This window comes from Canis lupus, chromosome 22 (genome assembly GCF_011100685.1).
Source record: "Canis lupus familiaris isolate Mischka breed German Shepherd chromosome 22, alternate assembly UU_Cfam_GSD_1.0, whole genome shotgun sequence".
NCBI lineage: Eukaryota > Metazoa > Chordata > Mammalia > Carnivora > Canidae > Canis > Canis lupus.
In genome coordinates, this window is record NC_049243.1 from 22488159 (window position 1) to 22632337 (window position 144179).

General features: G+C 34.0%; 1 long non-coding RNA gene and 1 pseudogene across 1 annotated transcript; both read left to right on the forward strand.

Moving 5' to 3' along the window:
* Nucleotides 1-7595: 7595 nt before the first annotated feature.
* On the forward strand, nucleotides 7596-51902 carry LOC119865200. Its single transcript, XR_005376360.1, has 3 exons — nucleotides 7596-7774; nucleotides 46926-47017; nucleotides 51852-51902. It is a non-coding gene; the product is annotated as an uncharacterized LOC119865200 (long non-coding RNA).
* A 15582-nt stretch (nucleotides 51903-67484) lies between these two features.
* Nucleotides 67485-68853, forward strand: LOC485484 (annotated as a pseudogene).
* The last annotated feature ends 75326 nt before the right edge of the window (nucleotides 68854-144179 follow it).

Genomic DNA, 144179 nt, shown 5'->3' on the forward strand with positions numbered 1-144179 from the left:
CCATGCACCGGGAGCCCGATGTGGGATTCGATCCCGGGTCTCCAGGATCGCGCCCTGGGCCAAAGGCAGGCGCCAAACCACTGCGCCACCCAGGGATCCCGATTAACAACATTTTAATTATCCTTAGCCTTTGTGTTCTGGAACTAATTCCTAATAAAGCATAACATTGTCATGTGTAAATGGGGGAAAGATTTGATGTTCTTTTGTGGTGGTTATAACGTTATTCTTTTTTATGAAATTTCATTCATTAAATTCATTAAATGAATTTATGTTTCTCTTATCTAATATAATAGTGTTGTTAAAAGTGAGAAGATATAGAATGTTTCTGTAAGACTGACTGAAAATGTGTAGTTTTAAGAAAGAGCTAAAGCCGAAATACTCTTACTTCTGACCTCATCTTATTGTATGATTTTAATAAGGGAAGAATAAGTGCACTGATTGGCTTATTTTTTGAGTCTGGTGTTTTATAATTTGCTAATAACATAGTTTCTACCAAGCTGATATAAAAATATTGAACAAGTGTGAACACACTACTAATACTTCTTATAGACTTCTGTGTTCAGATGAAGGGAACAATTTTGTTGGAAATAAGATGGATCGTTTTGAAGGTTTCTGCAATAAAATAAAAATGATACACTTGTTTCACTTGTCAATTATTAAGAAATAGTCTGCCAGCACTAGAAGAATAGAAAAAAATATGTAAGAGTAGACAGTATGTGAAAATGTGACATATAACACTTTATATACTATATAGACTGAAATGTTTGCTATTAATATGGCGTTTGTAAGAGTGTCAAATCAGAAATAGTTCACCTTTCAATAATTGCTATTTATTGTAACCTAGAAGTCAATATAGAGTATGCTTTCTTTGAGACTGCATGTTGTTCAAAGAAAAATGTTTTCATTTCAGCAAGTATCAAAATCTTTGATATTATATAAATCTTATCTTCTCCCTTGGGTTTTTCACTACTTTGGAGATAGTATTGTGCATCATTAAGTTTTGGACTTTGGCTATCTCTGAAGTAGTGCTCATTAAATATGTTATTTAGAAATATTTAAATTTGATAGATTGAAATATTTTGGCAATATGAGTATCTGTTCATCTGTTAACAGACCCAAATTTCTCAAAAGATCCAACATAATCCATGTTAGAAAATTTATATTTCCTTCAAATCTGAGTAAATTATGGTTCCTCCATCAGAAAGGCCTTATGCCATGATTGACTAATTAAGGTCGTATAAATTATAACAAAGACTGTTTACTCACTTGTGAGAACAGAAGATCTGAGTTGAGTTTTATGCTTTGTCTGATCTCTTTCTGAAGACAAATGAGAATAGCAGCCCATTTAAAATGTCTAAAATGTGACTTTACAGGCTTTACAATATTTTTTTTCAAATTGATTACTGCATCTTTAATTAGAGGTATTGAAATTATTTTCTTGATCCTCTCATAAGAATTTTTTATTTATCAATCTTTCACTTGAAATGATCTTGATATAATTTGAAATGTGATTTCTGCTTTTATTAGCATTATATCATATTTGAACCAGATTGAATGACATTCCAGAAGCAGAATATATCAGATTCTATTGTTTTGTTTTGTTTTTTTCTTTCCCAGATATTGAGTAGAAAGGTCACTCTACTGTTTCCAATAGTGAATCTTTCATTTAGAGGTATGGGCAAAGTAAAATTTATGAGGCTCTTGGCATCTAGGTTAGTATTGCTATAATTGTATTTTAGCATTTGGCTTCAGTTGATTTTTCCAGGAGGATGCCACAGATTGCAAAGATACTATTCACTTAAAAATGATATCAGATTCTCAAGATGTTTGTTCACAAAATTATTCCCCCAGACCAGTTTTGATATAAATTTCAGAGTACACTCTTACCAGATAGCCAAATATGATTAGCAGTTTTTTCCTTTGTTTATAAGCAAAGAACAAAACTTTATCATTATACAGTGATATGAGACTGAGTTTTGGGCATAAATAATACAATGAGATATTTTATAGTTGATGAATTACACTATGTTACCTGCAATACTGCTGACACATTTTTGGGGAAAAATTGTATTTAATTTTAAGGGAAATGTAGAAAAATGACAGCTCTAATTTAATTTGTCTTGATACATAATCATGTAAAGGTAACTAACATATTGAACTAGCATTTTGTCACTTCTGGTGAAGTATAACCATGAAACTGTGCCATGATAATTACTTTTAATAAATTACTGACATTATTAAAGTGCATGAATGCACAACTTTCAGCTTGCCCCAGTTTGTCTACCTTTATGTTACAGACGCCATAATTTTCTCTTTTACTTTGGGATGGCTTTCTGTACAGAGGAACTCTAAATCTTTCCCATCCCATAAATACGTGAACATAAACTCATGATTTATTGCAATTTAGCTTCTGTTTCTGTGGAGGAGGTTTACTGTGCTGAGAAAACTCATTAATCTCATTCATGGTTCGTAGTATAAACATAACCTTTACAATATATAACAGAACAAATTATGTGTTTGTGTGATTTACCGTTTCTGTTTTGGAAAGAGAACAAATTGTAGTGTTTTTTCCACTTTTAGTTTCAATATCCATTGATAAATTTGCACTATTAACCCAAACCAGGTATAAAATACAGTATTATTCATTTTGACATGTGTTTTTGCATTTACTCACTATAAAAAGAAATACCAAGATGTGATTTGACAAGAAACAAACTTCAGAGTAAAATTGTCTGTAGCTGTGTTTGTGTGTGATGAAATTGGCTCATAATACTGAGTGATTGTGGACACGATTTTGTATCTGTGTTGATACTTGTAAACTCAGTATTAACTTACTACAGAATTTCTTTAAAAGGAATAGACTTAAAACATACCTTTTTAATTTGTGCAGAATAAAATTTTTATTTTGTGCTCTAAACCGTTTTTGCTAAGTTATTATAGATTCCCCAGAGAACTGCCAGTTGAATTTTAAAGGTGTAACTGTGGTAATAAGAAAAAAGTTCTGCTACTACCTTATGAGCTTTGTTCTAAATCCTTTCTCATCTGTTCCTTTGTCTTTGCAGTTTCCTGGAAGTTGTATTTTGTATAATTTCTTCTCTTTCCAAACACTTGGACTTAAAAAACATAATTCTTAATTTCTTACATCAAATTGGACTTTCTCAGTAAAGACATTCTAGTATCATTTATTTGTTTGTAAGGTGATAATTCCAACAATTAGTGGAAAGAAATATTGCTTTTGGGGGCTCATAATCTACAGTATAAACATTTTATTTTTATGTAGCTAAGATTTTAAAGCAACAGTTTGTTAACCTATCGATTGTTAACTCATCTTCAATTAAAAGGCTATTTTAACTTGTTAAAAAGCACTTTTGTTAATAAATGGATAATCATCCAATGAAAGTATAATATTTTTTTTGAAAATTTACTTGGATAGAATATTCTGAGAGGTATTCATGAGGGATCTTTGCTCTGGGACTGATGGAGAAATACTGCTCACAAGTACCAGGATGGCTTTAAAATGTATTCTAGTAATCAAGAACATGTAAAAAGAAAATCTATTCATTATTCTTGCTTCTTCTTATTGGTCTGTCATACCTGAAAGCAATCTTTAACTGTCAACCAACCTGTTGTCCCCAAGCCTGCCAGAAAGGCAGTAGAGGGCACTGTGAGAATGTGACAATACAGCAAAGATATTGACTACTTCCAGCAGGATACTGTGAAATGTAGCAGACAAAGAAGGGGAGTCGTTTTTCAACTTTAAATTATCCTTGATTTACTGATTCTTGACTGGAGAGTCATCTGTCAAAATATGCTGTTTACCACATGAATGTTTTGTGTTCACTTGGCTCAAATCTCAGCCTCTTGAAGCCTTTTCTCTGAACCAGACTTGGACACTAGGTCAATGTGTATCAGCATATGGCTTAATCTCTATTTGAGAACTTTATCTGTAGTACTCTGATAAACTGTGATTCTTTCCATCTGTCCATTTTCTTGTTCCTTTGATCTTGGTGTACATAAGCAAGGTTCTCATTCTGACTGCCAACAACAAATTACTTTTGAAAAAGAAAATTCTCAAATTCAATGTACCTCTATCATTTCCCTACTACCAAACATCCTGGCAGGTTGTATATGACATTGGCAATTTTGGAATGGGATTTGAGCTAACAAGAGCACTATGGTTGCCTCAAAGAATGGTCGGATGCCTAATTTCTTAGTTGATTTTTACTTAATGCTCTTAACCAGAGAACAAATGAAGGGGAGGGACAAAATCTCCTCTGACTAACCTACCCTGATTTTGTTATTTAATCCAGTTCTACAGCCTTATGTTTTGTGAAAATTTGTCCCAAAACATGACAACCAGTCAACTGTCAGCTCTAGTTCTACACTCAAACTATCTCTTATTTTTGGCTTTCCAAGAGTTTTTAGTAGAAAATTCAAAATATTGCACCAATAACTGCTAGCCAGACTCTATTATCAAAGTATATAGAAGCACTTGCTCACAGTCTTCTCTTACAAGATTAATATAAACACAAAAATCACAATTTATACTTTTTAGTTCTATTATTATCTTGATTTCTCTCTGATTCATTGTAACTAGAAAAATAATTCCAAAGAACTGAGAATACACTTCTCTCTGAACATTATGCAACATATAGTTAAATGTTCATAATAGATAAGAGAATGATAAAAAGTGGCAACATTGCACGTAAATGCACTTACATCTACTAGCTTACGTATTTTCCAAATTAGTGCTAACAAAGCATGTTGAAAGATAGTTTAAGAATTCCATACTACCTTATCCTTAATGTCTTTATATTTATAAATAAAGCCTGAAGAGTAGTGAAACCAACTTGCAAAATCTGTTGTCAGGTATTCTAGATTATAGTAGATACACAGATACAGTTAAACTGTAATTCTTGGGACAGAAGAAATTGAGTCATTCAGAGCTAAATATATGTGACTCAAGATCATTGAGAATGTACACAGAAGATATTTTTTGATAGAACGTGGTTGTTTTCTTGTACCTTTATTTCATATAATTAATATGTAATTTCATAAGTGTATGAAATTCTTGATTTCTAAAATTAATGACCCAATGGTAAAATATCACAAGGAAAGAAAAAAAGGCAAAAGCTGAATTCATAATATACTCTTTGTTCTCAGGCTGAAAGATCAGCACATAATTTGATCTGAAACTAAGAGTGTGCTTTACAGTAAAGTAGGTAATGTACTGTGATTATATTTTATATGTGTGTTCTTTTCTTATCACTTCCCTGTTGCATCAGTTCTACTTCCTTCCCCCCACCCCAACAACCTGATAATGGCCAAATTTTCCCTTAGTGATAAGAACACCTGGTGACTGTTCCTGTCCCAAGAGTGACTTTTCAGAAATTGGTGGGATGATCAGTGTGTATGTATATACTATGATAAGCTACCATAAAAAATACCTCCCTAGTCCATGGTATCTTACTGTAAAAACAAAATATGCTGCCACTTGACAATTTCATCAGATCAGCAATTTTACTAGCATTATTTTTGCAAGCATTAAGTTTTTGGAGACAACATTAAATAAGCTTTGTTTTCTGTTTAAGTAAAGAAAAATAGTCATGATGAGTTAACTGCTTATCATGCATCAGACACTCTAATGATTGTGTGTACATGTCATCTCTAATCCTCACGACACTATGGTCAACTAGTCTTATCAGCATTTTATAACCAGGTGAGTGAAACTCAGAGAGCTTAAAACATCGCTGAATGTAGAGCCAGTGTGCAAAGCCAGGCCCTCTGAGAGCACATTCTTGCTGTCTCTAATGTGTCCAGCTGCCATTCACTACTATATTCTTCCTTCCTGAGTTCAGGTCCAGGGTTGGACTAAGTTTTTCCCTTACAGATTAGTAGTTACATTCTTCAGCACTATGTGGAGGACTCTGTTAGGAATAAGGATTCTGTTCATACTTTTTCTGACCTTTCCTCAGTATTAGACCATTCTCTTGAATTTATAATTGTCTACGCAGAGCCCAGACTTAAGTCTGTGCTAAGATTTAGAGACCATTTATTTGAAACAGCAGTGAGGACAAGCCCAAAATTAATTCTGGAGAAGAAATAATAAGCCTGGCCATAGTACATCGACATAAGTACTATGAGTTGTGGCAGTCATTTTTCTCTAGACATAGGATTTTTATTTAAGAATTTCCTATGGAAAGATTTCACACTGAATATCAGTAGCAGGAATTCTTTTTTTTTTCTTTTTCTTTTTATTTATTATTTATGATAGTCACCGAGAGAGAGAGAGAGAGAGGCAGAGACACAGGCAGAGGGAGAAGCAGGCTCCATGCACCGGGAGCCTGATGTGGGATTCGATCCCGGGTCTCCAGGATCGCGCCCTGGGTCAAAGGCAGGCGCCAAACCGCTGCGCCACCCAGGGATCCCCGTAGCAGGAATTCTATATCGGAAAATTATTTTGATTTTTTTAGGATTTTTCAAAATATTTATATTTTGTAAACAGACATATGTTTCCATACTTTTATTGGTTCCTAGAAATTTTGTAAGCAAATTGTGCCCCCTTCTAGTTAATATACAGGATAGCACAGCTTACAACTTAATGAATTTTCCTCATTTTTGGTATTTATCTTTTGTCTTTTTGCTCAGTGTTCACTTCACCATGATTTGCCACACATTTATTTTTAATTAAGAGTATTTTAATGAAACTACACATTCGAACCTTAGACAACAAGGTAAGGCAATAAAAACTCGTAAGTACATAAATAAATACAGTCTTGTATCACTAATAGGATAATTTTTCTTGTGTCTTGTCAAATGTTAGAGACTCATGCATATAGTTTCCAAAGACCTAATGTCTAATGCTCAATCTAAGCCAGCATCACTCACCTAAATCATTGCTGTAGCTTTTGAATTGATCTCATAGTCCACTTTCCACAGAGCATCCAAAGTTATATTTCAAAAGATTAACATTAATTTGTCACCACCTTCCATGTACTTAAATATTTTCTTGACCTTGCAACATAGTTAAAATAAAATCCCCAATTCCTCAACCTGCCCTAGGAGATTCTTGGTCAACTAAACTCACCCATATCTCCAACTTTATCCTAGACTATGCACAATCTACCTTGATCTGCTGCTCAGTGTTTCTGGGTACATATTCTCAGCCTGGAAGTAACTCCCTCTCATTTACTTCACCCCAAACTATCCTTTGGGCAACTGTTTCAGCTACACTGGCTCCTTGCAAAAACTCTCATTCTAGATTATCTGTTCTTAATCGATCCCTGAGGCTATTTTCTTACACAATCATACTTTTATTGTAATCACAGCAGTTGGTCACAATTTATCATTATATATTTGTTTATTGGATGCCTTTTTCTAGATTATAAATTCCTCAAAGGAAGGATGAATGTCTGATATCCAGCAGCTATTAGAGCATTCACTTAGCTTGGATCATTAAAGCATAATTGTGGGTACTTACAAATACATTTTCCTAAAACATAGACTACAGATATCTTCTGGTTATTTATCACTGTGTTTCACCACCAATTTAAAACTCAATGATATTTACTCAATTATTTACTTAAAATTAAAATCAAGCATGTGGAGGTGATAGCATCATTTAGTGAATTCCGTCTAAAACTGTAGGTTTCACTGTGAGATCACAGTGAGATCACATTATACAGAATTGTTGAGTGATTAAAAATCTGAAATATATGTTTTGTATTTGGAGAAGCGGGTTGAGTATTTGAATGCAATGTTTCTTCAGTATTTGGTATGTAAATCTATATTGCAGCTATATTTGTGACAGGATATAGATGTTATAATAGAGACAAATATGGTATGATTGAAAAATGGGTATTATGGTAATCATCGGAATGGCTACTTAGAGTCTCTGCTGTTATGAAGCCTTCAAGAATAGAGTTTGATGGGATGAGCTGTTTATGAAGAGCTTGTTTACACTTGACATATAATTCTACATATTAATTTAATGGCAACAAGCTGTGCTAATCAGGAGACACATTTTTACTACTTCTTACTTCCATGTGTTTATATACTGTCATTAAGCCTCCTGATTTTCATTTTGCAACCTTGCTTTCTCTTGAAGAACAACTTAGATCTCCCAATCGCTCTAATTTCTACCTCTCAGTTGCACACTTGTTGCTTATGCCATAACTACTTTTTCTTCCTCACTTAATTATGCTGGCTTTTTAAGCAGAACACCTGCTGAGGGGTTAGCTACTTTTGAAAAGATCCAATTGTCTTTGGAGCAAAATGAAATATAGGCACAGAGGCCCAATTATTATTAAGTGTTAGCATAATTGTAATTATAAGTAGAGTGTTTCATTATATTACATCTGTTGAAGTTTTAAATGAATCTCTGTAATGTGCTATATTAATAAGCAGCGAGGAACTGCTGACTTGGCATCCTTTTGGATCACATTTGTGACAACAAAAGAGGTTATGAAAATGAATTCACCATAGGAGCCCTACTGAGTTAGTTACTATGATTCACAAGCTTATTATGGTAATAAAGCAACATGAGACAATAATGGTAGGAACTGGGATAGACAAGAGATGCTCAATATTGCTCCAGAAACATTATGAAGAATGAGTAAGAAGTGTAGGGAATTGTACTTAATCTAGTGTAGCAGCTGTCGCATGGCTGAAGAAAATCAGAAGTCCCTCTTCACCTTGCCCTTCTGCTTGATTCTTCCACCTGCAGTTTTCCTGACTCAGAATATATGGATTGTCTCAGTTACACAGAGGAATTATTGTCATCATGGTCTAGAGGTTGCAGATTCACCTCTTCTATAGAAGGACACAGAAAAATGGCACAGATATGATCTTCAAACACAGTGGGGGTTGTAATTGTTCTCTCTCCTTTGTGATTTCCACAGAAAGTGTCAGGGTTCAAACAAGTACATGAAACAGAAGTGACAAAGGTCAACGGATGTTGAAGGAAACAAACTTTTGAGAACTGTAAATCCAGAATATTTCTCTGGCATATACAAACAAGTCAGCATATGTTTTGTACCAAAGCATAAATAGCAAAATTCTTGCCAAATATTCAATGTTTATTTTAAAAATATTGTTTAAAAACCTTCTTCATTTTCATTAACATTGTCATGTTGACTAGAGCTAATTCATAGGATGTTTGTAACGAAGTAATTCAATAAACCGCTTCTTTCATCCTTTTGAAGACCCAACCATAACTGTTTAATTTTATTAAAATAAATTTATTTTGTTAACTTATTAAAATATATTTTATTATTACACAGTTAAAATTAGGTGTTTTAAAATTTTATTTTTGAACAGTTCAAATTAAGTCTTAGAAAGCTATGGCCAGACAAATCTAATTCATCTGAGCCCCGTGCAACTTTTCTTTGCAATTACACCAAATCTATTTGTTTCTATAAATGATGGAGTCTTTTTCTATTGCTGCATAATAAAGTACTAGTGGCTTAAGGGATGCCTGGGTGGCTCAGCAGTTCAGCATCTGCCTTTGGCCCAGGGCATGATCCCGCAATCTGGGATTGAGTCCTACCTCAGGCTTCTAGTGCGGAGTCTGCTTCTCCCTAGACCTATGTGTCTGCCTCTCTCTCTCTCTGTGTTTCTCATGAATAAATAAATAAAATCTTTTAAAAAATAGTAGCTTAAGAGAGCACCCATTTATTCACTCCCTAGTCTGTGGGTCAGAAGTGTGGAGACAATGTAGTTGGTTGGGTTTTCTTCTTAGGGTCTCAAAATTCAAGATGTTGGCTAATCTATGTTCTTGAGGATCTGGCAAAGAATTTGTTGTCCCTGCTCATTCAAGTTGTTGGCAAAGTACAGTTCCTTACAGCTGAGAGACCGAGGTCCCTGTTTCCTTGATGGCTGTCAGATGAGGATCACTCTTAACTCCTAGAGGACACCTGTATTCCTTTCCACTTGCTTCTTACCCTCTTCAAGGCCAGCAACACAGAATCTCTCCTGCATGGAATTCCTCTCACACTTCAAATATCTCTGACCACCCCATCTCCCAGTCTCTAACTTTGAGACCTAGATTTGAAGGGTCACAAAGCCCTCCAATAGAAAGCTTTCCTGTTGTAAAGTCAGCTGATCTGGAATCTTAATTACATCTGCCAAATAGCTTTATAGCAGCACCCAGATTAGCGCTTTTTATTGGATTATTGGAAGAACATATATGTACGCTAGAGGCCAGGTTCCTGGGGACTGTCACAAAAATCAGCCTCTCACTTGGTCCTTATTACAAACATAAGGATGTTACTCAAAACATCAAGTAAATGCCAGAGAACTTGACTAGAATTATATTACTGGACAGTGAAATACAGCAATGTTTGTAAAGGGAGGCACCACACATTTAATTGTAACTTTTCAGAAACTATTTGATTTATCAAAAATAACAATTTATCGTTTTTATGATATGGTAAGTTCTTTACTCATGCATGCAACAAATATTTATTGCATCCCTTAAAATGCTCAATGGCTACAGATAAAAAGAATATGCCAGACCCCTTCTCTCAGGGAACTAATATATACATTGCATCCGACGCTGATAGTAACAGGAGACGTAGTTGCAAACAAGAATGATTCCTATATCTAAGCATCTTATAATTTTGTTGTGAGAAAGACATAAAAAGAATAACTACAGGAACAATTACTTAATTACAGTTGTGATAAGTATGAAAAGGTGAGAATGTATGATTCATTATACATGCATCACAGACTTCGACTTCTCTGAGAAAGTCATATTTAAGATGCCATTTGAGGACCAGGAAATTGTGATATAATGAGTAGTCAGGGGAAGAAGGAATATAAAGTGCTGATGGAGAATTTTAGCTCTTTGGTAATGCATGAAAAATATTAGTAACATTTTTCCCTTTGTGATAATAATAGATTAAGAAATTTTTCTGGGGGATTTTCTGGGTGGCTCAGCAGTTTAGCGCCTGCCTTCGGCCCAGGGTGTGATCCTGGAGACCCGGGATCGAGTCCCGCATCAGGCTCCCTGCAAGGAGCCTGCTTCTACCTCTGCCTGTCTCTGCCGCCCCACCCCCCCGCCCCGTCTCTCATGAATTAAAAAAAAAAAAAATTCTGTAGAATAAAATTTGTGTTCTTTCTATAATTAAATGTGTAACTTCTTGGACTAACCTTAGAAATAATTCTTGGGACAACTGTTATACTTTTCCTTTAAGGCATATGAATAATATGCCTTCTTCCCAAAGTGGAATGCAATTAAAATTGTATTTAACACACACACACACACACACACACACACACACACACAGAGTTCAGTGTGCATCGGGCACTCTTCTAAATCACTTACAAATAATGACTCATTTAATCCTCATAATAACCCTATTAGGTTGCTACAGTAATTATCTCCATTTTACATATGAAGAAACCTGAAACACAAAAATCAAGAGTGATCACAGAGGGAAAGACCCAGAGTGTGAATCTAAGTGATTTGACTCCAGGGTTCATGATAACTCTGATGCTAAGACACTGGCAACACTAGGAGCTGGACCCTAAATATACTCTGCTGTACAAACAGTCACTCTTTCATTGTTTTTTATCTTGGCCCATTTGTGTCACTGTATTCTGTCTTTCTCTGCGTGATGATGATTACTGATCAACTTTGAAAAGAAATCACACCTAAAAAAAAAAATGTTGTTTTCTTCCTGCCTTTTATCGAACTGATATATTATTTTTAGAAAGTTCCCAGAAGTTAAAAGAGCACACATTCTTTTTGAATGCTTGTCTATATTTGGTAAATATTTTATTTCCAATACAGATAAAAATACATCTGTAGAGACATGTAAAGATATATCAAGTAGCTCGAAATTATTGCAGAAATATTGTATCGAATTTGTCTATTTTATTGTAGGTATGCAAAGATACATGAAAAGGTCTGAGTTGGTTTGTAGAATCAAATATGGCTATAAGTTTTTCTTTACTACTGTTCTCTCCCTTCTCAGTATCAATCCTATATTCATTTCTATGAGTCATTTCTCTTAGCACAATAAAGAAATGATAATTTTTTAAAATATTTTATTTATTCATTTGAGATAGAGAATGAGAGAGCACATGTGAAAGAGAGAACATGAGCAGGGGTAGGGGCAGAGGGAGAAGCAGGCTCTCCACTGATCAGGGAGCTCAAGGCAGGGGGCTCGATCCCAGGACTCCTGGATCATGACCGGAGCCAAAAGCAGACTTAACTGACTGAGCCACCAGGCTCCCCTGATACTTTTTCCTAAGGTTTGTTTTCCTTTTCGGATTTAGACAAGTAAAAGCAATAAAAGGTATATGGATTAGGAAAAAGTAATTTGTTGATGAACAAAATGAAGAGATGGAGAATTTAAAGAGACTTGGAATCCATATAAAAAAACTACCAGACCTTCTAAAACAGGTAGCATTTTCTTTTTTTTTCTTTTTTTTTTCTTTTCTTTTCTTTTTTTTTTTTTTTTTTTGTAAAGCACCAATGAGTAAATAGTGTGATTATGTAGTTTCTGTCATAGGTACTGAAGTCCATCACTGTGGTATCAAAGCAGGCATAGACAATATATAAACAAGTGGATGTGGCAGTATCTCAATGAAACTCATTAAAGATAAATTGTAAGAAGGAGAAATACGTGGCAGAGAAATAAAGGCACAAGTTAAGTTTTTTTAAAAAGTAATTTGTTTTCTTTTGTAGAAAAAATATTCATACACAGAAATAATCCTGGGGCATATACTAAAATGGACTAGACAAGTGAATTTAGAAAAGTTGCATAATGCAAACTGAAAATAATACAAATTAGTTGAATTTTTTATACTAGCAACAAACAACCAAAATTAAAAATATCATTTATAGTAGCATCAAAACATATAATGCTTTGGATGCCTTGGGATAAATTTTAAACGCAATACGCAATATTTTTACAGTGAAAAAATGTTTAAAATTTCTAAAAGAAATTAAATCCTAAAAAGGGGGAGGAAAAAATAATTTATCAGGCAGGGTCCTCCAGCAAACAGAACCAATAGGATGTATGTAAATAAAGAGAGAAATTTACTTTGAAGAATTGGCTCACTCATTTGTGGGGGCTAGTAAATTCAAAATTTGCAGGACAGGCCAGTATGTTGGAAATTCTGGCAGGAGTTAATGTTGCAGTATTAAGTCTGAGGGCAGTCTTGAATACTTCTTCTTTGGGGGACCTAAGTTTTTTTTTGTTTTTTTTTTTTTCCTTAAGGCTTTCAATTGATTGAATAAAGTACACTCATATCATGGAGAATAATATGCTTTACTGATTACAAGTTATTAACATCTTGAAAATACCTTCACAACATCCAGATTGAAGTTTAACTAAACAACTGGGTACTGTAGCCTAGCTAAGTTAACTCATATGTCACAATAAGACATATACCCTGTTCACAAATTGGGAAACTCAATATTGTAAACATGATCATCACTCCCAAATTGATCTAAAGAATAGTACAATCCCAAGAGAAATCCCTGCGGCTCTTTTTGTAGAAATTTACAAGCTTTTTCTAAAATCATTAAGTATTTGGAAATGAAATAGTACAGCAAACAGAATTTTAAATGCAAAGGGCAGAATTGGAAAATTTAAATATCTCAGTTTAAAATCTTACCATAAAGTCAAAATAAACAAGAAATTATGGCGTTTGCAATAAGATAGGCATAAAGATAGAGATTAGAGAAATACAGCCACACATATGATGTGTTGGTTTTCTAAAAGGTGCCAAGATGATCAAATAGGGAAATAATAGTCATTTCAAGAAATAATTTTGAAACAATGTGATATGGTTTTAGTACTATGTTTCTCAATCTCTACGTTATGCAACACACACCATTTAATTAAAAATGAATTATAAACCCAGATATCAAAACAACAATGATAAAACTTCTAGAATAAAACATAGAAGAAAATATTTGGGGTAGGCAGAAAATGGCTTAAAACGTACACTTAAAAGCACCAAATTTGAAAGAAATAATTGGTAAGTAAACTGTCAAAATTAAAAAAGTATTTTGCTCTTCAAAATTCACCGTTTCACTAACAAAATGAAAATACAAAACACAGATTGGCAGAAAATATATGCAACTTATGCATCTGAAAAAAGACTTACATCTGGAATATACAAAAAATCTTACAAACCAATAAGAAAACAAAAAAAAAATGTGCAAAGGACATTAAAGAGACAAAATGAAGGAAACTCTTTAAAAGCTGTTCGACACTATTAGGCTTCAGGGAAATGTGAACCAATACTATAGTGAGATACCACCACACAATTACTGCAGTAGTTACAATTTTTAAAAAACTGAGAATAAACGTTAGCGAGGTTGTGATATAAGTGGACTTCTGTCTCATACATGGCTGATGCATATTGTGGCACACTTTGGAAATGATTAGACAATTCCTTACAAATTGAATATAGCCATCTTGTGGCCCAACAATCCCACTTTGGATATTTACCCAAGTAAAGTAAAACATACCTTCTCACAAAAACTTGAGGATAATGCTTCAGAATTGGTTTATTCATAACATCTCAGAATTGGAAACGTCCAAAATGTCTATAAAAAAAGTGAATTCTAGGAGCACCTGGGTGGCTCAGTCAGTAAAGAGCCCAACTCTTGGTTTTGGCTCAGGTCATGATCTCAGGTCATGAGATCAGCCATGCATGGGGTTCTGCACTCCGCTCAGAATCTGTCTTCTCTCCTAATGTCCCTCCTCCCATTAATAAATAAATAAATAAATCTTTTAAAAGTTAATTTTTTAAAAAGCATTTATCTATGTACTTTAGAGAAAGAGAGACAGAGAGAGTGCGCTGGTGAGTGAGGGGAGGAGCAGAGGAAGAGAAACCATCTCAAGCAGACTCCTTGCTGAGTATGGAGCCCCACATGGGGCTCTATCCCATGACCCTAAGATCATGATCTGAACCAAAATCAAGAGTCAGGGGCTTGACTGACAGATCCACCCAGGTGCCCCCAAAAAGTAAATTATTGGGCAGCCCCGGTGGCCCAGCGATTTGGCACCACCTTTGGTGCCGCCTTCAGCCTGGGGTGTGATCCTGGAGACCCTGGATCGAGTCCCCTGTCAGGCTCCCTGCATGGAGCCTGCTTCTCCCTCTGCTTGTGTCTCTGCCTCTCTCTCTCTCTCTCTCTCTCTCTCTCTCTGTCATGAATAAATAAATAAAGTCTTAAAAAAAGGTAAATTCTTAAATTGTGCTGCTTATAAAAAGGAATACTAAGTATCTTTTTTTTTTTTTTTTTTTTAATGGGGCATCTGGGTGGATTTTTTTTTTTTTTTTTTTTTTTTAAAGAATGAGGTATCTGGGTGGGTCAGTTGGTTAAGCATCTGCCCTTTAGCTCAGGTCATGGTTCCAGGCTCCTGGGCTGGAGGCTTCCTTGGGCTCCCTGCTCAGCAGGGAGCCTGCTTCTCCCTCTCCCTCTACCCCTCCACTCCACTCATGTTTCTCTCTCACTCTCTCTTTCTCTCAAATAAATCAGTAAAATCTTAAAAAAAAAAAAAAAGAACAACTGTTATAAAAGCACTGCAGATGAATCCCAAAGACATTATGCTGAAAATAAGTAGACATAAAAATGCGTGTACTAGGGGCAGCCCCTGTGGCTCAGTAGTTTAGCACCACCTTCAGAAGCAGGCTCCATGCAGGGAGCCCGACATGGGACTCGATCTGGGGTCTCTAGGATCACACCCTGGGCTGAAGCCGGCACTAAACCGCTGAGCCACCCGGGCTGCCCAAAAAAAGACTTTTATATATTACTCTGTAAGAATTTATGGAGCACATTTCTCCCATGTTCTGTCTGAGGAAAAGACAATATTTATGTTTAGCACATGAAGATTGATTTTGATACAATGAATTCATTTTTTTTTTACTCAGAAATTTCTGCTTATTTCACTGAAATTCATCCATATGCATACTGTTCTAGTTCTATATAAATCTGACAAGAACTTTCCAAATCAAGCACTAAGGTGGATCATTTCATGTGGATTAACAATTATCAATTACTGGTAATCAATTACTGCCAAGGATAGTTTGATACAGTCATACTTCTAAGAACAGTATTTAAAGGTTTTGTTCTGATGACTCATTGCTATTGTGTTTCCAGCTGTGTTGAGCCTCTTTCACTGACCTGTTCACATTCATTTTAATTTGCTATTTTAATCAATAATATTGAAGTCACAGACAGGAAAAAGAGTTGGCTTAGTAATGACTGTCAACCCTGTTGATTTGAGCTAATTATGCCTATTTTACAGAAACACACATAACCAGGTTAAATGGAAGCTTAATCCTTTGCCTGTATACAGTAAGTATTTTGACAGTGACATCTCATGATAGAAACTCTTTTCTAACTCTAACTGATTTTGATTTTGTTTTGTTATTCTCCCTTCATGTCCTTTTTCTTCCTTTCCTGGTTTCTGTAACTCTGGGAACTAAATTTGGATGTGTTCCCAGAAGACATACATGCTTTCCTGTTTTTATGCCTTTTCTCATGCCATTTCTCTGGATGTTTTAAGAAGTGGCCAAATGGGAAAGAGAGTTTTAAGAAGAGGAAAGGTTGAGAGAACATTGAGTTTGAAGATGAAGAGGTAATGGATAACTTTTGAAAGAGCTTCCTTAGAAGTCAAAATATTTTAAATGTTTCTAAAGAAGTTGAGAGTTAGTGATTAAACAAATGCAGTCAATACATACCACTTGTTTAAAAAATTCAAAAGAGAAAATGAAATAAAGGAGCAGGAAATCAAAGTATCATATAAACATACTTCAAAGCTTTAGACATGGGAGGGTAAAAGGTTAGAGGCCAGTTGAGAGGACAGGTTAAATATTTTATATAAAGTTCAGGGATAATTGAAGAAGCAGGTCCCCAGAGGATGAAGAAGAAAATGGAATTGAAGAGACCTTACCTTAACAGACAAGTATATCAATGCTTCTGAGAACATAAAGAAGGAAAAAAGAATATTATAAAGACTGAAGTGATTTGGATGGTGCAGATGTATACGGGGGAAGTCATGTCAGTTAAACTCGAACTTTTAGCAAAGTAAAAAAAAAATGTTATGTATATATATGGAATCTTTGTACCTCTCAGTTTTGCTGTGAGCCTAAAACTGCTCTAAACATAGTCTTTTAAAAATGGCATGAATGCAAGCATGAAGTAAACAAATCTTTTAAGCAGCTATCATCATTAACATTATAAGGAATCAGTCTCAGGGTTTAATAAAAGGAAACTAAAAAAAATAAAGTTCCAGTTTTGCAGTGGGTTCCATATCTTTTTTCACTTTTATAATTCCCAAAATAAAACTCAAAAAGGAAGTGTTTTGCTTTGTTTCTTTGTTTTGTGTGTGTGTGTGTGTGTGTGTACAGATGCTATATTAACTGATGAACAAAATAATTAGAGGCAAGACAGGCTAGAGGGCTAATAATGGTGGCTAATTATTGAGCACATACCAAGCACTATGATGGCTGTTTCATAGAACTTATCAACAACCTGGAGAACCTCTAAGATAAATGTTAGATAAGATAAATGTTATTGTGCCCTTAAGACAGATTATTACTATCATTGTTGTTATTAATTATAGAATTTGTTGAGTACTGTGTGGCAACACTGGCTAAATACTTCATAAGAATTATCTCACTTAGTCCTCGGGACTTAAATTGAACACATGTACTGGGCTTTCTAAAGCGCTTGATACTCATTGTCTCCATTCACCTTTTCCACAAGTCTATGCAGTAGCTCTCTCTACTTTATCTCTCTGGGATTAGAGAATTCAAAAACAGAATTGCTACATAATTTTGAATTCAAGTATAGATCATTTAACTTTAGAGGTTACTTTCCTAAATACTGTGTGATATTTGTTGGATTCAAAGATACATTTGCCTTCCTCCAGAATTTTTAGCTCAAAAAGAAGGCCAAGAGTAAATTAGTTGACAATAGACATCAGGCTAGTAAGAGTCAATTATTACTAGACTAGAAATGAAATGGGAAAGTAGGAATTGTCAAACCATTCATTTTTTTTTAAAGATTTATTTATTTATTCATCCAGAGAGAGCGAGAGAGAGGCAGAGACACAGGCAGAGGGCAAACCATTCACGTTTAAATATTAGATAAAATCAGATTTGGAAGATGTGGTTTATTAAGAGTCAAATGAATTTATATTTAGGGAGGGTGTTGGAAGTGAAACATGACAGTGAATGTGTCCAAATTATTGGCATTTATCCTCACACCAATAGCTGAGTTAGAATAAGATGACTATTAGAGGCTGGATAAAATGGGTTTTGAATTTTTGAAGGATAAAAATGTGCAGTGGGATATATAGTAGCAGGGAAATCCAGACACTAGTGCTAGCTAATAATATAGCAATGATTAAGGCCATTCGAGAAATAATATTGATGGGGCTTTTGAGAGGACAGTACTGATGTGTCATATAGGATTTATAAGAGGGGAAGCCAAAGGGAGAAAAAAAAAAAAGAAACAAGCATTGTTATCGTAGACCTGTTGCACTATGTGTTTTCATCTCAATTTTCTTTTGTGTAAAAAATTAAAAAGATCTAATCACTGTCATTCATGGTGATGTAACAGTTAAAAGTGAATGGGTCAAAACAAAGTGAATGAATCATTTCTGAAAACCACTGGGTACATGGTTTTCAAAGTGTTATTTTATGAGTTTGATAAATTAAGAAATTTAAAAGAAGATAAGCATTTCCTTCTCATTTGTCATTAGGGAAATCTTGTTCTTCTTACATTGGGAGAAAAGATTATGTAATGCTAGGACACAAAGATTGTGGAGACAAAAGAAGTAAAAGAGATCTGTGAATACGATAAATAAAATAGGCAGATAAAATCCAGATTCGCATTGTTTTAGAAGACCTTTTCCTTATCCTTGATTTTTTTTTTTTTCCCTGTTTAAATGACTGGGAATGAATACATTAAATACTAACTGCAGATTTTTCCCTTGAGTGCAGAGTCTATAGTCACTGAAGTTGACAGTCCCAGAGGCCATCAGGATGTAGGCACAGCAACCATTTGCTACGACACCTCATCCTGGTCCTGATGAACCAAGGGTGAGGTGCTACCGCTCCATAGCTCTATGTGCGTGCTTAAGTGCTCTACTCCATGAGGCTCGTGGCCTCCCTCAAAGAAGCAATTTGGATTAAACCCTTCACTCCTATTTTTATTCTTATTAATCTATTCATTTCCAAAGTATATGTCTCCAGGTTCCTAATTCACTTCCACACCACCATCCTGATTATGGTCTACACTTCCAGTTCTTCACTTCTTATCCTCCCCAACATTCTACTAGGCCCTCTTCATTATCACCAGACTTCTCTATTGTTACAATACCTTCTCAGAGACTCTACTCAGAACACATTTCCTCACCTACAGGCCTTCAATGTGGGGGCTGTTGATTTTCTCACATATCATATACACCTCATTGTGGGAAAATGGGTTAGTGCTCTCCTTACTCACCTTTGCTATTTCAAGAGTCTCATTTCCCTAATCTCTTGTAAAAATCATCACTTCCATGAAGCTAATAAATTTGTTTATACCATCCTCTCCTCCACTCAGTAACCATCATAACTTACATGTATGTAGGGCTTATTAGGTGCTAGATGCTGTTCTAAACATTTTGTGTATGTTAAATTGCTTAATCATTATAAAAGCATCCTTGCTTCACAACTCCTCTGGTTTCTACCACACTCATATAGATGCATTCCTCAGAGGATGTGAGATAGCACCAAATAATCTACTACAGTGAATGTAGCTAAGACCAACCTGCTTCTTAATATGAATTTGTCCCATCAAGAAGCATATTCTTCAGGAGTCTTATTGGTCTTATATCATTCTAAACCTTACAAGGAAAGGAGTTGATATGGAATTGATCTCAAGGATACAGCTATACTCTCCTTTATCACCACTGTATATTCCTCTCACCAGTGATAAGCACATTTGCTGGTCCATATGACTTGTCTGGTGATATAATCCAGATGCTCAATACTAAGACATCTGAGCCTGTATTTATCATATCTTGTTGCCAAACTCTGCTTGCCACTTTTGTCTGTTTACTAGTGAAGTTGGGCACAGGAGGGTAACAGCCAGGTGGAAATCTAAGTTACAAACATATTCTTCTGGTCAGTCTGGCTCTTGGCCTGCTGCCTGAGGATGATGTTCTTGATCGTACATAGACTATCATTGTCTTGATATTTACTATACTCTTTTCAACTCGGTGGATATCCAGATGAATCATCCTTGATGTTGAGCTTCATTAAAAGAAGAAATTTTGAATTAAAAGTGAGAGAAATGCCTGTTAGGCATGGACAGGTCAAATGGTTCTAGCCTTAAAATCAAGTAGTGAATTTTAAGAAGTACTTAAAATTAAGTAAGCTTTTCAACTGCTTCCAGAGCTGCAAAACTCAGCTGGATTTGTTGGTTTTTCCAAACAACATTGTCATAATAATTAATATTACCTGTTTTCATTGTGTAGGGTTTTTTGGGGGAGTGGGAGGGATGTGCTGCTGTTATGTTAGAAGGTGACATCTCTATGTATCAGTAAGAATTAGAAATTGGTGAGGAATGAGGGATGAATCCCCATGTCCCAATCAAAAGAATGGATTTCAGAGGGCCATCACCCAACATGCTCTGGGCCTGATGACAGAGAATGAAATAGAAATAGAATAATGCAACTGTACCATAGTAAGTGCTTCTCTTAGAGATGGTATTATGTAGACCATTAAGCATTAATATAATCCTTTCCTTAGTCTAGTGATATAAAATAGGTGTCAGCAAACTTTTTATTTAAAGTGCTAAATAAGAAATAGTTTAGGCTTTGTGGACCATATGGTCTCTACTGCAACTACTAAGCTGTGCTGTTGTAAAGTGAAAGCAAGCATAGACAATATGTAAGTGAATAGACATGGCTCTGTTCCAATAAAGCTTTATTTACAAAAACAGGTTGTGCATCAGATTTCACCTGTGGACTGTAGTTTGCTGACATCTAGTTTGAAAGGAAGAAAATCCATAGTTTCTTGGCAACTGTGTTCTATGGATACCTCACTCTTCATGAGATTTATTGAAGAAGGATGTGTTGGCAGGCTTCCATCAGGAATAAAGGAGGCATAAATGGATAGTGGCCACTCTTTTTTGCATGCTTATTCATGAATGTTTTGCACTACAAACTGCTTGTCATTATTGCCAATCTTTAAATCCATGCTACTTCATTACAGTAGTGCTTAATTCATTTTTTGATAAATATTTCACAAATTAATGAAAAAATAAAAATATTAGTCTCTCATATCTTTATAAATATTTTCAAAGTTATTAAAATGATAATATTAGTTTTTTTGATGCTTAAAATGTGATATTAACATATAACTAGTTATATTTTAATTTTAAGTAAGCTAGGAGTAATTCAGTGATACATACCATTAGATTACAAATGGCTTATGGTGTGGGTACCATTAAGCATTAACTGGTGGTTATCACAAGTTATCTATCTTACCTACAACTTGTTTTAGAGGACCAGCAATAAGAATTTGTGAAGTTATATGTGTGCAATTCCTGTAGCACAAGCTAAAATATAGGTTTCTGCAATAAACAAGACAGGAGCAGCATTTAAAGTTGAAAAAGTGCACTCTATATTTTATAATTGGAATTTAAGGATAGATTTAGAGACTTTGTATTTCCAAAGCATAGTCTCTCTCACATTCAGTACAATATGAAAATTAAAATGTTATAGTAGAGCAAAAAAAAAATCCTGACTTGGTATAGGCATACATTAAATATTATTTTTATTTTTGGAATGCATAAAGATGCACTAATAATCTATTCAGGGTTTTAAAAATACCTCTAGAGATGTGTACATTACACAGTTTATCTTTGGCCAAGATGTGACATATGAAGCCAAAAATGTTACCTTTATCTCACTCCCATTAGAATGTATTACTGTGTGGTGATATAATCATTTTGATCATTAAAATTTTTTTTCTAGCTTGATTACTTAGCTGTGAAGAAAGGAGTAAAAATGATTTCTTAAAAGTAAACCTTATGTGTATTGGTAATCATCTATGAAGGTAGTTTTCAAATTCCTAATTTCTGGCCTCAATCTAGATTGGAAAAGTACAAATGAAAGACTATTAGCTGAAATTTAGTATTGAAAATGTCAATTGAATTTTTTTCTATGCCTGTGATAAAGCTGCCCATAATAATTAAAATTCCAAGTGTCTTTGCTTTTTATCAAATTCAAATGTACTCACTAACATGTAGTTATTATGATGATTGGAAGCTCAGATTTATGGCCATAACTGTCTTTTATTTTTTCATAGGAAATGTGGTTATTTGTTAATAAAACAATGTATTTTGTAGGTTATGACAGTCTGCTGAAACAACTCTTGTTTATAGGATTGGCATACGTACTGTACTGTCTTCAGATTAGTCTTGCCATCATTTTTTTAACGATTTTCTGATTTTCCTCTTTGTATAGATGTTAAAATAAAAAGCAATGGTAACACTGCCAGCGCTAATACCATAGCAAGTTGTCCCCTCTCCATATTCTCTTCAATTTATTGGACTTTGCTGTCATATCTGACTTAGATTTCATACTATGTCAGATAAAAAGTATGGTTTCAAGAGATAAAGGAGGTTAGCAATTTTCAGACACATTTTTCTCTCCTCACCTTGCTAGAGATCTAAGCATACTATTCACCCAAAGACAGTTTATATAAAGTGCTTATGTTTATACAGTTGAAAATATTTCAGTTGTCAAAGTCAATCTATTCCATAGAGGAGAATGTTTAAAAAAAGAAGAAAGAAAAATAAACTTAGGAGTCGCTGCCATGAGATTTAAAAAATCATGAAGATTATTATTCAGGTCAAGTGTCATTTAAAATTGCTAAAGCCTTTTCACTTTGCAACAATACAACTGATTCTGTATTCTCCTCCAAAACACAGTTTAGTTGGTAGGGGAGCGCATGGCTCCACTTTCTCTTTTCCTCTTGAGTCCCAGGCTATTCAAGGCCAGAGGTTCTGAGATTATCTCACGTTCCTTTTATAGGTCCTTCTGGAGTTACAAGTGCAAACGTTTCCAGAATTATTACATTTATTGTTACATTTATAGCCCACCACCAAAGAGCCATCTGTTAATTAAATCTACCTGTTTCCTGTCTCTTAAATGTGGTGTATATATTAGGCACCCATTCACCTCTCACATACACATAGTCTTTATGTTCAAAGATGCAATAAAAAGTGACTATATTAAAAAGTAATATTAAAGTATATGCCTCCCATACTGAAATAAATTAACTTCACAATGGAATATTGTGGATTTACAAATAATCAGATAGTCTTACTACAAATAAGCACTTATTACTTTATTATATCAAGTAAGGTAAGTAAACAAAAAACATTCTCGAAATTTTAAATGGGAACATCTGTGTTCTCATGCCATAACTGAAAAATTTAGCTTCCACTTTTATGTACACTGTTAAATTCCTGATAGTAAGTATGGATATTGATTCAAACAGAATTCTGGCAACCAATCTCACAAACATAGATCATTGAGCACTAACCTCAGATTAATGATATAAAATATAGCTTTATTTAATAACCAATGCAACAAATATGATAAAAATAACAAAACGATAAAACCACTTTTATCATTAGGCCTAGGGTCTCATGGATGTGTATCCTTACAAAGATAAATACTACAAGAAAATATTGAAGAATGTATTGCAATTTCATTTAAAAATGTGCAACAATTAAATTTATTTCAGGATAAATAACAGCAAGTTATAATACAAGGAAATCATGGAATTCTTTAACAAAGGCAGAAACTACTACCCAGAAAAGAATGAGAAGTACTTTGTGGAGATGCTCAAGGTATAATTTTAGTAAAAGGCTGTATGTACAGGTTTTACCCTTTTTATTTTAGCACCCAAACCAAACACAAAACTAGGCTATCACTTGCTCTAATGGATAAACAAATAATTATCCAATATCTTCTTCAGAGTTGCTCTCTAAGGATAGAAAAAACATAGAGTACATACATATGAACAACATTATTAAAGTCTAGAAACATGCAAAATATACATCAATCAGCTGATTAGGAAACTCTGAGCACATAATGAGCAAGTGAAAAAAAGGCAAGTGCTTTGGTGAAGGATCCCACTGATGGTTGTTGGGGGTGGGCTGTAATTTGGGGTTACAGTGACAGGTCTGTTGGAGAGACTGGAATAACGGGTCAGCTTTTGTTGGCTTAGACCTGAGTCCCAGGGAGAAGGAGGTACAATCAGAACTGAAGACATCTGTTCACACACAGTCCCAAAGAGTTTTTAAACTGAAACAAGGCTCTCCTTTCGAGTACATAGGGACAGTGTGTCACACAAACTAAGGAGCCTCAGGGTCCAGAGAGGATGCCTTCCCCTCTTAGAAGATCATATCACCACATGACTTGAATGATTAATGTTTGAGAAAATTTGTTACTCCAGGAAGGCATATCATCCTTTTAATAAAAGTCATAGTAACATGATTTTGCATGCACAGAGCCATCTAATGTTGGTGGGTGGTTTGAGAGAGCCTGAACAAAGTGCCGAAGGAGTTAATGCCTTATGTGTCTACACAAACCAACTCTCAGCTTTAGACAAATTCTTTATGTTAGCTCTTTGGGAACTTGAATTTCACATTTTTATTTTATAACAAACTGAATTAACTTTATCCTTTGACTTAGGATCTCTGTATTTAAAACAACAACTAATACATTGATATGTGTATTATTGAAGATAAAAGTGGGGTATCCCTGGGTGGCTCAGCGATTTAGCACCTGCCTTTGGACTAGGGCGTGATCCTGGAGTCACAGGATCGAGTCCCACATCAGGCTCCCTGCATGGAGTCTGCTTCTCCCTCTGCCTGTGTCTCTGCCTCTTTCTGTGTGTGTGTCTCTCATGAGTAAATAAATGAAATAAAAAAAAAAAAGATAAAAATTTTCAAACTCAAGGGAACTTTGGTCCAACATTTTTTGAAGTAACCACTTTAATTTGTAAAATGGTACATATAATTTAAACCTGACTAAGCAAACATCATGGGTTATTAAATCAGAAGGATTTTTTTCTATTTCATGAACATATGTATATATCACTTGTCTTTACACACTACAGAAGTACCAAGATAACAAGTTTTAGCTTAATAATATTTTTTGAATTTTTTTTTCAAAAATTTTACTATAGTACCAACTCCTACTTAGGATTCTATTTACTGCTTCTCAAATATTTTCTTCCATAAACTTAGGGCTATTAGATAGTAATTGCAATGTAACCTTTGAAGAATTCTCAATAAGTTATAGTACTTTGAGATTTTTAGTAAATAATTTTCATATTCAGATCATGGTCTATTGTAAAGAGACTGTGGCATATCAGTCAATAACCGTACTTTCAAGGATTGTGTGGAAGTAGATTTTAGATTTTATTTAGTCAAAGGACTCTGATATGAATATTAATATAAGGGTTGGTTGGAATTTAAGTACTCACTGTCTATTTTTTAAAGCTGAGTTCATATGGAACACACATATTCTTAGATTTATTCAACGGTATATTTATGGCCAGACTGTCACTATTGTGTCATTTTATAGGAGTGAGCAAAAATTCAATGAGGCAAGCACTCTCCAATTTAGAGCTACTTTACAAATGTATTAAACTGACAGGAAAAAAAGTATGGCATAATCTGTCAGTTAAATCAAACAAACAAACGAAGTCAGTCAAACAAGTTTTGGCATTTTATATACAAAATAATTGTTGATGACTTCCAGACTTTATTCTTTAGCATAAAGTCTAAGTAGTAGGTAGAGATTATCAGAGAACTATTTTTCTTGATAACCCCCTCCCATCAATTTTCTAAATTCTCTTTAATTGTTCAATTATCTTGTGTGATTTTCCCCCCTTCACCATTTAAGAAGCATGATGATTCCACAATATCAGTTGGATGAACTATAATTTGTTACTGTGTAAACTGTACTTGTGAGAGGAAGGAAATTTTATATCATGATGATAATGACTATGAGGATGATGGTGTTGAGTAATATCTTTTTTTCAATTTGTATTCCTCATGATTTTGCAGTATTTCCCTGGCAATCAAGAAATAACCTACATTGTTCCAACCATTCTCCATGGGTCATTTTGATATATTACACATTTCTATAGTAGCAATTTATATATCATTCTCCCACATTAAATGAGTGAGGAATTTGAACTTGAATAGTCTGTCCTTCCCATTTGACTGAACTTACGATCACATATTTCCAGCAAGGAACAGTAATAGAGGATATAATTAGGAATAAACAGCGTTTGTGCAGAGAGAAAATGTCACCTACTCACATTAAACACTGTGTTTATATCCGTCGCTTGTTTTCTTTTTGCTTTCTATCCTCCCCTATAAATTAAATGTTAAAAGCAAAATAAACAAAAGCCAAAATCAATGAAAAGGTTGCAAAATAATTAAAGAAGAGATTAACTATGGACTTGCATGGCCAACTGGAAGGGCAACTAGCCATGATCAAGAGGTTACCTGTGACTAAATCAATATCTACTATAAAAAAAAAATCTATCTTCTTCATGTCAATATCGAAAAGAGAAAGGAACGGAGTGTTGTGTATATTCCTTACTATTCCATATGAGTTTAATAATTGAAACCCAAAATGAAAAAAAAAAAGTGAAGGAAGTGCAGCCAAATTTTCACTATTAATGTGTTTTTCCCCTTACAGAGTTTGGTCTCTCAATCATACATCAAAAGATCAGACTACTTCAGCAGCAGTACCTAGATGGAATAAAATTTTCACTTTCTAAAACTTGTCTCCCAAATAAGATAAATTTGTTGAACAGACATTAGTTAATCTCCTGTTCTGTTGTTAGTAAGATGAAGGGAGGAAAAAAGCCAATTCATATAGGAACTTGATTTCTGGTCCTTGAAGAAGAGAAGTGGATATTAATATTGTTATGCTCCTACAGAAAAAAATCAAGAAGGGACTTAAATGTTCTGAATCCTATAAACAGATGGGAGCTACTGTAGTTGATGAAATCCATACTATCATAATGAAGTCCTGAGATGCAGGACTACTCTTCTATACTTCTCCACAGCTTAGGAAAAATGGGGAAGAATGGACACCCTTAGGATGAGCCAAGATACCAAAAGAACCATTACTATTGTGTCTTAAAGGTGAAATACATCCAAAGTAAGCATACTAAGAACAAAGAGCCTTTTATTCTGAATCTTGGGATGGAGAACAGGAGAGCTGGGCAATTATGGCTATTTCTGCCTTTGTATTAAATATTAAACTCCCATTACATTAATTACGGCCAATTTTAACAGGTTTAATTAAGGTGAACCACTGTGATGGCTGGAAAAAATTTAAACTGGTCAATAATGATTTAATTTTATCTATAACAGAAAAGAAACAGAAAAGTTAGGAATAGGTTTTGTTAGCACATGAAACTTGGTGTGCCATGCCATCCCCTCATCACTCTCCAGAAGAAAGCAGCCAACATCTCTGAATACATATTTTTATGCTTTGTGTCACATGATTCATTTCTAGTTGTCCCAACAGCAATTGAGGCCCTCCCACAAGCTATCATATATATTCTGAAAATTGACAGCTATGGTTTATTCAGTAGTCTGATATGAGCTGATAGGAGAACTCTACTTGCCAGTCAACTCTATATCGAATAGATCAAAATGATTAGCTAAACCATATCCTTTTTTTTTGTTTGTTTGTTTGTTTACTGTAACAAATACAAAGAGTTGATAAGGAATAGAAAACAGGAAGAAAATCGAGATGAATAAATTCATTAGTATGGGGAATTTGAGAAGGAAGCAAAGATGCCTACTTCTGAAGGTGTGGTAAACTGCCATAAGTTCTTAAAATCATCCTTGAGATCTAACTAATGGAGAAAATGTAGAGATGATTTTCTATTCTCCTACAATTTTTGGTTAACCTTGCAATAAACACCTATCGTATGAGACCATTTGCTAATGCTTCTTTCTACGTCCTGAAAGAACCTAATCAATCAGGAAGTAAATGTTCCCACAAATTACAAATTATTAGTTTAGGCTGTGGCCCATTTTAGTAGTCACAGATTACAATCCGATTGTTGTTTTACTTACTTCTGAATAAGAAAGAATAAATTCTAGTTTTTCTTATACAGAAAGCACAGAAATTCTGGGAACCTTGGAGAAAATGACTATGGAAGCACAATAGATGATAGGATTAATTCTTATCATGGAGTGGGGAAGGAGTCATGGAGTGAAGACTACATATTTGAACCTACTGGAATTTGAAGGATGAGTTAAAGGACCTTATCATGTGAATTAGGGGCTCAAGGGAATCCCAGAGACAGAGGAAAATGTGCTGAGTGTGAAGATACATGAGTGAACCATATGTTGAAACAGCTAAAAACAAAAACAAAAAACAAAAAACAAAAAACAAAAACAAAACAAAACTCTTCTAGAAAGATTAGAGAACTAAGGTTTGAGTATTATAAAGAAATGCTATTTGTTCAATAGGTAAAAATCACTCTCAAATAGTTTTAACATTTGGAAAGTCATTATCTACTCTTGGAAATACTTCTACCTGATAACTTGGATTTCCCAAATAGAAGGTAGGTCTTCCTTAGGAATATTATGCTATTATATCATATCATATTATATCATGTCACGTTATACATTATAATAATATCTTGCTTACATTGGAAATAGTACTAAATGATCTATATGATCTTCCCCAAATCTAATATTCTATTGCTCTATTCTGATTTATGACTGAGTAATCAATTAAATGTAGCATTTTAATGTAATATGGTCTCTAGAAATATACCAGACCAAAACCAAACATCAAACCCTTTTTCAGATCACACTCTGACATGTCCTGGTACTGCAAGAGGCATTATTGAATGATAATGGAATTCTATCTTGTATAAATTCTATTTAAGACTATTATTTTTCTTTTTTTAATTAATTAATTTATTTATTTATGATAGTCACAGAGAGAGAGAGAGAGAGAGAGAGAGGCAGAGACATAGGCAGAGGGAGAAGCAGGCTCCATGCACCAGGAGCCCGACGTGGGACTCGATCCCGGGTCTCCAGGATCGCGCCCTGGACCAAAGGCAGGCGCCAAACCAATGCGCCACCCAGGGATCCCCCAAGACTATATTTTTCTAATAAAATTCATCCTCAGACATCCTATAAGGTCCTAACGTGTGAAATACTTTAACAATTTGATAAATATTCTTACTCAGTATTCTATTCCTTGTATGTGAAAAAAAAGGGGGGGGAAGGTTCAAATTAGTTCAATCTTTGTAAAAAGAGGTAATGGTGAATTTGTCAGCTTATGTAATTGAGAAGTCCAAGGCAGTATCTACAGGTTTGGCAGTAAGAAGGAATGTATAAAGTTTCTTCAGCCTCAACAGTAAAAGAAGAATGAATTTGGAATGTTTGCTTCAGCAAAAGGATATCAAGTTATGAATTCAAGAAATAAAGGTGGTAAATAATGTGTTCCAAATATTGCCAATAAAGAGAAAGTTAGGAATTGTTTAGGAATAGGAAGACTGTATCTTATTTCACTTAGCTTTAATAAAAGAAACACACTATTTTGTTTAAAAAGTGATTGCATGTGGGGATTTTATTTTGAAATGTATGCATCTTGATGTTATGCTAACTAATTACTTTACCTCCTTTGTGTTATAATTATTTAAGCTGCAAAACAAGTACTTGGTGCTCTTTAAGTCATTTTTTAAATTTCATTTTATTTTAGTTTTTTAATAGGCTGATATGGGAAGCAGCTTCACTATATAGCTATGAATTTGAATCCATGCTTTTTTTGCAAACATACTGAATCCATTAAATGATAACTGTTACACTGAAAAAACAAATACCCTAGGAAAAGTAAACGTTCCACTTCTATAAAGTAATATTAATTCATTGCTTACTCTTTGAAAAAATAGGTGGTCATAAGGTAAAAATGAATGAATTTAGAAATTATGTTTTTCAGAATGTTACCTGTAAAAATATGTAAATATTTTTTCAAGAGGACTTGAGGAACATTATTATATGAATGAAGAAAATATACAGTTAATGCTAAGATTGAATAATTGTATTTTTAAAAATGAGCAGAGTAGGTTGTAGTGTGATGTGGGATCCCAGAGACTGAATTTAGGAGCAGTCCAACAAATTACATTAGAGTTCCTGGGCTAGTCAGGCTGATATAAGGGAAGCTGGGCTGATTACATACAACTCAGAAGTTCAAGGAGGGACAAGTCCAAGAATAAAAGGTGATCACATTCACTGATCAGACACTAGGCTATTACTTCTCTGAGAAGAAGGAGAAGGCTGAAGTTTGAAGACAGAGGTCAATGGCAGGAAGACCCAAGATGTGTCAGATAAAGATTTGATATTTACAGCTGTGCTGGGGTGCAAAGAATGCTGGAGCATTTATCTCATAGTGTCTTTTATTTTCTTTTAAGTTTTTCCTTACTAGATTCCAGGAGTTGTATCAAAATCTTAGTAAAAATTATGATCCTTAGAAAAAAAATGTATATGACGACAATAGGATAAATTATTTTTCTCTATAATGAATTATAAAAAGCAATTAAAATTGTAATTTGACAGAGAAAACAAGAAATAGAAGGCTTTAGTTGATTAGCAGTTAATCTTAAAATTATTTCCTGAAGAAGAAAGTGTATGCAAGTTTAACTAGCATGATGGAATCCGTGTACTCATAAATCTAAGGACCACTTCCCCTACTATTGCTCTGTGTTCAGCGACCGCTAGCATCCCTGAGGCTTCCTGTACAATTTCATGTGACCTTTAGTTAGATCTCATATCTGCTAGGGAACCACTTTTTAAAATTTTTCTCTGGGGTTGCATCTGAATAAAGACTTAGCTATAATTAAACAGGAGTTACAGGGGAAAGAGGATATAGGCATGCTAATGAGATTTTTAAAGAAATGCTTTGGGATTTATCAATTTAGTAGTTAAATTATTGATGAGAAAGATTTCACTAATCAAAATCAGATTTAAGTGTGTTTTCAAAGTTCAATTATGTTCAGTCAATTTGCTTTTTAATTAAAAATAAATAAATGATCTTAGACTTCTTTGGTCTATTTATACGGAAACCAATTATTAATAAAATGTAATCACTATGGCTTTCTAAAGGTGGAGATCTTTGGTATGTTGCCTTTCTTTGTATAAAAAAATAATAAACATGGCACTAAAAGAGGGCAGGCCATTTTCACTGTAAAGTGAGTCTCACTAACGCATGTATAGAGATGTTATTAGCAGATATTTCAGAAAAATCTTTCAAAAAATCCTTATCATTACACAAAAATGATCAAAATAGATTATTTAATATTTAACATGTCTTTTATAATTTATCTTTTCATTTTATTATTTATATTTAATCCCATTTAGTAAGCATTTATTTTTGTATTTTAACACTTCCAATTACACTGAGTGCTCACTGGGTGATGCATTTTGTATAGTTCTATTTATTTAAAATGGTTGAAGTTTAAACTTTCTATAGTTAGTTGACTATTTTTCTGAGTGAAAATGTCCATGTATAGGGCATCCATTTACTAATAAAGAGGTTTTTTTTTTTTTTTTTTTCTGGTGGCTTTATATAATTTACCTGTGCTCTCCAGACACTTCTATTTCTTTAAACATAAAATAGAGATAATGTTATTAGGCTACATGGCTACTGAATCATTAGAATTAAATGAAATAATGTTTAGGTAACACTGTTGTCCTATTTTTGTGAAACTTTCTTCTATTCAGTTTCTAATTTCAACCTGTGTTTCATTTATTTTAAATTACCAAACTTTAGGACTCTGCTTTTGTTTCCACTCCACTAAAATCGGTCTTTCTGTTAACTTACCATCCTACTTGCTCTTTATCTTAAAAATCTTGTTTAATAATCTCAGTATTATAAAGATTAGCCTGTCTTTCAATGATTGGAAACTTTTTTTTTTAAGATTTTAATTTTTTTATCTGACAGAAAGAGAAAGAACACAAGCAGGGGGAGTGGCAGAGGGAGAGGGAGAGAGAAAAGCAGGCCCTCTATTGAACAGAGAGGCCACTGTGGGACTCAATCCCAGAACCCAGCGATCATGACCTGAGCCAAAGGCAGACACTTAACCAACTCAGCCACCCAGGTGCCCCAATGATTGAGAATTTTTAAAATAGAGCATGCCTCCTTAATACACGTGTGTGGTTGTTTGTTTATTTATTAAACAAAAAGGTGAATCACTCTAAATAATAGGCTTCATTATTTTATTTTATTTTCAAGATTTATTTATTTATTGTGGAAAGAGAAAGACTACAAGCAGGGAGTGGGGACAGAGGTAGTGGGAGAGAGAATCTCAAGGAGACTCCCCACTGATCATGGAACCAGTCATCAGGCTTGATCCCTCAATCAAGAGTTGGACACTTTACTGATTGACCCACCTAGGCATCCCTAAGCTTCATTATTTTTCTTTAAAACTTTACTTTGTTAAATTAAAATCGGATTCTCATTCCAGTTTCTTTAAATACTTATTTGAATATTTCTCAGTGCTAAAAAGATAAAATATAAATATTAAATGGAAAAATCATGTCAGTGATTGTTCATATTTTATCTTGAGTCACTCTCAAATTACATTCACTAAGATTTATTTTGGTTGAAATTTCACAAGAATTCATTTTTTTCTTTTAGTTTTGTTGAAAACTTCATATATATTTCTTGTTATAAATCAGCTGTTCTTTCAAACTAATCACAACGTCTTGCATTTTTATATTTTTTACAGATGGTTTTAGTAAACTACTGATAGTTTTTCAAAGATTTTTTAAACTAGTTAGGAACTTCTACTTCAAAGCTTTTATCTGATTTTTAAGTGTGCATATATAATTTTTTAAATGGGGTGATGCACACATGTCATTACCAACAATCAAGTAGCACAACAAAGGAAACATTTCCAAATACCTGTTTTTTAAACGCCACGTGGCACAAATTTCTTTCCAAGAGCATTTACCTTCTTTCTGTTTGTTAAAATGTTCCATTCTTCTTGGATATACAGATTAAATTGTACTTTTTTCAAGAACTGGTGGACAGTATATACTGTTGATAATGACTACCTTGTTAGTATCTATCACAATAATAATGATACGCCAATACATTTGGATATCCTTTGTTTTTTTTTTAATAAAGAAGAAACATAATCTATCTTTAAGTTCTATAACCCATCTACTTTCTCTACTGGATAATTGTAGTTGTCTATGTGGGGAAAAAGTAGTTTCTTAGTTAATCCTTATCTTTCAACAAATTACTATAAAGATTTAACTATATTTTAAAGGTGTTGACTTTATATAATTAGCACACCAATGACATTTTGCAACTCTTGCAGTGAATTCTTTGTGAAATAACTGATCTATGAATAATACAATAAATGAATTTCAAATATAGTATCCTTACTAGATATAGTGGACATAAATCGTATTTCAAATAGTGTTCTAGATAATAGTTTTCTAAATTTTTTGAACAACTTCATTTTATATCTGATTAAGTTGTAATCATTTTCACCTGAACATTCAAATGACTGTCAATGCTGTCATTTTCCTGTTAGGAATGCTTGTATAATTGGTCTTATCAGTCTGTATTCTAGGAGGAGGAATAGGAAGCTTTTAAGATGGTTTTCAATTTTGTGACTGTTAATTTGGTTAAAGTTAAATAGAATAATTTGCAAACTTCTTAAGTGGGAACACATAAACTGCTATAAATTGCCATGCATGCAATGAAAGTGAATGGTGAGGTTTTAAGTGCTTGTCTGCTGTAAGACTAAAATTTTTTTCAGCATATATAACTTATTTTATAATGTGTAGCCATTTGATACATGGAATAAAAAAAGAGACGACAGTTATGGTCCATATATCTAATATTAGCACGGCTTAATTTCTTTCCTTTGGTAAAGATGATTATAAATAGCAGTTCCAATTATTTTCCCTGCTTCCCACTGAATCATATGTAACTATTCCCTTATGCATTCCCTTCTCTTTGAAGGCCACAAAGATAGAAGAGAGATTTGGGCGAATTTTGAGATTAAGGGTCATTTTCTCAAAATACAATAAAATAGCCTTTGCTAGGGACCACTGAAGTACTTAAAAAAAAAAAAAAGACAAACCATAGTTTGAAAAGTATTATTGATTGCACTTTGGTTTTTTTACTTGCCTATATAAATACACACAGAGCACTTGTTGTCAACACAAAGAAAATCCCATGAGGTAGTGGTTGTGTATTTATGTAGCACACAGCATAATGTGGGTGCTTGATGAATGTTGGATAATGGTCACAATAACTATTAATTTAATTATACATTCTCTGAAATAATACCATCTTAACCCACCTTCTTTTCAAATACTGTTGTCAATCTCTTGGGAGAGGAAAGAAAATAATCTGCAGAAGTTTTTCTTTTATTTAAGTTTGAAGGGAAATGACAACTGGATGTTCAAGGTTTTTGATAATGATCTATATTTATTATAGTTGTAATACCATTTTAATAATGTTGAGGAAAGGGACACCTGGATGGTACAGTTGGTTAAGCTTCTGGTTTCTGCTCAGGTCCTGATCTCATGGTCGTGAGATCCAGCCCTCTGTCAGGCTCCTCACTTGGCAGGGAGTCTACCCAAGATTCTCTCTCCCTCTCTCTCTGCCCTTCCTGCCTGTGTTCTCTCTAAAATAAATAAATAATTTAAAAAAATAATGTTGAGGAAAGAATAAAACTAAAGGTTGTCTTTTATAGTGGGCATACACTTCTAGGAATCTTTGAAGACCCCAAGATTTGTATTATGAGAAAAGGGAATCAAATTTTCTAAAAGAACACTCTAATATAAATAATACTGCATATTTATGGTTTTTAAGTTTACATGTAAAAATTGCTCTTGGTGTAAGGGCAGCTTACTGATTTCATCATTTCTTTATAACTCACTGCAGTGTCCAGCTCATGGGCGCCTGGACACAATAAGAGTTATACTACATTCCCATGAACACACATTGTTTTTACTTGATATTACGATCTTTTATTACTTTTTGTTTGGGTATCCTGGTATGGAACTGATAAAGGGAGCTAACATTTTGTTATATTCATTGTGTATTTATGCCTTCATTATCTTAGCTTGAGTATATTATTTCCTTTGTGTATACAGTATAATCCCATTAGGAGTTCTTGTTCATCTCCATACAACTAGAGTACACGCCTACTCTCTGTAGGCATAGTTACTGTCTACAGAATCTGGTTATAATTTTTATCTACTGATGGGGCCATCTTTAAAAGAAATTTTGAGTAGCCTTTATCATATTATTTCCAATGAAGAAACAAAGGCATTTTTAAAACTTTTCTGGACAATAGAATATGGTTGACATAATCTTTTAATGGCAAAGATTCGATTATCATCAATTATAAATGTAGGGTATATATTTATTCAGCCAGTTTATATATATATATATATAATTAATATATTATAATTATTAGTTATATATATAATATATAATATAATATATAATTATAATATAATTAGTTATATATAATATATAATTATAATATAATAATATTATATATATAATGATGATAATAATAAAGTTCAGCGTACTTTATAAGACAATACAAAAAAAGGAAAGTAGAACAGTTTCTGGGACATGATAATACACAAAAATTGTTATTATTTTAATGGCCTATTTATATTCACATCTTTTAAAATTCTAAACAATTATATACAGCACGTTGGAGAGATAATTGTATCAGTTTTAACTAATGAAATTTAGTTTTATTAATTTTTTTTATTGGGGGGCCACAGAGGGAGAGAGAGAATCTTAAGAACAGGGCTCCATCTCACAACCCTGAGATCATGACCCGAATTGAAATCAAGAGTCAGATGCTTAACCAACTGAGCCACCTAGGTACCCCTAAAATTGAGTCTTAGACACTAAATTACTTAAATTAGTTCTGAACATATTGCATGAGTGTCAGAGTATTTTCATTTTAAAGTAATATTCCAAAATGTGAAACTATACTTCTTTTAATTTGCTTTTTTGCAAACACAATTTCTTTCTAAATTTAAAAGAAGGATGGATATTATGACAAATTGTGGTTTAAGAAAGTGTGCTAACTACTGAATATTAATATGCTAATTTTTTTACTATTCTTTGAGCTAGTTGTATCATTTCTTTGTTACTTTCATTTAGTGCAAATTTGTGTTGAATTTATATAATTCCATGATTATACTTTATGATACTTCTTTCAGTATTTTTGGCATAGAATTGAAAGATAATATTTTGGTTCATACATTAGACTTTTTTATTTTTATCCTCATTATCTTTACTATTATTTTTATGATGGGGAATATGGGCTTTGAACAAATGAATGTAAGAGAGAATGAATTCAATTGAATAACACTCTGAAGAATTTGGTTTGGACATTTAGAAAAGCAGTACCAGTTAATTAAAGAAGATACATAGGTATTTAAGAAAATTTAAGGGGAAATATATCATTGTAAGATAACTGCAAACATAATGATATAGAGGAGAGAAAATTGTCATGAGTCTTAGTTGGAGTTCAGATGAAGGATAAGTTGGTATGATTACACACCAAGAAGTGACATCTGAGGATAGTTTACAAGGCGAGATGGAAGGAAGGTTGATTACATGAGAAACAGTGAGATAAACTTTTTTAAAATAAAGATTTTATTTACTTATTCATGAGGGATATACAGAGAGAGGCAGAGACATAGGCAGAGGGAGAAACAGGCTCCCTGGAGGGAGGTCCATGTGGTATTCGATCCCAGGACCCAGGGATCACTACCTAAGTCAAAGGCAGATGCTCAACCACTGAGCCACCCAAGCACCCTGAGATGATAGACCTTTAGAACTGTACATGCCAAAATAATAAAAGGTCAAAGTTGTATAGTGCTTCACATTCCCACGTACTTTAAAAATTGAATCCAATATTTGGAGTTAGTTAGGGAAACATTAGGAATTATTCTCCCCATTTTATAACTGAGAAAAGTGAGGTTCATAGAGGGTGAGATTTTTCAAGATCACACTGCTTATATTGTCATAGCTGAAATGAAAATCTAGACTTTCAGGACTAAAGCAGTGTTCTTTTCAGCATGCCCCACTGCCTCCTTAAAAAACAAAATCTCTTGTCTTTGTGTCCAAATTGGGGTGTCAGTGGGAGTCTGGACTCCTGGTCATTTTATAATCTCTGGGGTGTGGAATAAGGCAGGGGCTGATATGAAGAAAATCAAGGAAATTAATGGCCAATTTTCTCAGGATGGCATACTGCAAACAACTTCTTAAAGTAGATTAATGTATATAATTTATACTTATACTGAAAACTTTGAGAAAGAAGGAAAATAACAAGCTTTTATAGCCTTAGCAATTTTTATTCCTTTCTACTTCTCTTCCTCATATGTCATCTTACCTCAGAAATCAATAAAAAGGATTCTCTTTTAAATCCATTTATGTTCAGATTCAACTCTGAATTCAACAAGTGCTTCAAAAAGACAAACTAACCTAGTTTTCTAGACCCCATGAATTTTCTCTGCTGGATATAGATGCCATTTTAGATTCTTGTATGTCCCAAAGCTTATTTCAGAACATAGTTTCTCTTTTTAATACAATCTCCATCTTTCTTCTCTTATCCTTGCTGACATTTCATTTCAATCAGGGTTGAGACCTCATCTTCAATCTTTTTGAACCAACTTTTGATGGATATAGGTGGTTTGTTAACAGCAGCAGCACCTATTAGGAACAGTGGTGTCTGTCAGTCTTTGATTTTCCCCCTACAGGTCATTGTTTATCTTATTTCTGTCTACTTTAGAGACTTCAGTGCATTTTAGAAATATATTTAAAAGCCAATTTACCATTTTGAAAAGTGATAGTTTTCTTTCTTTGTTGTTGTTTTTGTAATATTCAAGGACATAGTGTTGTATTTTGATGGAAGTTGTTCTGCTTTATTATCTGCTAAAATCATCAGAGAAATGAAAAAGAATGTTCCCAGTGTGTAAGCTATACCCTGGAAGTGTGTTAATATTTTTGGAAGTTGCATTATTCTTTAAATCCAATAATGAGACTTCTGATAAGTAAATGCTTTAAAAAAGTATTTTTAAGGAAAGAATTATATTAAAATGACACCATTCAATATGTCCTACTGTTTCTGACATTATGACTAAATAAATTAATGAATTGTAACCTTTTCTTAATTATGAAATTTATTAGCTGAAGCCCTCATTTAATGACAGATGTTAATTTCTTATTTCTAGAGGATATAAGGAAATCACAAATCTCAAGAATTTAAGAACAAATTTCAGAGTCATTTGCTATGGAAATTAGAGTGCACAGACAAGATATAATCTCATAATAAAGGTTGGACTAGTTAAAGCGTGAAGAATAAATCCTAGATTGAAAGACCATAAACTATGGACACGGTCTGGGGCTTATATGTCTTTGCTTGAAAATTACAATTTAAACAGGATAAGAAGACCAAAAAGGCAAAAGCTTAGAGATTTTTTTTGTTGATGGCAGTGGAGGTGTATATTTTTGTGGGTGGTAAAATGATGAGATTGACTGGATTAGAGCAGATGGTATCTCCTGAGTCATAGTTTAAAAGATTGCTCAGAGGTTGGTGGAATCTCATTAATGTGAAAGATAAGCATTATAGTTTGCTCATCAGCCAATGTGAAACCTGAGTTTTTATTATTATTTTTCATATACTCACTAAATGTCGAAATCCAGTTGAATACTGTAGCATCCAGAATAGGGAACTAAAGGAGTATGAAATGAAAGAAAGTAAAATAACTAGAAATAAAAGTTTTTTTGTTTCAGAAATTTTCTTTTCTTTATTTTTTTTAAGATTTTATTTATTTATTCATGAAAAACAAACAGAGAGAGAGACAGAGACATACGCAGAGGGAGAAGCAGGCTCCCTGCAAGGAGCCCAATGCAGGACTCTATCCCAGACCCTGGGATTATGCTCTGAGTCAAGGGCAGACCCTCAACTACTGAGCTACCCAGCCATCCCTAGAATTTTTATTTTAGAATTGTTTCCTACCTATCCTCTGAATCATATAATATTTGCTAAGAAATATTTATAGTTCTGAAATAATATACCACGACAATTTCAAAATATTAACTTAAAAATAAGGAAATAATGAAATTACAGGTTAAATGAAGAAAACTATATATTTTCATAAAAAGATGATTTCAAAAACCTTAAGTAAAGCCCGCCTTGAGAAAAGTGATATATGTTAAGAAAAGATCTATTAGCACTGAATTATGCTGAACCAAATAAATGAAATAAAAAATATGTAAGAAATACTACTTAAAATACCAAAGAGGAACTTGGAACACATGAAGGCAAAAATATATGTAAACTTATCAAAAGATTGTGTTGTACGTGTATAAAAATAGATCAGTAAAATGAAAGAAGTGCAGACTCCAGACTGTGAATCTATATATCAGTTTTATAAATATAATGATAAGAATGCTATTACAGGTTAGTGGCTAAAGGTGAATTACTGAACAGTAATTCCAAATAAAATGTATCTACATGAAATATAATCAAATAATATCATTATTTCACAATAGCAAGTAGAATTAAATTTAGATGAATTAAAGAGAAACACGTAACATAGGGATTCATACAAAAACTAGAAAACCTATGTTAATCAGATAAACACTAAGGAGAAAAAAACACAAAAGAGGACACGAGGAAGTTTGACTTTATAAATCATGTAGTTCATGTACCGGCAAATACCACAATTGAAATTATATAAATATTTTAAATGCACAGTATTTATGAGGGGTTATTATCACAACATATAACAATATATAAATACAAAAAGAAAATGATCACGGTAATATGAATTTTTAGAAATTAGAAATAGTTGCATTAAAGAAGTCAGGAATACTAGTAATATGCAAAATTTTAACACTAACATAGGAAGACTTTTGTATATTAGTAGGCATAGGAAATATAAATTAAATTAGTGGCAAATGTCAATTTTCTGTCTGTCAAGATGACAAAGAATAAAATCAGTTCTATCTTTTGTTGATGTTAGCTCCTTAAAACTCACTCTTTCAGTGGTAGCAGGTGATGGTATAGATTGGTCCACACTCCTAGTGATGAATTTGACAGCATGTAACAAAACTTCTAAAATACTCATATGTTTTGAGCCCTGGTTCCATTTATAATTTTTATTTTTTTTTAATTTTTTAAAATTTTATTATTATTTTTTAAGATTTTATTTATTAATTCATGAGAGACACATACAGAGAGAGAGGCAGAGACACAGGCAGAGGGGGGAAGCAGACTCCATGCAGGGACTCCAGGATCACGCCCTGGGCCGAAGGCAGGCACCAAACCACTGAACCATCCAGGGATCCCCTCATTTATAATTTTTAAGGAAATAATGTTAGGTTTGTAAATATTCTTTATGAATAGGATGTTCACCACAACATTATTTATTATAATGAAAAATTGGAAATAAGCCATCTGCTCAATAATAGAAGACTACTTAAACTATTATGAACTCCTAATTTTAGATATGCTTCCATTATGTAAAATGATGTAGATAATTATTTACATACTTGGAGAATGTTTACAGGACATTTGTCTTAGTCTGTTTGGACTTTTATAATGAAATACCATAAATGGGGTGGTTGATCAATAATAGAAATGTATTTCTCACAGTTCTGGAGGCTAAAAGTCCAAGTTCAGGGTACCAGCATTGTCTGGTGAGGATCCTCCTCCAAGTCATAGGCTGTTCGCGTCCTAACATGGTAGAAGGAAGCTTTTTATAAGAGCACTAAACCCATTCATGGGGGCTCCACTCTCAGACCTAGAGGTAAGCAGAAAGAGTTAGATGTAACCAGAAAAAGAGAGAGAAGTCATTTAGACCCCCAGCTACTTTCTGTGATCCAATACCTTACCAGCTCTACTTGCCCTAGCACACTTCTTATGGAACTTCCTAGGAGGTATCAGAGTATATAAATGCAAAAGAATTTTAAGGGATAAAGGGAATGCAAACACTAACTGTCAATACCAGGCCAGGAACTAGCCTAACCCTAATACAGGTGATGAATCAATAGTAAAACTCCCAGTGCAGTTTCAAAAACAAGCAAGGCCCTGCATTCCTTTTTTAAGATAAGCAGCCCAAGATCTCATCCAGTTGATACTGGCTCTAGGAGCCTGCTACTAGTCTCTTCATGTCCCACAGCTACCTCTAGTTCATTGTAAGGTTAAAAGTCTCCACCCTAGAAGGAGCATAAGCTTCATTAACGTAACATAGGATGTCTGTACAGGCATTTTTCTAAGTTGGCCCTGGGGCAATCTTATGCCCTCCCCACCTCCTTTACTTGTATGGGATGACAAAATTCCCTGTTCTGAATATTCATCCTAATCCTAAATAAAAGAAACCCACTCCTTGCTACTTGGAAAGTCATAGTTTTGGAAATTGTTCCCTGTGAGTTTATTTGCTGCAAATAGTTTCTTTTGTGTGGCAACTCCACCTGATGCAGACTCTATCTGTAACTTGCCAAGAGCGAACTCAGAGTAGTTCTGTTACATAGGCACCTTCCAAAAGCTCTACCTCCTGATAACATCGTATTGTGCTTTAAGATTCAAACACATGAATTTGGGAGGCACACAAACATTCACACCATTGCAACATTGTTAAGCTAAAGATAGTTTATAAATTATAATGTACATGATTATATCCAAGTTTAAGTTTTAAGGAAAAAAACTAGAAGGGATATCCCAAAATATTAACAGTTGTTACTTCTGAGAAATAATTAGAATACTCCATGTGATGCCCTACTTAAAACTAGGAGATGTTAATAAGCATCATTTTAAAATTTTGGTTGAACTGTTTGATCAAATACAGCTAAATATATTTTTATATAGTTTTTCATAAATTCTAATTTTATCATTTTGAAGATAAATTTTGAATCACTCGTTCTGTAATTTAGTAATTTATCCTTTCATTCAATCTGCCATATTTACTATTTCTTAAATGGCAGGCAATATCGTAGATACTGGAGATGCATAGCGAAGAGGAAAACAGGAAATGTTTTGTTCAGTGATTTTACAAATAATTAGGATACCACGGTGAGTAAGACAATGTAACTACTCTCAAGAAGATGGCATCAAATATTTTTTTCAGGTAGCTACTCAGGTATTAGTAGAGCTTTAACTTTTGCTTGAGTTTTGGAAAACATTTCCAAAGTAGATTTGGCACAATTCTAGTTTAAAATATTTTAATACGTATCATGAAAAGAAAGAAAGGAAAAGAAAGAAAGAAAGCACTGAAAAGAAAAGGAAAGAAGAAATATTGGTGCTTACATAGGTTCCATAAGCGAGGAAACAATTGTTTTCTTGCAAGAAATTAGCACTTTAATATGCTAATTTATGTCATCAGACTTAAGAGGGATATATTTTGTAGAATTTCCCAACCTTCCAGAACCTTGGAACTCCATTTTGATAAAAAATCTTCCATATCTAGTGTTCTGTGTCCTACACTGTAGAAAATACTTATTTAGAAATTATTTGTTTGAATGGAAAGTCTGCCATTTACTATGAAAGAGTTTCAATACCTCTAATTAAACAAATACAGGAATATCAATCAAAAAGACATTATTGCTCAAATCCTTTTCTAATATTGCCGTTGGAGAAAAAAGAAACCTCTCTAAGGCAGAAACTGATGAATACCAAAAATATTTCCATTTACAAAACTGAAAATACATTATTATTTTTAAATACTTTGTTGCTTATAATTCAATTCTAAAGACAGTGAAAAAAAGGTTTTTAAGGGAATTTGAATGCTGAATATGAAATGTTATTTGGCTTCTTGTATTTTTGCAATAAACTAATAAAAAATTAAAATTTTAAGACAACTAATAACCTATTCATAATAGGAATCTATAGGAAGAACAATGAAGGGGAATTGACTTCCATTTATCAATATACACATTCAGAAACGATGGTATGTGAAGTGGAAGTAGCGGAATTAATTACTGGAGGAGAGAGAGTCCAGATACTGTTGTGTGAATTAATAGAAAATTTTATGTACCAAATTGTGGTATTTTAAATCAGAGGAAAAGAATTGAGTATTTTACTATTATATTGGTATGATTGACTACCTATTGGCATTTTATACTAAAAATATCAACCTTTCTCATAGTATAAGAATACACAAATTCCAGATAATTTAAAATTTGAAAATTTAAGCTTAATACAACTAAAAATACCAAATAAAATACTTATACATTATTGGAGTGCAGAAGACATTTTTTACCAAACTAGTTCTGGGAGAAATATACTAATATTATTTAGATTTTTTGTATGTTTTTGTAGGTTTGAAACTTTTAACATGAACAACGTTAAAAATAGTAGGCATTAGATTTACAATAAATACAGTCCTTAATGTGTATAAACAAAACAATAAATATAGTACTTATAACATGTGTACAAAGGTGAGTATATAGAATGCATAAACTACTTCCACAAGCTAATAAAATAATAATTACAGTAAACATGGATAAAAGATATGAGCAGGCAATTCAAAGAGGAAATAAAAATAGTCCAAATAATTATGATAATACATCTAACCTTAAAACTATCTGTGAAAAGGTAAATTAATCACAACAGTAAAATATTAAAACATTTCAATACATATGGAAATGGTTAGCAAAGGACATATTCAAAGAGTGCAGGTAGATGTATAAATTATTATAGATTTCCAAAGGGCAAGTTATTAATATGTGTTAATATTTAAATTACATATTTTGATTTCTACTTCCATTTTTAATATTATATTATACAAAACCATCAGCATATGATCAAAGATATATGCACATATATTAATTGTATGCATAGTTCGAAATATTATTTATACTATTGGATATTTGGCAAGGAACCAAATATTCACCACTATGGAAATAAATAAATAATGAACATGTTAATGTGAAGAATTATATATGTGCACTTTTTAATTGGGAAACCACCGTAATATTTTATTAAATATCAAAGCAAGTCACAAAACAAGTTTGCCATATGATTCCTTATTTATACGTAGGTTTTTAATTAATGACACAAATATAAAGTATGGAAACATACATGCATAGCTATACTATCTGCCTTTGCATCTGATGACAGGAGTTCATATATATATGTGTATATATACACACATATACAGTCATATATATATAAATTAAATATATATATACACTCACATATGTATATTAGAATAGCACTTGAAAACCAGTGTGTGTATATATACATACATATAGGCATATGTATATATGCTTAAGCATATATATATATATGTATATATATATATATACATGTTGCAACAAGATTTCAAATGCTCTTCTGTATACTTAAGTACTACATGAAGTTTACATAGTGAGTTTTCATTATTTGGGTACTTTTAAATTAAAATTACAAAGGTAGGGGCTCCTGGGTGGCTCGCTGGTTAAGCATCTGACTTCGACTCAGGTTGTGATCTCTGGGTCCTCGGATAGAGCCCTGTGTTCAGCTCCCTGTTCAGTAGGATGTCTGCTTCTCTGCCTCTCTCTCTCTCCCTGACACTCCCCTTACTTGTACTCTTTGGCTCTCAGATAAATAGATAAATAAAATCTAAAAAAAATTAAATTGTAAAGGCATTTTTTGTAATTTAAAATGACCAAACATTTGTTCATATATTCCAGACTGTTGACATTAGCATATTTTTGATAACTTCAATCATATAGAACACAGACATTTTTCAACCAAATTCCCAATCTCAGCATTATATCTTTCATAAGAACTTATTTTTGTTTTACTTCCCCAAATCTCTAAATTTAATTTCAAATTGTTAATAGATGTTTCCAGGACGAACTGTAATATAGAATTAAATATTGTTTAAACACTGCCAAAGAGGAACAAAGAAACAAAATATCATTTTACTACATCACTCCAATCTATCAGGTAATTTCAGGAAGTGGGTATCAAGTTCATCAAACTGAACACTCTTATTCCGGTCAGTCACAGACTGTCCAAACACATTCTTCATATAGATAGATATAGATATAGATAGATATAGATATAGATATAGATATAGATATAGATATAGATATAGATATAGATAGATATATAGATATGGAGAATATCCATATATATATAGTTTTTTATTGTTAGGACTGTGGCAAATCAAAAAAAGAGCATAGTGCTTCATCAGGGAAGGACTTTATGCTTTCTTTCTCCCACTCTCAACACAAAATGATGGTTTATTAAAAGGCTTACTGAGGAGAGAGGAAAGGTAGAAAGCTTCCAGAAAAAAAAAAAAAAAAGTCATTTGTGTCCCAATCACATTTTGTCCTGGAGCAAAATTATGTCTTTACTTGTTTTTGGCAGATAATCAACATTACCCACTAACTTGTGTTGCTATCAGTACAGCAGGTGAGCAGATGGATAGCAGGAACAATTTGATAGATGCAGAGTTCAGGAAGAACAGGCAGCTGCTCTGAGCCATACTCACACCAGGTGAGGACTTGAGGGGAGATAACAATGACTGCACAGGGCTTGCTTTCTTGGCAAAAACTGTTATTTGGCATGGAAGAAGCAATTTCAATATGTTGGTTGATGACTCTACAATGGAGACTCACACTTATTACAGGGATGAGCTTTATCCAATAGATTTTCCAGGAGCCTTGATATATAGATTTCTCAGTAGACACATTTGCTCAGGAAATTTTCACTTCTTATGTTTGCACTAGAACTCCTCTGTTATTTTCCTTAGAGTCACTGTGACAATGTGAGGATGTAGATGATTTAAAAGGATTTTTTTTTAGTTGATAAGATTTTGGTCACCCTTAATTCTCTATCTGTGGTGCTGAGTTTCAACACCTGAGAATCAAGTTAAGTTTTATCATTGCTTTCCTGTAATCAAGTCTCAATTAGGACTGCTTTTCAGTATTATTTTCTTATATACTCTAAACAACTGTAGGAAAGCTCTAAATAAAAAATAAAATAAATAAATAAATAAATAAACTGTCCCTATTTTGTGGAGCATTTAAAAACGTAAAGGTTCATGAAAAAATATATACAAAAAGCTTTTTTCATATATAAGGCTTTCCAAAGTCAGTGTCTTGATCACAGGGACTCAGAATCTCAAAGGACTGCCCAACAATAAAAGTAAGAAATTGTTGAATAATCATAAAATTTAGAGTGTTTAAGAAAAATAAAAATAAATATATGAAATGATATGGCAGTATTCAAATTATTGTAATTTTAAAAAAGATATTTATTTATATAGAGAGAAAGAGACAGAGAGAGGGTGCATGTGAGCAGGGGGTAGGGGCAGAGGGACAGAGACAATCTCAAGCAGACTCCCTGCTGAGTATGTAACCCCCCTCAAACAGGACTCTATCTCATGACCCTGAGATCATGACCTGAACCAAAATCAAGAATCCGATGCTTAACCGCTGAGCCACCTAGGCCTTCCATCAAATTATTGTAATTTAAAAAATATTATTATATAATATATATATAGTTATTATAGTATAAAAAATTAAGCTGACTCAATATATTTATTATATTATATAAAAAATTAAACTGACTCAATCTTCTATCTACATCACTCCAATAAAATCATTCTTGTCAAGATCGCCAAACCTTCAGCTTCCCAATTCTATTGATCTATTACTCAGTCCTCTTCTTAACTTCTTACTCAAGCAATTGAGAGACTGAATCCCTCCTCTCTGAAAAGTTAACAAAAGCAGGTGGACTGCACAGGTGGAGAGAATGTTAAAACCTGTAGAAACATATGCAAGGTGATCCTTTTTCATTGTTTTTTACTCCCTCTGTTCCTTTTACAGCCTTGGCCTAAGGGTCTGATCTTGGGACTGCATGGGAGAACAATGGTGTGAGTAGCTGAAATTCTAAAAGAATCTGAACTTCTTTGCCGGAGGTACGCGTAAATATTGGCCTGCGGACAAGAGAGTATGGGGAAAATCTCAAAGAAAAGTGATCTGAAGAAGGAGATTTTCTGGTTTTAGTACATGTTCCCCCCAAAACCTTAAGACTCACCCATCTGAGCTGTGTATGTGAAGGATAGACCCTAGAGTCATAGAAAAAGGCTTCAGAACTGAACTAAGATTTAAACCATGATCCAAGTCCTTGACAAATTCCTGAGTGGAGAATGTGTTGAACAGAACCAAAGTAGCATAATAAAGCCTTGACAGCAGCCACTTCTCACAAAAGGCAAGACGGAATTTGCAATCTGAAGGTAATTGTCTGCTAAAACTGGTGAAGAAACAGAAACAAAACAAAATCAACATTTTTTACAAGATTGCAACAGGACCCAGATTCCAAGCAACTTAATATTCGAAATGTCAGGATACAGTTCAAAACTTCTTGACATACAAAGAACCAGGAAAATGTGACCAATTCTGAAATGAAAAAACAATCAACAGATGTCAATCTTCAGATGACTCAAAACCTGGAATTGCCACAAAAAGATTTAAAATAGCTATTGTAACTATGCTACATGAATTAAAGGTAAATACAAATGAAATGAATGAAAAGATATATGTTCTCAGCAAAGATATAAAAATCATAAGGAAGACAGTACAGAGGTTCCTTAAGAAATTAAAAATGGAATTACCATATCATTCAGCAACCTTCTGGGTATATAGCCAAAAGCATTGACATCAGAGACCTCAAATAAATGTTGCTCTCTGTATATTATAGCATCATTCATAATAATCAAGATGGGAAACAAACCAAATGTCCATCAACAAATGAGTGGATAAAGATAATACGGCATATACATACAAAGGAATGTTATTTAATCTTTTAAAAAAGTATATTTTGCAGTGTGAAACAACATGGATATATCTGGAGGAAATTATGCTACGTGAAATAAGCCAGTCACAGAAGAACAAATATAACATGATTCTACTCACATGAGATATCTAAATTAGTCAACCCATAGAAAGAGAAAATAAAATGATAGTTGCCAGGGGCTGAGAAAATAGAAAACGGGACCTTGCTGTTCAAGAGATAAGAAGTTTCAGTTACACAAGATGAATAAATTCTAGAAATCTGCTGTATAGTGTCGGGCCAATAGTTAACAATACTGTATATGTATTTTATTTGTTAAAAGGTAGATTTCATGTTAAATATTCTTGCCATAATTTTTTTAAAAAGAACCAACTGGAAGTAGTAGATGAAAATTACAATAGCCAAAATACAATTTACTAGATGATGAATGGAGATAATAAGGAAAGAAGCAGTGATCTTCAGTAAGTTAACAGAAATTATCCAATCAAATGAAAAAACAAAAAAAGATAAAAAAAAAAAAACTGTACAGAGCCGCAAGAACATACAGGATAATTTTTAAATGTTTAAAATTTATTCATTGGCATTCTAGGAAAAGAGATAGTGGGGCAGAAAGATATGTTTGTAGAAATAATGATGGAAAACTTCACAAATGTGGTGAAAGACATCAGCTTAAAGACTAAAGAAGTCTAATTCAAGAAGCAAATTTCAAAAAAAGGATAAATTCAAAGAAAATGATTCTTAGGCACACATTATAATCAAGCCTTGAAAACCAAAAATAAAGAAAAATATTCAAAAGCAGCTAGAGAAAAATAGACTGCATAGAGGGGAATAATGATTTGAATAACTATGGATTTCTCATCAGAAATCAAGAGACCAGGAAACAGTTGAATAGATATATTTAAGTTGATGAAAGAAAATATCTGTGAAGCTAGAATTCTGTATCCCTGTGTATATATGTGTATCTATCTATATCTGTATGTATAACATCTATGTTTTTATCTCTCTCTCTCTCTATATATATATATCATATACTTCTCTTTCAGTCCCTCAGGAATTAAGTGAAATAAATCCACTAATAAAAAATGAAGTAATTTGTTAGAAAACTTGCTCTAAAAGAAATGCTAAAGGAAGTTCTTCATGCAAGTTCTTCAAATAAGTCTGAAAAGCACAAGGCCAACATAAAGCAATAAATTGTATTTTTGGTTACTTGGGTATGTGGAGGTTGTCTATTTGGATTTTGTGGTGTGTAATTATAATAGCAATAAAATACATTAAAAACTTAGGCATAAATCTAATAAAATATATGTAAGACTTATATGCTATAAAAACAAATCACTAATGAAAAATTAAAGAAGACTTAAGTAATTGAAATATATATCATGTTTGTGGATCGGAAGATTATATATTGTTAGAATATCAATTTCACCACTTGGGTCTTTACATTCAATGTAAAACCAATCAAAATCCTATTAAGACTTTTTGTGGAGTTTTATAAGCTATTTTTAAGGTTTATATGAATACTCAATGGAAGTAGAATAGCCAAAACAATTAAAAAATAAGGCAGGAAACTTATACTACCAAATTTCAGGATGTATTTTAAAGTTATGTCTATCACAACGGTGTGTATTAATGAAGGAATATGAGATAAAAGCTACAGAATACAATTCTAGGACTAGACCTGAAGATATATAGCTAGTTGATTTTCAACAAAGGTGTTTATACAATTCAATGAATATAGGATAATCTTTTCAACAAATGATGTTGTAATAATTGGATATCCATAAACAACAACAGAAATAACAAAATCTTTCACAAAAATTAACTCAAAATGATTATAGACCTAAATCTATAAAACTACTAGAAGAAAACATATGAGGAAATTCTTATGACATTTGATGAAGTAAATATTTCTGAGATCTATTAGTAAAGTGCAATCTATTATAAAAATCTATAAATTCATTATTTATGGGAAACAATAAAGATAAAAGATTCTTAGAGAAAATAACAGAAATTGTACTTAATAAAAATTAAGATTTTTATGAGAGAATAAAAAGGTGAAAATGTTCGGGGAAACTATTTGCAAAACACATATCGGATAAAGTACTTGTATCAAGAATATGTAAAGACTTCTTCAAATCTCAGTAGTAAGAAAATCAGCAACCCTTTAAAATTAATTGGCCAAAGATGAACAGTTACCACTACAGAAAAGATATATAGATGATAAATAAACCCCACTACTGAATTAGTAGTGGATAAGATAAGCAGAATAAAACAAAACTGGATTAACTATCTCTGTGGAATACCAAAGGGTTCATTAGTTTGGGACATGTCAAGATATTTCCTGTGCATAATGCTTTTGGTTTACTATTAGACTTTGGTAGAGATTTAATGTTTAACATCAAGTTGGGATGCTACATTAGCATACGAACTGGGCTGCCCATAATGAATGTAGTGTTATCGTACCCTTCAAGCCATGGCGCTGGAAATGCACCTAAACTCTCCATCATCAAGTATAAGAGCTGTATCTAAGATTGTTATTGAAAGCACATGGGAATTTCAGGAACAACTGACTTTGACTCCCATGCCTCCTAGTTCTGCTACTTTGTTCATTCTCTATGGCTAAAATTTCTCAAAGAGATCTCTATAAAACCACTGATGGAGTGAGGAAAAATGAAACAAAAATGAGTCCCAGAAAACAGATCATTCTGCACAATATACTAGCACTATCTGAAAGTGGCACAACAGCACTACAGCATCACTCATGGAAGGACCCGAAGAATAGTGGCTAAGGATTTAAGAGAAATGAGATTGAAATTGCTAAGAAGATCTGAGGAAAAAATATGTGAATAGGCCTCAGAATTGGAACAAGGTGTCAAAATATTTCTTTTCAATGTGAATATTCACCAAACAGCAACTACTATAGAGAGAGATTCTCAGTAATTTGTTAGACAAGATGACCTATTTTTTGGACGTCTGCCAGACTGCTTTCCCACACATTCCTTAAGTGTGAGCTCCTTAGCATGGGGTTTTGCCTACTAATTTTGATCTGGCTAGCCAGTGAAGAAATGATACTTCTGGAGAATATGCCAGCCACCACAAGAGAGGATGTTTACTATAGCCTGAAACTTTCATGGCAGGAGCAATGATTTCTCCTTCTAAGGACATTCAGTTTGGATATGGATTTCGCATCACAATCTGGAATGCTTATCCCAATGCACCATAGGTGCACTTATAGGTAACATCCAGTATCACAGAACATACATAGCATATCCTCTGATCAGGGAATTCACCAAAAGTGAGTGAACTTTGGCAATGTGCTTTTATCCATCAAATTTATTATTGTTATAATATCTATTATCTGACTACTGACCTAATATAACAATGAGATGGCTATCAGAGACTCAGTTAAGATGCTGGCTGTGTGACAGCATCTATCAAGTGGAGTATTTTCTTTCAAGTTGTAAAATGTTCTGAATTCATGATCAGCATATCATATTTCTCTCATAGCAGCATACTTAAGTCCAGGAGTCAAGGCGTGGAAATGGAAGGGACTTTGTCACTGTAAATGTAATAATTCACCGCAAAATGTTTGCTTCCCATCCCTGCAAATTCAGGCTTTTCTGGTTCCCAAAGGAGGATTGTTCTAACTAGGGAACTCAACACAAATTCCACTGAATTGGAAGATTACTTATGTCTTGGTCACTTTAGAACCAACAGGCACATATGGGATTTGATATACTGGCTGGTCTGATAGATCTTGATTATCCAAGGGAGATGGGAATGCTAATATAAAATGAGGTCAAGAATGACTATACTTGGAACCAGCGATGTTTCCTAGTACTTCCAAATCCATTGATAAAGATAGATAAGAAACTATAGCAATTGCATACAGGCAAGACTATTAATGCCAAAAAGTCTTCAGAAATGATAATATGGGTCATCTCCTCTCTCTCTGCCAGATAAATAACCATGACCATTTGAGGTGCTGAGGGCAAAGAGAATATTGAAAGGTAAGGAAAAGGAAGTTATAAATATCAACTGTGGTCACTGTGGTCACAGGACCAAAAGAAATGAAGACGGTTGCAATTATGCACTTTTTCTTTGCTTTGATTTATATATTTAATATATATTATTTAATATTTATATATTTAATATTTATATATTAAATAATCATATCCCTTTATTCCGTTTCCCTACAATTTAGCAAAAGGTGTGTTAATGGTTAACCATATTTCAGCATTTAAATTAGAAGCTATCAAAAGAAGGCTGTGATTTTGCTATGACAGGTATGAAAAGTCTCAAGGGGATTGATAACAATGACACAAAGGTTTTGTATCTTCCCATTTGAATTACCTGTTGGCAACTTGCTATCACCACTACCTCCTTCTAAGGTTGCAGGGACAAGATGGTAAGTACATTTCCCAAAATCCATTTTTCTGTAAAGTTCCAGGATAGATTTTGCCAAAAAAAGGTACTTGAGTTACATAGTGAAGGTAGAAAAGAAGTTATTTTCTTCTGAAGTCATCTAGACAGATGTGAGATTCCTTATGGCTTCCCCAAAAGCTCCTGAGAACCATCTACCTCACCATTTAGAATAAACCAGATGATGAGAAATCAAGAGATTTCTCCTTCCTCTGCCCCTCCACAAGCCTCTGAGGTGAACCTACCTTAATGCTATATGCTACATTCTTTTACTGTATTCTTTGACCTCTATGGCAGTTTCTCTGATCTTCAGTAATGATTTAATGGCTTCCTGACTTGACTTTAGCATACCCAACTCTTCCTCTTAGCTGCTAATTTCTATACTAAACTACATTCCCATATTACATAAACTGGTCTATGGGTTGTCATTTTCTTTGTTCTTTTTTTTTTTTTTTCTCCTGACCAAATGCTGCTTCAAAATTCTGTGGTAGAGTTTGTCAGAGTATGTCAGTTAACACAGAGCCAATTTGTCCTAAGGTGGTGAGCATGTGCAGATCGCTACCAGTTTAACCAATACATTTGAAAGAAGTCAAGTTGATTGCTGAAAATAATTAAAAACAAACAAAACCCTGATTTTTTTGATTCCAGTTTTTACAATATCTGTATATTTTGGGGGATTCTGCTTCCCAAAATACTACTTGGAAATATCTTGTTAAAAAACAAAATTCAGTCAGGTAAATTCGAAGATCTAACTGGATTTATTATATGACTCATGAAATGGACAGCAATTCATCCAGCAAGTAGAAGGGAACTCTGAGTTCTACAAAATGGAGGGGCTTTTTTTTTTTTTTAATTTGTATTTATTTATGATAGTCACAGAGAGAGAGAGAGAGGCAGAGACACAAGCAGGCTCCATGCACCGGGAGCCCGATGTGGGATTCGATCCCGGGTCTCCAGGATCGCGCCCTGGGCCAAAGGCAGGCGCTAAACCGCTGTGCCACCCAGTGATCCCCTGGAGGGGCTTTTGAGAAAGGAAGGTAGGGCAAGAAATTTCTTAGCAGAAGAAGAGGATCATTCCAGGTGAGGTTATTTTCCCTTAGCAGGAAAAGTAGAGGATTTTATCTTCCTTTGGGTGGGGGATGGAGAGGGCTCAAGCGGCAGATTATCTCATTGGTGCTCTTCAGAAAATTCCTGAATGACTGGTTAAGATTTACATTTTTAAGGAAGATTGAACCTGCAATTAGATTAGGTCTTAAGCCAGTTTGATGACTTGACTAAGTGATGCCATTTTGGGCCTGTGGTTTTCTTTTTAACAATATGAGCATTTGTTGTTGGGTCAAGGCAAGTCATTTGTTTAGACAAAGTGGAATGGGGTATTGGTTTATCTGGGTGTCTTGTTTGACTAGGGAAGCTGTGGTTGAAATTGATAATTATAGGGCCTACCAGCTAAGAACCTTTCCACATATCTTGTTTAGAAGAAATAATTTTAAATATAAAAATAAATGGTGACAAAGGCAAACTATAATTCCTTGCCACTTATTTGATACATTTATAAAATCAGGGTAAAAATAGCAGCTGATGTTGTGAAAATGTAAAGATGAAGTACTTAAAGATAGATTACACAGCACCTGTTGTAAATATGTAATACATTCTAATTTACTAGGAAGCAGCAAGATTATAGGGACTGAGTTCATGCTTGCTAGCATTTTATGAGAAATTCAACAGTGACATCCTTTTTTGAATTTGTTAAGCAATCCAGAAAAATCTTGTATTTGTATTGACTTCATTTATTTCACCTATCTTGGTTATCATTAGATTGTTGAAATAAGACTCCTTCTGAGCCTTCTAATGCTAGTTTTTGCCTCATAGTCCTCTCAGCCAGGGCCAAAGTTCCTGGAATGCTTCAATTGTGTATGATCATCTCATAACATAATTGGTGTCTATCTCAATTTGAATTAAGTGTTTGCATTGGCTGGCAGAAATTCAAAGAACAAGAACTAAATGGTTTGTTTTGTGGGGAAAAAGCAGATGTGAAATAATCCTTAAAATAAGCAACATGATGCTTTCTTGTTAATGTAGTATAAAGATAATTATGAAAAATATTTTTAAAAATCTACTTGTTTCTTGGAATCTTATAAGAAAAAATGACTTCTACTTTATTTAGAAGTAAAAATTTGCTAAATTAACTAAAATTACATTTCAGCATATGCTAATACCAACACTAACTCCACACAAGTAGAGGAAACTCAAAAATACATTTTGATGACCATAATACAGACTACATTAAGAATTCATTGCTGAGCTCTATTTAATGTCTAGTTTGCTTATATCAAAAAGCTCACCCAGCCTTGCACAGTTTTTAAATAAAATGTATAGGATGTATTTTTTCACTAAAGTGTAAGAATTATAATGAGGTCAAATAAGACTGTGCAAAAGAATGAAATATAATAGAAAATAGACAATATTGATATTAATTAAAAGTAGTCTAAGCAATATTTCTGATCTGGAAAATATATTGTCTCCAAATAGTAATTTTATTTTTTCTTTCTTCTTTCTCTTTTTTTCTGTGGTTCTTGTCGTTCGTTTTCTTCTTTCGTTTCTTTGGGTGTACTTAGTCTGCTGTCTTTTTTTCTTTATTTCTTATTGTTCGTTATTTAGGCGTTTCTGTCTTTCTGTATTTTCTTTCTTGTTATTTCTTTCTTCCTTTTTCTGTCTTTCTTTCTTTCTTTCTTCTTTCTTTCTTTTCTTTCCTTTTTTTCTTTCTTTCTTTCCTTCTTTCTTTCTTTCTTTCTTTCTTTCTTTCTTTCTTTCTTTCTTCTTTCTTTCTTTCATTTACTTATTTGAGAGAGAGTGCAAGCTCCAGCAGGGGTGGAACAGAGGGGAAAGGAAAGGAACAAGCAGGTTCCATGCTGAGTACCATGTCAGGCTCCAACACAAGATCCTGAGATCATGAGCTCAGTTGAAATCAAGAGTGGAACGCTTAACCAACTGAGCCACCAAGTTGCCCCTCAAATAGTAGTTTTCAAATATTAATCATTGTCTTTTTCTTATCTTTTGTTCTCACATCCAATCAGCCATCTATTCTGTTATTTCCCTGTTTGTCTCTTTAGTACCTTAATTCTGATTTTCATCATCACAGTTGAAACCCTACAGTAATATTCCAGTTGCTTTTCTTTCCTCCAATTATCAAATCCATTTGACCGGCTCTAAGATTAATTTTTCTAAAATAATAATTTTATTATCATAATTATCTGGTGATGGCCTTTAAATAGTTCCATTGTTTTTGCTCTTTATTTCTCTTTAGCTGTTTTGACTTCTCTCAGACTTCACCTGTGCCCTACTCTTTGTGGATCAAGCTGCTAGTCTTTGGTGGACTTTGGAGTAAGACAGACCTGATTTGACAGCTTGGTTTACCTTTTGGAAAAAAAAAAAAAAAAAAAGGTTTTACTTATTTGAGAGAGAGAGAGAGAAAGAGAGAGAGCATGTTTATGCACCTGCAAGCATGAGCTGAGGGAGGGGGCAGAGGGAGAAGGAGACTCCCGGATGAGCAGGAAGCCCTAAGCCCTACTTGGGGGTGACCCGGCCCTTGATTCCAGGACCCTGGGATCATGACCTGAGCCAAAAGTAGACAATTAATAGACTGAGCTACCCAAGTGCCCTTTGGTTTACCTTTAAACTGTTATTTCGTTGAGTTCTTCAGGCTAAGTATTATATGATTTTTCTGCTAACTGGGAGAAAAATAATATGGATGCCTTAAAAGACTGCTGTGAGAATTAAAATGAAATAAGCATATGCTGGCTCAGTGCCTGGCAAGTAAATAAACATTAACTATTTAAAGTATAATTTGCTCTAAATTTTTTTTAAAAGCTTAATGTAACTCAATGTTTCAGAAGATAGCCCTTGTCCTTGATTGGTCATATATAACCAACCGGAGAGTTTGCTCCAATCTTTACCTCTGGCTTTTCTGGTCAAATTACTCTCTCTTGGGCAGCCCCGGTGGCTCAGCGGTTTAGCCCCGCCTTCCGCCCAGAGCGTGATCCTGGAGACCCGAGATCTAGGCCCGCATCAGGCTCCCTGCTTCTCCTTCTGCCTGTGTCTCTGCCTCTCTCTCAATCTCTTTGTCTCTGAATAAATAAATAAAATATTTAAAAAAATAAATTACTCTCTGTTATGCTTTCTCTTCCAGGAACAACCACTAAACCTATTAGAAAATCCCAAAACTCTGTACTCTCCCATATAGGAAGCAGGTAGCTAACTCAGATCTTGCGAACCACATGGAATTTTCAGTTTGGTTTTACCACCCCTCCAAAATCTTCCTTACCCTGATTGCATCTTGTTTTCACTACTTCCCAATGTTCAGATCTTGTCATTCCAATCACGTTGACCCATGTCATCTATTACGTACTGAATATTTGTGCCTCCCTATAATTTAAAATATTGGGTGCTACAAATATAAACTGAAGGAGTAAACTTATTAAACCATTTGAGCCTGTGATTGGTTGGTGTTTTCCTGTCATTTTCAAGAGACCAAGTATGTCTGGGGGTGGGGTGGGGGGGCAGATATCAAAACACTTGTCCAATTTTAAAATGTCACAAACTTGAGCTGGTTTCAAAAAAAAAAAAAAGTATGTCGAAATCTTAATCTTAATTGATTGTTTTATAAAATGTGGATAATAAAGTACATTTCTGTGAAGAAAATTTCTTAAATTATTGATTTTTTTTCCCTGATTTTAATCTTAAATGCAGAATTACCAGGCATTTTGGAGCATGACGTTTATTATATATTACTAGATCTGTATTTAGAAAATCTCTACCAATTTGTACTCAAAAAACATTGAAATTGCCACTTAAAAAAATCTTTGCTAGTTTGGTATTTGTAACAATTATTTCACTACTTTTTAAATTTCAGTTTTCTATAATTACATGTGATAAATGCTAATAAACATTTATTTTTCAGTACATTTTCTAAACATACTTCAGACCAGTCTTTCCATCTCTTTTCACAAAAAGCTTTCATTAAATTTAGTTGTAATTACGTGAAACTTATGAATGGTTTAGAAATAACTGACAAATTTATTATAATATCTATTTAAGTTTTTATTCAGCACTTTACATTTGTATGCCTTAAAGAGTCTATACATTTATTTGTTTGCTCATAGTGTGTATATTGTATTTTTTTATTCATGCATATCATTCCACCCCAGTTTTAGAAATCATTTAAGATATCTTACATTAATATTTTCAACAAAGATGAAATAAAATATTTTAAAGGAGAAATTATAGAAGTCACAAGTTTCAGTCTAAAGAACCACATGGACAATGCATCACATGTCTTTATGATACACGACATTTCTTAATATGATGTAGTTGTTAAAAAGAAAACCACAGGCCTAAAATGGCATCACTTCGGCTAAGGTCCCAAGTCAATAAACCAAGATTTAAGACCTGCAGTTTCAACTCCCCTGAAATGTAACTTTGAACCAGTCAACATTTTTCTAGAAGAAAATTTCCTGTAGGAAGGAGATCTTGCCTAAAACAATAGATTCTTTGCTAATAATTTCCTTTGTTGCATGCCCTTTTTACCTTTGAAAATCTTCTCTGTAGCCATTTAGAGCTCCCATCTACTTGCTAGAAGGGATACTGCCTAATTCATGAATTGCGTAATAAAGCCAACTGGATCTTTAAAATTTACTCTTGTTTGTTGTTGTTGTTGTTCTTGAACACAGTATAGTAGACTCAGTGAAGATTCAAGTCCTAGATTATTCAGGAGACTTTTAAACCCACTCTTACTGTGCTCTCTTCTGTAATTTTTAGCAAAATATTTAAATTCTCTAAGATTTTTCCTCATTTATAACATGGGAATAATAAAAGCCATAAACTGTTATTAAGGCATTATAAATCTTTTATGAGGATTAAGTGAAATCAATAATGTAAAATGTTAGAGAAGGAACAATCAATAGAATTTAGCTATTAATAATTGTTATTAGTCTATTTCTCTAAATGTTTTCCTTTGCATTTATTTTTAGAATATGAGCCTCCACCTCTCCCCTTCACATGCTGCCACTTAATCCTACTTAATAATTATAAAGCTCTTACTGCTTGGAGTGAAGTGAAGCTAACTTGCAAACAGGTTTTTATTTCCTGACTCAGTCAAGGGTCTATGCTTTAGCTATAACAAATGCAGTGAATCTTGGACATTTGCTGTAGAGGGATTATAATCTATACTTTTTACCTGAAAATGCATGGAGAAAGTTAAAAGTAACACAGTTTATAATGTTCAGAAGATTAGACTATATCAATCTTCAGAGAAAACTTAAGTATTGCTATGGTGGAGGTCAGAGATTTCTTTTTTTGAGGGGTGGGTGTCATAATGTGAAGACAGCATGTATTTCAACAAGCAATATCCTCAACAACATCCATTCATTCTACAGCACAGCAACAGGTCCCTTAAAACTGCTTCCTAGAAATTCCATCTCTGTAGACTGATATGATGGCAATGGAAAAATCAATAAAAGTAATTCTAAAAGAACCACATAAGACATGTGGTTCATGTATTTTCTTAGTTCCTTGCTGATATAACTTAATTCAGAGCCGTTCTGTCTTCTTTTCCATGTAGTTTCCAACGTTTTATTTTTGTTGAAGTTATATCTAAGTATTATATGTGTATTTTTTAAGTGCCAGTAAAAGTAGAGTGCATAAAGGGATGTCCTTGCCCTTGAGAAACTCACAGTCTAGTAGGGAAGTCAGAACTGTGAAGAGATGATCCCAACACAATGCCTTAAAAGCTATTGGTTATTAACACTATACTTGGCTCACAAAGAGGGAGCAGCTTCTGCCCTCTGGTGCAAATGGATAAGATTTCACAGAGGAGGTGACAGCTGAGCTTCAGTCTTCAAAGATGAGTAAGAGTTTTGTGGGCAGAGGAAAAAGTAGGTCTCCTGGCAAATAGCGGCACTTTACTTACTCTTCTGGAAAAAATACGCTTAGGTTTTTCTTAGAACCTATAAGAATTATATGAAGTTAGCAACATGACATAGATAGGAGCTCTAGAATTTGGTGTGCACCTAGAAAATACAGAAACAAAATTAAGGTGATGTATAGCTTATTTACATGTAATAGAAACAAATCAATGGAAAGATTTCATTGGAATACAGTCTTTAGATGCTTAACAATAATTAATATTTTTAAAAACTTTTTATTGAAATATAATATCCATATAGAAGCCTTCATATATCCTCATAGTACAACTTGATAAATTTTCATTAACTGACCACACTTGTGTAATCAGCACTCAGATCAAGAAACTGAATGTTATCAGTATTTCTGAAATACATTCAGAGTCCTTCTTATTCCACCTTAAAGTCATTATGCATTTCTTCAAGGCTACCATTATCCAGCCTTCTAGCATAGGTTGTTTTCACATTTAGTTTTTTTTTCACTTGACATAAAGGAAATCAAGCAAGACATATATATTCTTGTGTGTGGCTTCTTTTGCTCGACATTTGGGTTTTGAAATGGATTTGGATTATTAAGTATAGCAATGGATGGTTTGTTCTCATCATTGTATAGTATTTTTGTTCCATAATTTATTCACCATTTCCACTCTCAATAGGAATTTCTGTAGTTTTAAATTTGGGGCTATTCGGGGTAGTGCTGTCATGAACATTTAGTACTTATTTTCTGGCTAACATATGTATGTGTTCCTGATAGAAATATAGTTAGGAGTGAACTGCTACATCATGCGGTATACATATAATCATATTCATTTGACTTTTGCTGCAGGTTCAAGCTCAATTTGTGGAAAGGGAAGTAATAAGAGTTTGGACAGAAATAGCCAGGAGATCAGTATTGACTGACACTTCACTCTCCACCTCTAATTCTCTTACTAAATGAAGTAACTATTTCCGTATATTGGATTATCTTCCAAGGGACTACTTAGCCTACAGAAAATCAGTCTGACTGGATCCTTTTACAAATGTGGTTTACAGTATCAGATGGACCCAACATGATAAGCCCAATCTCTCCCCATCCAGTCCACCACTAAGCCAAAAACCATTCTGCTTTGTGTGTGTGTGTGTGTGTGTGTGTGTATATATATACCCATATATATATACATATATAAAAATATATATATATACATATATAAAATATGAATCCAGATGTTAAATTATATTCCGATGTGAATTTGGAAATAAACTGTGCACAAAAACAAAAGTAACATGAAATATTTTGAATTTAAACTGAGAAAATGAAGCGTTATATTGCTTTCTTTTAAAATATAATGAAGCATTCTTTTAAAAATGAGGTGATTCATTTGTATGTAGATCATAGACATATTTGTACACAGGATATATTTCTGTAACTGAGCCCTGGAAAAGATTCAGTTTGTGCTTGTTTAAAAAAAGAGAGAAGTAAATGTTTAAACTAACTTTGATAGTCTACAATGTGGTATGTAGCCACATTGGTAAATAACTAGCAAGGTGGTATAAAAGAATAGAAGGGATGTGAGGGAAGGCTAGGGTGTAGTAAAGCAGAAGGCAAGAAGATGGAGTAGATGGAAAAGTGACACAGAGTCTTAGAAAAACAATGTGTCTTTCGAATAAATAATTATTGCTCACCCACCACATTCAAAATTGTGTATTGGTAGATTTTATTAACAAATAAAAACAACATCTGTTCACAAAAACTGCAAAATCAATTGGGGAAAAAGCCATTGCAGTAAATGGCTTGGACACAAAACAGCATGTGATGTGCTTTATGAGAGGGAGAGGGGCATGTGGGAGGTTCAGTTGGTTAAGCGTCTGCCTTCCACTTAGGTCATGATCCTGGAGTCCTAGGATTGAGTCCCATGGAGGGCTCCCTGCTCAGCATGGAGTCTGCTTGTCCCTTTCCCTCCCCCTCTGTGATCTGTTTCAAATAAGTGGATAATATCTTTAAAAAAGGGGGGAGGGCAAAGTACAATGAGTGCAGAAGGGTAGGAGGTAATAAGAGAATGTTGAGAGCACCTCACTAGCCAGTTTGTAAATATGTTTACAGCAGCTTTGTGGGAAAATGTAAAATTCTGATGGAAGCTATGTCATGAACAGCTGAGACTTAAAATCGAACAGGAGAGGATTTTGCCATTAATTCACAAGACAAGAAATCTTGGTTTAGACTGAGGAGAACATTGTGAAATTTAAAAATATTCCAAAGTATAAATCTGGAATTCAGTCTTAAAACTTTGCCCTACCTCCCAGGTTAAGTATGCTGAAAACCTGAATCCAGCAGAGGAGAAACTGAGGCAAGTGTCATGTTGGCCATAAAATAATCAGAAAAAATGGAATTGATTAATTATCTGTGGCTTTGTGTTGTTGTTTTTTTAAGTATATGAAGTCAATATTTCTAGGACAGTTGTTTTCAAGGTAAATTGATTAAAGGCTGAACAGGAAGATGATGATGATATGAAAGCAGCAGGAATTATATGTCATGGTAATGAAGTAAGAAAATGATTTTTTATGATCACCAATTATTACATTAATGAGGAAATTAATCAAATATGGGAAACATAATTGGAAAACTGATGAGTGAATATGATTGACTATATTACATGGGTAATAAGTTATGACACAGAATAGGAGGTTTTTATATGTTTAGTGTTAGAATCTTATCCTGAATATCTGCCTTTAGGAAGGGAAAATTGGAAAATGATAATTGCTGAGAACTGAATGTTGATTTTCTGAATAATTTCAAAGTTTATTACCGATGGCCTGAAATATACTGATAAATGCCATTTTCTTTTTGGCACATAAAACGTTGACTTTTTAAAAGATTTTATTTATTTATGAGAGAGAGAGAGAGAGAGAGAGAGAGAGAAAGGCAGAGAGAGAAGCAGGCTCCATGCAGGGAGCCCAACGTGGGACTCGATCCTGGGACTCAGGGATCACACCCTGAGCCAAAAGCAGGTGCTCAACTTTTGAGCCACCCAGGCATCCCAAAATGTTGACTTTTTTATTACATTTTAATCAACTTCATCAGAATATAAGTTCTTTTAAAAGAAGGGATGTCAAATTATTATGTCTAGGATCTGGCACAATAGGATGAAAGTGTGATCATCTTGCAAGAAAGATCGCTCCACTGAAGACAACTTAATTGAAAATTTGTCATAAGGCCTTGAGGGCATCTTAAAGAATCAAAGGGAAAGAACAAATATTTAGTAGTATTTTGTATTTAGTAATATACTAGAACCAGGGTCAGGTAAAATTTTAATGTTCTTTTTGTATGTTAACACTGTGTATCTAAATTTATACTGAATTCTTTTCTCATTCTTTGGAAAACAGCTTTCTTTATCTATTTTGTCCTCCTGGTGAAACATTCTGCTCCAAGTGTTGCAGGACCATCCAGTCTAGGAGAGTTAACGTACAGTCTTTGTAGCACCAATTTGAGTTTGCCCAGGAAGGGGCAACTATATGAATAAATTTAATACAGGTGCCCAATCCTGGGCCAATCAACTGTAGCCCAGAGGGAAGGGGGGGTGGGTAGCAACAGGTGGTTCCAACTTGGTGCCTGCCCAAAGAACAAACATTTATAAAGGAAGGAACAATACCTTATTGTGAGTATGTTAAATGAATAAAAAGAAAGTTGCATTCAGTTTTCCTCTGGTAATTCATTTATTCTACTTGGGCAGACATTTTTAGTATCCAAGCTGTTTTATGAGCAACATAATTAATAAAAGAGCCAAAGTTATTTAGGATTAAAGGAGACCACTAGATTTTTCTTTTATCCTCAAGCTATTTGACTAGAAGAACTAGATGCTTAGATGTTCAAATCACACCCCTTCCACTTGCTAGTTTTACATACTTTGGATATGCTTTTTCCCTCCATAAGACACATTTCTGCATCTGTAAAATGGGATTAATAATTGACATTAAGTATCTCTTAGTGTTATTGTATAGATGAAACAAGATATTTCCTGAAAAGTGCTTCACATGATGACTAGAATGCTTTAGTACTGTGTTATTCTTATGACTTTTATTCTTCTCATTAGACAATTGCTTTAGTTTTCTATAGTGCTATGCCAAATTACCACAAACTTAGTGGCTTAAAAACAATGTAAATTATCTTAGAGGAGGTCAGAACTCTGAAACAGGCTTCACTGAGTACAAATGGAACTGTCAGCAGGGCTGTAGTACTGGGGCAACTGGGAGAACATTTCATTGAATTTCTAAGCTTCTAGAAGCCAGCTACCTGCATCCCTCAACTCATGACCCTTTCCTTCATCATCAAACCTAACAATGTTACATCTCCAATTTCTCTCTCACACCCATACACTCCTACCCTCCTTACATAAGGACCTTTGTGATTAAATTGAGTCCACCTAGATAACCCCAGGATAATCTCCCATCTAAAATTCTTAATCACTTTTGCTGTGTAAGTTAGCATATTCACAAGGATTAAGATGTGGATTCATTTTAGGAGGCAATATTTTGCCTACCACAACAATAATGTTCCTTCGACAGTAAGTCTCTATTTTATAAAACTTCCTCTATGAGGATGTCAGTTGGTTCTAAATCAATTTTTGGTCTACAAATTTATTTCCTAACTAAAGAGAATATAGTAATGGAAGAGAAAATACTAACAAAGTCAGATCTACGGAATAAAAAGAATAAAATTATTGATGCTGGCATTAAACTATTATGAAAATATTTCTCATGCATATATTCATGAGTATCTTTTGATATTATGTTAATACATACAAAACAAGTTATAGGCAGGTACACCATGTTGCAGAAAATATTATTCCAAACAAGGTACTTCTCACTTACAAATTGTTCTTTATCATATACCGATGTATGGAATTATATTACCAATGACCTATATATTGCTTTAAGAAGATCAAATTAGTTGATAATATATAAACAACAAAAAAACTATTCTAAGCATATTGTGAACACATATTTTTAATTTTATTTAATTCTGTTAAAATAAATTTAGGTTAAAAGAAAGACTATTTAGAAACCCTTGCTTTTTAGTTCCAGAATTGTTTAGAATATGAGAACAAATCTGCAGCCTCCAGAATGTTTTTCCTTTATATCATTTTATATCACATGTAAAACAATTTTGCTCTTGAGTGAAGAAAACAGAAACTGTCTGGCTCTTTACAACTGAGGCAATGCTTTCTGATTTACTGTTAGATGCAAAGTAAAATTCAAAAGCAAGTTTTTTATTTAAACTGATTAATAAAAAGAAAGTACATAGGTCTAAGATGAGTTGTTAGTTTGGTCTTTTTTCCACTGTTTTATGAGCTGATTCTAAATGCTCATTCAGACTTGGATAAATCATTAATTATTACCCAGAGGATGCCTCCTATTGCAACACAAGTGTCCAGAATTTAGTCTTTCCTGGGCCTCTCAGGTGAGTCAAATTCTGACTGGCTTTAAAGTTTAAGCTTAAAGCTAGTTTGATTTGATTTAATCTTGGATTATGTGAAAGATCATTGATTTTTCTGACTGTGTGACTTTTGTTTTGTTTCCAATTTTGACAGTGCTTTGAGATGGCTTTTCCTCCAAAAGCACTCCATAAAATGAAGTTGTGGTAAAAAAGCCTTGCTTTAAGGTTACCTGGTGATATCCCCACATGACATTTGCTTTAAAAGAATTCTGTGAGAAATAAACAGCCTTGCCAAAAGGAAAATCGCTCTTGAAAAAAGGAAAAAAAAAATCCTGCTACTGAAGATAAGCAAAAAGGATAATGAATGTTATAATCTCCAAAAATTACTGCTCTATTTATCAAAGTTTGTATGTCAGATGAAGGGATAGTAGATTAAAAGAACTCACTTGTTTTTATGCACAAAGATGCCAAATTAAGTCCCCATTTTCTTGTGCTAAAACTTGATTAAGCTGTTCTGGACATACTCCTTTCTGAAGGTTAGAAAGGTAAATAAATAGTAGGTGAAAGGTTATGTTTGATGACCTGACAATTGAAATGAATTAATATACAAACACATCATTTTTTAAATCAACTGATATAAAACATGAGAGCCCATTTCGATTAAGAGGCTAAAGTAAAAAGAAAAAAGAGGCTAAAGGAGAGTATTTAACTGAGGGTTTAATTTCTGAGTAGGCAATTTGATCATGGAGTTAACAAAATATTATAAATCACCCTTTATTAATAATTCCATTCAATTAACAATTTTTGGCAGATACAGTTCTAGGCCCTGGGAATAAACATGTAAAGGAGATTGAGGAGGTCCTCTTCCACATGAACCATAAAATTCATTGGAGAAAATGAATAATAAACAATTAATTTCAAATATAATGATTATGAAAACAGTAGAAAGAAATGCTATGGGGCCACATGGCAAAACAGTCTAATCAATTGTTTCTACTTCATGGCCATTCAGATTTTTTAGTGTGATCTCCCACCATCTCTGAGGGTAGTAAGTAGGATGGTAAATGCTTCCTTTATTCTTTCCTTTTTTTTCCCCCTCCATTTCTTTTATCTATCCAGTCTCCCTTACATAAATATCTATGTAAAGTATGTACTCATCTTTCTCTGTTTGGAATAGGCACATCACAGGGAACACACAGACACAACTCTAAACCTTCACAGGGTTTAAAATAAACAAGGTTATGCAAATATTGAAGAAACAAATATTTGAATGATCAATTAATTAATTGCTGACAACTTATTTGAATGAGAAATACAAGTTGCTATGAGAGAGAAAATTAATTAGTCTGAAGTGATACCTGAAAAATTGTTTTGAGGAGGTGACACTTAAATTGAAATTTTTTCAAGAATAGAAAAGTAAAAGCTTTCCAGGCAGACAGAATAACAGCATATGTGAAGACCTCACCATAGGAAAGAGTTGGAAGAATTGAGAAGGCTGTTATGAAGAGTTCAAATCAGGAAGAGAGTAGGGAGGTGCTTCAAAGACACATGAACCTTTAATAGATGAGAATGCTAAGTACTGAAGAGGCAATTTAATACAGCATTTCATCATATGGTAATAAATGATAAGACTAGAGAGTATAGAAGCTGGAGATGAAGGGAATAAAATGATACTTCAGAAGGCTGATCTGGTGACAGGAAGTAAGAAAGTATTAAGGTTTTTTTGTGCCTATGTACATAGGTTTTTACAGGTTTTCTGATCTGTAAAACAATGTGGAAATGGCATATATGTTTATAGACTTCCATATTATTAGTGTTTTTAGTCTTCACATATTTTTATAGAATTCAGTTTGTCTAGGCAATACCTCAGTATAAACTTGGTGGAAATATCAAGGACCAATACCTGTTGATCCCTGATTGAAAGGTACAGATATTCAATTGTGTTAGTTTATATAGGCTGATAGCTAAATTACAATCATATCACTAAAAAAAAAAAAAATGTGTGTGTCTGTGTGTTTGATTCCCTCTAGAGCACCTCAAGAGAAGGAACTATGCCTCATTTATTTTTGTGACTTCTTAAATATAACTGATATATAGGCCAATAGAACAGAACAGAATGCCCAGAAATCAACTCAAGCACACATAGTCAACCAATGTTTGACAAGGGTGCTAAGAATTCATAATGGGAAAGAGTAGTTTCTTCAATAAATGGTGTTGGAAAACTGGATATCAACATACCAAAGAATGAAACTGGACCCTGTTCTCATGCCATCAATTCAAAACAGATTAAAGACTTAAATATAAGACCCAAAGCCACAAAAATCCTAGAAGAAAGCATAGGGAAAATTTTTATTGACACTGATCTTCGCAATGATCTATTGGATATGACACCAAAAGCACAGGCAACAAAAGCAAAAACAAGTGGGATCACATCAAACTAAAAAGCTTCTTCACAGCAAAGAAAACATTCAACAAAATGAAAAGGCAACCTATCAGAGAAAAATTGCAAGCCATATATCTGATAATGGGCTAATATCCAAAATAGTCACAGAACTCCTACAAGCTAAAAACAGCAAAACCAAAGATGAAAATGAAAACAGTTTTTTTTTTGTTTTGACATTTTTAAATGTCAGAGAACAATAATAATTTTCATCATTGATGATTAAAATTACTTTGTGCAGTTTCAACTTGCATGACAATTTTTAGGGTCCTGGACTACTATCCAAAGCAAAAAAAAAAAAAAAAAAGCTTTTTTACAGTGGGTTTGCTGCCAGAACACAGGTATTGTGAAAACTGTCGCTAAACCTAAACCAAAATGGGAAAGGAAAAGACTTACATCAACATCGTCATCATTGGCCATGTAGACTCGGCCAAGTCTACCACTACTGGCCATCTGACCTACAAATGTGGTGGAATCGACAAAAGAACTATCAAAAAATTTGAGAAGGAGGCTGCTGAGATGGGAAAAGGCTCCTTCAAGTATGCCTGGGTCTTGGATAAACTGAAAGCTGAACGTGAATGTGGTATCACCATTGATATTTCCCTGTGGAAATTCGAGACCAGCAAGTATTATGTGACAATCATTGATGCCCCAGGACACAGAGACTCTATCAAAAACATGATTACATCTCAGGCTGTGCTGTCCTGATTGTTGCTGCTGGTGTTGGTGAATTTGAACCAGGTATCTCCAAGAATGGGCAGATCCGTGAGCATGCCCTTCTGACTTACACGCTGGGTGTAAAACAACTAATTGTTGGTGTTAACAAAATGGATTCCACTGAGCAACCCTGCAGCCAGAAGAGATAGAAGGAAATAGTTAAGGAAGTCAGCACCTACATTAAGAAATTTGGCTACAACCCCAATAACAGTAGCATTTGTGCCAATTTCTAGTTGGAATGGTGACAACATGTGGAGCCAAGTGCTAACATGCCTTGGTTCAAGGGATGGAAAGTCACCCATAAAGATGGAAACGCCAGTGGAATCACACTGCTTGAAGCTCTGGATTGCATCCTGCAACCAACTCGTCCAACTGATAAGCCCTTGTGTCTGCCCCTCCAGAATGTCTACAAAATTGGTGGTATTGGTACTGTCCCAATGGGTCGAGTGGAGACTGGTGTTCTTAAACCTGGCATGGTGGTCATCTTTGCTCCGGTCATTGTTACAACTGAAGTGAAGTCTGTTGAAATGCACCATGAAGTTTTGAGTGAGGCTCTTCCTGGGGACAATGTGGGCTTCAATGTCAAGAATGTATCTGTCAAAGATGTTCATTGTGGCAATGTGACTGGTGACAGCAAAAATGACCCACCAATGGAAGCAGCTGGTTTCACGGCTCAGGCGATTATCCTGAACCATCCAGGCCAAATCAGTGCTGGATATGCACCTGTGCTGGATTGTCACACAGCTCACATTGCTTGCAAGCTTGCTGAGCTGAAGAAGAAGATAGATCATCGTTCTAGAAAAAAGCTAGAAGATGGTCCCAAGTTCTTGAAATCTGGGGATGCTGCCATTGTTGATATGGTTCCTGGCAAACCTATGTGTGTTGAGAGCTTCTCTGATTATCCTTCTCTGGGCCATTTTGCTGTTCGTGTCATCAAAGCAGTGGACAAGAAGGCAGCTGGAGCTGGCAAAGTCACCAGGTCTGCCCCGAAAGCTAAGAAAGCTAAAGCTAAATGAATATTATCCCCAATACCATCCACCCCAGTCTTAATCAGTGGCAGAAGAATGGTCTCAGAACAGTTTGTGTCAATTGGACATTTAAGTTTAATAGTAAAAGACTGGTTAATGGTAACAATGCATCATAAAACCTTCAGAAGGAAAGGAGAATGTTTTGTGGACCATTTGTGTTTTTGTCGTGTGTGGCAGTTTTAAATTAATTGTTTTTAAAATCAGTACTTTTAATGTTTTTAATGGAAACAACTTGACAAAAATCTGTCCCAGAATTTTGAGAACCATTAAAACAAAAGTTTCATGAGAAAAAAAAAAAAAAGAAAAAAAATGCCGATAGATATAATTAATCTATTATTTTGAATTTTCATTTTAGCACCCTAATCTGAGCCATCATCATCTCTCATTTGGACAAATATAGTGATTTCTCCACATTTTCTTTTCCTTTCTAGGCTCCGACCCATCCTCCACAGGGTAGCCAGATTGATATTTGACAAAAAAATAAAAAGCTCATACTACATTTATAACACTGGGACTCAAACCATCCCTCTCCCCTTAAAAATTCCCTTCATTAAAAAAAAAAAAATTCCCTTCATTTACAAGGATAATAGGATGCTCTCCAGGCTTGGCATAACACAGAATTCGTCCCACATTCCTCATCTCCACCAACAGTGGTCAAAGGGTGCATACACACTAGGACAAGACCACTCCTCCTCACATGTGCATCCAGAGAGAATCTCCCAGACTAAAACCATGAGTCCTCAGGATTCCTCCTCCATTGACATAAGTCAGGGTCAGGAGAGATTCCCAGACTTTTAGCTGCTCTAACACTTAATGGCCTTGCTATGTTTTTCTGCCTTGATTTTACCAGCACTTAGTTTTTAATCAGTCCAACAACCAAAACTGCTGGCTTCAGTGTTATCCCGCAGCTCCTACACACTCTAACCCCTTTCCATTGCTACTTCACTATCACTCTTGAAAACCTTCCATTATACTCTCTCGAGAAAAATCTCCTAGACTCTCAGTCGTTGTTTTGAAGTATCTTCTTGTTATTACAGAAGACACTATTTTACCTGCAGTCTTCTCAACTGATGAAGGGTTTTTTTTTTTTTTAAGCTTCTCACAGCCTCAATCTACTTACTCTTTCATTCCATTTCCAAAGTATTCTCCTCTCCTCTCTAAAAATTAGCTTTGAATCCATGTAATCTGAGTCTCTCAGTTGCTACTTCTTATTCTTGTCTCCTACCAAGCCCTAAGTAGACTCTCCTAGTTTTTAACCTTTTTATCTTTGACTGATGAGCTCTTCAACATGACTCTGGTAACTTTTCTCAGTGATTTCACTAGAGCTTATCTTCCTGACACTTGGACATTCAATGTCTTGAATTTCTCTCCTATTGATATCATCCTTCACCCTACCTGGGTCACTCTCAGAAGTGTATGCTAGAATTTGTCATTACCTATAACGTCAGACCCTTCATTCTCTTGATATATCCTGTTCTCTGCTCACTGCAGTCTTTCTAGCTCATTTCATTGAATATTTTAAGAATCCTTTAAACCCTATTGAAACTTTTCACTTTCCCTCATGCCTTTCATGTTCATTCTTTCCTTTTATCTTTTATTTTAAAGATTTTATTTCTTTATTCATGAGACACACAGAGAGAGGCAAAGACATAGGCAGAGAGAGAAGCAGGCTTCCCGCAGGGATCCTGAAGTGGGACCCATTCCCAGGATCCTAGGATCATGACCTGAGCCAAAGGCAGATGCTCAACCACTGAGCCACCCAGGTGCTCCCTATCTTATGTTTCAAATACATTTTCATTAGACTTATTCTTCCTAATGACCTTGATTCTCAGTGAAAACTGCAGGTAGCTTAGCAGTTTCCCCTAAATTCCCATGATCTTATCTACCCACCTACCAGGAACTGCACCCATTTCATCTGCTATGTCACTTGTTACTCTTTCCACACACAATCAGGCTCTCAACATTGGCACTCAATCTCTCTCCCCACCGCTACTCTAAAACATTGCTCCAAATATTGGTGCTTCTTTTTCTAACGTCACATTTTTCCTGTCTATTAGATCTCTTTATACTATCACACGAACTTGTTATTAGTTCCTCCATCTTTATAAAAGGAAACAAATAAAACAAATATAAACCAAAATTTTCCCTTGATCTTTTCCCATCAGCTACCTTCCCATTTATTTTTTACATCTCTTTGCAGGAAAACTCCTCGCAAATATTATACTTACTCACTGTGTTATTTCAAATGCCTCTCCTTCCATTATTTAAAACACATTCCAATCAGATTTTAAGTCCAATGACTTTACTTCATTGAGATTGTTTTTGTCATGGCCACTGAGGTACTCCATGCCATGAAACCTGACTGTGTTTCCAGTCTTCAATTTACTTGATCCTTCAATCTGCTTTTTATATCTGATTTATGATCCTACTTCCTTTTGGTTTTCTTCTTACATCACTGGTCACTCCTTTCAATTTCCTTTGTTGGTCCCCTCTCCTTTATTCTAGAGTGCCCATGATCTCCTCTTCTTCTCTGAAATCACTCCCTTAGAGATAGATATATTTCATTCCTCGTATAACTTTCAATACCATCTATATGCCATCAGCTCTCAGATTTATAACTACACAAAAGCAATCACTTGAATTTATATATCTACATGATTATTTAATATTTGCCTAAGATATTAATAGATATAATTAACATTTCCCCAGGATGTCTAATACATATCTCAAAATTAACATGTCCAAACCTGAACTCCTGTCGTGCAGGCACTGCCAAACCTCCTTTACACAGTCTAATGCAACTATGTTAATGGAAACTATTTTTTTCAGTTTTCAACCCAAGATCCTAAACTTCTTCCTTTCTCTCATACTCTACATCTAGTTGATACAAAATACTGTTAATTTTCAATTTCCATTAAAAATTGGTCTGCTTCTAACCTCCTTTGCTGGAACTGGATTTCAGGTGGATGGCTACAACTTCCTAATTGTCCTCCCTTCTCCACCTGCTCCCTTGCCAAGCAGTCAATGTAACCTTTTAAAAATGTAAAGCAAATCATTCTACTTCTCTCTTCTAACCTGGCTAATAGATCTCCATGTCAATCAAAGTAAAAGGCTAAGCCTTTCTAATTGCTTACAAAGCTCTACAAGATCTGCCTGCCCTTCCTCTTCTTTTCTTCTCTCATCACATTCTGAGCTATTACCTTGTTACAGCTCCCTCCCACTCTACTCCAGAATGCAGGCTTTTTGGCTTGATCCAGAACGCAACATATATCCTCTCAGCTGAAAGCTTTTGCACTAGCCGGAATGGCCCCACCACCGTCACTCCAATATCCAGACGGCTTTCTCCCAACCCAGTTTCAAGTCTTTATTCAGATTTTGTGTTCTCAATGAGGCTTATCTTGAACACTTTTTTTTATCCTGAACATTCTATTTAAAAATTTTACTCATTTCCCTTACCAGCTTTTTTAACTCTTCATATAACTTAGTATAGCGCCTGGCTCACGGTATATATATATATTTAATTGGAGTTTAATTGGCAATATATAACATAACACCCAGTGCTCATCCTGCCCTCCTCAGTGCCCATCACCGAGTCACCCCAAACCCCCACCCAATTCCCCTTCCACTACCCCTTGTTCATTTCCCAGAGTTAGGTGTCTCTCATGTTTTGTCACCCTCACTGATATTTTCACTCGTTTTCTATCCTTTCCCTTTATTCCCTTTCACTAATTTTATATTCCCCAAATGAATGAGACCATATAATGTTTGTCCTTCTCCAATTGACTTATTTCACTCAGCATAATACCCTCCAGGTCTCTCCACATCGAAGCAAATGGTGAGTATTTGTCGTTTCTAATAGCTGAGTAATATTCCATTGTATACATAAACCACAACTTCTTTATCCATTCATCTTTCGTTGGACACCGAGGCTCCTTCCACAGTTTGGCTATCGTGGCCATTGCTGCTAGAAACATCAAGGTGCAGGTGTCCCGGCATTTCACTGCATCTGTATCTTTGGGGTAAATCCCCAACAGTGCAATTCCTGGGTCGTAGGGCAGATCTATTTTTAACTCTTTGAGGAACCTCCACACAATTTTCCAGAGTGGCTGCACCAGTTCACATTCCCACCAACCGTGCAGGAGTGTTCCCCTTTCTCCACATCCTCTCCAACACTTGTTGTTTCCTGTCTTGTTAATGTTCCCCATTCTCACTGGTGTGAGGTGGTATCTCATTGTGGTTTTGATTTGTATTTCCCTGATGGCAAGTGATGCAGAGCATTTCCTCATGTGCTTGTTGGCCATGTCTATGTATTTCTCTGTGAAATTTCTGTTCATGTCTTTTGCCCATTTCATGATTGGATTGTTTGTTTCTTTGCTGTTGAGTTTATAAGTTCTTTATAGATCTTGGATACTAGCCTTTTATCTGATACGTCATTTGCAAATATCTTCTCCCATTCTGTAGGTTGTCTTTTAGTTTTGTTGACTGTTTCTTTTGCTGTGCAAAAGCTTCCTATCTTGATGAAGTCCCAATAGTTCATTTTTGCTTTTGTTTCTCTTTCCTTCATAGATGTATCTTGCAAGAAGTTGCTGTGGCCAAATTCCTAAAGGATGTTGCCTGTGTTCTCCTCTAGGATTTTGATGGAATCTTGTCTCACATTTAGATCTTTCATCCATTTTGAGTTTATCTTTGTGTATGGTGTAAGAGAATGGTCTAGTTTCATTCTTCTGCACGTGGCTGTCCAATTTTCCCAGCACCATTTATTGAAGAGACTGTCTTTTTGCCAGTGGATAGTCTTTCCTGCTTTGTCGAATATTAGTTGACCATCAAGTTGAGGGTCCACTTCTGGATTCTCTATTCTGTTCCATTGATCTATGTGTCTGTTTTTGTGCCAGTACCACACTGTCTTGATGACCATAGCCTTGTAGTACAACCTGAAATCTGGCATTGTGATGCCCCCAGCCATGGTTTTCTTTTTTAATATTCCCCTGGCTATTTGGGGTCTTTTCTGATTCCACACAAATCTTAAGATGATTTGTTCCAACTCTCTGAAGAAAGTCCATGGTATTTTGGTAGAGATTGCATTAAACATGTAATTTGCCCTGGGTAACATTGACATTTCACAACATTAATTCTGCCAATCCATGAGCATGGAATATTTTTCCATGTCTTTGTGTCCTCCTCAATTTCATTCAGAAGTGTTCTGTAGTTTTTAGGGTATAGATCCTTTACCTCTTTGGTTAGGTTTATTCCTAGGTATCTTATGCTTTTGGGTGCAATTGTAGATGGGATTGATTCTTTAATTTCTCTTTCTTTAGTCTCATTGTTAGTGTATAGAAATGCCACTGACTTCTGGGCATTGATTTTGTATCCTGCCACACTACCGAATTGCTGTATGAGTTCTAGAAATCTTGGGGTGGAGTCTTTTGGGCTTTCTATGTACAGTATCATGTCATTTGCAAAGAGAGAGAGTTTGACTTCTTCTTTGCCAATTTTTGGAATTTATTTTTGTTGCCTGATTGCTGAGGCTAGGACTTCCAGTACTATGTTGAATAGCAGTGGTGAGAGTGGACATCCCTGTTGTGTTCCTGATCTTAGGGGAAAAGCTCCCAGTGTTTCCCCATTGAGAATGATATTTGCTGTGGGCTTTTCGTAGATGTCTTTTAAGATGTTGAGGAATGTTCCCTCTATCCCTACACTCTGAGGAGTTTTGATCAGGAATGGATGCTGTATTTTGTCAAATGCTTTCTCTGCATCTATTGAGAGGATCATAAGGTTCTTGTTTTTTCTCTTGCTGATATGATCAATCACATTGATCGCTTTATGAGTGTTGAACCAGCCTTGCATCCTGGGAATAAATCCCACTTGGTCATGGTGAGTCATCTTCTTAATGTATTGTTGGATCCTATTGGCTAGTATCTTGCTGAGAATTTTTGCATCCATGTTCATCAGGGATATTGGTCTGTAATTCTCCTTTTGGTGGGGTCTTTGTCTGGTTTTGGAATTAAGGTGATGCTGGCCTCATAGAACGAGTTCGGAAGTACTCCATCTCTTTCTATCTTTCCAAACAGCTTTAGTAGAATAGGTATGGCTTCTTCTTTAAATGTTTGATAGAATTCTCCTGGGAAGCCATCTGGCCCTGGACTTTTGTGCTGGGGAGGTTTTTGATGACTGCTTCAGTTTCCTCCCGGTTATCGGCCTGTTCAGGTTTTCTATTTCTTCCTATTTCAGTTTTGGTAGTTTGTGGTATCCGGAAATGCATCTATTTCGTCTAGATTGCCTCATTTATTGGCGTAAAACTGCTCGTAATAAGTTTTTAAGATTCTTTGTATTTTCTTGGTATTGGTGGTGATCTCTCTCATTCATGATTTTATTAATTTGAGTCTTTTCTCTCTTCTTTTTAATAAGGCTGGCTAATGGTTTTGAGAACCAACTCCTGCTTTTGTTAATCTGTTCCACAGTTCTGGTCTCTATTTCATTGAGTTCTGCTCGAATCTTTATTAACTCTCTTCTTCTGCTGGGTGTAGTTGGATCTATTTGCTGTTTTTTCTCCAGATCCTTTAGGTGCAAGGTTAGCTTTTGTATTTGAGTTCTTTCCAGTTTTTGGATGGATGCTTGTGTTGCGACGTATTTCTCCCTCAGGAGCTCAATAAATATTTTAATAAAAGAACTAAAGACCATTCAAAAGTTTCCCAAAATTTGGGGGAAAATCAAATGCCTTATCATGATCTTAAAGCATCTGCCTAGATTTCCAAACTGAACTGACACTCTATCTGCCTAACTTGCTTGGTTTCAGTTACTCTATCTTCAGTTCCTTGAACACGCCAATTCTTTTTCACCTTAGAACCTTTGTACCAGCTATTCCTTTTTCCAGGTAATTATTTTCTTGAGATATTTCATAGTGTACTCCCTATTTTTCTGATGTCAGCTCAAGGGTCATGTTTTTAATGGTTTCCCTTAACTGTTCCCTAATTGTTTTCCTAATGACCTTGATTCTCTGTGAAAACTGCAGGTAGCTTAGCAGTTTCCCCTAAATTCCTATGATCTTATCTACCCACCTACCAGGATCCGCACCCACTTAATCTGCTATATCACTTGTTAACATCCTAATGTTAAACATCTGTGTTTTTCTATATCATAAGATCATATTCTTCATTTCTTTGTGGTTTATTTTTTATTATCCATTGTTTCTCCTCTCTAAAAGAATGTAAATTCAATTATGTTAACACATGGTCTACTTGTTTAAAGATGAAGACCCTCACTGAGCACAGTTTCTGGCAAATCATGTGGCCCCAATAGATGTTAGCTTTTAGTTTATAAAAAGCCCAACAAAACAGAACATTTTGGGAAAGCAGCCATTGTGTGACCTCCTATGGTTTCACCTCCCAGGCTTGCCCAGCTAGAGCCTTGGGCCTGGAATACTTCTACTGAGAGATAAAAGCCCTCATTGCCTATGAAGGGCTTATTTCCATATGTGGGAATAACTTATCTTGTTTCAGACTCAATGCATATTCTTTTGTTCTGCTTAAGTGTGTGCATCATAGGACACATGGCCAACTCCAAAACTATCCAGACCCTGTGGAGAGAGAATAGGATCCTCCTTCTAGAGCACTAGAAGAGTGTTGTGCAGGCTAATTGCCCTACATCAGCTGTTGGGAGGATATGACTGACCATGGAATACTGTTGCTCATTACTGAAGCTAATTTTGCTCTATCTTTTCTCTATGTGAGTAAAGCACTGCTTCATCTAGTACTTGGTTGTGTTGTGTTTTCTTGGTGACTCTGATACCAAGATGCAATGGGCAAAAGTGTTTTAACGTCTGTTCCTGATGGTTGGCATAATGATGATCTTTGCTATTCTCCATGTAAATGGAGTTCTACCCTAGCACTGGTAACCAGTATATACTATGTTTGAAGAATGGAATAAAATACAAAGTGTGACTCATAAATTAATGACACTAGTTTGAAGGTAGTAAAGGATAAGTTTAAGGGTGCAGCTACATGGTCAGAATGTTTGGATTTCAGTTCCAGTTTTGCCATGTACTTATTGTAAAGTGACCGTGCATCCGAGTTTTCTGGGACAGTCTGATTATGTTTGCTGAACTCATTTTTCTACTTTCAATATTAAAAAAAAAAAAGATTTTATTTATTTGACAGAGAGAGAAGGAGAGAGAGAGCACAGGCAGGAGGATCCAGAGAGGGAGAAGCAGACTCCCTGCTGAACAGGGAGCCCAATGTGGAGCTCGATCTCAGGATCCCAGGATCATGACCTGAGCTGAAGGTAGACACTTCATCCACTGAGCCATCTAGGCACCCCTGTACTTTCACTCTTAAAGGTGTCCTGGGTTGGAAAGAAAATAGTATGTCCCTCCAATCCAAAGTAAGCTTTTCTTCTTGGGACAAACCTTTCTTGTTCCAGTTCTTTCACTTGGAAGTAAGAACAAAAGTGATACATAGCTCCTATAGATGTTGAGAAGATTAAATAACCATGTATATATATGTATATATATGTAAAGCATATTGTTTTTTTGTGTTTACTAAACACACATACAATATGAAAGTCATAGAGCTTGGACTAATCAATATATTATTCAAATATATATCACTGACATATTTTGCTGTAAAATTCCCTTCATCAGCCCATATTTATATTAAATATAAACTTTGTAGAAATATAGTAATTTAAACAACAAAGCATCATCTAACAAGACAAGTGCCTAATCATTCCTTTTATAAAAGGACAAAACACATTGTACATTTACACTGGACATTCAATAGTATACTTCCCAATGACTACCTACTTCCTTGTGGGTAGAGACACCAGGAAATAAACTATTAAAGCATTCTCCATAACATTATCAATCAGAAAGGGTATAGGTTTTTCTCTGAATATAGGGTATATGTCAGTAGTAAAAATTAGGTCAGATATACAAAAAGGCATTTAAATTCCCATTGTAGGAAATATATTTGTTGCATAACCTTAGTTTATTCTTTTTATTACTCAAAAAAATCCCTTCCTTATTAAAACTTGTTTTGTGACCTTTTTAATTCTTATAATTTAACTTTTAATTTTTATTTTCTAACAAAATTACAAGATTTCTTTTACTTAGTATATTTATTTAAATCACATAATTGGAATTATCATTCTACATCAAGAATATAGAAAAAAAAGAAAACGTTACTGTTCATTCAACAGCGAAGGTTATGAGCTAAAAATTCTGAACATCTAAAATAGAACACAATTAATTTTAATAAGCTAAAGTGCAACAGTAAGGCAAAAAGACAAGATATGTGATAAGCAGCTGTGGGACCTAAAGGTCATCACTAAACATGATTCTCATTTACCCTTTTACTTTTAGTGTCAGGATCTTGTTCTGGCAACATAAGCCCCTGAGACTTCTCAAGCCGTCCCTCTATATTGAGCTACCTTGCTAATTTAAAAGCCTTAGTGATTATGCTCTGTTATGATATTAATGGAAAGGTCAATGAATTCATGAAAATATCTTTTTTTTTTTTTTTTTTTTTGCTTTTATGACATTCTGAACCTTTTCTGCTTTTACAATTTTCAACAAGAAACTGATCATCTGGGTCATTTTGCATAATAAATGAACATAAGCAGTCATTGTTTGTGATAATATCACTTTCCCTGTCACATCCTGAATGCACAGAATGAGGATCTCTGGATTGTTTGATACATTTTCTTGTTTTTAATAAAAACAATAACTTTCATGGGAAAAGAAGAAAGTGTTTTTAATAAGACAAGCTACAATTTAGAAGCTGAAAAGGTTAAAAACTACCTTCAAAATCTTATATTAAGTCTTGACATAGTGACTGTTAATACCTTTCAGAATGCTTTTAAACAGTGTTTTACATTGAAATTGTCTGTGTGTGGTGTCGAGTAAAATAACAGAAACAAAGACCAGAGAGGCTTAAGGTAATAGAGTAAAGGAATGGAAATATTGCATAACATAAAAAGGAAAATAATATGAATACTATTTCTGGCATAGATCCAATTCTGTAAGCCATAATCATACTTATATTTTCCCATCTACTACACTCATATATTAAAAAGAAGGATTTTAATATTTTTCTCATTGTGTGACAAGAGACATATCTTTCACATTGAGCCAGGACAAACTTTCTTTTAGAGATGGATCATATAAAACAGTGGAACCCTGCTTCCCCATTTGTGCTAATACAATAAGAAAACAACATTTTGGAGAAGGTATTGATGTGGATATCTTGTGATTTTTGGTGTGGGTGCTAATTGTTGCTTTAAATGGAGTTTGTAAACAAAAGCAATTTTGAGGACTTGGCCTGCACTTGAATAATAGATGAGCTTTTCATTTCATTTTATGTATATACAAAGCCAAACTAAACTGTATTCTAGCAAGTTTTATTTATTTTTAGTTTTTTAAAGATTTTTATTTATTTATTCATGAGAGACACAGAGAGAGAGAAGGAGAGAGAGAGAGAGAGGCAGAGACACAGGCAGAGGGAGAAGCAGGCTCCATGCAGGGAGCCTGACGTGGGACTGGATCCTGGGTCTCCACGATCATGCCCTGGGCTGAAGGCAGTGCTAAACCACTAAGCCATCAGGGCTGCCCACTGGCAAGTTTTAATAGTATCTAAGGACAAATTCTGGCTAAATATTTTTGATGGCCCATGTTTAAAGAGTCCAAGATTTTTAGACACGTTACCATTTTAATCAGCAAAGGATCACTGTATAATTTACCATGTTTCATAATATGTTAATTCCACAGCCCTGGACACAGATAATCTGATTAGAGTTTATAGCCTGAATTTATACTGTTTGAGTGCTCAGAAATCACTACAGCAGTCTGGTGGTGATCAAGTGAAAAGGGCAGATCAGAATCAATTGAAAATTAAATCTGGAAGAACCCACAATCAGGCATCAGATCAGCCCCACATATTTAGTTCCAAAACCACGAATACAAGCTCAGTATGTACACCCCGCCCCCCACACCAGAATAAAGCACCATGAGTGAGACAAAAAGAGTACCTGGAGAAAATAAGGAAACACAGATCAGAAGCCTGCTCAAGATTCTAAGAAAGAAGCCACAAATAAACTTACATGAATAAAAAAGAAAATAGAAATAAAATGCTGTACAATTTAAAAAAAATGATAGGAAACTACTTTCAACTCTTTGATAATTAAAATCTATATAAAAAGCTAAATTTCTAGAACAAAATAATTGCAACTAAAACTGATCTAGATAGATATGTAAAATCTATCACTAGATTTTATGAAAGAAATTGAAAAGATAAGCTACAGTGGCCAAACAATATTTGTAAATCACATATCTAGTAAAGAATCAATAACTACAGTATATAAAGAAATTCTATAAGTAAAACAAAATAAATGTAAAACTAAATAAAAACGTAAAAACATAAATAAAAAACTGATAAAAATGATCAAAACCATGAAGACCTCAGAAAAGAAGAAACCTGAATTATTTATGGTTATAATTTCATAATTTACATATGGCAATGCATTTACATTTACACTGATGATCAAGGAAATGCAAATTGAATCCGCAGTGAGAAATTATTTACATATACAAGTCTAGAAAACATAAAGGCTGATAATATCAAGTTTTGGAGAAAAAAGAAGCAATGGAAACACCTATGAAGGGCTTCCTGCTGTACAATTTGGTGTAATCATTTTAAAAATAATTGGGTTGGCATGTACTTGCACATGTACCTTAAGAATAGGGATAAAATAATTGAAATATTCTAATATTCACAAGGAGAATGAAGAAATAAATTGCAAAACATTAACTTATCCTACAAAATATTATTCTACAAATACAGTTTAGAAGAGTGGTAAAATGAATCACTCTCAGTTATATGGAACATCAAGTCAATAGATACCATAATTATAAGGTTGAGGAATAAAGAAATTTTTTGAGAAAACATAGGACTTCATTGCATTTACATGTTTTCAAGTTAACAAAATGGCACAATATATTATTTGAGGATACAAACACATACAGCAAGTCTATGAAAAAAAGCAAAAGGATGCTGTATGAATGGTTTAAAAGGAAGATTTCCTGTGAGAAGGAAGAGAATAGAATGGGCTTGAACGGAGTTTAAAGAGAATAGCATTTGTCTTTTAAATGGAATCTTGGGTCAATACATGGGTGTTTCTTATATCTTTTTATTATACAACTGTAATGTTTTTTTGAAATACTATGTATCTGCAATGAAAACTATGCTGAAGTTATTAGTTGTAAAGCACATGATCTTTTAATGCAAGTCCACACATAGCCTAATGTTGTTAGACACACATGGGCAATGTGTCTCAATATATGTTACCTTGTAGAATTGTAAAATTAAAAAGGAATAGTTTGTAGATTTGATTCACTTGTGATGCCATGAATCCTTTTCATACCAGAATGTAATTTATTACATAATTTATTAATTAATTTTAAGTACCTACTGACACATTCATTTTAAAGAACATGAAATGTTTTGTTCAATTTTTATAGACCTTTCAATTTTTTATTTTTAAAATTAAAACAAATTTTTAATTCCAGTGTAATTAATGTACAGTGGACATTATGACCATTGTATGACCATTAAAAATAAGTTGAAAATTATCTCATAGATTCTAAAGTAAAGATATTTAAAAGTTTTTTAGGATTAGACACACATATCCATTAAACACATGTCAAAGGAATTCATAAGAAATTCTTTCCATGATTTACAATTTCAATTATTGTATATCTAAGCAAATGACAAAATTTAAATTACATATAACTATTACAACACAAAAGTGATTTTCCACAAAGAGATATTTATTTTTTAAATTAGATCTGATTCTCTTGCATAACTTCTAACTAAAAATGATACAGAAATGGGGCAAATATAATGGGAGGCAGGGTATATGGGAAATGTTTGATTTCTTTTAGGTCAACTTGAATTTCAAAGAGAGAATATCTTTAACTTCCGATCACATCAAAGTTATGTCTTAAGAGAAAAAATTTGCAGAGCAATACCATAATTGTGGTCTAAGTCAATAAAACTCTCAAAGTTGCCAACACGATATTCAAGATCTTTCTGAATTTATGATAAATACTAAATTTTATATCTGATACCCTCCCTGTTCATTTTATTTCACCTGCCACATTTTTAAACACAAAAATCAATATGAGTTACTATCTCCTACTTATGCAAAAATTTACAACAAATAAATAGAGAATATTAGTACTGGCAGTTTACCTAATGAGATGCTGCTTCAAATGTGCAAGCTCGGCAAATGACTTGTAAAGTGTCACTGGAAATTAAAAGTAACAACATTTTGTGAAAAGTTTCAGCGACCAATCTGAAAATGTCTTCACTCAATTTAAATTCCTAAACCTCTGCCTGTCTGACAAGATGATAGAAGTACGGAGGCCAAAAATAGGCACAGATTATGCTATAACATCTGATACTTTTCAGGAGAAAATTTGGGAGAACGACAAAGTGGAATACTGTTTATAATGTGATTTTGAGGCTGTTGTGTAAATTGCTAAGATTTATTTTTATGAAAACTTCCAATTCCTTAATTTATACCTTCCTAAACCTGCTCAGATAGTGAAACAAACACAGTAGGGTTAGGTTTGGATCTACAATAAAGTATATAGGACTATTATAAAAATAAAAGATAGATTAGTTAATGTTACTTCCTTTGGTTTTAGCTTCAAATCATAATTATTTATTCATCTTTTATTCTTTTGTACTGAAAGAGGGATTTTTCCTTAACCCCATCTTGACACTTACATTTTGAAATGATTTAAGGACTCTCAGAGATGAAAGATTACCTTTATAATCATAAAGAAAGACTGATTATCACTAACCTGATTAAAGAAAAAGGCTGCAAGCCTTTTGGGTAGTGAAACGAACACCTGTACTAGTTTAATGTAAATTGTCACAGTCTTACCCTTGCCTCCATTTTTATAAGTTTGTTTGCTTTGTTTTTAGAGCAAGTAAAGAAGCCAATTTTTAGGTAGATAGTTATTACAAAGGATTACAACTTACTTAGTAATCTTATCATCAGAAATCTGTGGATATTCTGCTGAGACTAAATGGAAACCGTTCGTATTCACTTAATGCATAAACTAAATTATAAAAGGTTTCCTAAAATGAATAGCAGAGAAAATGTGAGGTCACATATCTGAGCTTAGGATATAAACACCAATAAAATCAAGTTTTTTTTTTTTAACTATAAAATCAATTTTAGAAATCATAAACCACAAATCAGCATTTAACCAATTATATAAATTACTTAGTGATTCAAAAATTTGGAGGCCTAGGTCAAGAGTGATTATTTACATTAAATTTGTGTGTCATACTATTTTCACCTATCTCAGCTCCCATTTCATTAGATACAAAGCACACAAGGTATCTCTTTTTTAAAACTATTATTGTTTTGTATGTCATGGGTATAGAGATTTTAATGTTTACACTTTTAGAAAGTGTTTTACACTTTTCAGTTTTAATACATCATTTTATATTTCTTGTTAGAATTTTATTTCCCACAGAAATTTCATGTGTTCTTTCCAACAGAACACTTCCTGCTTTTTCGATCATTCGAGCACTGTTCCAGTAGATTTTGAGACTTTGCAGACCTTTAAAGGGCTATTAAAACTGGAGCCTTGAATAAATCTATTTACTAAAGATTTTATGACTTCTTCACAAATGTAATAAAGTGGTTGAAAATCTAATTTCAGAGTATTTTTCTTGGCTTTTTTAAAGTTCTTTTTGTATGATTAGTTATTAATGTGAATATTTTCCCTATAAATTTTGCAATATTTTTTAAAGTATGTAAACACATTCTTATAAAACTTTAAACAATATAGAAGTATATTACATGAATATTGAATGTTTTTCTTTTTTTTAAATTAAAAAAGTTTTTTTAACAAAATTATTTATTCATTCATGAGAGACAGAGAGAGAGAGAGGCAGAGGCATAAGCAGAGAGAGAAGCAGGCTCCATGCAGGGAGCCCAATGTGGGACTCGATCCCGGGACTCCAGGATCACTCCCTGGACCCAAGCCAGGCTCTCACCCGCTGAGCCACCTAGGCATCCCTTTAATTTTTTTTTTAAGATTTTATTTATTTAATCATGAGAGACACACAGAGAAAGGCAGAGACATAAGGCATAAGGCAGAGAGAGAAGCAGAGTCCTTGCAGGGAGCCCAGTGAATGTTTTTCTTATTTTTCCTTATGCCAATACTCACTATCAAGCCTTTCCTCAGAGATACTAAGATATTTAAGTTTAACATGTATTTTCTGGAACTTTTCACTACGCATATATTCTTTTCCCTAAAATTTTGGTTTAAGAAATTTAAGTAAGATCAATACACAGTTTGTTTTTTTCTCCCTAACATCTCACCATTTCTTCTTCCTTTCAATAACATTGGTAGCCTCATGTATCTGACTCCACAATTTTTCCATATTTATAAAAAATGCTATTATAATGCATCTTGTACTTTTTTGCTTTTTAAAAATATGAGTTCACATTACAAACAATACTTTGAAGCTTAAAGTTTCTCATTTCAAATGAATATTGCCTAAACCTTCAGATATCTCTTGAACTTCATTTAGAAGCCTACACAGTATTCCACTGTGAGTATACCACTCGTTATCTACTTATTATTCTAAGACAAGTATTCAAATTATTTTAAGGTTTCTTTCCTAAGGTAAAATTGTGGCTATATAGCTTTGATCACAGACCTATTTTATTCCTTGGTGATAAAATACCAAATGAGGGATTAATTTTACTTATACTTTAGTATACTTACACTACTTTAGTTTGAATGGATTTTGCCAAATTTTCAGTTGTTTTCATAGCTTTAGCAGATTTTTATGTAAACATAGTTATATATTTATGCTAATTCTGAGATAGTCTATTTTTTTTTATTATTTAACTCTTGCATCCAGAAATATGGGAAGTCTCTCCATCTGTTCGGTGGTTTGTTTTTGTTCTCTCCACATGTAGAGTAAGATTTTATATTTAATTTCAATAGAATATGTACCTTTTGTTAAATTTACATTTCAGTTTTTACCATCGTTAATAGACTTCATGTTTTTCTTTTCATTTATGACTGGATGCTATTATTCTAGAGAAAACACTATTTTTCTCTATCAAGTTGCCATTCTTAACCAATATAGGACTTTGTATTTTTATCCATTTGGTTAATTTTTCCTTGCCAGTCCACTAAGTGGGAAATATTTTATCATTTACATTTCTTTTATCAGCCTTAGGGACAACCATATCTTCATTTGTTAATTACAGAACCACTATCTGAGGAATCATCGTAAACTCCATATATAAGTTAATATCTACTTCTTCACCACTACTTGTTGCTAAAGATACATTTACTTCCTCATTTTATTTTTTAAAAATAAGGTACAAAATATGCTTGGCTCAGGTTTGGAATAGAGTCAGACTCCATTTTTGATGCTTGACTGCTGATAGACTAGGCTCCACTCCCTTTTGCCCCACATCAGAGAAGGCCTGTAAGAAAGTCCCAGTATGGTTTCCTCTGGCTCAAATTCTGGCTTACCCATTCACCCTGATCTAGTCCCAATCTCTAAACACAAATGAGGCCAGAGTAACCTGACCATGCCCCAGTCTTCCTGTCTTACCCCACATGGAACCTGAACTCTTCTTACCAAATCATTTTGCAGTTTACTATAGGAATAATAAAATTCACTTCTCATCCATTGGTACATGTATGTCATTTATTCCAACTTCCATAATTCCCTGGGGGAGAGGGCAGCTCCCCAGCCTCCAGCAGGGATGATGAAAGTCCAAATTAAATCATGCTTGTTTTAGTCTGATTGGGCTGTTATAACAAAACTCCATAGACCGGGTGGATTATAAAAAACAGAAATTAATCTCCCACAGTTCTGGAGGCTGGAAGTCCAAGATCAGAGTGCCAGTTTGGTTGGGTGAAGATCCTCTTCCAGGTTGCAGACTTCTTGTATCCTCACATGGTAGAAGGGACATGTGAGGCTCTATTATGAAAGCATTAATCCCATTCATGAAAGCTCTTCCCCCATGACTTAATCCCCTTCCAAAGGCCCTCCTAATACCACATTAGGATTTGAAGTATGGATTTTGGAGGGACACAGACATTCAGATCATGGCACTGTTCTAATAGTCTTTATTACTATTCCCCAGACAAACCATTGCTTTTCTTTGGGATTCTATACACAATGTAGGATGATGGACTCAGACATAAAAACTTAGGACCTAAGAATATCCAGACATGCTAATGAATAGTAGTTTAAATTTTTTATGCTATACTTGGAAGTAGTTTTGCCATTTTTTATTCATAGTTCAGTTTTTAAAGTCCTCAAGCATTCATCAAATGACAATTTTTTAGCTGTATTCTTATTATAATAATGATAGAGTATACTTTAAGATTTTACCACTAAATTTATATATTTTAGCTCATTTAGACTCCTAAGAAACGCAACAGTAGGATTACTAGTAGTATGATTTTACAGATTAATAAATTAGGAACCAAACAGGCCAGTTATTAAGGACATACCTGGAATCTCAGGACAGATTGTCTAAAACCCATTCTTAAAGCACAACTAGATAAAAATGTATCGGAATCCCACACTTGACATTAAAATGTACTGTCTTCTCACATACTTCAGATAGTCTTATAAATATTATCCAACAGGATGATAACTGGTGTAATATACATAGGAAAATTATAAGGTGGAAGTATCAAGAGCTAGTATGTACTTCTTGGAGATAAAACCAAAGAAAGACAAATAAAACAAGTGAAAAAGCAAAAAGGGAACATTTTATGAAAATTCAATTGTTCCTATATCCTCATAAGATTTTACTATCTTTTAAAAGTGTAGTCCAGATGCTTCATTCATTTTGAGCCATTGAAATATTAAACCACATTACAATAAATGCATCATGGCCAGATTTGAGTAATTAAAATTAGAAAAGGAATGCTTTGTCTTCTCTTTCTAGGTACCCATGATTACATTTCCTGGATTTGCAGAAGAGATATTTGTAGTTGTCAAAAATTTAACTAAAATTTGAATAATCCCCTATTTTTCAGAGGTAAAAAAATTAAATAGTTCTACATTATTGGGCCCCCAGTAACTTATGTAAGACTAATTCTGCAGTTAATGCCCTTTCCTGTCTATAAATAGTGCCAATATTTGATAGTTTCATTAATCAAGGGCAAAATCTTGACCACAATTTTAGAAATGTCAAGTTGCAAGTGGCATGCAGTTTTGGTGATGAATGGAATAATTTCTCCATGAGTACAAATTGAAATGAAAGCTGATAGAATATTAAAGCATTAGGTTTTAAATATATTTGAGAGATCAGTTTATAGCTAATAAAGTTAAAATTAGAATAATTTAAGTGGTGTATGTTTAATCACACAGATGATGATTGTCATAGTAAGGATTACAACACAAGTTTCTATACCAGGTATTAAAGCATCTCTCTAATATTGATGGAGCATAGGCTAAGTATCAGGGTTTTAAGCTCAGAAACGGCAGTATGAAGTGATGAGAGAACGTATCTCCCTTTGCACTATACAATGTTTCTGGAAGATATGGATAATTGACTGTATGTAAGTCCTCAGTTAAATGGTTTATCCTATGAAGATAAAGTAACAGAATGACCAATTTGAAAAAGAAGTCAGATACTCTGTGATCCACAGACCTGGATTCTGTCTTTATTTTTTTGTAAAAAGATCTTGATCCTCTGCTGATTTTAGCTGATGATCTCATGGTACCACTTGAAAGATTATAACTAAGGAGAAGCTAAGTTAGTGCAGTTAAAAAAAGGCAAAATAAATAGATAACATTCAACATTTTTTAATCACCTCAAATTCTGGGCATTTTTTTTCTCTCTCAACTATTGCCCAACTAAACTGGACAAAGTCTCAGTAGATCAGTGTCTGAGTTATTTCCAAGGGTGGTAGGCAACCATGTCTTGCTTCTCCTACCCTGAAAAATTTTGAATTTTAGTCAACCTCATCACTGCGTATAATTGTATGTATGTAATTTTCTTTTTTAAAAGCATATGCTTTAAAATTAATTATTTATTTATTTTTAAAGTAACCTCTATGCCCAACATGGGGCTTGAACTCAGGACCCTGAGATCAAGAGTCACATTCTCTAATGATTGAGCCAGCCAGGTGCCCCTGTGTAATTTTTGCTATAAATATTCATTAATTAGAAAAATGCTTAAGAATCAGGAAAAATCAAAAGGGGTTAACAGTTTATTGTTAATTGTAGAGAGATTTGCAAAAATATGACCTCCAGAAAAATTCCCTCTATTTGCATTTGGATACATTTAATATAAACACTAAGTAGTCGACAGTGTTTAATTTATTCTGATTATAAGGCAGATTTGACTTAAATGTATCTTTATATGAGAGGGTAATGAGGTATAATGAGAAAAAATACATAAGGATTCAGGACAATGAGTATTAAACTTTGCTTGCATCTAATTAAATAAATGGGGGCCAGCCATTATCACCTCTCTATTACTATATTCTCTCTCCTGTAAAAACAGAATTATTTAGACACATAATCTTTCAAGCCCTTTCTTTCAATATTTTGTCAGAGAATAGTACTTGTCCTCTTTTTTTAGGACATTCATTTATCATGTATATATAATTCTAAATTATGCAACTACAAATCTTTCTGAATTAAAATGCAGATTGATTTTGCATGGCTACCAATGAGAGGAGCAGAAGTTCTATCCTTCTCATTGTAGCAGAACAGGCAGGTAAAATTATAAATTCACAGCCATTTGTTGTTTAACTGTAAGTTGGACTTAACTTTCTTAACATAACTGAGTTGCCAATAAACTAGCACAAGGGTGACTTACTGGGCTCCAGAGCTCAAAATGTTTCCATAGGCTGTCCATCTGTTACTTAATTTTAATGATGTCTACGTATTCAAATAGATAATAATAAACTCTCCTAGTGAAAGTGAAAGTAGGTCTTGTGCTTTTGGTTTTCCTAAAGTTAAGTTTAAAGTTAGTAGAGTATGAGCTGTATAAAAAAACCATGTTGATACCTTTTGTCCTCATTCATGGTCATATAACAACTTCCATGCAAGTAAATCAGTAGATTAAAAACAGCAGTACAAATTTATTTTAGAATCTGAAACTCAAGTAGTGATTTCAGGACAAATAATTTTTTAAAGTTATTTTAAATTTGGGGCAGAAAATTAATGTTTCCTCTCTACAACTGAGAGGTCATGCATTTATAAAGCTATTCTACACCATATATTTGAAACACTAAAATAGTATAAACTGAAATGTCAATTATTTTCAGTGTTTAAAGAAAAGAAATAACTGTGATCCAATTTTTCTCATGAAGAACTTTATGACTAGCTTGTTAGTTTACATTTTAGATAGATTTTCCCCCAGTTTTATAGAAATAAATGACATATACCATTGTATAAGTTTAAGGTATACAGCATGATGGTTTGAGTTACAAATATTATAAAATGATTAACACAATAGGTTCAGCTAACACCCATGGATACATTTATTAAACGTCAACTGACAGCAAGGCAAATCAGTGGTTAGTTGCTTGGGATGTATAAAATAGGAAGTAATTGTGGTAAGTATGGTAGCTAACTGAGCTCTCTACACAGGGCGCTTTACATAAACTGTGAAATCAAAATTGTAACTTTGCACATAGTATATAACAGATTTATGTATAACTTCCCATAAAGTATACATACAACATAATATGTGTACACTGCTACTATATATAGTATACATGCATTCAGTGAGGAGAGAGAGTAGGGAAGCACCCTTTACTGGCACAGAACTCATCAACACTAAGCAAATGTTGGAAGTTAGTCAGAGAATAGAGAATATGAAGAAGCAGCAAATCCTTAGCAATTATGCTTATGTCAGTTCATGGATTAGGATCAGCAAAATTCATTCTAACAATTTTCATATAAAAGTTAAATAGGTAACAGTGTCTTTTATATATTAAATAACTATAATGTAGTTTTAAAGTTAAATAGGTAACACTGTCTTTTATATATTAAATAACTATAATGTATTTTTAAAGTTAAAATCAGTAATGAATTGGCTCAAATAGTAATCTTAATCTTTAGGAGACTGAGAGAGACCATTAAAATTTTACCCATGTTCTCTTTTAGCCAACTTATACAACTTCTCGATATGTTTGTGATTATCTTTTCTAGAGTAGAAAGACTAAAATTTGTGTGACAAGAAAATGAAATTTGAATACCCATTACATTGCTTAAAAACCATTAGCATATGTATATAGGTCTAACACATACACACCTATGATTTTAAACTTACTGAAGAAATTGAGTTCAACTTTAATAAATGACTTGAATAAAATAGGTATTTACCTAACTGATAAGATTAGATATCTGGACAATGAGATATATAGCAGAAGGAATAAGAAATTTTGACAGAAACAGAAATTTAGAGACAAAGGCCAGATTTCTCATCATGTCATTGTCAAAATAAAGGAAACTGGATACTAAGCTTTAGATAGTGCATGCTTTGGAAAGTGATATGGAATTTTGAGAAAGACATCATAAAGTTAACAGCACTAAAGAGATAATGTATATGAAAATACAAAGCCTATATATAGTTAGACACAACTCTAAATAACAATATTAGAGAAAGCAACCTTAGGAAGCTGAATCAAACAAGGAGCAAGTAAACACTGAATGAACTAAATTACTGCCTTTATCTGTTTCAGCTCCAACATGTCAAGAGATTAGAGTGTGTCACTCCTATACTTATAGCAACAATAAAAAAGCTGGACAAACTGAAGAAAACAATGACTTATTTCAGACCCACCAGAAATCTGAGGTGTGACAGGGCAAATGTCTATTCTGAAATCTGGAGAGACAGGTGTATCCAGAGGGACACAGTCAATATATGCTTAGCTGGAGCAGAAGCCCCTAGAGATAACAACTGGTAAGAGCACATAAAAGGTAATTTTGATGAGGCTAGAGGCTGAGTTTATACTAAAACTGAGAAACTCATTGGCAGCTGCAATCTTAGTGGGGGCCCCAAACTTCCATGGGTTCCTCTTGGAATCTCATCAGATTTTAATGGAGAAAAATCAAGAAAGATCTCCTTATTGTTCTGGCAGGAGAAGAGGAAGAGTAATCATGGTGAAATAGATTCAGAGCTTTCCCTATAAAAATACGTACTCTCCAGGGAAAAGATTTTGCAAGTGCCTTATTCTAGCTGGGTGAAGTGTGTTTCTTTTAATCAGATGGCTCTATCCTAGCTCTGTCATATAAATGGTGGGGGGCACAGTAGGGGACTCAGCTGAGGTCATGGCTTCAAGGTAATAGGAAGGCTACAGCTAGGGAAAGAGTGAGAGTTTGGGGCAGGATCCAGGGGCTAAAGTGCTGCAGAAATAGTTGTAAAGATTTCATCCCAGGGGAAAAAAATAAGTGAGCTTAAAAAAAGACCAAAAGAAACTTCTCAATCTGAAATGCACAGAGAAAAATATATTGAAAACTGGGGGTGGTGGGGCAGGATACTGCAACATACAAGAACTATTGGACAAAACCAAAAAGTGTAACATGGTGACACAGATAATTGGGATTCCAGAAGGAGAAGAAAGAGAAAATAGAACAGGAGATAATTTAAGTAACAGTGTTTGAGTATTTTCCAAAATAAATGATAAATATAGAACCAGAGATACAGGAAGCTCTAGGAACATAATGCAGAGAAAATATTTACATATGACCCCCCCCCAAACAAAACAACAACAAAACAAAAAACCTAGCTATTTTATATTTAAATTGCAGAAAAGCAAAGATGAAGAAGAAATTCTTAAGGCTCAAGAGCTGAAAATACCTATAGAGGAACAAGAATGAGATCATAGTGAAAATTTTGTTAGAAACCATGTAAGCAAGAAGAGCAGAGTGGGACAACTGGATATCCATATGCAAAAAAAAAAAAAAAAATGAACCCAGACACAGACCTTACACCCTTCATAAAAATGATTTCAAAATGTATCAAAGACCCAAATATAAAATGCAAAACCAAAACTCTTAGAAGATAACACAAGCAAATATTTAGATGGCTTTGAGAATTCTGATACTTTTTTAATACAACATCAAAGGCACAATCCATGAAAGAAATAATGGATAAACTGGACCTCCCTAAAATTAAAAACTCCTGCTCTGCAAAAAGACAATGTCAAGAGAAAAAGAAGAGAAGCCATAAACTGGGAGAAAATATCCGATAAAGAAATTTTACCTAAAATATACAAAGAAATCTTAAAACTGAACAATAAGGAAACAACCGATCTCATTTAAAAATGGGCTTACACCATAACACTCACCAAGGGAAATATATAGATGGCAAACAAATGTATGAAAAGATGCTCCACATTATGTGTCATCAGGGAAATGAAAATTCAAACAATAATGAAATACCACTACATACCTGCTAGAATGGTCAAAATAATTTTAGAAATTGATTAACTCGTGTCACTTGGGGGTACAGGTTAACAGTTCCACAACTACTACACAAGTGTACTAGACTTGAAAAAAATAACTAAAGATGGTGGTAGCAGATTCATCACTATTGGAGAGGAGATAAGCAAAGGGAGCATGCCAGAACGCTCCATGAGGTATTTGGTTTAACTTGTACTGCCTAAGAACTTATGTTTAGCTTAACATAGATATCAATTTTTATTGCTTAGAGAATATTTACAAATATGTCTATATGCACTGGTTAGTATGCACATATATTTTGTGGCTGTCAGCTAAGAGGACCTAGAGGCACAACACCTCAGAAGTAGTACCAAGCACACTTAGAACCAGATAGTCTTTTTAACACCGTTCTCCAATAACAGGAACTAGGGCTCCTTGGAGAAATGGCTGATTCTAGGTCTGGGGCAGGAAACAAGGTGAGCCTGGGCCATCTTGTTGCACCAGAAAGTAGGGAAGTGCTAAATGCATGCACACACACACGCGCGCATGCGCAGGCACACACACAGAAACACACCTAATGAGTGGGTTTGTCAAAGGGACACAGAAATCAACTAAAAGAACTCAGAATGGACAAAGCTGGAACAATTTGAGCAATTTGATTATAAGTCAAAGCATGAAATAAATATCCATAGGACCATACTAATTGTAATTAAATGACTGAGTAAATAAATAAACCAATGTGGAAGAACAGCAGGTACTACACCCTAAGGAGGTAGAAAGTAATACCCACCACTGCACTGTGGCTTGTGCATAGTGACTTCCTTTCAAAGATCACAATCTGGAAAACACACAAAAAAGTAACTTTATAGTGGAGAAAACCTGACAAACACTGTCTTAACAAAGTGATTAAGGTCGACATTGACAGCGATAAGTCATGCTGATAGTATGTGCCCTTGATATGCTGTGATGAAAATGGAACTTTACAAAAATACATAACCCAATTCTAAACATGAGAAACACATAAGAACAATCCAAATTGAGGGACATTCTAGGAAATACCTGATCCATATTCCTTTAAATGCTCAAAGTTATCAAAAGCAAGGCAAATCTGAGAACTGTCAGAGCCAAGAGTAGCTTAAGGATACAGATAATGTCCTTGATCCAATCTTAGGCTTTTCTGAGCCCTGGATGTCTGTCCATGTTAGAGTCTGCATTGCCAAGTTATAACAAGGATTTTGTAGGAATGCCTGGGTGGCTCAGTTGGTTAAGCACCTGACTCTTGATCTTAGTTCAGGTCTTGCAGTGGATTCAAGTCCTGTGTTGGGCTCCATGTTGGGCATGGAGCCTACTTAGAAAAAAAAAAAAAAAAAGAATATTAAGTCAGTTAGAGGTAATCCCCCACCTTCAATATCTGATCTCCCTAAATATCTGATCTAATTCTTCATCCTCCAGGAATCATCTATTTAATCATCCTGACCTACCTACCCTTTGGAACCTGATGCCTTTTATCATCAGATTTCTCCATCCAGTCCCTGGCTGACTGCTTGGAGGACCTGAATTATCTATGTGGTTGCTGATGGGCCAAAAGATGAGGTATATTCCAAATATTACACACCAGTTCCATGTGAGCTTGCCACTGCTAAAGTGGTGGGTGGATATGTGAAGTCACAGATGAAGCAAGCAGTCCCTGAGTTTTTGAGACTTTGTCAGGGCCAGTGTCACCTATGTGGACCAAGCCCCTCCCCAGCCATGCCTCCAAGCTTATTAGAACATGTACCCACAGAATTCTGACCCCATCCTTGACAACGATGGGGACTTTGATCTGGAGGACACAATGGATGTACCACAGAGTGTGGAGGAGCTCTTAAGCTGACCTATAGACAGTCAGTGGATCCCCCACACATAGTCATGGCCCCTTTGGTACTCCCAATCTCCACCTTAATCTTCTTTATCCCCACCAGAGGAGTTACTCTTGTGGATATTTTAACTCCAAAAAAAAAAAAAAAAAAAAGCCTATTAACCAGAAATCTCCCTTACCCCTGATGTTTCCTCTTAGAAATTTTCCATTCACTGACTTCTACCCTGCTCCTTGACTACAAATCCCCAATTGCCAAGCCATATTAAACCTAGTTCTGTATGGAGGACTCTTTTCCTATGACAATGGTTCCTGAATAAAATCTATTTTATTGTTTTAACTATTGCCAGGCTCTGGTTTTTCTTTGATAATGATCAAGTGTAATGTGGTAACATGAATAGGAACCTAGAACAGAAAAAGGACATTAGGTAAAAACTGAGGAAATATGATAAAGTATGGGCTTTGATCAATAGCAATTTATCAGCACTGGTTCATTACTTGTGATAAATATACTACACCAATATAAGCTACTATGTTTACTAATGTATATAGGAACTCTATATTATCCATGAAATTTTTCTGCAAATCTAAAACTATTCTAAAATTAAGTTTATTGAGAAAAAACAATGAATCTACCAAAAAAGTAAATAAAAAATACTGAATGAATTTTAATGCTATGTAGATTTGGCTTCTAGCTCTTAATTCAAGCCTCAGTTTCTCCAGCCATAAATGTGTGTCATAATACATACATTTGTCACAAGGATTTACTATCATAACTTTTTGAGTATCTGCATATCAGATTATCAATGAATATTAATTATCATTGCCATTTTTATTGTCTTGATTAAAAATGATTACAATTAGTGAAATCTAAACTCCTCATAAAAATTGATACATGAATTGCTAATATAACTTTTCTTTTATCTTCCTAACAATTAAGTTGACTGATTTGATAGTATGTTCATTTTGGTAAGTCTACCCTGAAAAAATAGGTTTGTCCGTAAATTATTTATGAAAGATACAACATAACTATAACTCTATGTTTTACTTTTCTGAATATCCTTGAGGAGTTAGAATCATAAACTATTTTTCTTATGAAGTAAAGCTTTATGGAAAACAACCGGGAGAAAATATCCTAGAATGAGGAATAGAAAGGACTAATGCCGAGGCAGATGAGAGGCCAACAAAAAGAAAAATCACCAATTTCACATTTTTAAAATATAGTAGTAAATGGAAGTTATTAGTTAGAATGAAGCAAAGCAATGGCAGCTATAATATTTTATTCCTTTAATACTTTATTGATTGTAAGCTTTCAGAAATGTGCAAGAGATTTTAGATGCATTGAACTACAATTTGAGTTGAAAATAAAAGCTTTTATATATGAAAAACTCTGTTTCAAAATTATGTTCAATATTTGATTAATTAGCATTCTGGTGTCTCTTAACCCCATCTAAATGTCCTTCCTACTATATTCCCTATTTCACTGAAAGAGCCTCCCATCCACTAAAGTGCCCAAGTTGGAACACTTGTCCTCAACACTTGGCCATTCCATTTCTTTTTCCACCATATCTAATCTGACAGCAAGTGTTCTGTTTTCCCTTCTATATATCTTCTAAATCTTCACTATGCCAGATGGTAGCCAATATCTACTTATGGTTATTGAGCAACTAAAATGTGATCAAGGTAAACTGAAGAACTGAATTTTAAATGTTATGTGATTTTTCTCAATTTAAATTTCAATGTTTAAATGAAATTCATGGTTCTGGTCACTCAATTTCAACCTACACCATTGACAATTATCTGATACCAGCCTGGTGTCCTACAATTCAATGCAATTCTGATACTATCTCCCTGGAGATAACATCAGATCCCACAGGTTAAGTATCAGTTCCACAAGGCCACTCCCCACCTCACACACAGTTACTCTTTGGAGGCCAGTTACAAGTCCAGGTTGTCATCTATGCTTCCGATCTACTGGGAGATGGAGATTCCATGACCTCCTCCTGGGTTCAATTAATTTGCGAGAGCAGTCAACGGAACTAAGAAAATCATTTTCATACTAGATTGTAAGTTTAATATAAAGAGATATAACTCAGGAACAGCCAGACGAAGAGATGCATGGAGTAAGCTGTGGGGAAATGGCATGGAGCTTTCATGTTCTCCAAACCTGCCACATTCACAAATCTCCATGTATTCAGCAACCTGGGAACCTTCAAAATCCTGTCCTTTTGAGTTATGAAGGAAACTTCATTACACAGGCATCATTTATTAAGTCTTTGGCCATTGGCAATCAATGCAACCTGCTGCCCACTCACCTCTCTGGAAATCAGGGTGGTGGCACTGAAAATTCAACCCTCTAATCACAAGATTAGTTCTCCTGGCAACCAGCCCCATCCTTTGATTCGTCCAAAGTCATCTTATTAACATAACAAGAGGCAACTTTATGGCTCTTACCCCTTGGGAAATTTCAAGAGTTTTAGGAGTTCAGGGCCAAAAATGGGAATGAAGACCAAATACATATTTCTTTTTATAAATCACAGTATTACAATATTGGAAAACTTTTAATTGCATTTTGAAGAAGTAGGTTATGTGAACAGCCTTTTCAAGTGTCTCATGAAATCTAAGTACTGATAAATATTTCTGATAAAAATTAGTGTCTGAATTGGTATGTGAGTTTGGAATACTCAGTAACAAAAATATATGTAAAATATCTCCTTAGAAATTGTTTTATATTGATTACTTGTGAAATGATTATATTTTAGGTTAAATACATTACTATTATTAAAAGTAATTTCACCTGTTTTTCCTTTTTTAATGTAGCTACAAGAAAATGTAAAATTGCCTAAATAACTTGAATCATATTTCTAGTGAATTGTGCTATTCAAAATTACTCAATTGTATCCACTACTTCTTTTAATTCCTTGATCCAAATGAGAAGGAGAGGAATACACTACCAAAGTGCTGTTTTGGCATGTGGATTGTCCTGAGTTGAAGGCAATTAAGACCTGGCAGGAAAAGCTTTTTAACCTTCCCCTTAACAGCCTAAAAGAATTTAGATAGGGGGCCTGTACCAGATAGAGAGCTATTGTCAGAGATAAATTTCTATAAAAGAAGGATTTATCTGCATGTCATAGCAAGCATTTATTTACCAAACATTTACTCTTTTCATCTTCCTATGAATTGACTTCCCCCTCTTTGAACCCCTAGACCTTGACTCTTTCTCCTTAGCTCAGGATGGTATACATAGAAGCTTCATTTGCTTGACGCCTTGAAGTCTCATAATATTTTTTATGGGGCTCCTATACATATGAAATTAAATTTGTTTTCTCCTGTTAATATGTTTTATGTCAATTTAATTATTAGATGAGCCAAAGAACCTGAGAGGAAGAAGGGAAGTTTTCCCTCCCTAAATAGGACATCATTATCTTAACCTTGAATTTTTACTCTAGCTTCTTAGTTTTTCTTTGTCTTTAATGTTAACCCCCCAACCCCACATCAATGTCTTCTCCCTCTCCTCTCTGCACTTCCTCCTTCATAGAGTTGAGAAAATCAAATTCTTTATCTCATAGCAGACACAAGTTTCCAATGTTGATTTATTTTATATAGTGATCTTTCTAACTAGGAGATCATATTACACTATTGATTAAAAAATTCATCTCAGAACTTCATAGCTAATGTCACTCATAATCTTTCCCCTGTTCACCACAGCTGTCTCATTTCTAACACCAGCCTCTAATCCTCATTCTGTACTCCAACCAAATTGATTTTCTTGGTTTTATCAAATGTTCTATGCTTTTAAAAAAAGATTTATGTATTTATTATTTGAGAGAGAGACTGAGATCACAGTCGGGAGGGGCAGAGGGAGAGAGTATCTCAAACTGACTCCCTGCTGAGCTCAGAGCCTGACTTGAGTCTCAATCCTATGACCCTGAGATCATGACCTGAGCCAAAATCAAGAGTTAGATGCCTAGCTAACTGAGCCACTTAGGTATCCCTGTGCTTTCTTTTGCATCTGGATATTTTTATGTGCTATTATTCCTTTTATATTGTTCATATTTTTACTACAATGCCAAAGCAGTGACTGGCATAAAACACTCAAAAGAAAGTGAGTAAATGAATGAATGACTACTGTACTAGAAAGAAACTATTCTAGGAGTTCAGTTAACATATACATGTATTTTTTGGAGTAGAATATGGGTCATCTTTAAACCATTACTGTTTACAAAGATCAATAACTATATTAAATATCTTTAATATTGCAAGTTGTGATTGTAACGAGTCTCACAGAAATCAAACTGCTGATCTTTTCCCTTCTAAAATGTTTACTTTTAAACTTTCAATTGTTACTTTGTAAAATATTCACAGCATAACATGGAAAATATTCAAAATATTTTAGCAGTTTGCTTTAGAATCTAGGAGTGAAACAAAAATTAACTTCAAAGCAAATTAGCAGTTTTTCTCATCTATTCTCATCAAAGAAAGTGCGAGAGGATTTTAGGCCCTCTGAGAGTATATATTATAGTTCATTATGCAGAGAAAAAAGGTAAAAATGAATCCAGGAACAATTAATATGTAAAGTTAGTACTCCACAATACAGTATTACCACTACTATGTAGAAGTCTTTGTGAAAAGTAAAGGCATATTAAAATTAATATGTGCTATACATATATATTATTAGTAGAATTTTATTATTATATCATTGACACAATTCAAGTTTCTATGATCTGTTTCCAGGAACATAAGTAGAGATGTTCTTTCCTACTTTTCTAGGTTCCTCAGGGTCTTAAAGGTAATAAAAAAATAAGTGGTAGCATTAGAGTAAAGGGGTTAATTATGTTGCAAGTGAAAATACCAGGATTAAAAGTCATAAATAGTAGAAGCTGCTAAGATCAAGATAGTCTCAAGAGTATCTTTCCTCAAAGGGTTGGTACTCCAGTTCTTCAACAGTTTAGAATAATATGATTATAAAATAACAAAATTGAAAATAATTTTTTAGGTCATCCAGCACAATCTCTAACCTACTGCAATAGCCTCTCTACAATAATAGAAAACAATTGTGTCCGCTTTTGGATTTTTCTACTGATGTGACACTTCCTCTAGAAAAATTAAACAATTCTGTTTAGGGCCCTTCTAAAGGTCAGAAATTAGGCCCTGGTCTTGCCTTTTGAAAGTAAACAGAATAAATCTAATCTCTCTTACACATGATAGGGTTTTTTAAAATTAAATTTTGAGAATGCTTATACTACTCCACCCACAAAATCTATTTTCAGTATAAAGTTCCCTAATTCTTTCTAGGATATTTCAAAATACATGGTTTTTCACAGTCGTCATATATGTTGGCATTCATTTTCTGTACACACTTCAGTTTACCATCATTATGAAATGTGGCATCCAAGTGTCTATATGTCCTGGGTAGTAGCAGACATTTATATCTTTTGGTGTGGGTTATACGTTTGGCATAAATCTGTTAAAATAGCATTCATTTATAATTAAGTACAACTAATATTTAACAGATACCTGTTTTGCACAAAATACTGTGCTATATTTCCAAGAGTATGTAAAAAGCCAAAAAGACTAATATATCTACTTTAGGCTTTAGTTATTCATCACCTGACAGTAATGTACAACATGCTGAATTTTTGTACCAGAACTATAATTCAAACTTTATAGTTCAAAACCATACTTCTTATTTCATACAAAAATTCACGTCATTAGTTCAGAATATATCTAGTGTGGTGACATACAAGTAAAACTTGAATCTTCCTTATCATATTAGCAAGTATTTGCTAGCTTTATGTCATTAACATGTTGCCAAGGTATACAATGCATATTAATTTCAGCTATGTGCTGGTTTGTTTGAAGCTATAATGAACATTACATTTTTTATAAAGATAAAAAAATAAATAAAAAATTCAGTGGCATATTTTTTAAGAATAAGCTATGCTGATGTTGAATTAATACTCTTGAGATGTGGAGTGCATTCACTATCTTGATGGAATTTATATATATATACATATATAATATTTTTATCATTGACAAGATTTAAGTTTCAATGGTTTGATGTTGTGAACTAAGTTAGCATTTCTTCTCCCTTTTCTAAGTTATTCAGGATCTGAAAAGTAATAAAAGCTGGGGCACCTGAGTGCCTTAGTAAGTTGAGTGTCTGACTCTTGATTTCAGCTCAAGTCATGATCTCAGGGTCATGAGATAGCACCCAGGTTGGGCTCCATGCTCAATAGGGAGTCTTTTTGTGATCCCCTCTCTCCCTCTCATTCTGCCTCTTCCCCCTGTGCTGTCCCTCCCAAATAAATATTTTTTAAAAAGTAATAAAAGCCAAGAATTAGCATTAAAATAAAGGGGTTAATTATTATTAATCAATTTGTATGCATTTGTGTATATGTACAGCAGTTCTCCCCAGACTATCAGTCTAATAACAACCACAACAACCACGGTGGCTTATTGGGACTGCTATTCCAAATGAAAATCTTCTCACTCCCAGTAATAACTATTTTTAAATGTTAATGATCCTTCTATTTAAGAATACAGTTTAGAATTTTGCAAGTCTTTCAACAAACTTATATTCTATCTATGGTTCCTCAAATATGTTTAAAATCTATTGTATTTACCTAAAATTATCAAAATTTAATAAATGAATCCTCTGCTATGTGTAAGACATTATACCAGATATATGCTTTCAGTATTTTCACATGCAATATATTTCATTCTGGAAACTTTAAGTAATTTAATTAGGCTGGATGCTTGTTCATCTCTCTTTATGTACCATGGATTTCAAACTGCACTTAGGATAGTTACTTTTCATGTTTTCTGATTATTCTTTATATTTTCTAATCTCAATGTACTTTAATCTCTTTGAAGGAAGGAAGTGGCATATGGTAGGTGCTCAGCAATTATAACTTATTTAATTATTGACACTGAAATAATTTTACTTTCTCCATGTGTAGGTGCCACTGTTTTCTTTTTTTTTTTTTTTTTGTCCTCTTGCTTCTCATTATTTCTCTCTAGTACTGTCTATTTTGTTCTTTTTTCTTTGCTGTATATGAAACAAGAACCGTAGAATATGAAAAGCTAATGGTAAAGGTTTAGATTAAAGCTAAATTAAATTTATTTCTATTTTAAAATTTTAAGTATGTTTTTAATGACATAGTTATTTCTGTATGGATATTTATGAGCATAGAATTGTTTATCAATTTTACTGGCCACTTTTATGTGTACTTTTCTAAGATTTAATTTGTCAAAAAAATTTTTTTTTGCCTTCATATAATTTATTGGTGAACTGGTATGGGCTATTCATTTCACTTGATAAATAATTATTCTCTACTATATACTAAGGACGATTCAAGGTTCTAGAGATAAGTAATAAACAAAATTCCTGCTTCATGGGACTTACGTTCAAACTGGAGAATAAATCGACCTTTTACCCTTCAACATTATATGTATGTTAGAGGGAATAAGTAACTGGAAAAAAAAAAAAACAGAAAAGACAGTAAGAAAATAGTTCAAAGGGTGAGGAACACAGTGGTGCTCTTTTATAGGATGGTTAGGAAAGACCTATCTAATAAGATGATGTGTAAGCAGAGACCTCATCCTCATGGATGAGCCATATGGATTAAGAATTTTCTAGAAAACAGAGAAAGCAAAGATCCTCCACTGGAAAGCATTTGGAGAGCTTAGAAAAAACTGAAGAACTTAGTGAGGTATAGCACAGTGACTGGAAAGTAGTAGGAGGTCAGATTCGGTCAAAAATAGGTGATCTTTTAGGTCATGTTGAGAATTTTGGGTTTTCCTCTATGTGATTTTGAAGGTCATTTGAGGATTGTGAAGAGAAGAATGGCATGGTTTGCTTATGTTTTCAAACAATCCATCTGAGTATATAATAGACAAGATGGAGTGTAAGGATGAAGTGAGTCAGGGTGTGTGCTATTCATTATCTTGCAAGGAGGATGATGATGGCTTTGAAAAATGTTGAATTGTATCTAAGACTTGTGCTCCTGAAAAGAAGCAACAGTTAAGAAATCCTTTCATTTGTTTGTGTTCTGGAAAATAGAAAACTACAAAAGACCACCTTGTCCTCCTATAACTCCAATAAGACTCAACCAGGACTCCCTTGTTAATTACCTCTATAGAATGCCATTTCTTTGACATTATTCCTCACTAATGACTGTCCTAATTATTGAATTAGCCTTAAATAAATCATCTCCTTAATTGTCCAGTACCTTTAGTTCTTCACAGATTGGAGGGTATGTAGTGATTTGAATGGCAAAATGAATTTTCAAAGTATTGCTTGGAAAATTGGCAGAGATTTGCTGTGAAACATTCGAAAAAGAGAGAAGTCAAAAATGGCATCAAAGGATTTGGCTTGAGTAAGGGATGAAGACAAATAAATCTAAGGAGGATCATGAGAGGAACTGTTTGGAAGTGGTTGAATATTTCAATCTGAAGATATTAAGGGTGGAGATGGGACTGAAGATATTAAAAATTGAAGTCCCCAGCCTGTAAAAAGGTTTAGACTAATAGGTACAGATGCTGTTACCCAAAGCAGGGCTTCTCGAGTTTCAGCACATGAAAGAACCACTGGGAGAGATTATTAAACACTTTACTACAGATTCTGATTCTGTAAATTTTGGGTGGACCTGAGAAGTCTGCACTTCTCACCAGTTCTTAAGTAATGTTGATGCTGGACCATATAAGGACTGTATTTAGAAAATGAGTACAGCTTGGAAAGGAAGAGATACTAAGACTTAAAGAGGTGACATGTCAATGTCTAGAGGTCGGAAGCAAAGAGACCTGAAAAAGAGCATTTAGGGATTTGAGAGAAGAACCAAAGAGTGGTGCCATGGAAGCCAAATAGGAAAGTCAAGAAGAAAGAAGGACTGGGGTGTGTCCAAGCTACTGATTGATTGAATAAAATAAGGACAGAAATTTTATTATTTGATTTGGCAAAGCAATGCTCTAGTCATACAATTAAGCAATGTTTGATACCCTTATTAGATAATATTAGTTCTTGATCTTTTCTGATTTTATTAGGCAATGTCAATTCCTAATTTCACTTATAATTTTTTTGTTTCTTACATCACTAATTGACGTATATATGACATGTATATCTCCCTCTCAACACACACACACACACACACACACACACACACCTCTAAATGATACTCTGAATGAACAAATCCTATCTTCTAATCACAAGAGTTTAAGTAGTTTTAGTGACGTACATTATATAGTGTAGGAAAACTTTAGTCCTTCTTCTGTGTTTCACCTTCAATCTCAGACTCCTACTATTCTTACAACACTTCTGCCACAAGATGTGTGGGTTTTTTTTTTCCCCACACCAAGCAATTCTGCAACACCAGCTGGGTGTCCTACAACTTAATTATGACACTATCTGCTTATAGTTAGTCAGATCCCACAGGTTAAGGGCTCAGTTCCACAAGATTGCTACTCCCCAGGAAAAGCTTCAAATGCTAATCACAAGTTTAGGTTGTCACCCATGCTTTTGAGTGATTGGCTATAAATCAGAAGTTCCCATCACTTCCTCTTTGGGTTTAATTAATTTGCTAGTGATTTGCAAAGTTTAGGAAAAAAGAAAAAAATACTTATTGCTTATCAGTTTATTATTATTAAAGGATACGGATGGAATCCAGAGGGTAGGCATGTGTAGGGCAAAGTATGTCAGAAGAGGCAGGGAGGATCCATACCCTCTGAGAGTCTTGCCGCTATCCCATGCTCTCTGAAGAATGGGATTGGAGCCGAAAATACTAAACTTCTTTTTCTTTTCTTTCTTTCTTTCATTTTTTAATTATAAGCCTCTAATCATGGCTTAGTCTTTTTGGTAACCAGCCCCCATCCAGGAACCCATGAAGAGGTATCACATTAGAATGAAATACACTGGCATTGACCTTAGATTTCTAGTGAGTTAGGGATTCTTTGTCAGGAACTGGGGTCAATGACCAAATATTAGGAAAAGGATGGTCCCAGTATGCTTATTCTCACCTGGTAAGAATTGTGCTGTCTTGATACACAGTTTCTTTTATGCAAAATAAACCTCTATTATCTAATGACTCATTTTCCTATTTAAGAAAGCCACAAATTAAAATGCTTATTGTGTATGGAAGTCAAAATACATATGATCCTGAACCACAGGCCTTAAGCAAATGCTGATTTTTCTAAAGAAAGTATGTCCCATTATGATTTTGTGTGTTGTTTAATCTCATTCTCAGAGAAAATTGTTTTTAATCTACAGTAATAAATATATGTAAATAATGCATATACTGAATGCCTTAATGAAACAGACAAATAATTGTCTAATTTAATATATTTCTATTATTAATTTGAAGTTGCATGAAGTAACATCTTATATATGTAAGGAAAAAAGATCATAATAATAAGACAAATGAAAGATGGAAAGTCAAAATAGTATAATTAATTCAATTAAAAATAAACAATTTTCCCTTAGCCAAAATGTGAGGAAAAATGAAATAAAGAGAATCCATGGAGGCACCAGGGAATAGCATGATGTTTTTAGTTTTTCCCAATAATTTTCCTAAAACCACCCTAAATAAACATATTTGAAGTAAAAGTAAATACTTGCTCTGCATAAGCTACCTTGCTTAAATCTACCATTGACCTTTCAATGAGAATGAAGATTTTAATCCCCAAAATGTAATAGATATGGAACCTCCACTGAATGGAATAAGATTGTAGAGAGGGCAACATTGTCCTTTTCAAGGAATGCCAGTTGAATATTCTCAAGAAAGCACTCTGGTGAAGTGAACTTTTTACTGTTATACCAAGGCAGCTATGGCATAATAGCTGGGGATCTCGAATAAGAAATAAGGCTTGAACAACTCAGCAATTCACTAATTGCAAAAATAATATGACAAGGTGGTATGTCACAGACACTAGTATCATACAGATCTGGGAATGATATTTGATTCTCCTACATACTAGATTGTGAAAGGGGACATACTCTTTAAATTATTGGAGCTTCCATTTTTCATATATGTTTTAGTCGGCTAGGGCTGTCATAACAAAATATTACAGATTTACTTGCTTAATCAACAGAAATTTGTTTTCTCACAGTTATAGTGTCTGGATGTTCATGATCAAGGTTCCAGCTATTTGGTTCCTTGCTAGGGCTCCCCTTCTGGTTTGCAGATGATGGATTGTTGCTATGTCTTCAGGTAGCCCTTCCTCTGTGACACCAGAAAGAGAGTTCTGGTCCTTTACAAGGACAGCAATCTTATTACATTAGGGCCCTACTCTATGACTTCATTTAACTTAGTTACCTCCTTATAATTCTAACTCAAAATATAGTCACACTGAAAGTTAGGGCTTCAACACATAAGTTTTGGGAGAATACAATTCAGTCCTAACAATCTTCAAAGAAAAAAAAAAAAGAAAATGAATGCAGGTTCACCACTGCCCATTCTTTACCCAGTGTTTTGCCTTGACCAAATTTTAGTCAGGTTTCTTTTTTACCTACAGACCCCTGAACTCTGCTTGGCCTCAAGCCTGATCAAAAACAAAAGTGAAACATGCCTACCTTGTCAGCTTCTCCTGGGAATCAGCTGATTGCAGGAAAACCTTTTTCCTATTAGACCCTACTGGTCATTTTCAGTTTCCCCACCAAAGATTCTGCTTATATGTGCCAGTCCCTATATAAGAAACACCCCCCCAAAAAAAAAAACTATACCTTGTTCTGTTTCAGTTTGAGATGGTCACAGATTTCTGAGGTTAGAGCAGTCTCCCCATTGCAATATTTAGTTTTTTTTTAATTAATCTCTCTCTCTCTCTCAGTCCAGATTTGTCCAATTTAACAAAGATTAAAGGTCATTTCACTGACTTATTTTGAGGTTTCCAAGCCATCTGGCATAGTATCTAGTACATCGCAGGTGAATAGTTATGTGTTCCTGGGCATTTGGCTTACTTATTAAAGTCTGTGTAGTTTGACAAATAATAATTTGAAACAGATGTATAAAGTTTGCTCTATTTCTAATATTCTCTCAAATCAATAGGCAGACTTTGGAATTTTGTGTTGTAAGAGGTTACATTCCAAAGACTTGATGGAAAATTATCATACTTTAAATTTGTAGTTGCATTCCAATGTATGAAGTCAAATAACATCAAAATTTCCTAGGGCAACAAATACACATACGGAATTTAAATGTATGATTTTATTACTTTGACTTCTAAGGCCTGTCAAAAAAAATCTTTACCATATGCACAATGATGAATATGAAATGAATGAATAATACATTCCTAAAGTGTCATTACACTGATTTTCTTGGCACGCGCAAAGCTCCTGGTTTATCTTAGGAGAACTTGCTGTAAAGTAGTAGGAGGGAGGAGGTAATGAACTCATATTTATGAAGTGCTCATTTCTGATGTGCTGTCTGATGATTTAATTACAGTACATCATTTACCTTTGGGGCAGGTGCCATTATCTCCATTTATACATCTAGGAATTAAGGATCAGAGAAGTCAAGTTCTTTGCTCGGAGTCACACATTTGTTAAAAAGACTAGTCAGGATTTAATCAGAGTTCTATTTATATACCCAATAAAGAGTTATCTTTTTACTATAATATCCTGTATACCAATGAAAGAATAATTCATATCCCAACAGGCACAAATGAAAAGGCTTGTGTTTTAGGAAATGAAGAGGTGAGACAGGAAAAAGAAACTTTTAGGAAATAGAGAGCATTTGCACTGCATTATGATCATAGAAATTGAGTTTTACGTAGCTTGAAACAATTGATATTGCATTTTTATTAGTACAAATAACCATAAATGAAAGTTAAATAACTGAGAGAGCCCACTTCAAAATATTCATGATGTAGTCTCTATGATTAATCTCACACAGAGACCACTGTGTTACTTTTTAAAGTTAAAATGTGTGAAATTTAAATTCATATGTTAATATGATCAAAATTATTTTGCATAATTAGGACAAAGCTTTCATGTCTTTGTGTTGACCATGAAACCTTCAATATTTTTTTAAATTTATTTATTCATGAGAAACACACACACACACACATACACACACACACAGAGAGAGAGAGAGAGAGAGGCAAAGGAAGAAGCAGGCTCCATGCAGGGAGCCTGATGCGGGACTTGAACCCGGGTCTCCAGGATCAGGCCCTGGGCTGAAGGTGGTGCTAAACTGCTGGGCCACCGGGGCTGCCCCGAAACCTTCAATATTAAAAAAGAAAGAAAATCACATTCAAACTTGATCTAAATTAAAGGGCACAAAAAACTTTAGCAAGAAAGAAATCACACAAATTTAATAAATAAAATAAAAAGTAACTTTTTTACATGGGGGGAATAATGCTTAGAACATTTAAATATAAGCTTGATATTTCATAGAATGATTCATTTAATGTTATCAAATATAAACAGTTTTGTGCTTTTGTTAATTAACTGATTAATTCAATTTTGGATGTATAGTCCTTCATAATGACATACTGTCCTTGAGATGTAGGTTAGATTATACATGAATTTTAAAATTTTTACACAGCTTCCCTTATATACTAAGTATGATTAAATTAAAACGGAGCTTTTGTCACCTATATCTTCAGTCTATGGACCTGTCACTAACCTTCATTATTAAAAAAAAGAAGAAGTAGTAGAAGGAGGAGGAGAAGAATCAATAATTTATTTTATGCTCTTCAAAAGGAACAGATATCTATCAAAATACGATTTATTTTATTCCCCCAAATAACATTTAAAAATCTTGACTTTATTTAAAAAGTAGTTTATGAAATATTTTCTGAAAGTAAGTTAAACTGGAGAGATTTACCTTTTTGTAGTATATGCCCACTCTTGCCTGAGCAGAATAAATGGTAACTTGGATATTCTTATAGTATTGCATATCATTTAAAATTCAAACATTTTCTCATTGTCTTATAAGCAATGTATTATGATGATTATGATTATAATTGCAATGATCTTGCTTCTAACTCATACTGTTATTTTATGATTTTACACCAGATTCCTCTCTTAAGCCAAGTAAATAATAAAGATGCTGTGAATGTAGAATTCCCTCCCTTATATTTCTTGCCTTTTTCTTTAACCCTTCTTCCCACATTAATTTCCTCCTTTTGCTTCCTTGTTGTCCATCTTCTAATGGGATAATATCAATAGGCTCTTTTGAGTTTGCCAGCTACTAAATCATCCTCTATAAGTAGTATCTCAAGCATCCCTTTTCCTTTTGTGTATCACATCCATGTGGATCCCTGGAGGCTCAGTTAAGACTTATTCTTATTGAAGCACAGTAAGAATATTATCTGAAAGCCAAAGTGCATCAAACTCAACTGATAATAAAGCGAAAGGATTTCAACTTTCCTTACTTGCATAGCAACTTAGTAACCTAACGTCAGTGATTACATGTCTAAATAACATTCACATACAGCAAGCTACTTGACAGCAGAAAGAAATAATACATAAATATTTCAGTACCTGGGAGTAAACTCAACTTATAACAGTAAGTTGTGCCTGTTTAAAATCTTTCCCAAAATGTATGATTTTCAATTCTTCCCCCAAGCCTGGCTATATCTACAATGGTTTAATGAAGTAGAGTTACCCATCGAATTTCATCTATGTCAAGGGAATCTAAGCATTTCAATTATAATAGGATGTTTCTCTTCTTGATAACTGAATTTTATTCCTTGAAACAAAACATTTGCCACTACCTCTGTGTCTGCTTGCAAAGAAACACAGAGACGTATTATGAATATACATGATGCACAGTGATTTTAAAGAAAACAGGAAAGGGCTACATGCTCTTGAAAACTAGTTTTATATCGCATAAACAAACATTTTGAAACCTTCAAAAATAAGTGATAAAAACATGAAATAAACGGAGAATAAGGTACCTTATTAAGAGAAGGACATTCACAGAAGAAGTATTTTTTTTTTTTCCCACTGATAAACCTTGCCACAGGTAGCTCTAGCTATACATGGGAGGTAACACATGTAAAGTACCTAGTGTAGGGCCAGTTCCTTCAGATATGCTTAATAACTGGCAGCTATTCTCTGAACTGATGATCAGTTGGTAATGCTGATTTTTTTTTAAAGATTTTATTTATTTATTCATGAGAGACACACACACACAAACACACACACACAGAGAGAGAGAGAGAGAGAGGCAGAGACACAGGCAGAGGGAGAAGCAGGCTCCATGCAGGGAGCCCGATGACCCAGGATCCAGGCCCTGGGCTGAAGGCGGCGCTAAACCGCTGAGCCACCTGGGTTGCCTGGTAATGCTGATTTAAAGTCAGACAGATTGGTTCCACATTTTTAAAATGTGTTTACACAGAAAAATTTGTGTCTACTATGTAATATACATAATTAGATAATGATTTGTGACAATGGGTACTAATTAATATAATACAATATATAAATAAAGATAAAAGAATAAAAACTTTCGAAGAAGATTTATGCAAGGATTACTTTCTTTTTTCTGTATTATACTTTCTGATTTTTATTAAAATACACAATCACTTAATTATATTTCTTATAAATATAATTAGGAAAAACAAGTAAATCTCTTTAAAACACAGTCTAAGTTCATAAATATCTGTCTCAAAATAGACATACATGCTGTTACTTGATGTACTTTTTGTACATTTCTAAAGAGTGTTGACTAATGAAAAGCAATGAAATAAGTATTCAGAGGTCAGGAACACTTTAGTTCATAGCACTGCTGCTCAAATACTTAGATTGTCTTTAATTCAAATTAATTATTAGATTATCAATGCTTTTGAGTGCTGTACACTTTAAAGGTTTTGCTGATACCAATGTATTCAGTGAAGAAGAAAGCATATATATATAAGCATATATATATATATATATTTACATTTTCTTTTTTTTTTTAATTTTTTTTTTATTTTTTATTTATTTATGATAGTCACACAGAGAGAGAGAGAGAGAGAGTCAGAGACACAGGCAGAGGGAGAAGCAGGCTCCATGCACCGGGAGCCCGATGTGGGATTCGATCCCGGGTCTCCAGGATCGCGCCCTGGGCCAAAGGCAGGCGCTAAACCGCTGCGCCACCCAGGGATCCCTATATTTACATTTTCTTAATATCACTTTTAAAGTCACCTTCTTAAAATATAGCTACTATTTGAGTATTGGGGAAACTTGAATGCTGTTTCTTTACATTTTAATAAATAAGAACTCACATGTCTAATTTACTTTGATGCACAAAATATTAAGTCAGGGCACACAGAGATAGTTTTGTGGCCACAGCAGTAAGTCATTTCACTTGTGGTGCGTTTGTGGATTTGTTACAGTTGGTAGAATGAATTAAAAAGATCAGACTTGAAACACTGTGTTGGGAGCACATGACATGGTTTCTTACAACAGATTTTAAAGGTGGAGAAGAATCTACTAAGGAGGAATACCAAGATATTGGATGCTGACTAGTTAGATGCTGGATACTGTATTAATAAGGGCCAATCTTGAACATATTTTTTAACCTTTGAATAATACTCAGGGCTCCCATCCTCCAGGCTGATGTGAGTCCTTCACAATAGCTCCTGTCTTGGTGAAGAAAGAGCAGGGACAATTACAGATCTCACTACTCTTTGGCAGTAAACACCCCTGAATTGCTGGTAGTGTTTTAATTCATGCACTCTTGTAGCTAGGATGCTAATATTCAAATTCTGACTCTACTTTTATTGGCTATTTAACATTGGGCAACTCAGCCAACCTCTGAAAACATCATTTTTCTTGCATATAACTAGGGATGTTGAGAATGCTTCCCACATTGGATTGTGTGAGATAAAAAAGGGAAGAAAGATAAGTTTTAGCATAGTAGTGCTAAATGAACGTTAATGATTATTTTAGTCTGTAGAAAAATGCCACGTCCATGAAGATGCTATTTGCAGGGGCTCATGCAATAAGATGGTTATAATATTATGCATTGTGTTCTATAGTAATATTATCACCACATCTTATTGCATGAGTCCCCGCAAATAGCATGGGCATAGACATGGCATTTTTCTACAGACAAAAATAATCATTAACATTAATTATTTAATATAAAGTATGTAAATGTTTTCCACTAATTGGCAGATGTGAGAAGGTATATAGAATAAAAATTCTGTGGTTTTAATTTAAAAAAGAGAGTGGAGTTTGAGCCTCTTTCAGTCTCACTATGAGGGCCAGGGTTGGAAGATGTGCTCCATTTTCCATAGAGGGAGCCAGTGATCTCTCAGATCATATCTCTAGTTAAGCATCTAGGTAATAAAACCTCACTAATATGCACTGTATCATGAGGATATGGAAAATATAGCTCCACAAGTTAAATCACCGAGTACTGGGGGGAAGTCACTAAAGAGGGCAATTATAATATCTCAAGGACTTAAACTCAGTAACCCTGGAAGTTTATCAATGGCTTTCTGGTCTGAACAATAAGCTTCCTCTCAGTGATCAAAGAGATAAATGATTTTGAGAAAAATATGGTATTTTAAAATAATTTTATTTTAAATTAATTTGTTTTTTTTTATTTTAAATTAATTTGAACTGAGAAAATATGCTGCTATTAAATATATGTGGATTTGGTGGTGAGTTTGAGAAAATAATCAAGAGGTTAGAATGTTCCAATGTTCAAAAGTTTTATTGAATACGTTTTGTGATGTGTGGGTAAAAAATAGGTTATGTTTCAGATGGAACAAAGTTAAATTTCTGGGATGGTGTTATAATCATGCTCAGACTATTGACAAGGGGAAGTTACAATAATCTATAAGGCAAATGTAAAATTACCAGGATTTTTGTGATTTCCAAGAGATAGCTATTGGAAATATTAAATTTTAATAACAAGCATGACACTTGGTTAATGTACTATAATATAATTTAAGGATAATATTTGCTTGCATGCTAATAATTATTCAATTATAAGATATAAGTAATTATTTTAAGATTGACAAAAGGATATATGCCTCAATTATGACTTCTTCCTGGGAGAACTAATTTACATGGGTAAACCAAACTAATAAAATAGTAAAAATGATACAGTACATAATCTCTGGAATTCATGAAATCAAAAGCTCATTGAAAAAAATTACATTTTCCTTTACAGAAAATATTAGCATCTTAATAGTTATTTCTACTCTGAGCAGTAAATAAGTTTTTTCTACAGGTACAATGAAACTGATAGGAAAAGAGGATTAGTTATTCAGATATTTTCAAAACATTTTTAACAATTGTTCTAAGTCTTCATTATAATCTTCTCTTTAGCCCAAAGAAAAATGAATACAACAAAGTATTTTCTCTTTTCTTTTCTTTCTTTCCTTTTTTTTTTTCTTTTTTTGTAACTTGTTTTGGCCTATTACTACAACAATTTCAATATTCAGTAACAAGTTTTAAAAAAATCACAATACTGGTAAGAACATTATAAGATAAGCATTAAGTAAATGTATTTATTACTTCTGTCTTCTGGTCCCTCCCTATGCTTTATCATTTGAGAATGCACTTCAAATTTCTCTCCACACAACCATTTCCACTCACTTATCATGCAATCATATATTTAGCAATATTTACTGAGCATTAAGTAGGTGCCAATCACTGTGCCAGAATAAGCATAAAACATACCCTCTTTGAGCTTGGAATCATGTCCTTATTAAATAAAAGCTGCTGGACTTAATATGCTAAGTATAAAACCAAAAGTTGTTAAGATGAATTCTCTAGCAAAAAATACAAGAAGATGACATAAACTTATATTATAAGGCAAATAAAGGATTTATATAGATTATATATTATTTAGTCATATTTGAATTTTTTTTTATTTTAAAGATTTTATTTGTTTATTTTGACAGAGAGGGAGCACAAGCAAGAAGAGTCCAAGTAGACTCCCTGCTTGATCTCAGGACCATGGGATCATGACCTGAGTTGAAGGCAGACATTTAACCAACTGAGCAACCCACGTACCCCCATATTTGAGAATGTTATAGCTTATTATAAGAAAAATATTTGAAGAATTTCTAGGATTCTTTAAAAGGCAATTTTGTATGGCTTATGGAACCGGCAAGCAATTTAGCAAAATAAACTTTTACTTCTATAAACACTGCTCTGGGCTAATTCTGTCCTAAATCATGGCAACATACAATTACAAGGACTTTCATGGATTAAAAAACATTTGGAGTGAATAGAACAGCACCTGGCATACATAACAGATTTGTTTCAATGCATTGAAAATTTCATTTTACTTCATTACTTAATCTTCTGCTGTGCTGGTTGGCTTTGATAAAGTGAAAATTAGCCCTTCTGACAGCTAGAGTGTCAGGAGGAATTGAGACATATAAGAAAACCACAAGTTTTCAAAATGGACTACATTATAACTTATAAAACAGATGAACTGTTTCAAACCAAACGGGGACGTTCCTCACAGACAAAGCTTATTAAATTCATTAGATGCATGTGTTCCAAGAAAATGTTACAGTAACTCCTCATAGACTCCTGTGTTCTAAAGACAAGTCTACTGTTCTCAAAAACTCTAGTTTGTAATTTCTTACAATCGCTGACAAGATCAATTTATGACTAAATTCTGTCCCCCAAATCATATTTATTTTTTTCCAAACTTTATTGGTACGTTTTCGAGAGTATACATTTGGGATGCCCCAGAATTTCCCATTCCGTGGGATTTTTCTTGGAATAGCATGTTCTAAACCTAACTATTAATCTGTATGTTCCTGTTAGTCACTGCCTGGGGGGTATATATACAGCTTATTTAACTGCAAATGTTTTGGTTTTTAGTCTTTACACATGCTAACAATGAAATCTGATATCAGAAATATACAACAGGACATTTTATAGGCTTGCCCTCATGTAATCTAAAAATAAAGGTTTGAATTGGATGAAAGTTAGGTACAAAATCAACAGCAGAATTTGTAGGTCTCTGAACAATAATATGTCTCACCATCGATCTGCTTCTTTTGGTGCCTGGGACTTTTGCTTTCAAATTGTGTTCTTTATTCTTTGTATCTTTCATATTAAAGAAATATTATGGCAGCTTAAAATCTTTGGAAGACTTTCTCTACGTTTTTAAATAAATGATTTGTTTTGAAAATCTTCTTCAAAGAAAAGTTGAAAGTTGTACAGAGTCCCTTATAGCCTATAGATTTTTCCCAACGTTAATGTATTATGTAATATTGGAACATCTGTCAAAACTGGAATATTATCATTAGCACATTACTATTGACTAAACTATAACTTTACCAAGGTTGCCACTAAAATCCTTTTGCTGTTCCATAATCCAATCCAGGATATCATATTACATTTAGTCATCATGTTTCTGAGCTTTATCTGTTCTGCTACAGAACAGTCTTTCTGCTCAGTGTTTACTTGTTTCTCATGGTTTTGACAGGTATGAAAAACACTGGTCAGGTATTTAGAATGTTCCCCAGTTGGGTTTGCCTGATGTTTTTCTCACGAAACCTCATGGTATCAATACGACTCATTTCTGGAGATGATAACCTGGACCACTTGAGGAAGTAGTGTTTGCCAGATGCCTTCACCTCACTATTTCACCCTTCACATACTCTAGCATTTGGAAGTAAGTCATTAGGTTCAACCCACAATCAAGAGGAGGAGAATTAAGCTCCACCTCTTAGGAAGGAGGAAGTGACTGCGTATAGTATTTAGATTTTTTCTCTAACAAAGATTTTTCTTTTTTCTCTAGTTATTTATTCAATCAGTGTCATTTTGGACTCGTGTATACTTATTTCATAATTTGAGCTACAATCCAATGTTACATCATTTAAATTGTTACTCAAATATTTTCTGCTTGTCCATTGAGAGTGTTTTCAGGTGATCAATGTGTGTTCCCACTCCTTCCTCTTCTTCCCCTCACCTTGTACTTCCTTAACTTTCTGGCATTAACTTTCTGGCATTACATTATGTTCCAGGCTCTTGTATTTTCCCTACCCTGGCCCTAGAATCAGCTATTTCTTCAAGGATACCTGACTCCTTTTTAATTGAAAACAGTATTTAGAAAATAAAATCCAAAAATTGGCTTCCTGTATTTTGATATCTTTTGATAACTTACCATAGTACAAATTATACTTTTCACATATCGAATTTAAAAAATAAAATTACATTTCACAGCCTACCTCGCTTCTAGAATACCATCATATGGAAGCTAATTATATGAGGAACATTTAGGACAAATAAAATCAATTTTGTTGTCAAGGGTGATAGTGATATCTGGGGTCTGGTGACGGCAATGGCATCCACTGACTTTTCAGTTGAGTGATCGGTGTGTTTCTGGAAGTCACTCTTGGAAGGATCTGGTTTCTCCAGCTCTTAAATGACTTTTTAAACTGCCTGTTAGTTAACCTTTAATAATCTCTTCATCCTTAAAATAGCTGCAGAGTTCTAATGTCTGAAACCAAAAATGTTAACCCATGCACCGACTGTGGGAGATAAAGTGCCAAATACAGGTCATCAATTCAGGACATATACTATATCCTAGAGTGAGAGCCAGTTAATCTGAGAAGTCATGACTGTGAAGGAAAGAAAATCAAATTCAGACTAAGTATCCAGCCATAATTAAAAAGACCTCTCGATTTCATCATTTTTAATCATGGATTTGAGCCATCAATGTAAGTTCACCATGAAGCGTACCACTTTGTAGGGCATACATATTAGATAGTAAGCTTGCACACATGAAACATCCATACCTTCAAACTTATACAAGCCACGTCCTTTCTGTAGCTTTTGGCTCAATTTTATAGGACCTACTTGACATTAGGAAAATGTTGATTGGATTAATTAGCATTACTTTGTGATGAACATCTCAAGTAATATGGTTATAATTTCCAAATGGTTAGATATTTAGTTTCTGCTGAAATCCCAAAGCAATTCCAGAGATATTTTTAATAGCAGAGGATATTCTTGCTGAAATATACATAAAATCGGTCCAAAGTCTCTCTGGTTTCTCTTTTATAATTCTCTTACTTGAGACACGTCTGCTCTGTGATATGCCACTCTTTTCACTTTGTAGGATCTATCAGATCATATTGCTGGTAATGCTGAGATGGTCAAGGGTCCTAGGTTCTGTGCACATGTTGTGGCACAAAGTGCAAGAACTGATGTATCACTGAGGCAGTGGAATAAAACCTGTTCTTCCATTTTGCAAAAAAGGCAAATGGGTCTGGTCTGGTAGCTCTTGTTTACAGAATAAAATGGTTATCCTCATTAACAGCTCACTCCGAATATCAGAGGCCAATAACAATTTTCCATTTTCTCCCATAACAAATTACAACAAAATTAGTAACTAAAATTTAAAAAAATATATAATTCTGTACAACAGATATCAAAAATGAACCTCACTGGGCTATAATCAAGGTTTCAGCAGGACTGTTTCTTTTTGGAGGCTCCAGAGGACAATTTACTTCCTTGCCTTTTCCACATTCTAGAGGCTGCCTACGTTCCTTAGCTCATGGTTTCCTTCCACATATACAGAGCCAGCAACATAGTGTCTCGCTGACCCTGTTTCCACCTTTACAGCTCTTTTCCTACCAAAGCTGGGAAAAATCTCCGCTTTTAAAGATTCACGTGGTTAGATTGGGCCTACTTGGATAGTCCAGGATAACCTCCTCAAGGTCTTAAATTTAATTTCATCTATAAAATTCCATTTTCCATGTAGCATAATATTCTGGATATTAGGGCATGAACTGCTTAGCAGAGGAATTATTTTATCTGTTACACCATATTTAGTGATATTTGTAACAGCACTCATATTTGAGTCTTCTATTATTCTCTAGGAATATACAAGTTTTCTTTACTAACCAATCTAAAGAACTGAATCAGACTGAAAGACTGTTATACATGTCTCTCAAGCCTTTGAAGATTAAGTTGATCATTTATAGTTCCTCAAGAATGATGATGATAATAATGACAATAATGATGATTTGGCTGGGATGGGCTACTCCACTGACTTCCAGTTGTTTCTTCACACCATAATATTATTTACAGAATAAGGAACTGATGTTAGAAATACCCATTTTTATTATATTTTCAGGAACCAGAAAAATGATCAGAGATTAGGGCCAACGATCAAAAGTTCTTACTCCCACAAATTCTTACTCTAATTTGAACCTCATAATAATATTTTAGGTTTCTAGCAATTATAGTTGCTTGGAGTTCAGATCATTTTCTCAAAATCTTTATTTTTATGTCTCCTTAACTTACTTGTCTGTGGGAAATGTGAGCAACATAAAGAATCCAGTGTCCCCTATAAGCAAGGTAGGCAGTAGGTAAACCATAGGACTGATAAATGAAGTCAATCATGTGATTTTTTGAGAGGTTGTGACTTTTTTTAATGATTATGATTCAAGTCAAAACAGAATTATTTGTCAATCTTGAATTGTTTTGGTTTTACAAATCAAGAAGCTTAGTTGTCTTTCATTTTAATTCCTACAGATCCATCGATTGTCAGAGTACTGTATATGCCATGCCCTAAAGCCCTGACTACTGAGCGTGGGCTGAGGGTGACTGTGATGACCACACACATTTCACTTCTGAAGAAAGTGAACTCATAAAGCTAAGAGTTCCTCTGATTACAATTAAGAATAGAAATCCCCCGGGATCCCTGGGTGGCGCAGTGGTTTAGCGCCTGCCTTTGGCCCAGGGCGCAATCCTGGAGACCCGGGATTGAATCCCTCATCCGGCTCCTGGTGCATGGAGCCTGCTTCTCCCTCTGCCTGTGTCTCTGCCTCTCTCTCTCACTGTGTGCCTATCATAAACAAATAAAAAAAAAAAAAATTTTTTTTTAAAGAAATCCCCATTGAAACATATAATCCCTGATTACATGTTCTACTATCACCATTTCTAATACAGAGAGAACAGTGACAAAGCAAGTTTCAAAGATTCGCATGCTTCCATCATCAATTTATTTCATATATATATTATCTCTCTATATTTATATATATTACATATCTATTTCTGCATATCTATCTATCTATCTATCTATCTATCTATCTATCTATGTATCATCTGTCTGGAGAAAGAGACAGAATTTCCAGAGCCTAGAAGCCTGGAAAGGATACAGATTGGGCTGGGTAAAAAGACCACATAGGACAAAAGAAATAAAGTATCCCTGAAATAAAATATCCCTATCTCTGAAGGCCATCCCTCTATATTATATTATTTCTAATCTTTCAAGGCCACAGAGCATGTGCTAGACTTTGGATAAGATTCACGTTACCTATCAATTAGAGTAAAGGCCAAAGGGATTTTCTTTTTAAATTAATAAACTACATGGATTCTATAATATCTGTTTCGGTTCTTCACAGACCTTTTCCACCTCCCTTATTTCCTACATCGTGAACTGTGTTCAGGACTGATGTGTTCATTTCATAGCTAGTTTTTTAAGAAAATAATGTATTTTTCTCTATTTGGATAGTTCTCTTCACTCACCAGCCTAATGGCTGACATTGGAGTCACTTTTGGCTCTCTTTTCCCAGAAGGTTTTTTTTTTAATATTTTATTTATTTATTCATGAGAGGCACACAAAGAGAAAGAGAGAGGGAGAGAGGCAGAGACACAAGCAGAGGGAGAAGCAGGCTCCATGCAGGGAGCCCGACGTGGGACTCGATCTTAAGTCTTCAGGATCACGCCCTGGGCTGAAGGTGGCGCTAAGCCGCTGAGCCACCCAGGCTGCCCTCCAAGAAGGTTTTAATGACAATGGTTCTAGCCTCACTGAGGTCTCACTGAGACCTTGTGACTTTCTCATACTGAGATGAAAACATGTTGATCTGAAGATGACAACACCAACACTAAAGGACAGAACTGGGTTATAAAATATTCAGCAAAAAAAAAAAATATTCAGCATAAGAGCTTTATTAGAGTCACAGAGGATAGAGATTGGAGTATGAGGAAGAAAAGGAGAGATAGAGTGTCTAGAGCAATCAGTGTATCATTTTTAAAGCTTTATTTTTATTATTATTATTTTTTACCTTTTGACCTCCATCCATTTTCCCACCTCTACACCTCACCTATGGCAACCACCAATCATCTGTTCTCTCTATCTATGAGCTTGGTTGGTTTGTTTGTTTCTACATATGAGAGAGATCATATGGTATTTGTCCTACTTTGTCTGACTTATTTCATTTAGCATAATGCCTCTGAGACCCATTGATGTTGTCATAAATGGCAAGATTTTTTATGGCTGAGTAAGATTCCATTGTGTGTGTGTGTGTGTATGTGTACACAGGCATATGCTATATATATAAAACAATTTTAAAAATACCAATATTTTCTAATATTTCTTTTTTTTTTTTTTTAATTAAGTAGGCTCCATTCCCAGCATGGAGACAATGCAGGGCTTGAACTCACCACCCTGAGATCGAGACCTGAGCCCATATCGAGTCAGATGCTTAACTGACTAATATTGGCGTCCCAATATTTTCTAATATTTCCACTTCATCTGTCTTAAAAATTTCTCAAAATTTCAAAGGGTTATCTAGGAGTGTGCTTAGTATTTTTCAAGATCAGATTGTTTTGGCCCATAATGGTGATTCTATTATTATTTAAATACTAAGTTCATTTCTTTAAAAATTTTTTAAATATTTTAGTTCAAACTTGAATATATCATCTTAAAATTTTTGTTTTTCCTGATTTTCCTCAACTAATTTTAAAAAGTAGTTCAAAGTAAATTGTTCTCATATCCATTATATTGGCAAATTTATAAAAAGGTATTTTTTTCTTTGCTTATGCCTGTATATAATTTTTTTTTGCTAGTTTGTATTGTTTGAAACAACTTGTAGTCTTGCTGATTCTCTCTCTCTCTTTCTCTCTTTTTGGTGTATTTTCTAACACATTGCATTATTGTAACATAATTAATGCTTTTTAATGGTGGCTCAAGTTTAGTAGCATCATATGATACTAAATACAAAAGCGAAATATAAACATCTAATATTGCATGCAAACTTGAGAATGTTTGGCCTGTAATCTTTATCACTGCTTTTTTCAACCTTCCCATAAAATACTATAGTAAACAGAATGATTCACAATTATTCACAATTAGGGTGCACGCACCCTAATTCCTGGAACCTCTAAGTATGTTTTACTACAAGGCAAAAGTCATTTTCCAGTTATAACTAGGGATAAAGACTTAACCTAGGGAGAGTAGCCTGGCCTATCTGGGTGGGCCCAATCTATCACCTGAGCCCTGAAAGCAAAGAATTTTCTCCAACTAAAGGAGAAGAGATGACACAGGGGGAGAAAAAAGAAAGAGTAATTCAAAATGTGGGAAAATCTCAATGTCCCATGGCTGGTTTGAAGATGAAAGGGACCAAGTGGAAAGAAATCCAGGTGGTCTGAAGGTGCCCAGAAATGGATTCTCCCAAGAGCCTCCAAATATTAGTCCAGGCCACACAGCTTTTTTATTTTAACCTTGTGAGCAGAGAAGTCAAACCCACCAGACTTCTAGTCTTCAGAACCGTAAGATAATAAATAGGTATCACAAAAAAAAAAAAAAATCTATATTGCCCAACTCAGCCAATGGAAAAAAACTATAGCTAGCTTTCCAAACTATCATATATGCAGAATCTATTAATGTGTGAGTAAGTGTGTGTGAATGAATATATATGTATAGCTATAGCAATGAAATAGTTTTAAAAACTTCATCTTTGATTAAGGACCTTGAACATCGTACTCATAAAATTTCCCATTTTTTTAAACATATCAGTTAGGAAAGTCTTATAAGCCCTTTTTGAATGTGACCTTTTATTTCCTTCTGGTATTTCACTTCATCCTGAGTGTCATACTGAATTAAATTTTGATTAAAGTTTAGTGAGAAAAGAATTGTTTATGTTTTCCAAGACAGAAGGAGCTGCAGTAGTAATTTCAGAATACATTAGTATAGAAAAAGAGTTGAGAAAGTTGCTGAACTTATACATCCTCTGACATAGCAACATTCATTCCATTTTTCCATCCTTTCTAGAATAATGTTCTAACATTCATCAGAGAGAAGTAAAATGTTTGTGAACTGAGGGTATATTTGGTTGAAGTTTTATTTTCTGAATTTTTTTTTTTTTTTTTTTTTGCCAGTCTCAGCCCCATGACTATAAGCAGTAAGTAATTCCTTCCGGAGAAGCACATGAAAGCCTTACATTTTATTCTTTACTTGAAGTAAACTTCTGAGAGTTGAAATAGTCATTCTATTATTTTGAGTTGTTTAGAAATATCAGAAGCAACAACCCGACCCTGAAATCTGATATTTCTCAGCTTACAGATCTCTGGCAGCAGGTTCTTTTGTTTGCTAGCAACAACTTACCTTGACTCACTTGAGTGAAAAAGGAAAAAAAAAAAAGGATTTTATTGGAAGGTTATTGGAATGACTGAAAACTTAAAAGAAGTGAACAAATATGCTTTTAGATATAGCCCCAAGGCCTGAGCCACGGGAGCTCCTGGAGATTTTCTGTAGGCCTCTCTGAAAGCAAGTCAGTGCTAAACACCTTCTTTGTAACTATCAGCGTAAGAATCAATTTCCCAGGAAAAGAAATCTGATTGTTCTGTTTGGAATTTTGCCCTTGTGTCCATCAACCCAAATTAGAAGAAAAAGTGAGGAGCCTGCAGTTAATCATCAGCAGTGCAAAGAGCACAATGAATGACCCTGTCATTTTGGGAGTTTTTCAAAACAGAGACAAAATTCATTATATACATTAAATATCAAATCCAATCAGTTCCTTCTAGCTTTGTATATATTGATATTATAAGAAAACTTTTTATATCCAAATTTTTCCACCTTCCAATTCCTAAAGCAACTTAAATTTTTCCTTTCTCAATTTTTCTTGAATGGTTTTTCAAATTTGACCCAATCTGACATTTGAAAAGAATCAGCTTTTCATTTAATAATAATAATTTAAAACTTTGAAGGCTTTAAACATTTTCTGTTTTATTGATTTCACATTTTATAATGATTACATCCTTTGTTTTGCTTTCTTTAAGCTTATTTTTTGTGTTGTTCAATTATTTCATACTTTACTTCTATCTTTTAATAAACTCATTTGATTCTAGCTAGAAATTTTTCTTGGAGTGTTTTACGGTGTTTCTTTGGAGTTTTCTATTTCTCTTCATTTTTTCTTGATAGGTTACAATTTCAACTATGTTATCTCTTTTTCCATGGGTTTTGGGATATTTTCAAGGAGACTGGGTTCAGAGGGAGGGTGGAAGGATTATCTTTTCCCGTTGACTTTTAGTTGTAATGCTATGTTGTGAAAGAAAGTGGTCTAATGTAATTTTTTATATGTGGAATTTATAGAGATTTTCTTATTGGTCTAATAAATATAAAAACTATACATATTCCATGGAGATTTGTTAAGAATTTGTTTTCTTCATTACCAGAAAAAAACAGGATATTTCTAAACTTCTGGATATACTTTATACATTTTAATGGCTATGAAGTCCAGATAGTCTCTTTAATTTTTAAAAAATAAGCAATGAACAGAAATTATCACTGCTAGTGTTCTACTAGTGCTTATTTTACCAACATTGCACAGATTATAATATAGTGCTGTTTCTTTTATGTCATGGTGGACATGACAAAATTAAATTAAATTAAATTGAAGCCTTATCTTCTGTAAAGTATGGCTGAATTATAAATAATATCAACTGAGTCAAGCTTATTACTGGAATTACTCAAATCTTCCACATGCCTGGTAATATTTTAGTCTCATATTTATCTGGTAATGCATATTGAATTCAAAGGGATCTCCTCCCATATTCTTTTTGGTTCTATAGTATGTATTTTTGGTATTATATATTTCTGAGATAGGGTTCTATGTGTTAACTTGTCTGTCTCTCCAGAGGGATGTAAACAAGTTGAAAGTGACACCACTATTTTGGAGCTCTTATAGTCATAAATGACAAATAAATCACAGCCCCCTTCCTCATCACAGTTCTGAAAGCAATAAATGGTAACATGGAAATCCAGTATATTACCTTTATAACTGATAAAGTGGTCAAGAACTTGTTTTGGGAGCACCTGCGTGGCTCAGTGGTTAAGCATCTGCCTTTGGCTCAGGTTGTGCTCCTGGGGTCCTAGGATTGAGTCCTATATCGGGTTCCCTGTAGGGAGCCTGCTTCTCCCTCTACCTATGTTTCTGCCTCTCTCTGTGTCTCTCATGAATAAATAAATAAAACCTTTAGAAAAAAAATTATCTTGGGAATACAAAACAAGCAGGCTTGCAGATATTTTCCAATCCCCCAGTCAAGTTTATAGCACAGTCCCTCAGGAAAATGAGGATCTGCAGAGCAAATGCATTTATTTAGGATTATGGAGTTACACGTCTCGTGCTTAGAACAACAACAACAAAAATTTAAAGAAAAGAGAAAGACTGAAAACCCAAGATTTATAGCCTCTTAGTGGATTGTCTCCATCCAGTGTAGCAACTTAGGCCAATGAACATCATTTACCAACCAGGTAACTCATTCTTTTACCATGAGAAAAAATAAGTAATGTGTAGGTCAAGAGATCTTTTAAAGTGGATATCACTACATAATAATATAAGAAATGTGGAGAAGTCTTCTCTCTGACATTATGCAGTTTTTAAATATTGACATGTCACTCTGATGGATATAAGAGTCAGAAAAATTTTTTGTGAGGTACCACATAACAAAAATTTGGGGCTTTGCAGTCCATGTAGTCTCTGCTACAACTAAACAGCTTTGTCTGGGTAGCATGAAAGCATCCAAAGATAATACATAAAGATTGAGTGTGGCTGCATAAAAACAGGCAGTAGGCTAGATTTCTCCAGTGGCATTAGTTTACCAACCCATGTGCTTTGGTAATGTTAACTCAGTTTACAAAAGTTCTTCATATATCTACACATCTATTTTATCTTGATACATGACTTTAACAGATAATTTTGAAAGCTTCCCAAGGAAATGAAAGATTTACATAAATTTATAGAGCTATTGAACTGAGAGCTATTTTTCCTTTTTTGCCTTTCCACGTGACTAGATTCTAGATATTGAGAAATGTTATTATTAGAGGCTGCTAGTTGAATCAGAGCCATCAATCCTCAATTAGTATCTTTAGATTTTGGAAGTGGCTTATGAACAGCAGTAATTCATATATCAAATAGGATTTTGTTTCCTGACTCCTTTCATCTATTTCATCCCTGCTGAAATGGTCCTGGCTTGGTACTTTGGTGGATTACTTTTAAAATTCTTGTTCAATAGAAGACTTCTTCTCAGAGCATTCTTTCCATGTGGTATCTGAGTCATGCTGGCACTTCTTTAATCAGACTATTAATTCTGCTTTTGCTTTCATTGACTGCAAATGTGAAGCGACCAATGTGCTACAGGATCGATTTGTCCAAGGCAATTAACACTATTTATCTCAGTGACCTCCCAAGTGAACTGATTTTCTTTTCACAAACACTCTGACCCCTCAATAGCAAAGTATGACCTCTCAATAGCAAAATATGACCCATCATTATGTAATTGATGAAAATGACTGCAAATACGTAACCCAAGGTAATTGGGTCTACCAGATGGATATAGAACTGTTCAAATACTTTTAGATTTACTTCTCTGAAATACAATTTAAATGCATGATTCTATATTTCTGATGTCTATGTAAGTCACATGTGGTATTTTCAAAATACAGATGGATCTCTATTTTCATCTGAGAAGTATTAATCACATGCACATTTGAAGCATTGTGTCTAAACGAATGGTTCACAAACAGATATCAGGGTATATTAGCATCACCTGAAGACTGCATCATTTCTGCTTTGCTGAGAAGAGATCATAAAATGTGTAGTTACACTGTACTTTTGCAGATTAACTGAGACAATGTATACAAGCCCTTGCCATAATGACTGGAAAATAATGAGAGCTTAAAAATGATGACTTCATTGTTATGATAACTCCTGGTGCTGCAATTTGTTTTTTCTTAAACTGAGAGAATAAAAATTTTTTTCAATGTTCCTTTGTTTTCAATAAAATGACTTGTCATGAAAGCACTAGTAAAATTGTAGGCATATTATGACATAATTAATAGAGTAGTGACTAAATATTCAAGCAGTAATCTAATTTTATATTTCATAAGGAATTGTGTTCAGTTTTGCTAGAGACAACTTAAACATTATAAAATAATAAAAATACCAGGCATTTTATACATTCATCAGTAAGTGAAAAATGGCTGAATTAGCAGTTGGGAGGTAGCTAAGGAGAAAAAGAAATTTCCTGTTAGTGGGGACTTTCTGCTTAGTATAGAGAATGTTAGCAGCTGGTATAAAAAAGAAGACTTTGATGTAAACAATTGTTTTCTAATTTGATGGTTAGACTCTGTTGTCACTGCCTAAGGGTAACTAAACTCCTTCTGCTGCCCTTCTGGCCAACTGGACATGACATGTAGGATTAATCTTCTAAAAACACAGTGGTTTCTAAACCTGGATGATATTTGAAGTATCTAGGAAAAATTGAATTATTATATTTTAGAATATTCACCCAATTCAGATAGCCGATTTTTTCCCTCAGTGTCTACTAGAAGCAATCCTATACCAGGTACATCTTGTAAAAAATTCCATAGGCAAGAACTCTTCTGCAAGCAAAACACGTAGTGTGTCTACCAGGAGGTTTGTCCTTAGTATGTTTATAAAGAGATGAGAGCAGATCTTCTACAATTCTCTGGCTCTCTTGTAATGAGAGCTTTTGTTATTAATATTTTCATCTATGTTTATCAAGAATAGAAGTTTAAAATTTCCTTTTTCTCTGTTGTCTTTGCCTTGTTTTCATTTTTAGATTGTGCTGGTCTCATAAAGCAACCAGGGAATATTTCTTCATTCTTTATTTTTGAAAAGAGTTTGTGTAAGATTGACTTTAATTATTTTTTTAACATCTAATATAATTATCAATAAACTGATTTAAAGAGATCTGAGTAGGGAGGTTAGCTCTTAACATTATGGATAATCCAGGACAGATCTGTGTTCTGTTATCTTCCTGGGAAGAATGTCATGCAGACCAATTGGCTGAACTCAAATTCTAAACTCTGTTCTTCCTATGGTGTTCAGAAGCTAAAATTCTCTGCTCTGTTGTTTTAACCTTCCAGCCATTACTTTCTGCTGAGTACACTGGAACCTCCTCAAAGCATATATATAAATCATATAAGAATGTGGACAGAGTTCGTATGCAAATTTTGTATCTCCTCCTCAGTTGTATTTTCTTTCTAGAATTTTCCCTGTCATTTTCTAGCCACTTCTGACATCTACAAACATCAACATCTGGCTCCTCAAGTCAGTAAGATTAGTTTTCTGATTGTTTTTTAATTCTCCTAGGCAGGCCCACTACAAAGTACCCTTCAGAAAAAAGTGACATAATTGCAAATTGCACCAAATTTGTTACCCTTTTTCAAGGTTAGACTGCCAGTTTCCTTCTACTAATGATCACTCCCAAGAGTGTTCATAAGGTTGTGCTATTAAAAATAATAAAAATTGTCCAGAGATTTTAATTTTTATCTGCAAGAGGGATAAGTCTGTTATAGGCTAATCTGTCATTGTCATACATGGAATTCTCTTCTATGAAACACTGTTTTTTTAAAGATTAATTAATACGAGAGAGAGCAAGAGCAGGGGGTGGGGAGAGAGAGAGAATCTCAAGACTTCCCATGGTGCATGGAGCCTGTCATAGGGCTCGATCTCACAGCCTTGAGATCATGACCTGAGGTGAAATCAAGAGTCAGACAACCAAATGAGCCACCCAGGTGCCCCATCTCTTCCATGAAACATTTTGGAAAGCATAATCTTAGACTTTACCTCAAGCCTACTAAGGCTTAAACTCTGTATTGTTTAAGATTTCTGTAGTTTATTATAGCCATCGGCCAGGATTGAAATCTTTCCTATGAGCCTAGAAAATTCTAGAATATTTTTAATAAATCCTTGAGGGCATCAAGAAAACCTTAATAGATAGAAAAGTTTCTATCTCTTTGTGTTTAGAATTATAAGTAGCACTTTTCTATAATTTTAAGAGCTATAATTTGAGGTAGAAAAAATAGCAAAGGCTCTTCAAACGTGTCTAGGAGAGTCTTGAGGCAGTAATTGTCATTACATTAATACTTGCTATCTGTCACCAGGACTTCTGACTACAAGAAATACTCATTGGGTTATATTGTTATTATGTAAAAGGATAGTGTTAGAAAGGATATTCTCCCAACCTGTTAAAATTCAATTGCATGTATGCCTCAGATCTTGGCTCAAACAAGGCATTTAGGAGACAGGAAAGGAAAATTTCCAAAACAAAGCAGAAAATGCTCAAGAGGCAATACTTTTATGTTCAAAGAGCAATTCCAACCCCACTTTAGCTGATTATTTGTAACAGAACCATTTTAGGAAAGCTTAATCTGGTTTGAACTGCCAGAGCTCACACTTAAGGAAGCTAAAGATCAAAATATCATTTACCATCCATTAAAATGTCTGAAAATGAAGTTACCAAAGACATATATTACATGATACTGAATTTTGGGCATCTTATAATATCATTATTCTTAAGTTGAATGTAATAAAATTAGAACAATTTTGTTGGAATAATTTGGGAACTATATACAAAATAATTTTCATAAGGATAATATTTTTAAATCCTGTAAGATGTCTTTTGACATCAAAGACCTCAGTAAATTGGCCTTCCTACAACCATACAATGCACTTCCTGTGGTACAAGTATACTAAGGTTATAGTAAGACGTTTGTCAAGATAGTAATTGAAGAATCAGGCAAAGGCTACAGTTTGACAGAACAAACAACAACAACAAAACAAAAAAACATATTGTCTTTGCTTAACTGAAAGCTCACTTTACTTATTTTAAAGAGTAAAGCTTTTTCTTTTTTTAATGTAAGCTCCATGCCCAATGTAGGTCTTGAACTGATGACCCTAATCTCAAGAGTTACATGCTCTACCAACTGAGCCAGCCAGTTTTTACAGTAAGAAGTTTAAGCCTATTTTTACAGTAAGAAGAAAAAAGATTGGTACAATAAAAAAAAAGAAATTTATTTTTAATCAGAAAAAAATTGGAAAAAATTTCTAATAGTTATGAATGAGGAAAATGCAAAACTTCAATATAATAAATGTCTAATATAACAAGGCATTATGAAGGGGAGCAATGATATAAATAATTTATATTATTTCATATTTATAAAATAAAATTTCAGTTTTTGATTATTAATAATCAGTATTCTCATCTATGAACTAGAGATGATAATAATAGCACATGTGTCTTATAAACTTGGGTAAAATTACATGTGATAATGTATGTAAAGTGTTTAAATGGGTGCCTGGTATATAGGAAGATTTTAAAAAGGTCATTTCTCTTTTTTATTTCATTGTTATTGATATTGTTTTATTTTTACAATTAAGACTAGGCTGAGAATTCTGAACCAATAAAGAAACCGTTTCTGACTCATTACATTAAAAAATCTGTTGAAGTAGACTATTTATAAACTACAATTATATTTTACAATTTATTGTGTTCCAAAAATGTACCAATAATTGTATTATAGACTTACACTGAAATTTATGTCAGGAAACTGGGGTTGTATTTGAGTTGATGTCATTGTGTCATGTAGGAAAACATATTAACCTTTGGGACCTTTGTTTTGTATCTTTTAAATTATATAATTGACAGTGACATGAAATTGAAGACGATTTCCCAATAAAAGCAAGTAGACAACCTGTAATAGGTCGATTTTATTAGCTGTGCTGAATGTGTAGCAGATTCTTGATGATTCACATGAGTGTGTAAGTGTCCTCACTCCAATTTGATGACTTATGGTAATCAGACCATATTTAGGCTTAGTAGCCTAAAGTAATGACAAACTAAAAGAAAAAAAAATGTGCATGCTTTCAGGCTAAATTTGCCCACTGTTTTCTTTTGAAATTAAACTATATTATTTGAGACTTACTAGAATTCCTATAATGCAAAGAAAATTGCTATTAACATCTTGGGCTCTACATTTTGATAGATCATGATTTACAACGTGATCTAGTAAGTAACCGTTTAAACCTTGACAAGATTTAAAATCTCTGTAAGCTTCATTTGAAAAAATTGGATGCTATTACTCATAAAATTAGCCTTGTAACTTTGTTGTGTGAACTGAGATTATGTAGGTTAAAAATAATCTACCTCTAGTACAAAGTAAGGGCTCAGTGAATTCTAACCTTTATTACTGTTATCATTACCACTATTATCAATATAATCATCATCATTTACTAATGATAATATTTATTTCTAGCCAATCTCCTTAGCAAAGGAAGAAAGAGATTTCTGCAGTTAAAATATTAGATATTGCTTGGGAAAGTATAATAATTGATGACGTGTGAAAATATTTTGTGAAATTTGTCTAAACTTTTCATTTATCTCTTCAAATAAGTGTATCTGTTGCTAATGGTCACTTATTTTATGAGTAAATATAAATTTGTTTCTTTGGAATCTCAATGGTATAGTTTTTGCAACTATCTGAGATACGTATTCAGGTTTGCATTTATGTATCTACATTTACATCTATAGTATCCATATCCGCATTTATATTCTAGGTCTTTATCTATCACTATCCCAATCTTAAAAACAGTGTGATCATATCACCCTTATAGAATGAATCTCTCTGAGCATAGAAGCTCACATTTTTATAAAACCACAGTTCTTAGCGCAAAGGTTTCTTGTACAGTAATTACTCAGTGTTTTCTGAAGAAATAATTGTAAAAATTACAATAAAGCAACTAATTCCTGAATTGTATAGAATTAATGAAGAATTTAAGGTTATATAAAGAACACTGTAACAGATTTTTAGAGAAAGAGAGCCAAAATACATATATTGACCTTAAATATCAGAAGTTTAGGATCAATGGCATTATTTATAAACCAACAAATTAAACTTTCATCTGTCTTTTTTGTAAATATACTATAAAAATACAATCCTGTACTTGCCAAATGTTGATAAATTTGTCTCATATTTATAAATTTACCAAAATCATGGTAAAATATTTCAAATTTGCTGAGTATATGTATATATTATGTATGTATATGTATATGTATGTATATATGTCAATCATGCTGTGGGTAAAGACAAACTAGAAGAAAGCAACTTATAACAACTTAATGACAGTATAAAGATCACAGGACACAGTATCATACTTTACTGACACTAAGTGGAACAAAAAAAAAATTCACAAGATTTGCTAGTATTACTTTCATTGTCTGACTGCCATTTCCATCAGCTCCTTTCCGTGGTTCCTCAAGCTGATTAAATAAAGAAATGTATAGAAATCTCTAATAATAATAAAAAAAGAAATCTCTAATAAGGTAATTTCCTCTTGTGGAAAATGGAAAAAACTCTTTCAGATCTTATTTTATTTTGTTTTGTTTTTAAACATTTTATTATTTATTTATTTATTTATTTATTTATTTATTTATTTATTTATGAGAGACACAGAGACAGAGGCAGACACACAGGCAGAGGGAGAAGCAGGCTCCATGCAAGGAGCCCGATGTGGAACCTGATCCCGGGTTCAAGTATCAGGACCTGAGCCAAAGGCAGACGCCCAACCTCTGAGCCATCCAGGCATCCCAGATTTTATATTATTTTGATTTCTAGTTTTAGTTTAGTTTTATAGAAAGAGGGCAAGTGATGCAATAGATTACCATTTGAAGGTTTAGCTTACCTTTAAACTCAAATCTTAATAATGACTATATATATATTTAAGACATGGTTTATCTTTGATATAGATAGAAATGGTTGTATAAGTTTTTTTTTTTTTTTCATTCTAACTGATAAAAGCCCTCTAAAACTATTGGAGTACTTTTTTTACGTTGGTTAACTATTTAAATCTTCCCTTTCTTTTTATAAATACTGAGTTTTGGCATAAGTGTACAGGAGAACTACAAATAAATTGTCAAAGAGCTATTCTTTACATGTCAATAGATATTCTTATTTGTGGGGGTTCACTTTTTAACATTTCAATATTCAAATTCCTTTCCTTTCATTCACTTAGCTAATTTAAACAAGGCTGACTGTAACAAGGGGTTAATTGTGTAAATATAAGATTGTTTAGAACCAATGTGCGTTCGAATGTTATGGCTTAAAATCACAGGCAGTTAATTCATAGAGTCACCTGTGACTCATAATAAAATACATTTAAAATAATCCCTGTGAAGTTATTACGTTTTTACTACTACAAGTTTGACTTCGTTATAAAAAGAATTTAACTCTAGAAAAAAGTGTTTTGATATGCTGAAAACCTTTAAGAACCAATTTTTAAATTCTTCCTTTCTCAAGCTAGATAAAACATGATGCTTTAAAATACTAAGGGAGAACTTCCACAGAGATCACCCATGTCTAGGCAAACACTCAACATGCAATTTTATGTGGAATTGGTTGCACCCCACTTCTGCCTCTGTCACCATGTTTAATGCTCACTAAAGGGATAACAGCAAGTCACAGACTAGAGATTAAGTTCTAGGTCTTAGAATTCAAGTTGGGAAATGAAATTTCAAATTACATAAATGTAAGTAGTTCTGGAGAGTTTTACAAGTATATAATTGAAAGCAACCTTCTGTATTTTATAAAACCATGGGAAGCAAAGGAGGAAAAAGATAAGCTGCTAATGAGAGGAAATAATCTTCTACAGATATGGATTCTGGGCCAAATACTAAAATGCTATACATGAAAATTAAAGAAGGGGCACTTAAGAGATTTTCTCTATGGGCACACTAATTAAGATGTAAATTTGTCAAGGAAGACAAAAAGATAATATCAGATAATAAAAACAATAAATTCCTCAATAGCAAATTTAATACACAAATAACCTAAGTCAAAGAAGGGAGCCCTGATGGGTAGACAACTTAAAAGAGGGCATAGCATAGTCTGGAGAAAATTAAATCCAGAGATTTTTCTGGTTCATAACAAAATTTCTTTTTAAAGTTAAAAACTGTAGTTGCACAATGAATAGCTTTTTGAAGAAAAATTGTAGATTTCAGTGATGATATAGATTTAAACGAGCTTATTTATCTGAACATAATAATTGTGGCAAAGTTGACGATTCTTTATCACAGGAGTGTTTGTCGACTAATTAGAAAAAATGTAGTCCATGTGAAATGTGATATATATTAAAGAGGAGTAGACACACTTTAATTGTATGTGTATGTGTGTGTTTAAGATTGCCCTGGCTCCAGTGTAGTGAATTGCACTGTCAGGAGGGAAATACAGGCAAGAGATGATGGTTGATTTGACTAGGGTGGTGACAGCGGAAAAAAGGAACTGTGGTTTCAGTTGAGAAGAGAAAGAAAAACAGAAAGGTTACATCAAATTATAAATATTACATTTATCATAAAATACTTGGGTAGAATAACCAATGATTAGGGAATGCATGATGATACTAAGACATGATACTAAGACACATGGAACTGTGTGCATGTACTTGGGGGAAACTATACAGCCTGAAACTGCTTCCATCCATTCCTGACAATAGGACACTTCAAATTCTTAACAGTTCTCTTGACTTCATTTTCGTGTCTATGACACGCTAACTTGGGCACCTTTGTGGATTCATTTGATAGTTTCTCTTATCTATTAAAGTGATTAACAATTAAAGTTTAGTTTTTCCTCCAATTTTTATATATGCCAGTATGGTAGATCAATTGTGAGAATGGCCCCAATTCTTCAGCCACTCTCCAACCTACTCTAAGATCTACACTCTTGGCAATGTGATTTTTCAGTTCTTTATTTCAGCTGATGCCTTCTTTTACCCCTGGAACCTATACAGGCCTTGTAACTTGTTTTACATAATAGACTATTAGGAAATGATGCTGTGCCGTTCTGTGACTCACCATTCAGAGGTCTTGCATGTTTCCATTCTTTCTCTTGCTCTTCTGCTTTCATCTTGAGACCACGCCTGGTTGTCTTTCCCCAGGAGATGCATCAAGTAGAATCAAGTCAGTTCAGTTTTTCTAGCTGAAAGTCCAGACATGTGACTCCACCTAAGATCAGTAGAACTGAACAGTTAGCTGACCACATGGGTGGCCTCTACTGTGCCCAACTCAGTCAGGAGAGCTGCCCAGCTGCTAACATAAAGATTCATGAGTAAAAATAATTGATTTACTGCCTTGGAAGTCTTGTGATCATTTATTATACAGTACTGTGGTGGCCCATAGACAACTGAGATAGTAATTATTTCCAATAGTATTAGTGATTTATGAGCATATCATGCTTTTAACGGCAAAGATCTATATTATATGCTGCCCTTTTTATTTTCCAAAAATAGATTTGAGAATGTTGGGTATAAAGCAGATGATCAAAAATATTAGTGACTAGTTATTTGATAGGACAACAGATATATCTCAATTTTTCCCCAAATTTCAGGAATCAGAGTTATCTCCTTAATATTCTGGGCTTTGATGTTTCGTAGTGCCTAGAAAAGGCTTCTAAAATGTTTACTGAAAGAATAAATTCATGACTGAATAACTAGACTGACACATAGTGCCTGCATTATAGTACAATTGTGTATACTAATATATCCTGTGTATAGTATAACTGTGCATACCACTGCATCCTCTACTCTCCTTGTTTGTAATAGATATTTAGAAATTGCCTTGAAATAAATAAATCAAATAATAAATATTGGTATATTCTATGGACTGAATTAGGTCCCCAAATTCATATGCTGAGGTACTAATGCACAATATTTGGAGGTCAGACTTTTAGGAAGTGACTGAAATTAAATAAAGTCAAAAGGGTGGGGGTACTAATTCGATAGAATTGGTGGCTTATAAGAAGAGGAAGAGGGGCGTCTGGGTGGCTCGATCAGTTAGCATCTGCCTTTGGCTCAGGTCATGATCCCAGGGTTCTGGGATCGAGAGCCCTCTGTAGGACTCCTTGCTCAGGGGGAGTCTGCTTCTCCCTCTCCTTCTGCCCCTCTTCTCCCCACCATGTTCTCTCTCAAATAGATAAAATCTTTAAAAAAAAAAAAAAGAAGAGGAAGAGAGAGAAAGAGATCTCGTTTTCTCCACATTCAGATACTGACGAAAGGCCATGTGAGGAAACAGTAAGTTGACTGTCTAAAGCTAGAAGAGAGGCTTCACTAGAAACCGAATCTGTTGAACCTAGTGCTTAGACTCCGCAGCCTCCACAACTGTGATAAACTAAATTTCAGTTGTGTAAGCCAACCAGTCTATGGTATTTTGATATGGCTGTCCAAATAGACTAAGGCTGTGTAAAAGAACAAATGAAAAAAATGATCTTTCAAATTTGCATTCATGATAATATGGTATTGGAAGCTAAAGAACACTAATATGAATGTTCTGAATGGGAATAAAATGTGTCAAGGAAAAAATAAACTTGCTATTTTTTTAGCTGACTATGAAAAAGACTGAAATACGTAACTTTACTTACATGTTTTTGTAAGGCTTTATCCTATCTATACACTGCCTTCAGAATCATAATGGCATCACAATCACATCTTACTTCAGGCCTACTTAAGAAAGCAGAATAGAAACAGTCTGCTAAAGGGAAAAGGAACAATTTAACATATGGAAGGATAAACAGAGATTTTGGTCTCTTCATGTTGCTTCTGGATCTCCCTCTTAACTCTATTTTGAATCAAATTCATTTACTCTGGTTTTTGTCCCTATTTATACTAGCCTTTCCCTTATATGTGTCTGCTCGCTGCTCTGTGGATAAGAATTTTTATGAATATGTTTCAAGTTTGTGGACATTGAAAGCAATTAGCAGGTTTTGTGGCATAAAATAATTATTCAACAGAGTCATCTCATCCGTCTTTTCCAATATATTTAGTATATCTTTTTCAAAAACTAATATCCTGTGAAATAGTTAATACTTACTTAATAAAAAGCAATAAACAAAGGTAACAAAGTTGGAAATGTAGAAATTGTCTTAGGTGACTTAGAGACAATAGCATTGTGGTCGGAAAGCTGTTTTGTGCAGAGGGGTAAAGCAAAATACAAAGGGAATTAGAGTCCCAGGACCAAGCACGTTAAAGATTAGGAGAGATATAGCGCAAAACATTTTCCTCCATCAAGGTCATATCCACCTACTGATAATGACATTTAGATGGTAGCAATATATTCCTGCAAAAAAATTAAAAGAACTTATATTGATTGGATATAGAGAATTAGAACAAAAAGTTATGTTTTTAGTATATACTATATCTTTCTAAAATGATACCTTCGTTCAAATATATACAAATTAAAATTTTTCTTTTGTTTGATTTCATTTCCAAAAGTATGAGATTATATTCAAAACATTTTAACTTAATCGTTTCCACAAAAAAGTCACAGACATCTTTCCATACTGATATATTAGACAAACATTTAATTGGTCATTTTTTAAGAGTTTACAGTTTTCTATAAAATGAATTCAGAGCATATGCGACCATTTTTCTATATAGACAGTTCCTGTCCAACAATGGTTCGACTTATGATTTTTTGACTTTGTTATTGTGTGAAAGTGATAGGCATTTGGTAGAGACTGTACTTCAGATTTTGAGTTTTGATCTTTTCCTAGGCTAGCAATATGTAATAAAGTAGTCTTATGATGCTGAGCAGTGGCAGTAAGCCACAGCTGCCAGTCAGCCATGTGATCAGCAGGGTAAACAACTGATATACTTAGTATCATTCTGCACCCATTCAACCATCTGTTTTTCACTTTTAGTACAGCATTTGATAAATTAAATGAGATATTCATATTGTATTCGATGATTTTGCCCAACTGCAGGCCAATGTAAGTGGTCTTAGCATGTTTAATGTTGGCTAAGCCAAGTTATGATGTGAGGTAGATTGGATGTATTAAATGCATTTTCAAATTATTATACTTCAACTTATGATGAGTTTATCAGAACATAACCCAAATATTAAGTTGAGGAAGATCTGTACTTGGGTATCAACGCTGTTACTAGAATTTTATACTAATTGCAGTCATTTCTATATCTCTTAATTATTGATGATTTCATATCTGCAGAAAAATTTCACAGAAGAAAAATGCTAGATTCAAAAGTACATACACTTTAAACTTTAATAAATACTGTCATATTACACTCTAATTTCTATAATCTACAGTACCACCAACAATGGGTAAGGATATTTATTCTTCTATACCTTTCAGTGTGATTGTGACAAATGATATTTCATTACTGGTTTAATTTGCATTTTCCTGACTTCTGGTAATGCTAGACATCTTACCATATGTTTACTGTCTTTTTGTATTTTCTATTCTGTAAGTAATTTGTTCATAACCTTTACTATTTTTCAACTGAGTTATTTTACTTATTAATTCATAGGAGCTGTTTACATTAATTTAAAATTGTTCTTTGTATTTCTCTGTCATATACATGAGCAATATTTTTCCCAGTGCTCTGTCCTGTATATTTTAATACTATTTACTGTGTCTTTTACCAAATTAATATTTTCACTTTAGTCAGTTCTTTGATCTGTGTATTTATATGTCCTAATTATCTGAAAAGGTAATCTAGGGTTTAATTTTTTTATGATTATTTGCATTTCTATCAAAAACTAGAGAGAATAAGAGGTATTATCCCTCTGCTTCCTCAAGTTGGGATCTAAATGTTTACATTTTCTTACTTTCTATGTTGTAAATGAGTTTTGAGTTATAGTACCAAATGATGAAATTGCCCAGTGCCCAGAAATTAACCTCATTTGGTTTTTGTTGTGGACTATCTTGGGGGAAAATGTTATGTGATAACATTCTACTACATAAAATATAATCTTATTTAACTATGAGATATTTTCCTGCTGGCATTGAAGAAGTAAGGTCAATGTCGATGTTGTCAGAGAGCCACATGGTTGGGACCTTAGGGGCGCCTTTGGGAGGCTGAGGTGATCCTAGTTGACAGACAGCCGGATAATAGGAACCTTGATTCTATAGCTGAAACTAACTCAATTCTGAGAACAATCTGATGAACTTGTATGAGTACCCCAAGTTCCATATAATGCAGCCCAGCCATCATCATGATTTCAGCCTGGTGAGATCCTGAACAAAGGACCTGGTTTGGCTATGCCTGGACTTTTCATCCATTGAAACTAAGATAAGAAATTTGTGTTCTTTTAAACTGCTAAATTTGTGGTAACTTGTTATATAGTAATAGAAAATAATATAGAGTTTGTCATTTTTAAGATTTTGGGAAAAGTCTTCTCTCCAATCACTGACTGAATTTCCTACCACTCTGAATAGAGATTCCAAGTAGATTAATTTTGATTTAGAGAAATAAAGAAATTCAACATTTCTTGAATCCTCATTCAGAAAATTATTTACTCTTACTAAAGATATTAAAATACTCATATTTTTCTTGTTATTTTTTTAGATTTATAACAAAATAATTGTTAAGTGCAGAATATCTGTTCTAGATTAAAAATTCTAGCTCCATAGTTATCAACAAGCATTTAGATTCTCTGTACTTTAGTTCCCTTATCTGTAAAATAAAGATGGTTGGAACATTAATTGGCTAGATTGCAACAATGCTTTATAACACTGCTTGGAAAAGGTAAAAATAATTATTAGCTATAATTGTACTATTAATTATCATTGTTATTATTTTAAGATATTTATATAGATTTTATTTTGGAATATTGTGTAAAGTAGGGATATAATTTATTTTCTTGCAAATGAGTCATCTGCTGGCTCACTTAATTAACCTGTATAATCTAGCCTATTTGCCTATATTTCTGCTGATATTATACTACTTTTTTTTATTATGGTGACTTATAATGACTTTTAATGTCAACTATGGCAAACTATTCCACTTTTTCGAGATTTTCTTGTCCACATTTAATTTCCACATGAACTTTGGAAACAAATTTTTAAAATGCCATTCTAATTAATATATCATTAATTCTTTGTATTTCCATTTGGCATTTTATTTATTTGTTTTAAATTTTATTTTATTAAATATTTTATTTATTCACGAGAGACACAGAGAGAGAGAGAGGCAGAGGCAGAGACACAGGCAGAGGGAGAAGCAAGCTCCATGCAGGAAGCCAGATGCGGGACTCGATCCCAGGACCCCAGGACCACGCCCTGGGCTGAAGGCAGTGCTAAACCGCTAAGGTACCTGGGCTTCCACCCCCTCATTTCGCATTTTAATAACATTATATCTTTACTTCCTAGAGAATGGTTTGTTTACCATTTGTTGAGAACTTTTTTTTGATTATTCAAATTAAAGGATGTCTCTATGGGAATCTACATCCTTCTGCATAGACATATAGACACATATAGACACTGAGGTGTCTATAGTTTTGATAAATTTGACTTCATCCCAGGCTCTAGGAATGCAACACATAAACTAGATCTAACCTTGCCACAGTGACTGGCTAGTTAGTATTCATTTAAAGCAGATCAGTTGGGTTTCACTGAACTTCAAAACTGAGAATGTGCAGTCCTACAGTTGATGTTAACACTGTTATTCTGTGGAATCTGATTTGATGACCAAGTTCAGAAAACCAAATGAACTTTTTTTGAATACTACAAGCTTTATTTATATAATCACACGGGATATTTCTGTGAACCTGTCTCAAAGAGGGAAGACAGTGCCTTTTCTCTCATTTCTATTACCGAAAGGTAAAAAACACAATCACAAATCAAACTTAAACACTGTTGAGTAATTTTTTGCCCTTGTTTTAATTGTTATGATCATCAGAGGAAAAAAGTATTTTCTTAAGACACACAGCTGCAAAGGGTAGGCACAGCGTTGGGTATCCATCTCATTGGTATTGAACCAATATGGAAAATAAGCCTTGTAACTCCTTCCCTTCCTCTAAGGCAGCAGCAAATCCTACCCTTGACTCCTTTTGGCCGAAGAAGTCAAAGATTTAAAAGTCTTTGGTTCATAGATAGCTAGATCTTCAAGAACTTTCAGTTGCGCTCCACCTGGCAATTAAATTGGCAATGAATGCTGGGTATTTCAGGCTGTGTTCCTGGGAAGCAGATGTAATTTTATTAATCCAGAGGGTCCTAGATAATGTTTATAACTAATAATAGGTTGTTAAAATGGCTGGAGGCTCTTCAATTGCTGTTTGTTTATTGTTTTTAAGTGCTAATATAATGAAGTATCCTTTAACCTGCTGTGTTCATTTTACTTCCAAAAGCCAGTATTGGTTCTTCCTCAGACCATCCCACTGTCCACAGGGTTTTATCTCCTCCTGAAGTTATTGACTCTTTCGGGTATTAGAAGGATAGAGTATACATCTGGTTATATAAAGAAGACAGAGCAGAATCTAAGCTAGGCACAGACAAGTTTCACTTCTGAAGGATAGAAAATAAGCAAGTTGATGGATGGAGTTGGAGGGGGGTCTTCTTCAGACATTGATGGAGAGTCACCTGGCAGAGGTTCTGTGAGCAGGTGGTGGGAAATTCTCAGGTACAGTGAGATTTGGTGCATTATTAGTGAATGATATCTCCTAGGGCTCCTATGGTTAATGGTCACACAAACCATTTTCTCAGAAAGAGTCCTAGATTTACTCACCTGGCAGCTTATCCTCTCCTTTCTTGTGCAACTTCTGTATAAATAGCAAAAGCTCCCAGTCAGGAAATACTGCTATTGATGTAGTTCATTTCTTTTTCTTCTCCACTGTACTCAGATTTTCTCTCTCATTTTCATTTCACTGCCTCACTCACTAAATACCTGTTCTCTATTTTTTTCTGCTAAAACGTATTAGTGTTTTGTTTTTCATAGAATTCAATAGATCCTTAACACAATGGTCTTAAATCATTAATGAGTGAAGAAAGTATAGCTTTCCTTTTCTTGAAGACAGAAAAAAAGAATGTTTGCAGCCTGTTAAGAGGTAGAAAGAAAATGCCATCTTTTTAGTGTAAAAATAAAGGAGAATAAAAGTAGTGTCGTTTACTTTCCATGAAAAAAAGCCTTATATATTCTTGGTCAGCTGCACTAGCAATAACCAACTAGAAATGACAAAATAAACTTATCTTGATAAAACTTATGTAAGTCTCAAGATGACATTTAGTAAAAGAGGTGCAAGATCTAAATAAAGAGAAGTATATACATTTTAAATCCACTTTCCAAAGGCAAATCTTATATTCTAGAAACAACTTTTTAGAGGCTATTAGTCATTATTATTTATTATAAGCTTGGTAAAAAGGGAAAAACACAAGATATGGAACATAAACAAATGACTGCGGATGGTACAAAGCCAATTAGAATTGAGGATATATTGCTGCTTAAAATCCCCTATTATCTGTGACCTCATATATCTACTTTGTTACCATATTGACTTTTCTCTGCCTGGTGAAATCCATCCCAATGTCCTCATGTTCTGGAACTTCTTTGGAGACCTTCTGCAACTAAACATTTCTACTAGGCATGAATATCTTTGCTGTTCAGTCTATTACTTTGGTTTCACTTCACTTCTCTAAGTGAGGGAGGTCTGTTACTTTCACTCTCTGTTTTGGGTCTGGTTTCAATATGTATTTCTGAACTTAAGTCTTAACCAGAACCATAAAAACCTCTCATCTCTTTCTTTTTTTTTTTAAACCAAACACTTCTACCAAAATCAAATAAGGAGAGTCTTAGTTTCATGGTTTTTCTTTCTGTACTGTGTAGATATTATATTTGTGTATGTGTGTATGTACACATGCACTTGTGCCTGTTTGTGTTCTCTTTCTAGTGTGTATTTGAGGAAAATAAAGTTGACTCTTCATATAAAATTACCAAAGAGTGATTCTGATTATTTGAAGAATGGAATGAGATCTTTTGTATATTTGTATTCCATTTATATTTATGACACCTAACAATTAAATCTGTCTGTCATCTGAGTCTCTCTAGGGCTGGTATTTTTTACGTTTATTTCCCTATTGTAACTCATATGCCCAGAACAGTGCCTACTGAATAGTAGTTGATCTAAGAATATATGGGAATTTATGATGAATGAAAAAATGATGCCTGACTATAGGCAGACTTCCAAATTCAAGGACTTACTGGTGAACATAACTGTTACCACTTAATGAGTGTATATCATGTTGCAAATTTCAATAATTTACATATATTTTCTGTTTTTTTTAAATCCTCACAAATTCCCTGGAGGATATTTCCCAATTTTATCAATGGAAATTTTTTAAAAATCCTCTAACTTGATTGTGGCCAAATAATTAAAGAAAAAATCTGGAATCAAAATCTACTTCTGCCCAAAGAGTGTTTCCTCCACCAAAGGTCATATTGCCTATTCAAAAATAAATGCCATTTCCTAGCTAACATTTACGCACTAATTGCTTGATATAAAGTAAGTTATTTAATTTTCACAATGACACATTTAAAATATTCAATCGTCAAGTAGAAGACAAATCTTGCCTCCCTTTTGCAATCTCATAGAAGCTCAGGCAATTCGCTTTGAGTCCTTTCTGACAAGACCACTAAAAAGAAGTGTGAAAATAAAGATGTGAATACCCTACTTGTCATATTTCTTTAGAAGATAAGCTTCTACTCCCCTCTAGGGTGGGTATTAGAAGACTCTTAGCTATTTTCGTCTATATATCCCTTCATCTCTGCCATTGAAGGAGCAACTTAGTCAATTGATGAGCTGGGGAGAAGGAAGTTCTTATATTTCTTAATATATTCAGGCTGTTATCATGGAATATCAAACTGAAATTTATTTCTCATAGTTATGGCAGCTGGAAAGCCCAAGATCAAGCAGCTGGGAGGTTCCTGTGTCTGTGGGAGCTTGCTTCCTGGTTGGGAGGCCGCCATATTTTCATTATAACCTTAGGTGATGGAAGGGGTCAGGGAGCTCTCTGGAGTCTTTTATAAGGGCACTGATACCATTCACGTAACGTAATCACCTCCCAAAAGCCCTCAACTCCTAATATCATCACACTGGGCATTAGGTTTCAAAATATGAAATTTGGGGGAGCACAAATATTTGGTCTATAGCATAGAGGGTTTAAGGCTTTCTGGATCCTCACTCTCTGGAATGGCTTCTTGTCCGAATATATGTGTTTTCTCTTTCATGATAGGGTTTCTGGATTATATTGATGGGGAAATCTATAATTCAGGCTATGCTTGTGGCCCAAGGAACAATCTGGACACCAATCAGCAGTAAAGTGTTAAGATCCCTCCTTGTGGGGATCCCTGGGTGGCTCAGCGGTTTAGCACCTGCCTTCGACCCAGGGTATGATCCCAGAGTCTTGGGATCAAGTCCCACATCAGGCTCCCTGCATGGAGCCTGCTTCTCCCTCTGCCTGTGTCTCTGCCTCTCTTTCTCTGTCTCTCATGAATAAATAAAATCTTAAAAAAAAAAAATCTCTCCTTGTGTCTAGATATCAAAGACAAATTTTCCAGTTCAGCTTTTACCAAATATATAACATATTTTGATCTCCATCTGTGTGACACTTGCGATAGTCAGTTCAGAAGTTGGAGGAGAAACAGTGGGATTCTTAAACTTCCAAAAATTACCACCTTTTTTTTCTAGCCAGACAATTTTAAACTCAAAAGGTCTTTCACAATTCCTTGAATATTGTAAATCTCAGTTACATAAAGATGAATTAATATAATGTTTATAAAAGAACTTTATAAACAATAGTGGCTATATAATTTTTAGTTATTTTACATTGGGTTTGAGTGAAGGCACTTAGAAATAATGACATGTAGTCTTTCTTGGTCTATCCCCAAGAAAGAGAATTAGATTTGAAATAAAATAAAATAAAAATAAATGTTGAACTATATTAAAACCTGCCAAAGAAAGAACAGGCCCTATCATAGACCATGATACTTATAATAATATCATTTTTTCAATAAAGTTATGATATCAATAACTAGTTTTATTATAATTTTAAAGGACATAAGCTTTGAGCCAGAGCAATTATCTGGCACTCAAGGTTGCATTGCTTGGCTCAGAAGCAAGAATAAAATTGTGGCCTCCCTAAATGAGAGTATATATAGATGACATGTATCACAGGCTCCAACACACTGCCTAGACTTTAATAAGTTTTAGTATGTTCTCTTTCCCTCTTCAAAGAGTAGAAGCCCCATTTTCCATTTGCCTTTACTTTTCTTAAAAGAGTCTGAGATCTAACACTTTCCATATGGTCAATGAAAGCATATTAGACAAGTAATTCTCAGAGAGAGAAAGAGAGAGAGAGAAAACAATTTTTATTATTAAAGTTGATAATGTCTCAGATGGAAAATTCAATATACAAACATCTTATTTTTCCCAGTTGTAAAGCTGCCTCATTCTGCTAGATAGCTGTGTTCCAAAAATAAGTTGAGAGTAGCCGAATTTGGAAAATAGAATTGTATTCCAAATAGAAGGGGGGTGCCTGGGTGGCTCAGCGGTTGAGTCTGTCTTTGGCTCAGTGCATGATCCTGGAGCCCCAGGATTGAGTCCTGCTTGGGGCTTCCTGCGTGGAGCCTGCTTCTCCCTCTGCCTGTGTCTCTGCCTTTTTCTCTGTGTGTCTCTCATGAATAAATAAATAAAACCTTAAAAAAACAAAAAACAAATAGAAGAAAGCGGCTCAATATGGACTGAACAATGCTGGTAGATATTGCTATAATTGAAAACCTTTCAACATGTAAATATTAGGTCTATAATCCATCTGTTGGCAATTGAAGATGTTTACTTTTTTCCTTCAAAGGAGAATTTTGAGCAACTATTTTTACTTTCTGTAGGATTTAGATCAGTGTTTTTCTACTAGCCTTGGAGTGGGAGTGTGATTGAATGCAGGTGTGAATGTGAAAGGCTGTGTGAGTAAATGTGAGTGGAATGGGCTTGTGTGAAGACATAAGAGTACATGTAGGCATAACTGTGGGCTTACGTGTGAGTATGTGATCAGTGAAGGCTTATAGATACACAGGGATGATGTTCAATGTATCAGTGACAAACAGAATCCCCGAGCTTCCTATACCTCTGCCAGCAAGTAAGTTCACAGATGAACATTGCTTTTGCTTATAGTTTGAGAAAGCCCCCGATGTGTTTCTGACACTGCTCTGTTCTTCCCCTG